Source organism: Pelobates fuscus, chromosome 7 (assembly GCF_036172605.1).
Source record: "Pelobates fuscus isolate aPelFus1 chromosome 7, aPelFus1.pri, whole genome shotgun sequence".
In the NCBI taxonomy this organism is placed as follows: Eukaryota; Metazoa; Chordata; class Amphibia; order Anura; family Pelobatidae; genus Pelobates; species Pelobates fuscus.
Window position 1 is genome coordinate 24,782,178 of NC_086323.1, and position 144,179 is coordinate 24,926,356.

A 144,179-nucleotide genomic window follows, 5' to 3' on the forward strand; every position below is an offset into this window, starting at 1 on the left:
CCTGGGTTAAATTGTTCTCGAACGGCTCATGAACGATTCCCGAACGGTTTAACTCCAAAAATTGCCTCCAGCACGAATCTCCAGCACGGCTTTCTTTTCTTTCCTCCACTCTGTGTGTGATGTGATGGAGACTAATACATGCATGGAACGCTAAGCATCCTTGCAAACATGCAAAAGAACCAGAGGGCACGCAAGCACAGAGCTACATGTAGGCACAACATTTGAAGGCGTCCCCTGCACCCCACTTCCAAAATAAAGCTGCTAAAGTAAACTTAATCAATTTATCTAGTTGCTGATCTAAAAACATTAATATTTGACAACTGTATATGTATGGTGGGAACTTGTGATTACAGGGAGTGTTTGCAATTGTGTAAATGCATGACGTGGTTTAAGGTTAGAGAGGGCTTGATGTCAGACATATATTACATAGAGTGTTTAGTGTTAAGATTAACAGCTTCAGAGCTGGAAATTGTAGTATTTTAGTTTAGCCCTGGAGTTGGGATAAATTTAGTATTGGGGTTCAGGGGGTGTTCAGTTTATAATAGGAGTTAAACATAGGATTAAGGTAAAGGGTTTATTTTCAGGTTAAGGCTTTGAGTGCTGGAGTTTGAAGTTTTATTTATAAAATATTCACCCTACTATGTATTCTATAGACTAGTCAGACTGATAATAATATAGCTGCAGGAGCTGTCATACAGTGTGCATCACTCAGCATTTCCTCTGCTCCTCCTGCAAGGCATTTCCTGTGTGAGAGGCTGTTAGTGGGCAGATGGGAAGTGATTCCTTCCACTTCCTGTCTTACACCTTCTGTAACGGTTCCTCTCTGCTAATAAGGGTGACTGGACTACAGAGGACACTAGCCAATGCTCTTGGTACTTGTCTCTCACCAACAGCCTATTTAAAGGGACACTATAGTCACCAAAACAACTTTAGCCTAATGAAACAGTTTTGGTGTATAGATTACACCCCTGCAGTCTCACTGCTCAATTCTCTGTCATTTAGGAGTCAAATCACTTTCGTTTCTGTTTATGATGCCCTAGCCACATCTCCAATGGCTGTCACTCACATAGCCTGCATGACAAAAATGGTTTCATTTTTAAACAGATGTTAAATAATGCTGTACTTTACTGAAACACCAGAAGCAGAACAGTGACAAAACCCCCCTGTTTTATGTGTACCAGTGCCCTATTCGTATGCTGTTTGAGCATTTGACACTATTCCCTTATTTATTTTGTTTTGCCGACCTAATCACCAAACACCGACCACCCTCCTGGCTTGTTAACTTGAAACAAACCACAAGAATGTAGTGTTCTCTTTGTGTGGCCGCCGTTTGTATAGCCAAACGCCACGTGGTGGAGAAAACAGCGGCCATCTTGTCGCACGAGCGTAGGCAGCGGGAATTGGTCGTCGAGCGCATGGAACTCTGAGGCGTCTACTCGACGACCCGAACACCAGTCAAAACGCACAAACGCCTGCTTCTGGCTGCGGCAAGCTAGGAGCACCTGGTTCGACAGGTTTGTTCGACTGAAACTACCAAACCATTACTATACTATGAGCCAGGGGATTCACTACCTTTTTATTGATTTTCTCCACTTTCTGTTCGTATGAAAGCACACAAACTAGACCGAGCCTTATAGCTAAAAGCATGGAACTAATTCCGGACAGACTTATTCAGAACCGTCAGTGACATTCTTTAACCCCATGGCGATTTGACTGTGTTCGTGGGATCTGAGCACTTTTCGGATATATTGAGCGCTCAGATCCAAGCTATCTGGGGATAATTTGACTATGGGGGTTCGGTTATGTGGAAGATGATTTTATGTATTTTAAAGTGTATTGTGAAGTTTATAACTTGGAAATATTTTCTGTATCTGGAGATAATTAAGTTTACTATGGCCACTTAACCCAATTATCTCCAGGATAGAGAGGAGGGATTTTACTGTTTATGTGGGAGTGTTTTATATTGTAATTGTATGTTGATTGGTTACTGTAATTTTGTCACTATCCTCCACAAGGTCCATGTGGGAATATACCTTGCTGGAGGACTTGCATAAAAGGCCAAGCTGTGGCCACCACTAAACAGATCGTTTTACCCCTTCATGAAGTCTTGGCTCATGTTTGGGGGATTGGGAGCTATAATTCACTACACCTTCTACTACACTTGGATTTCGGGAGATTCTGCACGGATACACTCAGCTAGAGTATAGGGGATCCGTTAAAAGGACCGGCCGGAAGAAGATGGTGGCGAGGGACAAGTTCAGGTAAGTAAATCTCCTCTATCCCTGCCCCCCACATCCCCTGCCACCAGACCACCAGTGGCGATGTCACCTTCGGAGGTCTTTGCAAATGATGCAAAATCCCCAGACAGTGACAGTGACACTTTAAGGCTGACATAGCAGCACAAAGAATTCAAGTTAAAATTTCATGGTGCCAAGGTCATCCCATCATTGACACAGAGTCTTCACAGAGCAGACTTTGATTACTGTGTAGAATGTCATAGGTCCTTGCGGACTAAGTAACAGTGTTACAGATCACTATTTCCAGTTAAATGAAAGCTACAAAGAATTCACAGGTGTTCATAGCAGCAGCATTTATCTATAATAACCCAATACTGCTAAATTGGTGTCTCTGTAATTAAATATTTCTGTCTTGCAGAATGTAATATGTCTTAGTGTTACAAAGAGGTCCCAGTAGACACTCTGTAGCACATTAGTCCTCTACTCCCTGACCAAAGTCTAATAAGAAAAGCTTAATTGCCACAATTCATAAATGTACACATTTCTATAGAGACAAATTGGGTAAAAAACATTCCAAAGGATATTTCACCTGAAGCATGTTGCAGATGATATGCATTAACATCAATTTAGTAGGTGACACGGAGACTCAAAATGTGTAAGAAATCAGCATTACTAAAATCCTTTCAAAAACAGTGATTCTGAAAAAAAAATTGCGAAGAAAACAAGACAGATCTCCCGATAACAACATATAGTGTAAGAGTGTTTATCCAATTAAATCGTGATAGAGTTTGAAATTCACCTGTTTCATACAAACAGCACTTAAAGGACCACTATAGGCACCCAGACCACTTCAGCTCAATGAAGTGGTCTGGGTGCCAGGTCCCTTTAGTGTTAACCCTGCAGCTGAAAACATAGCAGTTTCAGAGAAACGAGTTTGTTTTCCTGGCACTATAGTGGCCCTTTAGGATTAAGTGATATATTCAAAAATGTGGTGCTTTGAAAAGAATAGATTATAGCAGCCAAATTAATTACTGTGTTACGTATATTTATCAAAACAAAAATACTTGAGTAATGGAAAATCTGGATTTACTGCGGGTTCAAGTGCCATTTGTGTCATTTCAATTCAGTTGAGCGTCTAAGGGGCAGATGGAATGAGCTGTTAAAAGCTGAGATTAACTGCAACTTGTTACAACTATAGGAAGCAATGGAATCCCCATTTGCTGCAATTCCTGGCGAAAAAAAATGTAACACTTCCTTTGATGGCTCGAAATTGGTTAACTTCTGTTGTCAGTGTGGCTGCAACCAATTAATCGTAGTATGAGAAGAAGACAGGGTACAGTGGCCCTATCCTTTTAGTCTTACAATATAAAACATTGTCATCTTGTAGATAAGGTTATGTTTTAATTGCAGGTCTAAACACACAGCAATTTTACGTAATCAGTACAAGAGAAAATAAAGACAAACAAATATTAGCACAGGAATATATAGAAGAATGCTGGGCACAAAAAAAACTGGTCCTGAGCACTTAAAGTGACTGATCTTGTTCAAGAAGATCATTGGCCATATCAATAAACTAATCCAATTCACATTCAGCCAGGTCAGTCAGGGCCGTCTTTAACAAGGGGCAAACAGGGCAGCTGCCCCGGGCCCAGTTGCTCCTGGAGGGCCCAAAGCAGCTGCCCTGTGGGCCCCCTGCCCGCAGCCAGGTCTGAACAGCCCACCGGGATACTGAGAAATATCCCAGTGGGCTGCAGCAGGTGATGTAATCAGGGCCCCCGGCCCTTTAAGAGAGCTCCTGACCGAGCCCCTGTCTTCCGGCCTGCTGGGAGGAAGTGTTGTGAGGTCACTTCCTCCCATTTAACAGAGTGCCGCTGGGGAGGATTAGACATACATGGAGAGAAGGAGGAGGTACAGACCAAGACGAAGACTCCCATCAGTCTCAGCCATCCAGCTCCCACTGGACTACAGGGAAGACACACTTCTGTAAAGGTAAGGAGGGTGGCTAAACTATGTGAATTCATATGACTGTGTGTGTGTGTGTGTGTGTATGTATGTGTATCTGGCTGTATGTGTGTGTATCTCACTGTGTGTATCTCACTGTATGTGTGTATATCTGACTGTGTGTATATCTGACTGTGTGTGTATCTGACTGTGTGTGTGTGTATGTATGTTTATCTGACTGTGTGTGTGTGTGTGTGTGTATCTGACTGTGTGTGTGTGTATCTGACTGTGTGTGTATCTCACTGTGTGTACATCTGACTGTGTGTGTGTGTATCTGACTGTGTGTGTATCTGACTGTGTGTGTGTGTGTATCTGACTGTGTGTGTGTGTGTATCTGACTGTGTGTGTATCTCACTGTGTGTATATCTGACTATGTGTGTTTGTGTGTGTATCTCACTGTGTGTGTATGTATGTGTATCAGACTGTATGTGTGTATGTGTATATCTGTGTGTGTGTGTGTATATCTCACTGTGTGTATATCTGACTGTGTGTGTGTGTGTGTGTGTATGTGTATCTGACTGTGTGTGTGTGTATCTGACTGTGTATGTGTGTGTATCTGACTCTGTGTGTATGTGTGTGTATCTGACTCTGTGTGTGTGTGTGTGTATCTGACTGTGTGTGTATATCTCACTGTGTGTACATCTCACTGTGTGTACATCTGACTGTGTGTGTATCTCACTGTGTGTATATCTGACTATGCGTGTTTATGTGTGTATCTCACTGTGTGTGTATGTATGTGTATCTGACTGTGTGTGTATCTGTGTGTGTGTGTGTGTATCTCACTGTGTGTATATTTGACTGTGTGTGTGTGTGTATCTGACTGTGTGTGTGTATGTGTATCTGACTGTATGTGTGTATGTGTATCTGGCTGTGTGTGTGTGTATCTGAGTGTGTATGTATCTGTGTGTGTGTGTGTGTGTGTGTGTATCTGAGTGTGTGTGTATCTGACTGTGTGTGTATTTGACTGTATCTCACTGTGTGTGTGTATGTGTGTATCTCACTGTGTGTGTGTGTGTGTGTGTGTATCTCACTGTGTGTGTGTATCTCACTGTGTGTGTGTATCTCACTGTGTGTGTGTATCTGGCTGTGTGTGTATCTGTCAGTGTTTGTATCTGACTGTGTGTGTATATCTGACACTGTGTGTGTAAGTGTGTATCTGGCTGTGTGTCAGTGTGTGTTTATCTGGCTGTGTTTGTCTCAGTGTACATGTACCTTTGTGTCAGTGTGTATATGTACCTGTGTGTGTATGAGTGACAGTATGTGTAAGTGTGTATCTGTGCATGTGGCAATGCATACATCCCATCTAACATTGCACACAAATACAACCCTGCATTCCAACATTAACAATGCACACAAATACACCACTGCATGTGTATCTGTGTTCCTGTGTGTATCACTGTTTGTGTGAGAGTGCATCTGTGTGACAATGCATACATCTCAGCATTCCTACGCCAACACTGCACACAAATACATTTGTATTCGTGTATATATCTGTGTCAGTGTGTGTAAGTGTGTATCTGTGTGTGGATGTGCCAGTGTCTTTATCTCTGTGCGTGCACGTGTATTTATGTATGTGGCTGTGTGTGTATACGCCAGTCTTTGTCAGTGTGTCCAGATGTTTGCATGTATCAGTGTGCTAATGTGTATGTATATCTGTGAATGTATATCATTCATCAAGGCATTCAAACACAACATGCAACCACACAAACACACCCCTGAATTCAAACTCAAAAAGTATATAGAAACACATCCCTACACTTAAACACCAATACTACACCCTACATGCACACACATACTGTATACAACAACATGCTCACATTCAAATGCACAAACACTGCTCACAAATACAGCCCTGCAAGAATGGTCAAATGGTAGATCCCCAGCTGGCATAGCATCGTGGGAATTGTACAACAGATGAGGATCTATCTTTTCTCTGCTCTTGCGCTAGAGGGAAGGCTCAAAACAATGTCTTGCACCAGGGCACTGTCTACATTAGTACTGCCACTGTGTTGGGGTGGAGGGCGTGATTGCATGCCAGAGAGTGAAAGTTTCGGGGGAGGGCGAGGGATGGCAGGATCCAGGGGGCCCAAACAAATGCTTGCCCAGGGTCCAATCAAGGTTAAAGACGGCCCTGAGGTCAGTGCAGACAGAATATCCTTCAACCGTATCAATGAGGCAACCAGCAACCTTAAATGTCCTTCAATAAGGTCAGTGATATGGTCAGCTATATGAATGTCCTTCGGTAAGGTCAGTGATATGACCAGCGATCTGAATGTCCTTCAGCAGGGTCAGTGATATTGCCAGTGATCTGAGTCCTTCAGTAAGTCAATGATGTAGCCAGCGATCTGAGTCCTTCAACAAGGTCAGTGATATGGCTAGCAATCTGAATGTCCTTCAATAAGTATAGTGGTATGGCCAGCAATCTGAATGTCCTTCAGTATTGTCAGTGATATGGCCAGCAATATGAATGTCCTTCAGTAAGGTCAGTGATTTGGCCAGTGATCTGAATATCCTTCAGTACGGTCAGTGATATGGCCAGCAATTTGAGTAATTCCGTAAGATAAGTTATGATGGCCAGTCATCTGAATGCCCTCCAGTAAGGTCAGCGATATGCCCAGAGATCTGGGTGTCCATCAGTATAGTCAGTGATATGGTCAACGATCTAAATGTCCATCAGTATAGTCAGTAATAGTGATCTGAATGTTGTTCACTAAGGTTAGTGATTTGGCCAGTGATCTGAATGTTCTTCAGTAAGCTTAGTGATATGGCCAGTGATCTGAATGTCCTCCAGTAAGGTCAGTGATATGGCCAGCAATCTTAGTATTTCAGTATGGTTAGTGATATGGCCAGCGATCTGAATGTTCTCAAGTAAGGTCAGTGATATTGCCAGCAATCTGAATGTCCTTCAATCAGGTCAGCGGTGTGGCAAGCAATCTGAATGTCCATCACTAAGGTCAGTGATATGGTCAATTATCTAAATGTCCATCAGTATAGTCAGTGATATGGCCAGCAATGTGAGTCTTTAAGTAGGGTTAGTGATATGGCCAGCGATCTGAATGTTCTAATGTAAGTTTAGTGATATTGCCAGCGATCTGAATGTTCTTCAGTAAGGTCAACAGTGTGACAAGCGATCTGAATTTCCATCACTAAGGTAAGCAATATCAAAACATATGTGAAAGATGATTTTATGTATTTTTCATATGTAAGCTTATTTTATTAGTTTAGAAGGTTGTGGTTTTTACTAACTTTCTCTTTTTATCTATTTTTCTTTTTCAATTTATTTTTTTATATATATATGTGCACACTTGTGTACATATATACCTTGATATTCTGACCCCCTGAGCTTAAGGACTATCAACATTATAAATACTATTATGGGCAAAAGCCCTCAACTAAATCTCCTTCGTTAAGAACAATGGACTGCAAGTGAAACAGGAAGTGCATATCATGGAACGCATTTGGAACGCATGCGATACAGGAAGTAAAAAGCGGTGGAACGCACAGACCCGAAAGTCGTAGGCGGTGAAAGAGACATCATCTGTTTTTTGCTGATTGGTCTGATGGCAAAGGGGGCGGGTCTTAAATACCCGTTTTTTCCGCTCCAAAAGGCTTTTAAATGTATGTACAGTTTGTGATATTGTGAACTGCACCTGAGGAAGACGAGTTCAATCGTCGAAACGCGTTGTGCTGATGTTTATGCTGATTTTTCAAGACCTCAATGTAAGGTTTTTTATTTACAAGTAATAAATGTGATTTTTCTACTCTTCTAATTTGATGTTTGATTGCTCCATAATTCTTATATTCTGAGGACCAAACTTCATCCCTGGGAGTAATTTCAAGATCAAGTTTGAGACATTACATCTTAAAGTGATACTACTTGAACCAGTTTGTATACAGGCTCCGGCAAATGCTTATGACCCTCAAAGATTGAATAATATTGGGGTATTTATCTCCTTCATCACGACCACATATCCACTGATTGTGTTTGTATTTTCTAAAGATCTGTGGGTCTTGTACATTCGCTGCACACTATTTCTGTTTCAATGAGATGACCAGTGATCTGAATTATCTTCAGTAATGTCAGTGATATGACCAGCGTACTGAATGTCTGTCAATAAGGTCAGTGTTATGTCCAGTGATCTGAGTCCTTCAGTAATGTCAGTGATATGGCCAGCAATCTGAATGTCATTCGATAAGGTCAGAGATATGGCCAGCGATCTTAGTCCTTCAGTAAGGTTAGTGATTTGGACAGAGATCTCAATGTCCTTCAATAAGGTCAGTGATGTGGCCAGTGATCTGAATGTCCTTCGATATGGTCAGTAATTTGAATTCCCTACAGTAAGGTCAGTGATATGGCCAATGCTCTGAATGTCTTTCAGTAAGGTCAGTGATATGGCCAACAATCTGAAAATCCTTTAATAAGGTCAGTTATTTCGCTAGTGATCTGATTCTTTTAGTAAGGTTAGTGATTTGGTCAGAGATCTGAATGTCCTTCTGTAATGTCAATGACATGAACAGCAATTACCAGATTTTACTAATTTCATGATGTAAAGTCATGATTTTATAAAGGACACGGAGGCGAGTATTATGCTTTTCTCTTTCTTTTATTCTTCAGCAGCAAAAGAAAATATTGTACATATATTCCATGAAAAAGAAAAACAATTCAATCACATCACATCAATCATATCATAACATCTAAATGGTTAATCAGATACCACATATGAACCAATTAGAGTGTCCCCCTTACAACAAAGTCCCATGTGACCCTAAGCCACTCCTCTTTCTTTTGGTGTTGCTGATGGACACTCCAAAAACTCGGTAATGAAAAACAAACAATAATCGTGTAGAGAAAAACAGTGAATCCAATAGAAGATGACATCAAACAAGATCCAACAAAACTGGACGAAAACTGGCCATCCTCCATTCGCAGACTTGTGTGCATGCCTGAACCATTATGGCACTCCAATTAGGAAGCTGTAAGACAGAGAAACAAGATGGTAAAATATGGTCTTGGATAATATTTTTCCACGTTCATATTCCAAAACTATCTAACCTTAAATCTTTCTCAAGTTAGTCACTCAAATGGTAATAAATATCACATTATCACACGGCTCCAGTCCCATAACATACATAATATTCCCAAATGCGGGCAACTTACCTCTCCTGGGTGGGATAATACTCGCCTCCGTGTCCTTTATAAAATCATGACTTTACGTCATGAAATTAGTAAAATCTGGTAATTTTATTAAAGGACACGGAGGCTCCTATTATGCTAGTTCAAAGCTGTGTGATCATTGACGTGGAAAAATGAGAAACCGGACGGAAATAAAATTCACAGAAAGTGGATTCTCTCGACCAGTCGGCTGCTCGGAGAAGGTCTTCCAATTTACATCCTAATGAAAACGCTTTTGATGCCATCGCACCTCGCACTGAATGTGCTCCATATGTGGAAGTATCAATGCCTGCTGACGTCATGATCCATTTGACCCATCGAGATAGAGTGACTGTGGAAACCGGACGATGCGGTTGTTGAACTGCCAGGAATAGGTCCGCCCGTTGGGGATCTCGGACCGTCGACGTTCGTGCTTCATACTCTTTGAGGCAGGCTACTGGGCATAACTTACTGTTATGTGGAAAAACGGGGTAAAAAACCTTCGTGATGGACGTTTTTGTACGTCTCGATATATCAAAGGTCACCCCTTCCGGTGTATATGAGCGTGCCTGAATGTCCAATGCTCGTACATCTAAAACCCGTTTACAGGAGATGAGGCAAAGCAGCGTGACCAAATATGTGGTGAGTTGCTTGATCGACAAATCTTCGTTCTTCGGCCAACCTTCACAAAGTCGGAGAACGAGGTTCACATCCCATACCTCCGAATACCGAGGTCGTGATGGTAGTGCAAATTTTATGCCTCGTAGGAGTCGACACACCATCGGATGTTTCCCTGTTTGAATTCCATTCCAACCTACATGGCCTGCCGAGATAGCTGATCTATATAGATTAATTGTACGGTATGCCAAACCGTGGTCGAAAAGTGAAGTAAGGAAAGCCAGGACGTGACTCACAGTTGCAGATATGGGATCCACGTGTTGTTCCACGCACCAACCATACCATGCGTTCCAGGCATGTAAATATGATTTTCTTGTACCCGGGGCCCAAGCTCCTGCCAGGAGGTCCAAAGTCGTTTGTGGAACATTTGGGATGTCGTTGAGTCCCCTGAAAGGAGCCATGCCAAAAGCTTGAGGTGTCCCTGCAGTATGAGAGGGTGTGGATTGCCATCTGGGTCCAGGAGGGTGCTGTCGTGTACCGGCAGTAACCTCGGCAGGTCTATGGACAGTTCCAGGAGTGTAGGGAACCAGGGTCGAGACGTCCAAAAGGGAGATACGAGGATTAGAGATGTCCGTTGTCGTCTGAGGTGTAGCAAGGTCCGTGCGATGAGGGAAATTGGGGGAAACGCGTAATGTCTGGTGTTCGGCCACTGTTGTCGGAAAGCGTCCGTCGCTAGAGCCTCCGGATCCGGCCTCCAACTGAAAAACCTTGGTAATTGCGTGTTCAGCCGTGACGCGAATAGGTCGATGTCCAGCGGCCCCCACAGTGATTGCAAATGGCTGAAGATGGCCGGGTTCAGCCGCCAGTCGCTGGCATCCCGTAGATGTCTGGAGTTCCAATCTGCTACTACATTGCTCATCCCCGGGATGTGTTCCGCTTGAACTGATATGTTGCGGTTCAGGCAGAACTGCCAGAAATCCTTTGCCAATTCCGCAAGTATTGTTGACCTCGTGCCCCCGAGGTGATTGATATATCGAACCGCTGAAACGTTGTCCATGCGTAACAGGATGGAACAGCTGGTCGACACATTCAAAAGACTCCGTAAAGCAAACGAACCTGCCAACAGTTCGAGGCAATTGATATGAAGTCCCTGTTCCTCCATCTTCCTCCGGTGGAGAAAGGTCAAGCTTGCATCGGATTCCACTACGAGGTCCAGCGCGGCCATTCCAGGCTTCCATGTGTTGTAGCCACCATTTGATTTCGTCTTTGGCGGCACAGTCGAGAGGAACAGAGTCTGAGTATGAGTGCCCCAAACAAAGGTATTTTGCCTTTAATCGTTGAAGCGCTCTGTAATGTAGTGGTCCGGGGGAAATGGCCTGAATTGATGCCGAGAGAAGGCCTACAATCCTGGCCAACTGTCTCAAAGTAAGGACAGGACGTGTGAGCGTCCCCCTGAGCTCCTTTTTGATGGCCTTGACTTTGGTCGTCGGGAGTAGGAGCGTCCCGGTCACCGCATCTATGGTGAATCCCAGAAACTCTATAGTTTGCGAGGGTTCGATGATTGACTTCTCCCAGTTTATCAGAAAACCCAGATTTTACAATAGATTTCTTGTCCAGGAGGAATGTACTTGCAACAGAAACGGGTCTTGAGCCATGATGAGGATATCGTCCAGGTATATTATGAGCTGTACGCCCCTGCTGCATAGGAGGGCGACCACTGGTTTCATGAGCTTTGTGAAGCACCAGGGGGCCGACGAGAGGCCGAACGGTAGGCATCGGAATCGCCACATGGCCTTTCCCCAGCGGAATTGCAGGAAGTGATGGCAGTCGTCGGCCATTGGGACCGTGAGGTATGCGTCCTTCAAATCGACCATTTGAAGGACGCATCCTGTCCCCTGTGAGGAGGAGGTCCCGGAGTGAGTGTATACCCTCCATCTTGAAGTGGTGGTACGTGACAAACATGTTTAAAGGTCTCTAGTTTATGACTGGGCGAACGCCTCCGCCTTTTTTGGGTACTAAAAATAGATTGCTTAAGAAACCCGGTGTGCCAGGGGGAACAGAGTAGATTGCCCCTTTGGAGGCTATTGCCTGGACTTCTTGTGTTATCAACTCCCGGTACTGCATGGGGAACACCATTCGGCCGGGGGGTGCCAGTTGGGCCGGTTATTGTACGAAGTCTATAGAATAACCCCGGACCGTGTGAAGCACCCAGGCATCTGCAGTGATCATGTGCCATGCTTTGACAAAATTGCTCAGTCTGCCCCCCACCATAGTTAGTGTAGACATATGAGGAGGTAGTGCACTTACCATAAGGTCGTCGGCCATATGAAGAGCCTCTGGGTCCTCGGGTCTGCCACGGTCTGCCCCGAACCGGGAAGAATGGTGAGGCGTGTTTGGGTTCCGGGGGTGTGAATCTAGGTTGCACGGAGCCACGAGAGCCCCGGTATGATCCCCGGGGCGAGCGGCCAGGCAGACGGCCCCGATATCTGCCGGCCCCGCCAAAAACCCTCTGATGGAACACTCGCTTCATACTGGCCTGAGCCTTATCCAGTGCCGTAAAGGTGCCCACATAGGTGCCTAGTTCCTTTACAAAATTATCCTCGAACAGAAGGGCTTTAGCCTGGGGACCTGGTTCTGAGATGGCCAGGATATCCAGTTTAGGCTCAATTTTAATTAAAATTGCTTTGCGTCTTTCCGTGGCCACCGCCGTATTAGCATTGCCCAGGAGACACACGGCACGCTGGATCCACCCCCTGAGGGTTTCCAGGTCCAGCGGTGCACCCCCTGCCAACGCGATTTCGACCATATCGAACATCCTCGCAATCGGCCCAAGGATGTCCAATACCTTGTCCTGGCAGTTCCGCCAGGCAAAATCTAGGCCTTTCTTGGCCTTCCAGCCTGACTTGCCCAGAAATTGGGCGATCTTTGGGTCCACTTCCGGGGTGGCGCATGCCATATCCGGGACCGTGGGGCGAGGGCACTCTGCCCGTAGTTTGTTTCGCGCAACCTTATCCAGTGGCTTTCTGATGCGGGCCGCTATATATTTAGCCACGTGGTCCAGGGGGTACCATTCGGAGGACCTCGGGTGTTGTAGGGTATCAGGGTCGAACAAAGGTTCGCCCTGAGGGTCCACTAAGGCGGAGTCGTCAGCTCCGTTCTTACGGTCCGTGTCCGTGCCTGCGACGGAGCTATATTCCTGCAATTGAATCTCATTAGAGTCCTCACTATATTCCTCAGCGTCCTCCTCTTCGGACTCGCTCTGAGCCTCCTCTAGCTCCGATTCAGAGTCGGAGGATTCCATTAGGGCCTTAGCCCTCTTCCATTTGCTCACCGATTTTGACCGGTGGGGGGCTCTTCGTTGTGGTCCAACCACAGGTTCTGTGACAGGACATACCCTGTCCGTCTTTAAGGTTTTGGAGGCTAACTCGTCCAAATGACGAGATTTTTTAGTGGCCTTACGCCTACTAGGGGCCGCCGGCTTATTCTCTGGGGGGTTAGCCACGGGGTTAGTTGGCAGTTGCGTGGCTCTCATTGCCGTGGTTATGGAATGGGATAAATTATCCGACATGGACCCATGGCGGTAAATATGGCCTGAGTCACAGACTTAGTCATGGCCGCGTCAAGCAGGGAATGTAATTCCTCTGAGTCCATATGCTCCTCCGCTGTTTCCAACGCTGTTGGCATTTTGGGGCCTTGTAAGGAGGGGGTGGGTATGGTGGCCCTAGATGTAACGGCACCATAAGCACTGTCGTCAGCCTGCATGGTTGGGATGGACGGGCAGTAAAAAAATACAGGCACGGCTTAGAGTATACCCCTTTAACTACAACGTCTAGGATAGTAAACCCCCAATGACAGTGATGCAAAGAGAAATATTGTAGCAGGCAACAGGCACTAATGTGGGGCAAACACAACAGAAAATTGCACTGGACAAATAGACAAATTCAGCAAGCTCACCGAGTGTTCCCGCAGGAATAAGTTCCTAGGGAACACAGGGAGAGTTTGCCCAGCAACAGGGAGTAACTCCCGCCCCCAAACAAGCAGGATTGGCCGCGCTAGCCGAAGGAAGACAGAGAGGGAAAACGAAAGGAAAATACAGGGAGGGCAAAGCCCCAAAATTCACCAGAAAACCCAAAAGGATTAGAAAGACATGAAAAATAAACCTGAGGGAAAAAACGAATTAAAGTTAAATTGACTAAAACAACAAAAACTATAACTGTCAACAACAGAGTAAAGTTTTTGTACTTATCTGAGGCTGCAGCAGCAAAAGAAAGAGGGGTGGCTTAGGGTCACATGGAACTTTGTTGTAAGGGGGACACTCTAATTGGTTCATATGTGGTATCTGATTAACCCTTTAGCTGTTATGATATGATTGATGTGATGTGATTGAATTGTTTTTCTTTTTCATGGAATATATGTACAATATTTTCTTTTGCTGCTGAAGAATAAAAGAAAGAGAAAAGCATAATAGGAGCCTCCGTGTCCTTTAATAAAATCTGAATGTCCTTCAACAACGTCAATGATATGGCCAACAATCTGAGTCCTTCAGTAAGATTAGTGATATGGTCAGTGATCTGGGTCCTTCAGTAAGGTCAGTGATATGGTCAGCGATCTGAATGTCCTTCAGTAAGGTCAGGGATATGATCAGCAATCTGAATGTCCTGCATCAATTCAAAAACCATCTGCTGCATGTCTTCTTGATTGTTGGACACCAGTTCTTTCATGAGTAGTTGAATTAATATGGTGATTAGAAACTTTGCATTACATTTTTGTGACTTCCGAGTTAACAATTACTGTTCATTCATCATGTAGCTAGAATATACGCTGTAAACTTGACACAGAACATCCATGGAAACGAATTAAGGACTCAGGACAATGCAAGAAAAAGTTCAAGTCAAAACTAAAATGCATAAAAAATAAATTTAAGTCACAGCAAATAGGGGCATCACCTGATATAATGGTATGTGGACCATATTACACAACATACATGAACATACATGGGATGAATCATTTTCAATGATTCATCCCCCATTGAAAATTGGGCCTATTGTCAAACTTTCAGCTATTTGCAATGAACAAATTAAACAAAAGCAACAGAAATAGCTCAACACAACAAATGCTTCAAGTGGTTTCCCCAATTTCAACTGAAAATGCAACTTATAGTGACTTCTCCAGTCTCAAAATTATTCAACCCCAAAATAGAACACCTGATGCAACTAACCAAGGGTTGCATTAGTTGCATCAGGTGTGCTTGACCTGGAACACCTGAAATACCTGAAATGGCTAGGGGTTTGATGAGTGTCACGTTTGACTGCATGTTAGAAATGTGCTCAAAAGAATGGTCCACAAATTTAAGAGAAGAGATCATTGCCCTTCACAAACAAGGGACAGGTTACAAAAAGATGGTGAAGGCACAGAATGTTCCTAGAAACGTCGGTGGAAGCATAGTTTGCAAGTTCAAATTTAAAGGAACAGTGGTTACACTACCTGGATGGGGCAGAAAAAGGAAGCTATCAATGCCTACAAACAGATTTATGAGAAGGCATTTTGTAAAAAATATTGAGTGACTGCAAAAGACTGGCAACAAGAATTGATGGAAACAGACACTGAGGTTTCAGTGAGCACAGTAAGGTGCGTACTAAACGCAGAAGGTTTACATGTCAGAACTCCACGATGTACACAACTACTGACCCAAAAGTAGAAGAAAAGTCAGCTCCAAAATGCTCAAAATCATATAAATAAGCCACAGTTTGGGGATCCTGTTCTGTGGAGCAGTAAAACTAAACTGGAACTTTTCGGCCCCATTGATCAACAGTATGTCTGGAGGAAGAAAAATGAAGCATATGTTGAAAAGAACACTCTGTCAAGAGTTAAGCATGGTGGTGACTTGGTGATGCTATTGGGCTACTTTGCATCTTCTGGCACTGGAAACTTGCAACATGTGGAAGGCAAAAGGAACTTCATTGAAGTATCAGGAAATCCTAAGAAAAACATCATGCTGTTTGTGACTAAGGTGAAGCTTGGGCATCATTCGACCTTCCAACAAGACAATGATCCCAAATATACATCTAATTCCACCGAGGCTTGGTTGCAATCGAAGTCCTGGAAAATTCTACAGTGGCCATCACAGTCACCTGACTTGAAATCAAAGAAAATCTCTGGTGGGCTTTGAAGAAGGTGGTTGCAACACACAAACCAAATAATATTACTGAACTGGAGGCTATTGTTCATGACCAATGAGCTAAAATTCCTCACGAAGGCTCCCAGAAGCCGGTGTCTGGCTATACATCTCATTTGTAGCAGTTCAAAGCAGCAAAAGGGTGCTCTACTAAGTACTAAAGAGGCTTGTCATGAAGGGTTGAATAATTTTGACACTGAAGAAGTCGTTATAAGTTGCATTTTCAGTTAATTTTGGAGAAACCACTTGAAGCATTCGTTGTGTTGAGCTATTTCAATTGCTTTTGTTTGATTTGTTCATTGCCAACAGCTGAAAGTCTGTAAATTTTGACAATAAACCTGATTTTCAATAGGGGTTGAATAATTTTTGATTACAACGCTATAGGGTGGATAACAAACGCAGCATTAAAATAGCAAATGACAAGCTATGGTACTATATAATATATCTCAATAATAGATATATAATAAATCCCATTCAGTAAATCCATATAAACTCGTGTTATTGGAATACAGGATGAGCAAAGATCTCCGAAATATAAAACCTTCTAGACGACACTCACAGAGTTTAGATAAATATCTTGCAACACGTTCTTCTTATCATGTCCCAGACCACCCATATAGCACCTATCAGGATAGAACCGCTGACTCCACTGACTCATCCCTCTGGCACTACTGTACAGATGCCTCTCTCACAAACAGTTAAATGGCATATCATTTTTCTCTCCCAGCACTGGCAAATTATTCTTGCAGAGCAGACACTTTTTTTTTTTAAATGTATGCAAATGAATACACAGCTGCATGCAAATATATACAGAAGAGGGGGGTGGAATGATACACATGTATTTAGAGAGGAACGTAGCTAGTGATTTACATAGGTTATATGCACACTCTTTCAAATTGTAAAGATTCCCTATAGGTAGGCATGGTGGTTTATTCACTAAACTGTGATTGCAAAAACTCTCCAGCTTGATTAAAACTCGACTATTGGCGCCTAAATTAGTAAAATTGGCTTTCATTTCCCTATATGGATTTAACATCACATTGTAGTGAAACTGCATTGCAAAAATAAGGCACTCTGGAGATTTAAATTTACTATTGCGTTTCGTAATCTCCATTTGACTAGTTACCCTGGCCTGATTTAGCTGTTTAACAATTGTGACAGGAGAATTTAAAATTCTTCATTTCAGATATCCTTTCAGCTGGGATAATGTCACCTATCATCGTCAAATTTCTTCATCAGCTCTGAATTATTTTTATAATCTCCCATGTGCTGTGTACATTATTATTATTATTATTATTATTATTATCATTATTTATAAAGCACCAACAAGTTCCGTAGCACTGTACAATGGGTGGACTAACAGACACATATTTGTAACCAGACATGTTTGACACACAGGAACAGAGGGATGCTCAATGAGCTTACATGCATGAGGGATTGGGGTATAGTGACACAAAAGGTAAGGTTGCTAGGATAGTATTCATTGACACATATTTGTGTATTAGTAAGGATAAGTAGGTGGGAGCAGCATTGTGTAGAGATGTATAAGCAAGTGTCAGGATCTTAAATTGAGCCCTATATCTAACGGGAAGCCAATGGACGGACTGACAAAGGGGGAGGCGTGGGAGGTGCGGGCAGACAGGAAGATGAGCCTCACCGCCGCATTCATTGTAGACTGTATAGACTGGGTTCCTCACCATGGGGGAACGTGGGGACCTGTGCCAGGTCCCCCCTTATTGCAAAAAAAGTAAGACCAAAATGTTCTCACAGTAAATTGAGAGCAAGGTCCCTGGATATGAATCAGTATCTTATATAGAAGTGATAGAGAGCTATGGTAAGAGATCAGTAAATAGCAATTTTTTCATATTGCAACATTTTTATTATTTTTGCTATTGGTTACACGTACTCTTACCGTAGCTCTCTATCACTTCTATATAAGATACTGATTTATATCCAGGGACCTTGCTCTCACTTTACTGTGAGAATGATATTATTTTCACCCCCACCTCCTGCCTTATTGCACTAGCTACTGGGCAGCAATAGCTGCCTAGTCACTAGTAGTTTTAAATGACAGCATTCGCCTACCTGCGGCCTGCGTAGGTTTTAATGCATCGGGGGTAGGAATTGTTAATATTATTAGTAGTGCTACCGGCTCCCTCCTTGCTTTTTTTTTTTCTTCTGCATGCGCAGTTATATTCGTCCTAATGGACGAAAACTAATAATTTCTTATCAAATTCCGTCCGAAAAAAGAATGTTTAACGGAATGGACAAATTACATTTTTATTTAGTATGAATTCATTCGTAGGAAATTAAAATTTCACTGGTGCACATGTCTAATGATCTCAGCCAATCCAATGCTTTCCCATAGGAAAGCATTGGGGGGGCTAGTGTGCAAGCTTTGCAAAATGGCATGCAAACATCTTCTTATAGCATCTCCTCAATGCATCTTTTAAGCAAAGCGTGGAGACATTGAATGCCAGTGCTGCACATTGTGCAACACTGACCCAGGAAGCACCTCTAGGCAACTAGAGGTGTTACTAGGCACCACTGTAAAAACTCCATTTTCTCTGAAAGGCAGCATTTACATTAAAAAGCCTGCAGGGACAGGCTATAGACACCAGAGCAACTACATAAAGCTGTAGGTTGTCTTGTGACTATTGTCTCCTTTTAAGCAGTCACCATGGAAACCAATGTAATATCCTTGCCATTTGCTCCATTTTTTGAGCTTTAGGCTCATCACACCTGCAGCCCAATGTATTTTTTTTTTTTTTTTTTTTTAAATGATCATCACATAACAAAGAGTTCATTGGTTATTGCAGTTCAAATCTTGGTGGACTTTGCTCCCTGGATACAAAATAAGCAAAAACAGTGATAACTAATTGTATTTTATACAGCAGTATGTTTGCCTTCAGCGGGACTCCTTTTTGCATTGAGTAAAGTGGAAATTACTGAGTAGGCAGAGCCTCGAGGTCTAAAGAAATCCTTCCAGTTCAGCCCCAGAGTTCAGGCTCCTGTGGAGCTTGTATCTAATTCTGAAAATCTTCACACTTTTGCCCAACCATCATGTGTAATCTTTTATGCATGGGTACCCTGGCTACTGCTGAGGCAGTTGCTATGCAACAGATGATCCGACACCATAGGGCCCTGACATTAGTAAAAGCAAATTGGCCACAGGAGCACTAATCTACCATGAAAAGCAGTTGGTGATGCACTTTTCCTTGAAAAGGGAACGTAATCAACAAGTACAACATCCTCAGGACGTGTCTATAATATTGTGTGCTACAGACTTGCCAGGAAGATGCAACCCTGCATCTTAATCCCCCATCATCCCCTGTCCAAAATCAGCCCGTTAGAATATGCATGCTTTGTGTATGCATTTCTGTAATACTGAAAACATTACAGCAGTGTAATCACTTATTGTTATTCATGTTGCCTCTGTGTGCCGTGCAGATCAGTCATGCTTTCAGGAAGAAATAAGCTGGCAATGCAATCAGTATGTCTCTGTCTCTGTCTGTGTGTTGATTGATGCTTCCTGTGTCTTTCTGTGCAGGTGATGACACATCTTTACCAGTATCATGTGCAGTGTTTGGGACACAATGTATCTGTGAATTTCTATAAAAATGGGCCACATTTCACTACGATTCACTGCGCCATATACACAAAGGAACAAAACTTCGACTCCATGTCGGGCAGTTGACGTAAAAAGCAAAGGAAGTTTCCAGTTAATAGCCACTAAATTGCTCCGTATATATATATATATATATATATCGGAAGAAGCCTGTGGAGGCGGGCGAAACGCGTCACACAGACGTCATTGGAGGGCGGACCCGGAAGCGATGACGTGACCGGACTGCAACCAGGAAGCGTTTTCGTATACACTTGTTTTATGCTTTTATGTGGGTGACTCTGCGAGTTTATACCCACCATATCCAAAGTAAGGGTTTTTAACTTTTTTGTACAATAAATCAATCGTGATATTATTCAATTGGAGGTCCTGCCCTTCTTTCTCTTACACACAGCATAACGGAATCACCAGTTGACATATCCTTTGGATTATCCTGCAGTGTGGGGACATCCCCTCTTCTAAAGAGCCTTACAAACCCAGAGCCAGGGGTGATAGGGCTCTGGGACATGTGAGTTTTTCTCCTATAACTCCTATCTTTCATATTACCATTACCAGATGGTCTGCACTATTATTTGTTTTCTTTATGTTTACAGATTTATTTAGCGCGTTTTTTGGTAACTATATATATATATATATATATATATATATATATATATATATATATATATATCTGCCAATGGCACATGTGGTCTAATTGCCATTTTAAAAAGAGCCACTTATGGCCAAAAATATACCTCAGGATAATGTTGATAAAATCTAGAACAGGGGTAGGCAACCGTCAGCAATCCAGGTGTTATGAACTACATCTCACAGAATGCTCTTGCATCAAGGGAGCATGGGCCTCCACATGGGTGGGGGGCAAGAGGGGGCACTTGCCCCCCCTCCCGTGGATTTTTAAATGTGCCCCCTCCCCACAGGCAATTTTCCCTCAGACTGTGACAGCTCAGAAGGAGGGAGGTGCTGGGGGCAGGAGGGAGGTTCATGAGACGAATTAAGACTGCCGGGGGGGGGGGCAGAGGGAGCACTGTTAGTCCCTGATAGTGAATGAGCTTGTGTATGGGTGTGTCTAATAGTGAGTGTGCTTGTGTGTGTGTGTGCCTGATAGTCAGTGAGCTTGTGTGTGTGTGCCTGATAGTGAGTGAGCTTGTGTGTGTGCCTGACAGTGAGTGAGCTTGTGTGTGTGTGTCTGATAGTGAGTGAGCTTGTGTGTGTGTGTGTGTGTGTGTGTGTGCTTGATAGTGAGTGAGCTTGTGTGTGTGTCTGATAGTGAGTGAGCATGTGTGTGTGTGCATGTGTGTGTATGTGTGTGTCAGTGAGTTTGTAGTGAGCATGTGTGTCAGTTAGCTTGTCTGTAGTAAGCATGTTTGTGTGTCAGTGAGCTTGAGTGTGTGTCTGAGCTTGTCTGTAGTGAACGTGTGTGTGTGTGTGTGTGTGTGTGAGAGAGCTTATGTGTAAGCAAGCTTGTATGTGTGAGCTAGCTTTTCTGTAGTGAGCATGTGTGTGTCAGTGAGTGTGTCTGTAGTGAGCATGTGTATATGTGTCAGTGAGCTTGTGTGTGTCAGTGAGCTTGACTAGAGTGAGCATATGTGTCAGTGAGCATGTGTGTGTGTCAGTGAGCTTGTCTTTAGTGAGCATGTGTGTCAGCAGGCTTTTCTTTAGTGAGAATGTGTGTGTGTCAGTGAGTTTGTAGTAACCATGTTTGTATCAGTGAACTTTTCTGTAGTGTTCATGTGTGTGTGTCAGTGAGCTTGTGTGTGTGTGTGTGTCAGAGAGCTTGTCTGTAGGGAGCATGTATGTGACAGTAAACTTAGGTGTAGTGAGCATGTGTGAGTCAGTGAGTTTGTCTGTAGTGAGTATGTGTGTGACAGTAAACTTTAACAGTGTGTGTGTGTGTGTGTGTAATATGTTTGTGTATCAATGAGATTGTCTGTCTGCTTGTGTCAGTGAGATTTTCTTTGTCTGCTTGTTAGTATGCTTACTATATAATAAAATGTGTTTGCACTGACAGAACCAATATTTTGAATTAGAAAAATAAATAAACCAAAATATATATATATATATATATTTATATTATATATGTGGTATATTTATTTTTCTAATATATACATATATTAGACATATTAGATACACACATATATATATACTGTATACACATACACACACACACATTCATACCATTTTTTTCCAGGGCTGCTTTGTATCCCTACTCCAGCCTTGCAAAAAGTCATTACAATTATGCCCCTCCCTCCCCCTGGAAAAATTCCTGCGGATGCCCATGCAAGGGAGATGTAGTAAACAACTACAGCAGGGAGTGTCCTTTAACCATTGCTAGTCATTTATGAATAGTGTGTAGAAGTGACAACTGGAATTGTGCATTTTAGGACAAAATGGTCAAAATGAAAAAAGTCTAAAAATGTTCCTTACTGATCTGTAGCCCCATGTAAGAGAAGCACAGTTTAGTGGAAAGGGGCCTTGACAGGGCTAGAAGGCGGGCCTAGGCGGAAGGTATGTAGGAATTGATGTGCACCTCCTGCTGTTAAAGAAGCGTCCTTCCATGTATCTCCTTCTGAAATATGCAGCAGATGATAAATCAGTCCTGGTCATTCAGTTAATACAATCAATATATTTGCCAAGCAGCATACAGATGAGTTATTTCAAGCTGCATAGGGCACATTCCCGTGATGTCAGATGCTCCTGTATGCCAGGGTGTAATAGTTTCTGGAGAGGAGTGTGCATGTTTATCAGTGGTGATAGTGGTAGGGAGCCAAGGACCAAATCTGAATAGCGTAGAGTGGGGAAAACAGACTGTATCTCCTATCATGCTTATAAAGTTCATCCACCTCTGACAAATACAATGTTTTGTTGCCAGGATTATATAACTGCTTTGATTGATTGGTGGGCATAGCACAATCTGACCATATGGTGTGGCCAAGTCTCCCCAAACCAGAGCTCTTTTGTCATCCAAAACCTGCCTCCCATCCCCGCTATTGAAGAGATCAGAAAACTTCTGCCTTGTCTGTACAAAACTTTGTAAAAACAAAGAGAACATTACCTGCGCTCTGGCCTAAAACCCTATGTACATTTAAACACAATGGAGGCTCTTTAGTTCCAATGGCCATTTGATGATATCAGCCAATAATCTTCAATGAGGCAGGAAGCTACTGCTGCTTTAAGCGTGGTGATTTATCTTTGTGTTTGTACAAAACTTTGGGTGTTAGGAGAGACCCAGTTTTTGGCAAAATACTCTAACATGGGTGAAAAGAAATGGGTTATGGAAACCAATTCACCATAACCACTACAATAGCCATGCATGCTCGGCAGCACTGGATTATAAACTAGTTACAGTTGCTTTGAAACAAATGTACACTGTTCCTTTAAGCAAAATCCAATCATTTTCTCTGTAACATTTGCCATTTCTCTCTGTTTTCATATCCTTTCTCTACTTTTTTCATATCCTTTTAATGTTTACAGGCTGGAATAATATTGCCTTGACTAATAAATTCGAAATCATCAGATATGCTATATTTTTTTTCTTTCTTATCCTGAGAAATGTCAGCAAGGGATGGATTGCTTGTCACATATAATGCTACTCCAGCCTTGAGAAAATTTCATCGCCGACTCGAGGTGTGAGAAATGTCTCCTACTAAGCACAATAATAGGTATTTATACTTACCTGGATAACTAAACAGCGTATTCACTCTGTGCTAAACTTACAATGCAGAAAAACAAACAACACTTAATGATTCACTAAAATATATTTTACAAAGGAGTCCCTTTCCCATATCATAGTAAAATCAGCATAATGAAAATATTTATTATATATTAATTATTATAGGGTTAGCATATATTATAAAAGGGGAGCTGGTGGACTTCAAGTTAATATAACTGATGAATATAATAAGCACATAAGAATAATTTCTAAATCTGTGAGTTTTCCTGTAAGTAAAATTTAGGACTACTCAACCCTACGTAGACCCTAAATCACGAGGAATTGGTCATCTCTGCACCTGTTCCTTTTCACCTGTGCAGGAGATTTCTGTTATATCGATGCAAAGATATTCTGCCTGTTCTCTCTAATAAACATTGTGGACACTGAGCTATGATATTGTATCTACAGCTCTCTACCAGTGCAGAGACAAATGATAAAGAAAGATCATAGAGAGATATATGCGACCTTGGATCGGGGGATAACATATCTACTACACACTGATCACCTGTAATAAATACATGCAAGGAAAGCCTGTTATTGACATGGGAGAGGAGACAAATATCCCCCTATAAACCAATTTACATAGTCTTTAAGTTTGGATAATGTATATCCTCTCCTAATCTGGTATTCAATAAGATGTTATCCATCCCACCCAGCCAGGTTTTGTTCTCTAGTGTTCTGAATCCAGGATGGCAATGGACATGCCCCTTTGGATGGGTTCGCCTATCATCAGCATTGTCAGTGAGTAACTGTGTGACACCCTACTGGTTTGTTTTCTTAGACAAGAACTCAGTTGCAGTAAAATTACAAATCCCTTGCAGACACGACCTTCCTATGTGCCTGAGAGTGATGGGAACCTCGGAGATTTATGAGGGCATGGGTACCTTTATTTACAGAGGAATCAATGAAGCCAGAAGGGGCAGGCAGGAAGCAGTGTCAGGCAATCGGATGGTCAGGGCTGGCAGCCAGACTGTATTTACCGCGAGGCCAACAAGGCATTTGCCTTGGGCGGCACTTACCAGGGGGCGACAAAAAACGCCACCCCTAAATGCCCAGCCAAATGCCTTGTTAGCCTCATTTTAAAGGGGCCCAAGAGCTGGCTGGCCACCTTTGCCCCCTCCACCGGGGTGGACAGTTCTGTCCCTGGCAGGTGGTCGGGCGTGCAAGCAGGGAGCAAGGGTGCTGAGGTTTTCCTGCTCAGCTCCCTCGCGTGCCGCAGAGTAGTGCCGGGAGCTGGAATATGACTTCGTATTCCGGCTCCCAGCACGAGTCTACCGTGCTAGCAGCAAGTGCATGCAACATTAGTCAATGCTTAATGGATGCAGGACGAGTCTACAAATGTGAAGCATAGAAGATATCAGACCTTTCTTCACATGTCTTTGGTCATCCAGTTCTTGCTCTCACAAATGGTTCCAGGCTGGCTTGGCTGGTTGCTTCCTTCCTGATTTTGTTCCTGAACTTGTTCCAGGCTGGCTACGCTGGTTGCTTCCTTCCTGATTTTGTTCCTGAACTTGTTCCTGGGTATTTTGGAACTTTCTGATATCCATCTGCCATGATGCTTTGGATCTCGGTTATCGTTGCTGAGCTTATTACTACCCTGAGCTCTGGAACATCTACAGATGCTGACCATGAGCTGCCTACCCTAACCTTCAGCCTTTCGAACATGTACAGTAATCGGTTCCCTGTCTATTGTCACAGCATAGTTTAGAGAATAAAAGACCTAATGGTGTTGTCTAGAGCTTCCAAATCACACACAGAAGAGAAAATAGCACAGTCAGTAAAAAAGGGGGACAAAACCTTTTTTAGATACATAAATGAGAAAAGAAAAGTAAAACAAGGATTAGTTAGATTAAAAACAAAAGAAGGAAGGTATGTAGATGAGGATAAAGGTCTAGCTGACTGCCTCAATGAATATTTTTGTTCGGTATTTACAGATGAAAATGAAGGAAAGGGACCTCAGTTAAGAAAAAGGATAAATGAGTCATTTATTACACGTGAGTTTACAGAGGAAGAGGTTCTATTTCAACTGTCAAAAGTAAAGACAAATAAGTCAATGGGACCTGATGGAATACACCCAAAGCTATTAAAAGAGCTTAGTGGTGTACTAGCAAAACCATTAACAGATTTATTTAACCAATCATTGATAACAGGAGTAGTCCCAGAAGATTGGAAGTTAGCGAATGTTGTGCCCATTCACAAGAAAGGTAATAGGGAGGAGTCGGGCAACTATAGGCCAGTAAGCCTAACTTCAGTAGTGGGGAAAGTGATGGAAACCATGTTAAAGGATAGGATTGTTGAACATCTAAAAACACATGGATTTCAAGATCAGAGACAACATGGGTTTACTTCAGGGAGATCATGCCAAACTAATCTTATTGATTTTTTTGATTGGGTAACTAAAATTATAGATCAGGGTGGTGCAGTAGACATTGCTTACCTCGATTTCAGTAAGGCTTTTGACACTGTTGCACATAGAAGGCTTATCAACAAACTACAATCTTTGAGTTTGGATTCCAATATTGTTGAATGGGTAAGGCAGTGGCTGAGTGACAGGCAACAGAGGGTTGTAGTCAATGGAGTATATTCGAAGCTTGGGCTTGTCACCAGTGGGGTACCTCAGGGATCTGTACTTGGACCCATTCTCTTTAATATTTTTATTAGTGATATTGCAGAAGGTCTTGATGGTAAGGTGTGTCTTTTTGCGGATGATACTAAGATATGTAACAGGGTTGATGTTCCAGGAGGGATAAGCCAAATGGAAAATGATTTAGGTAGACTAGAAAAATGGTCAGAGTTGTGGCAACTGACATTTAATGTGGATAAGTGCAAGATAATGCATCTTGGACGTAAAAACCCAAGGGCAGAGTACAGAATATTTGATAGAGTCCTAACCTCAACATCTGAGGAAAGGGATTTAGGGGTGATTATTTCTGATGACTTAAAGGTAGGCAGACAATGTAATAGAGCAGCAGGAAATGCTAGCAGAATGCTTGGTTGTATAGGGAGAGGTATTAGCAGTAGAAAGAGGGAAGTGCTCATGCCATTGTACAGAACACTGGTGAGACCTCACTTGGAGTACTGTACACAGTACTGGAGACCCTATCTTCAGAAGGATATTGATACCTTAGAGAGAGTTCAAAGAAGGGCTACTAAACTGGTTCATGGATTGCAGGATAAAACTTACCAGGAAAGGTTAAAGGATCTTAACATGTATAGCATGGAGGAAAGACGAGACAGGGGGGATATGATAGAAACATTTAAATACATAAAGGGAATCAACACAGTAAAGGAGGAGACTATATTTAAAAGAAGAAAAACTACCACAACAAGAGGACATAGTCTTAAATTAGAGGGACAAAGGTTTAAAAATAATATCAGGAAGTATTACTTTACTGAGAGGGTAGTGGATGCATGGAATAGCCTTCCAGCTGAAGTGGTAGAGGTTAACACAGTAAAGGAGTTTAAGCATGCGTGGGATAGGCATAAGGCTATCCTAACTATAAGATAAGGCCAGGGACTAATGAAAGTATTTAGAAAACTGGGCAGACTAGATGGGCCGAATGGTTCTTATCTGCCGTCACATTCTATGTTTCTATGTTTCTATGTCCACCATATACGCTAGAGCAGGGCTAGGCAGCCCAAAGCACTCCGGATGTTGTGGACTACATCACCCATAATTGAGAATGGTGACTATTTAGGTGAAGCATGACTGCTCTTTTACAGACGTAGCACACTGAGTTGACTTTCTCTGCAATGGCGAACCCACCAGTGTTTCATTCAACTTTTATTTTTATACAAGCAGCGTTATAGATAGTATGACAAAGTGACACCTCCCCTAATTAACAGAGACATTCTGCTATTCCTTGTCTATTATCCTCTTCACCCTCTAATAGACAATATGGATGGTGTTGTACCTATTGTATTTTTATAGCGTTTAAACAAAAAAAATTCACTGATCTACATTATCTACCTTGCCATGCTTCTGCCATGCAATACTGTATGTTAGATCATGAAAAAAGCTTCTACCTAATGAGTAGTTATCCTCTTTGAGAAGCGTATAGTATGCTCCTCTTAAGAAATAACAGTGACACCTTCAAAAAGAAATGTCATATAAGCGTCTATGTAATGACTAATATGCTCGGTTTGAATACTTCTCTAGTTCTTGTTGCTGTGTAAGTTAAACAAAAACTACTTTGAATTCACAGTGAAATATTAAATTAAGCGGGTATGCCTTGGGTACGGTTTTGTAAAGAAAAAGAACAAACATCTAAAATAGTTCAATAGCTGCTCAACTGTAAAATCAATTATTTTACTAGAATGTTCCCTTTATTTTTGTCTTTTTTACAAGTCTGATATGGTCTCATTTATAGGCAGGCGCAGCACATTTTATTACGGAGAGAGCGACAGGGAATATATATTAGAAGTTGTTGTGCGAATGGTTACTGTGTTTTGTGTATGTGTGTGGTGGCTGTAAGTGTTGTATCTGTCTGTGTGTGATGTGTGTGGCTGTGTGAGTAGTTATATGTGAGTTGTTATATGTGATGTGTGTGGCAATGTGAGTAAATGTGAGTATTTGGGTGGCATTTAGTGAAGTGTGCGGCAGTGCATGAGGTGTGCGTGGGGACCTGTAAGTGAATTTTATTGCTGTGTGTGATGTGTGGGATGTGTTTTGCTGTGTGTGGGTAGCTGTGAGGGCTGTGTGTGAAGATGAGCGTGCTTTAACCCCTTAACGCCGTTACGACGTGCTATGCCGTCACGGATTAAGTGGGCTTTAAAGCCGTTGTGACGGCATAGCATGCCGTAACGGCTGAAGCCCCTAGAGCGCCCGGTATACTTACCTTACCGGCGCTCCGCTTCGGGAGGACTGCCTCACAGCCCAGGCAGCCCTCCCCACGGCAAATCAGGCCCCCAGGGGCCATGTGATCGCTCTCAAAGAGCGATCACATGGCCGCCTATAGCTGGCTGGGGATCTGCCAGCAGGGGGACTGTCTAAAATATTAGACAGTCCCCCTGCTGGTAGGAGGTGTAAAAAAAAATATTAGACAGGTTATAAAATAAATTAAATGCATTGTTATATATATAATATATGTATATATATAATATATATAATATATATGTATATTATATATATTTAACGTCATACATAGTGTATTTTAATACTAATATAAGTTCATATATTAGTATTAAAATACACTTAGAATGACGTTACATATATATAATATACATATATTATATATATAATAGATATATACACATATATTATATATGTAAATACGTATAATTACAATAATAAATAAATAAAATAATAAAAATAATAAATAAAATATCGAAACAAAATGTAATATAAATTATATATGCATATGTAATTTCATTCTAACTGTATTTTGTTATTAATATATATATATTGGTAACAAAATACACTTAGAATGACATTCTATATATATATATATCTATATATAAAATGCAAATAACCGCAAATATATATATATAGATAAATACATATAATTACATAAAAGATTACATTAGTATACACGTAGAATTTAAATACCTATAAATGCATATATATTAAAATTCTACGTGTATATTTAAGTAATCTTTTAACATAATTAGGTGATTTGATTAATTAAAATTTGATTGACATACCTGACAACACAGGGAGAAAGTGCTGAGAATTTAATTCGCAAGCACTATATTTGACCCTGTAACTCTCCAAGACAACATAAAACCTGTACATGGGAGACTTCGCTGAACTCAAATATTAGTGTTTCAAATTGGTAAATTGTATTACAACAATGATATTTTAAGTAAAAGTGACGTTTTTTGCATTTTTTACAAACGAACGGCACTTTTATGGACTATATTATTGTTGTAATATGTTTTACTGTTTTAAAACATTAATATTTGTGTTTAGTGAAGTCTCCCGAGAATAACAGTACCCCCCCATGTACAGGTTTCATGGTGTTTTGGAAAGTTAGAGAGTCACATATAAGGCTTGCATTTAATTTTTTTGACATTGAAATTTGCCAGATTGGTTATGTTGCCTTTGAGAGCATATGGTAGCCCAGGAATGAGAATTACCCACATGATGGCATACCATTTGCAAAAGTAGACAACCCAAGGTATTGCAAGTGGGGTATGTCCAGTCTTTCTTAGTAGCCACTTAGTCACAAACCCTGGCCAAATATTCGTTTTTTGCTTTTTTAACACAAAAACAAATATGAACGCTAACTTTGGCCAGTGTTTGTGACTAAGTGGCTACTAAAAAGACTAAACATACCCCACTTTCAATACCTTTGGTTGTCTACTTTTTCAAATGGTATGCCATTATGGGGGTAATTCTCATTGCTGGGCTACCACACCGTCTCAAAGGTAACATTACCAATCTGGCAAATTTCTATTTGAAAATGGAACGTTCTATAATTGACCCTGTAACTTTCCAAAACACCATAAAACCTGTTAATGGGGGATACTGTTGTACTCGTGAGACATCGCTGATTACAAATATGTGCATTTTTGTGCAGTAAAACAGTATTATGACATTCACAGCTAAAATGTCAGACGGAAATACAAATTTAAAAAGAAATCTTATTTTCTCAATTTTTTTTTACATTTTAGTCATAATGAATTATGTTCCATATATGAATAGTTAATGATAAATTAAAGCCCTGTTTCTCCTGAACAAAATGATATATAATAAGTGTGGGTGCATATAATATGAAAGAGGGGAACTACGGGTGAACAGACATATAGCGCAAATTCCAGTTTTTGTTTACGTTTTGTTTTGATCAGAATGTGCACTATTGACTCCGTCCTGAAGGGGTTAAGTGAGTGGGGAAGCTGGGATGGGAGTGATAAGTATGCTGAGAGAAAGGAAGGTATAGGAGGTGATATGAGGAGGGATGGAAAGGATGGTTGGGGGTGATAGGAGGTTGTGGAGAAGAAAAAAATTAATTGAAGTTAGAGCAGGTTCAGGTGGGAGGGAGTAATCAGGGGAGGAGATAGGGGCAGAGATGTGTTGGAATGATAGGAGTATGGGAAAGAGGGAAAGACTATATTTAATAGAAGAAAAACTACCACAAGAGGACATTAAATTAGAGGGGCAAAGGTTTAAAAATAATATCCAGAAGTATTACTTTACTTTACTGAGTGGGTAGTGGATGCATGGAATAGCCTTCCAGCTGAAGTGGTAGAGGTTAACACAGTAAAGGAGTTTAAGCATGCGTGGGATAGGCATAAGGCTATCCTAGCTATAAGATAAGGCCAGGGACTAATGAAAGTGTTTAGAAAATTGGGCAGACTATGTTTCTATGTTTCTATGACGGCTGGGAGTGGTGAAAAGAGGTAGAGATGGTTGGGAGTGACAGGAGGATTAAAAGAGAGATAATTTTTTAGTGGTATGAGGATATGATGGGAAGGAGGGGTGGGGTGTGAAGGATGGAAAGATAGGGGAGGGTGGAGGATGGGGGGAGAGGAAGGAATAGTTGGGAGTTATTGAAGTATTGGGTAGAAAGGGAGGAATGGGTGGGAGTGATAGTAAAATGGGTTAGAAAGGAGGGATGGTTTGTTTCCGTAATTCCAAATGTTATCAGTTCGGAACACACCAAAATGTGGACATCCATGATTCCCTATAGGGCGCTCTTTGTGAAAGAAATGCAAAAAAGAAAAAAAAAACATTAGTTAATCTCTTTTTTATTGCATTTTCTATCACACGCCCTTTTCTGCTCATATTTGCTACATAATTATAATTTGAAGCATTACGGTTAGCTATAATTTTCTTACATAACATATGAAATTCATTAAACAATCTTTGCAAGTGATTATATAGAGATGTATTTATTCCATAAGATAACATCTACCAGATTTATATCAGCCTCTGTTTAAAATGGATAATCGTGTTACATATTCTGATAAAAGTAGTGAGGGTCATATAATTACCGGCAAACTAGTTAAATTAAACTGCAAGCTTTCAACACCACTTAGGTGCATCCTTCAGGCGAAATATACAAACACCAGGGCATCCTCTCCATTAAGTACAATTGTACAATGTGACATAAGGATTGGCAGCAGATAAACCAGATTTAAAAAGGAAAAGTAGGATCTGACACTGTTATTGTATATGTTTTATGAGCAGAGCAATGACTATGTGTTCTAGTGAATGTAGTGACACAACTGAATCACCATAAGTCACATCAACGTGTAATTTACACACTTTAAACCATGATGTTTAAAATGTATATAGGAGTCATAAGATATATGTAGCTCAAACAGGGTTATTCACTAAGTTGAGAATGGTTGGGAGTTCAAAGTATACACACTTTAGCTTGCTGAATTTCACAAAATATGCATATTCCAATAGAAATTGGCATTTTTCTGTTTATGCAGCTCTTGCCACACCTCCCCTGGCTGTGACTCACACAATGTACATGAAAAAATATATATTTTTAATCAGTATAGCATCAATATATCTCGTGCTCTGTTAAAATACTTTGTATCTCACACAGGAGGTTACTGAAGGTTCTGGCAGGTTATTTAAAGAGCAGGAGGTAAAAAGAAATCTAAATTAAACAGAATGTGCTACAAGGGAAGTTTAATCATTACATCTCTATTCACAGGAAATATGTAGGGAGACTGTGCAGGTCACATGCAGGGAGGTGTGGCTAGGGCTAAATAAACAAAGTGATTTAACTCCTAAATGGCAGAGAATTAAGCAGTTAGACTAAAGGTTGTTATGGTGACTAAAGTGTCCCTTTAAATTTGAAATTCACCGAGTACGAAGAGTTGTCATTAATGGTAAATTTTCAAGCTGGACAGAGGTGGCAAGTGGTGTCCCTCAGGGATCTGTTCTGGGACCCCTTCTATTTAACATGTTTATAAATGATCTCGAAGAAAGCATTGAAAGTCGTGTTTCAGTGTTTGCAGATGACACAAAACTATGTAAAATAATCCAATATGAGCAAGATATTACTTTGCTGCAGAGGGATTTAGATAGACTGGGGGGCTGGGCACTCAAATGGCAGATGAAATTTAATGTTGAAAAATGCAAAGTTATGCACTTCGGGGTAAAGAATGCACAAGCAACTTACACCCTAAATGGTAGTGAATTAGGGATAACAACACATGAAAAGGACTTGGGAATTGTTATAGACAACAAACTATGCAACAATGTGCAATGTCAATCAGCAGTGGCCAAGGCCAGTAAGGTATTGTCATGTATTGAAAAGGGCATTATTCTCGGGATGAGAATATCATTTTGCCTCTTTATAAATCACTGGTAAGGCCACATATTGAATATGCTGTGCAATTATGGGCACCTGTTCTAAAGAAGGATATTATGGCACTAGAAAAAGTGCAGAGGCGGGCTACAAAATTAATAAAAGGAATGGAACATATCAGCTATTAAGAAAGGTTAACAAATTTAAACCTATTTAGTTTAGAAAAACGTCGCCTGAGAGGGGATATGATAACATTATACAAATATATTCGGGGCCAATACAAACCATTGTGTGGAAATCTATTCACAAACTGGACTTTACATAGGACACGAGGTCATGCGTTTAGACTGGAAGAAAGAAGATTTTGTCTAAGGCAAAGGAAAGGTTTTTTAATGTAAGAACAATAAGGATGTGGAATTCTCTGCCTGAAGAAGTGGTTTTATCAGAGTCCATACAGATGTTCAAACAGCTACTAGATGCATACTTGCAAAAACAGAATATTCAAGGATATAATCTTTCAATGTAGGGTAATAACTGCTTGATCCAAGGATAAATCTGACTGCCATTCTGGGGTCAAGAATGATTTTTTTTCCTAGTTCGTTGCAAAATTGGAAGTGCTTCAAACTGTTTTTTTTTTTGCCTTCTTTTGGATACACAGCAAAAAACAAATGTAAGGAAGGCTGAACTTGATGGACGCAAGTCTCTTTTCAGCTGTGTAACTTTGAATTCCTGAAAATGCTCACGCTTGTGTCAATATGTCATTGTACATTGTTGGCTTTCCCCCAATGCTGACTTCTTGCCTCAATCGCATTTGAACACAGACCATTTAGAGGCATAATAGAAATGAACAAGGAATTGGTTAAAACTTCCCCCAACATGAAATATGACCAGCTGTACTAATTAATTGCAAGGTTACGCCACCTTAATCTAAACATACCTAAACAAGATTCTAAGCAGATGCAGCTCATGCAAAATATATAACTTAATTATAAAACTGCAATGTACACTCCGTCATTTCAGTAATTGTTTATATCCCTATTTAACTACATTTGCCCTTTTCAGAAACTAATGAGCAAAGTTATTGAAGCCTGACTTTTACAAAAGCTTTTAATTTGTTTGGAAATGCAAACAAAAGACAAATGTTTTTCATCTGAATATGAGTAATATGTCCAGCGATATCACTTTTCTTTTTTTTTTTCATTTACCGCTAAGTATTAATATTAAATCATTCATGGTGTAATCTCAGACACGTATTTACGCCAGTTGCTGAACGTTATTGGACTCCGTATTGCTCGGTATTTTTTCTTATCAACCCGGGAGAGGTTTATTCACAGAACCTGAAGCTGCTATGTAAATGGTCTAGTCCCCTGATACAATAGGGTTTTTGTCATTCTGTTTTTATTGGAGGCATAGGAAATATGTTACAGAAACAAGACAAACAAGCTATAGCAAAAGTGTACTTGACATAAGTATAGTAGGTATGCACATAGTACTAAACTTCAAAATATTCAGCCTCTTTTTTATTTTAAGTTTCAAGTTTGAACAAGCTCAACAGAACACATCTGAGCATAAAACAAATATACTGTCGCAAGCTAGTATAGAAATCTAGAGCTTAAAGATAAGGGATGATATAAATATAGGTAGATATAGCCATAGCATGGCAGAATTGTACTGTCGTGAGAGGTCTAAAGTGAGAATTTTCATGGAGATCAAAGTAAATTTCAGACTCATGGCCAAAATGGTTGATCTAAAATAATTGTTCAGGTCAGCTAATTTGGCATTCAATGGTTACTCCAAGCCTTTGAAGGGGGAACCATTTCTGTGTTCTATTGGGCACTATGAATTAGGTTCCTCCATTAGAGGGGGGAACCATTTCTGCGTTCTATTTGGCACTATGAATTAGTTTACCCCTTTGGAGGGTAATCATTTCTGTGTTCTACTGGACCCTATGAATTAGGTTCCCCCTTTGGCGGGGGGAACCATTTCTGTGTTCTATTTGGCACAATGAATTAGGTTCCCCCTTTGGAGGGGAATCATTTCTGTGTTCTACTGGGCACTATGAATTAGGTTCCCCCTTTGGCGGGGGGAACAATTTCTGTGTTCTATTAGTTTTCTATGAATTTGATTCTGTTTTCAGTATAGAAAAAAATAATAATTTACTTACCAGATATCCAGCACCTGGTGAAGTTCCTGGCGTTGACTTTTGGCCCCACTCCTGCCGTCATGGGGTGCTTTTTATAGTGAAGCCTGTGATTAGACAGTTTCGCCAGGTAGAACACTTGCGCGCAATCTGAGCTGGCGAAGGGAGGGATGGTTTAATAAGATATAAATACTGTTTGCAACGGCTGGACGAAGGGGACAGTTATTTTCCCCTTGAAGGTGCTCTGCCTGCAAGGAAGAAGGTTATCATGTCAAAGTGAATTTGAAATTTAAGTTCAGAATTGCCAAACTGGATAAAAGTCAACTTCACATTGAATTCACTTTGTAAATCTCACTTTAGTAAACAAAATTCACTTTGAATGCCTGATAATCCTCATTTTAGTGAATAGCTTTCCCAGCCAGCCGTTTTTTTAGGCGTAATTACATGGAAATAGCTCCAGGCAATCGAGTTATTATTTATGAGGTTTTTTCCAGAAAAGGCATAGGAAGGAACATTATCGGAGTTATTTACTAACGTGTGAATTGTGGGGAAATTCAGGAAAAAGTGAACCCGTAGTAAATCTCATATTTTAGGTCAAAAGAGTTCAATTAGAAAAAAATAATCCCCAATCATTACCAACTATTAAATGATAAACTGCTCTCTCGCCTTAAAGGGCAACTGTCACTTCACACAATTTTTAACGTTATGTTTATTTATCCCTCATATTTAACAAATGTATGTTTGTGAGGTAGAGAAAATACATTGAAACGTAGAAATCTACACTATTGCTTAGAGCTCTGTTGTTAAAATGAATACATCCATTCTGGCTCCCTGACAATCATTGTTAACAGCTCTGCTGTCCTTTATAAAAAGCAGCCTTTCCATTTAGAGAAAGCTTAAAAAGAAAAGAATAGAGTTAGAAAGACAAATTGAAACAGTGTGTCTTTTTTTCCTCCTCTAGTGCAATGTGTGCCTTTCTTTGTTCTTTTTTCTTGCATTATTTTCCACTTGAAAAAGCGTAGTGGATTATTTTATATTGTTTTATATGATATATTCTTAGAAATAAAGTATTTTTGTGCCTATAACCGTTTTGATGTTACCCTATACTTTTCTGTTACTTTTATTTCATATATGAAATTTACGACATGGCATTGCAGATCTACTGCACCTGCCGACTACTGGATAAAGAATCATAGGTGGATAGAGCAGTTCCGACTGCTCATGAAATTGTGAGTAAGGTTTTTGATTATTACTCTTCAATCCACGCATACAGAGAGCAATAGTTTTCTTTTATTGTAAGGTCTCCATGTCTACCATCCTGTGAGTGAGGACAAAAGCTGAGATTTCTGTATATCCATAAGTGGGGAGTTATACCCCTGCATGCTGTTTTAATTGGACCTGGTGGTAGCTCCATTCCATGTGAGTATGCAATCGCACTTTTAGTGTTGTATGAGTCCCATTTTTATTGGACTGACTGCACTATTAGATTCTCTTTTTTGCCTTCTGAATCTACCGTTGAGGACTGTGACGAAATGCCTTTTGTCACTGGGTTTATTGGTGACAAACTGCCCTTTACCCCTGGCTGTTGGAGGAGCCTGATTGCCAGCCTCTTACCTGTTGACTATGGTCCCTGGGAGATTTGGCCCTTCAGGTGCAACATTTGGGCATATAGGATTTGTATGGTGCTGCTGCTGGCCCGTTAAAAAACATCCGTGGACATATTATGACTTTTAGGAACAATGTCCCTTTAAGACTGTGTAGCAGATTGCATTCAGGCTGTCTTCAATATTATGTATGCTATTATGTGTTCGGTAAATTGTAAATGTGTAGGTTCTATGTGATAAATGTAACAGTATGTATTTTTATGTATTTTATTGTCCTTTGTCTGCCATGTGGCTAATGGAGTTTTGCCTCTGTCCTTGGAGATAATTGGATTGCTTCCCAATTGTCTCCAGGATAGAGACTCTGTGGAACTTGTTTTGGGCAGAAAAGACATGCTTCATTTGGTCACAAAGGACTTTCCCTTAACTTTTGAACCCCTGGTCTGATTCGTGCCATTTTTTTAACCCCTTAAGGACACATGCCATGTGTGACATGTCATGATTCCCTTTTATTCCAGAAGTTTGGTCCTTAAGGGGTTAAATATGTTGTTCACCTGAATGGATTGATTGTGAATATGTAATTTTTATGGAGATTGGATGTATGGTTTTAGAGTTATGAAAGTTGGGTGGAAAGTATGTTTTAACTGTATGTGTAATTGGGTTACCTCCCAGGATAAGGGAGGGAATCTGTGGGTTGTAACTGAGATGTTATTGGTTGTTTTATACCTCCCTGCGGCGGTCATGTATTGGCAAAGATTGTAATAAAAACCAGACTGGGTGTGCCAGCACCTCAGATCATCTTGTACCTTCATGAAGTTTCGGCTCATGTTTGGGGGATTGGAGAACTACACTCTGGGGATTGCAATAATCACTATACTCCCCAGGGCATTATTGCTGAGCTCTGCTAAGAGCTTGTTCCTGTTCCTGCTCTCTGGAATTCGGAGAGGTCCATCTACTGGAAGCTAGACCCTGGTCTTGGGTCCAGAGTGGGTAGCGCGGCGAGACCCCAACCAAGCTGCGGCGGTTCGTGGGGTCTGCAGTGGTTATGGTGTCAGGCAGAGTGCTTGGAGACCTCGGAAAGCACTAGGAGCATCCGTCAGCGGAGGGTACCCGGTCGGGGTGCCAGCGGATCCGTTATAGGACCTTATCAAGTCTCTCTGTTTTAAGTTTTTTTGTTTTTTTTGCTGCATGCAATTTTTTTATTACTTTTTCTTGTTCTTGCCATTTTACATTTTTTTTATATTTCAGTATGTTTTCAATGCGAAATCTCTAATATTTATTTAAAAAAAGAAGGAAATTGACCATCCAATTAAAAAGTTTAACAGAAGATATAGGAGACTTTCAATGTTTTATACAGTGACGTTTCCCCCTTAAACTGTTTTCTCACTGTTAAACTACTTTCAGTGTTAAACTGCTCTCTCAGTGTTAATCGCCGATCTCAGGTTTGATGCTCTAAGCCCTCCTTTGTATGATCCAAAAATAAATCCAGATTTCCTTTTTTTCCAGTAATTTCAATACAGCAAGCTTTAGCCTGATGAACGACCTGACAATTTGGCAGTCATATTGAAGCCTCCCTGCTGATGTTAGAAAGAGACAATTATGTTGGTGTAAAGCAGCGAGGTTTAAGAGAATGATCCACCTAACCTAAGATGTGTGAATATAGAATATTAATGCTGCGATCTTTTTTTTTTTACAACAAATCCCTGCACTTTACGGAGAGCATCTGTTGGCATCGAGGTCTGTTTTTCATCTAGGTCCGCAGAACATAGATACAATGTGATCATTGTTAATATATAGAATAGCCTTTTGATATATTTTTTTTATCTCTTTATCTCGCTTTCTATCATTGAGGCCTGCATTTATGAGTGCTTGTGTGTGCGCCGCCTGCTTTACGCCGCTGTGATCTCATTACACACAGCGGGAATCTATTCTGTTTGCTTGAACAAGTCACTAGCTAGACCTGTACTCAGACACTGACACAGATTGCTCACAATGTAACAGAAACTCTATGCAGCGAGTTATGTATATTATTAGACATTAAATGAATTGCTTTGACTTCTATCAAGTCGTAGTGTATCAGCCTTTAATCCAGGCCTTGTATGATTTTGGCACATGGGGAAAAAAATATTATTTAGCTCAGATTGTCCTCGTTGTACAAAGGTATGAAAGGCCATGAATGATAGAAATCACCCTGCAATATGTAGGTGCATGTGTTTCTTACCCAGTTCAATCACAGCGATAGCTTGCTCGTGCTTTTATTTTTTTCTGTTTCTTTTGTCTGTCTGTAAAGATGCACCAAACAGCACAGAAAACCCTTCTGGGCCCTAATTAAGATTCTCAACTGCTGTTCGCTTTATGATATCAACGTGAAAGGCTGACATCCTACCTGTCAACAGGCAAACGACGACGAGACATGTGTTTCGCTACAAATTATTGACATTACTCGCATTTCAGAAATGTATTTTAATGAGTCTGGCCCCTGATTATCAGAATACCAAAAAATGTACAGTAGCGATAATGTCACAGAGATTTACAATGTACAACAGAGAATTAAGGCCTACTTAGACAGCAGAGCATTCATGCTATCACCTGCAAAGGAAAGCTCCCGGGAGCCTTTAACTGACCGTTTAATAAATATAAAATAACCTAAAAATTAAAAAGGAGAAAGAAAGAGTGATCAAGGGATAAACCAGTCAAAGTTAGCAGCATACATGCAAACAGACTGAACCCAGGAAACCAGGATGTCACAAAACAAAGGGATTGCATTTTACTGCATTGTCCGGATCTCACAGGGCGTACTCACTGAGAATAGAATTGTAGGGCTCACAACTGTGCCACTCTCGGTGGGACAGTCCCAATTTTTAGGGTACTGTCGTGTGCAGGACCTGTCTGGTACTGTGGTTCGGGGGATGGCCAGGAGGCTGTCTGGTAGCCTGGTGTGCTTGATGCTTTTTCAGAGGGCACACCTATTTTGGGTATTGTCAGTGGTGAAACATGAGTGAAGCCACCTCGATCTCATAATGCCCAATGTCAGGAGGTATGGAATTGCAGTGAATTGAAAACCAAATTGAAACATTCAGGCAAAAATATCTTCTTTGGGAGTAAAGGGTTCAATGTATCTATAGTCACAGCTTGACTGTTTAAACCTGCATTCACTTTAAGGATTAGTCAGAGTTAAGTGTGAATTGACAGGATGAATTGACACATGATGGGTAGGCAGACTAGTGCGCATTCACGCCATAGCTATTGGCAGAGCTATTGACGCGATCACACTCCTAATGGCATCCTGTTTTGCATACATATGAGCAGGTATGAGGTAGCTAGAATATGACTTGTCAAAATGGGGTACATTGGCGTTGTGGCAGACTTATGCAATGTATGATCATATACTGTGTAATACTCCTATTATTTATGCCTAGGTTAGGTGTTTAAAAAAAAAAAAAAAAAAAACTTTTATATTCTGTAAGTAACTGTAATATAAAAAATGCTGCCCTCTAAAAGTTTGATTCATTTCATGCTACACCCATCACATCCCGTGGGGGCATCAAAGGTCACAAGAAGAAGTAACAGCACCCTTTGGTTCCACAGATGCAATTGATGTGGATGGACACACCCATCCTCTAGAGTCTAGACAAACAATGTTTCGTATGAAAATAGCACAAAAACTGGAAACCATAAAAGGAAATGGCAGAGCCCCCTAACTACGTATTCCTTATTAGCCCCTTATTCCTTTGTAAAACATCTAGCAATACTGCGAAACCCCTGAACCATCTCCTCCAACAAGTCAATTCAACTTAACGCGGATAGGTGAAAGATCTAGAAATAAGACCATCAAGAAATGAAGACTATCCAATCAAAATTGTTTTTCACTTGACCATGCATCCTATTAATGGGGTAATCAGACACTGTTTTTGGATGGAGTAAGTCTTCCTCTTCCCTCCCCCCCTCCCAATATAAAAGGAAAAAGAAAATAGTAAAAACTCACCTAAATCTAGCACCCAGTTCTCCCGGCAGCCCGATCCTTCTATGGTGATGTTAGGGAGGGAGGAATGTCAAAGCTGACAGTTGAGGGGAGGACTTCGCCAACACGGGAGGGTCTTTCTTTGCAAATATCCAATATGCCCAGAATTGGTATTGACACTGTAATTTGTGTTCCTTTCTGGCTAGTGACTTCCTAATGACGCTGTCTGAAATGGAGTTATAGCTCTGGAAAGAAAGGCTTTTAACTTTGAGATCACTAAAGTGGTCATGGTACTTGGAGCATCCTTTTAACTATATACAAAAAAAATCTTATTGATATAGAAAGTTCTGTGAAATAAATTATTGCCTTAGTTCATAGTAAAAGTGAGAGCAAAATATGTATTGTTTCTCTATCCATGTATGTAGCGGACCCTTTGGCATCGAGTAAATAATGAGAGGAGAGCTTCTGATGGGTGCAGTACTTTTATTATTTTGCATCAAAGGTGTGCAGGTGGGTTGAACAACACCAACGTTAATCTCTTTAACACCTCGAGCACCGTGAACCATAAGCACCGTGAAAACTGTAAAATGACTTCCAATACATTTGTTTACAGAGATCACAAAAATGGGTTACAACAGAATTCCAAATGTGGAGTTGCAAGGTGGAGTTCAGTTGTCTGCACACATATCTAAATTACATTAAACATGACCATGTAGAAGGATTTGGATTACAATACTTAATATACAAACCTTCGGATTATCTATAGCATATCTTTTAACTAACAGCATGGACACAATTTATGCCTAAGGACATATATACCTTTACAAACAATGCACTTTTGTCTATAAAGAGGAAGTCAGAACGGTTCCGCCTGTGGCAGCCAGTGCTGAACAAGGATTTAAAGTAATAAGCGTACAGTTACAACGTATCGAAAGGTAGTCTACAAGGACATATTGACAGGTTCCAAGCTGGCACCTAAGTACAACCATCTGTTCCGAAAATAAACTCAGCACTAGCATATTATAGGGTTATGCACAGAATCAGCAAACATTCACCAATCTCATAAGCTGTGATGGTCTCCTTAAACACAAAGTAGGCCTACCCCAACACACAGTGGGAGGTCCCACACACTAGCAGAACCTGACAAATTCTACAATCCCCTCGTCAACTTAGAATTCAGTTCTTGAAATATAGATTAAAGTGTCACTTCATTAAGTCAGTGACTCACTTTAATTAAAAATGTATGAAAACCAGTGACTAACATGAGCAGGTTTTTCCTGGATGTAAGGTAGCAAACCATTTTTTTTTTCACCAGTCTTGTAAATCAAAATTCTGTTTGTGAGCCCAATATGAAAGTGGCAAAAATGACACTTAGTTTTGTAAAAAAGTGACCCGTGTTACATTCATGCGATCATCAAATTGTGGCACAAAAATAAGAACCTACACAAATTATTATAATTATAGAAATTGATCTGGTAATTTTTTTAGTAAGTTGTTAAGCAAACACCATCAATACAAATATGTATAATGATGTGGAGATAATTGTAGCAAACTATACAAAGGGACGAAAATAGAAATTAAATCCCTTATGCTAATTTTAATGTGGAACAAAATACAAGTAGATGTAATCACATTTTCAGAACGGCAAAGCCCACAGTGCAACGTCTCATGAAATAGATGATAATGAAGACAAATGATGAGAATGCAAATGAAGGAGGATATAGATTATGACAAATGAATAACTACATGACGTGAACACAAAGTACGAAAGATGATGATGTAGCACTCGGCCAAGATAAAGGGGTTTATTCACCAAATGCTAATTTGGAGGGATATGAAAGCCATAATATTAACTTTGCAGGTCAAAATAATTAAAAGGACACTTCGGACACCTATATGTGGGCAGTGTGTCCTCGTGTTTTGTTTTTTTTTGTTTTTCATTTTACAAAAAAGTGCAAATCACAACAGAAATTGACACTTTTTAAAATTAACCTTGTTACAACCCTTCATGGCTATCAATGAGACAACTGGTCCTGTTACTTTCCTGGTTCGGTTAGCTCAGTGGAGCTAAATGCAAGAGACCGACAATTGCCCAGAGCGCCTACCTTGCAAAGATTTCTCATTGAGCTGCATTGGGAAGTCTGTGATTGGACAGCCACAGAAAATCTGGGTGTGGTTAAAAGGGGAGGGCTTGCAACGGATGCAGACAAAAGATTGGCAGCTTTTACAAGGTGCCACAATGAAAAAAATGCATAATTATGTGCATGCTTGTTTTCTATTAAACAGTGATTTTTATATATTTTTTAGGGTTTGGAGCTGGGGTGGAGTGTCACTTTAAGGACATAATATTATCTTTTCCTGTATTTTTTAAAAGAGGCTTTTTTAGACTAGTTTTGCAATTCTGTTATGAAATCACAGCAATTCACGGTTTAGTAAAAAGTCCCTAAGTAACATTTGTAGATGAAATATGTTCTGTGCCTTATAAACAGCCACCTGTGATGTGTGCTAGGGTGACACATTAGGGATCATCCCCTAAATATATGCAGTGAGTAAAGAATCAACTTCAACATGCAGACTACAATAACCTTGATGGTAATATTTTACAATTCAGATTAGCAGGAGATTTTATTTGTTCTATAATAGCCTAAATGTTGCAAGATTTTTTTTCACAGCTCAAAGCGTAGTGAATAGACTCTAGTAGTATATCGAGGTTCACTCATAAAGCATATTGATTCTAACTACAAAATCACACTTTGTCATTTGTTTGTGTTCTGTGTGCCTTTGTTTTCTTAACCAGGTTTTGAATTGCCAAATAAAAGGAAAAATAAATCTCAGTTATAACTTTTTTTTTTTAAATACATATTCATTAATCAGATAAAAGTAAATTGCAAAGTGTAATTTTATTTGCATATTTACTTATTTACTTTTTTTATAAATTGTTTTGCCAGGAATGATACATTAGGATTCCTCTTTTTTTCAAGTATGTTCTTTGGAGCACAATACTTTAATAGAATTAATAGATACACTAGATACACTATCCTATAGCATTATCATCAAATGCTGCCCAGTGTTCTAAAGATACGGGGGAAAGACATTCCATGACTTGACGAGCATTTCGGTACTAGCCATGATGTATCTCGATAACAATCGACCCGAGGAGTACATGATTTGAAAAATTGTATGTTTTCAAGATTTAAGAATAAACATAAGGGTATCCATTTAAAACAATGTAATTGAAATGATGCATTTTAAGTGCTAGTTGTCATTATAGCCCCACTGAAATAAGAAACAGCAGCATTGCAGCACTGGTAACAATAGGTTAGGGTGTATGTGGGCACATACCGGTGACATCACACATGCACATACAGGTGACATCACATATGATCAGGTGACATCACACATGCACATACAGACATCGCACATGCACATACAGGTGACATCACACATGTTCAGGTGACATCACACATGCACATACAGACATCGCACATGCACATACAGGTGACATCACATATGCTCAGGTGACATCACACATGCACATACAGACATCGCACATGCTCGTACAGGTGACATCACACATGCTCATACAGGTGACATCACACATGTTCAGGTGACATCGCACATGCACGTAGAGGTGATATCACAAATGCACATACAGGCATCGCACATGCTCGTACAGGTGACATCACACATGCTCAGGTGACATCACACATGCACATACAGACATCGCACATGCTCGTACAGGTGACATCACACATGCTCATACAGGTGACATCACACATGTTCAGGTGACATCGCACATGCACGTAGAGGTGATATCACAAATGCACATACAGGCATCGCACATGCTCGTACAGGTGACATCACACATGCTCAGGTGACATCACACATGCACATACAGACAAATCGCTGATATAATGCCTAAAAACACAGTGGCAGCCAGTCAAGTTTAAAGGTGGTTGGGGCGCTCCCTGCCCTCCAGACTTTTTGGTCTTTACACACTGAACCCCATGAGATACCATACCCTGTTTAAAACCTGCTGTAGCTCCAGTCATCAATATAGGGAAGAGTGGAATATGCAAATAAAATGATCAGGCACGTTTTTTTCTAACATACACTGATTAGTAGTCCATGCAATGCCAGTAAACTAGATTTATTTTTATTTACTTTTTTACATCAGAAAACTGGTAAGCTGTGCAAACATGCTGAAAAGCTAAGCTCAACCCAGCAAGGGAAGTTTCAATGGGTCATATTATTCCTACAGTCAGGGAGGGTCTCTGCCATTTCACTGTCAGCATTGCATTTTATTAATAGAAATTACTATAGCAGTTTAAAATATCTTTTATTTTATAAATATATAATTTAACAGTGTTTACTGTATGTGGGAATTATGCATAAATGAAAACATTCTATTCACGTTCTGTTGCCAATATTAGTAAACTGTAATGCCTGCATGGTCCTTACAAATATCTATAAGCAAGATATTTGGTCATTTTTCTTGTATTTTTTTGTCACACCTACTGTATGTGAAAAAACTTGCAGTTTTGTTTTCATAGTAATGTTTCAGACATTGTGTGAAATATTGTGGGATAAAGGATACGGTATACTGTCAAAAGTTTTAAAAACATTTTTATATAGGATAAACAAATAAGTGAAATGCAAAAACTCTGCAAATTTACATAATTTTCATTTTTCAGTTTGCTTGCAAAGCAATCAGGGCCGGTGCAAGGATTTTTGCCGCCCTAGGCAAACAAAAATGTGCTGCCCCCATATGTTCTGCCCACAATGTGACATCACAATGCCCCACCCATATGATCTGCCATATGGGCCAACACCAGTGTGTTTACATTAAAAAGCCTGCAGGGACAGGCTATAGACACCAGAACCACAGGCTATAGACACCAGAACCACCTATAGGACACGCCGGCCCTGAAAGCAATCTATACACAAAATTGCTGTGCTATGATATGTTTATATGCTAGCTATGTATCCCTTGCGTTAAATATCTGTTATGCTAATATTTTTGTTCAATAAAAAATGCTCAGTAGCGAAGGCGTAAGTTAATGGCTTAACCGCAAACTCGGGTAGATGATTCCCAATAGCTCTGCCTCTCCTCTTCCTCTAATAGTCCGATGCTTCAATCAGTAAGCCTCGGACAGGGTGCCACTGATTGGCTGAGAACATCAGCGTATATAGAAATATAGAATGTGACGGCAGATAAGAACCATTCGGCCGATCTAGTCTGCCCAATTTTTAAAATACTTTCATTAGTCGCTGGCCTTATCTTATAGTTAGGATAGCCTTATGCATATCCCATGCATGCTTAAACTCCTTCACTGTGTTAACCTCTACCACTTCAGCTGGAAGGCTATTCCATGCATTCACTACCCTCTCTGTAAAGTTATATGTTATCTTCTTTTTTTTATTATTATTTGCTTGTGTACTTATTAAATGTTTTATAACAAATATTACATGTTTCTTTATTTGTATTTTTTTTATATAATTCTACATTCTTTTTATTTTTTCTGATCTTTGGCGATTTGTTGACATTTAGTAACAGTAAATAATAAGTTTGCGATGCCATGTTCTGTTTCGAAAAGATCTCATGTAAAAAGATATGTTTATATTTTAATATATCTGACACTGTATGACAACAGTGTCACTGAGGCTGGTTATACCCAGTGACTAACAATAGTTTCTCTGACATTTGTCTGACGCTTAATTCTAAACAAATACTAATCTGTTTACAAATGATAATCTGTATCTCTATGTGACACTGTTAGGCATAAATAGCTCAGTATTGTTTTGTGCTAATATATAGAGAGATATTTCATTTATCCTGCCATTTGTTACCTTCAGGGTTTCCATCAAACCAGGAATTGTATGTGTCAGCCTCCCTAACCTACTCATTGGTTTGCTATTATATATGTGTCCCTGTTCTATCTGGATGAACAGAAGCTCTTCTTGAATGACTTATTGATAAACGATTTGGAGCCAAGGTGGTTGAGCCGATGACCCCTGAGAGGTACATTGTACAGAGGTGAAAATGATTACAGCCTCACGACCTTAAAACAATGACATTGCCGAATGTCCAAAGTCTCTTTTTTTCCTGTTCGGTGTGAGCATTGTCTGTGTATATTTACTGTCTGTAAATGGCTCTCAGTTATCCATTGTGAATAGCCAGTGAGGCTTCTTGCCCTCTCTGTGTGCTTCTATATCAATAATTTCTGTAAGCTATTTACTGCCATCTTAATCATTTACAGATGAGTTGACTTCATACATACAGATAAAGGAAAAATATATCAAAGTACTGTATAGAAACAGCATTTCTTGTATTGCCTCCCTTTCTATGAAACAACAGAGAATTGATAGTAATTGTGTTACAATTTATTGGTGTTTCTTTAGATAAAAAGAATTTAAAGGGACACTATAGTCACCAAAACAACTTTAGCTTAATGAAGCAGTTTGGGTGTATAGATCATACGGTTACCTCTGTAGTTTTACTGCTCCATTTACTGCCATTTAGGAGTTAAATCACTTTTGTTTCTGTTTATGCAGCCCTAACCGTACCTCCCTTGGCTGTGATTGACACAACCTGAATGAAAACAAAGTAGTTTCATTTTCAATCCGATGTATCTAACTTTAAATGTTTTTATGTCCTGATTTGTAAATTGAAGCTCTACACACACACGTTCAGCATACAGTCCTGTATATATTTGTATAATGGATAAGTTGAAAAAGGATGGCGTACCTCAGGGGGAACTGGAATATAATATATAATATCGTATATGATCCCAGCCAACTTCCAGAGCACCTTGTACTTGGCTGATAGTCATATTATTTCTGTAGTCACCTTTACCCGCTACAGTCCCTCGGCAGCTATTGTGGACAGAATTATTTACCACATGTATGGGGTGGTGCCAACTAGTGTTTATTTTGTGTACTTGACAACAAATTTAAATTTTGATTCACACCGACTGGTGACCACATTATGACAATTATTTATTCTGTCTACTTACCATATACCTGCAGTTACACCACCCACGATGTGCATGAGCACTTTTAGTGTGAGCACATTGAGTTTTTTCTTTTTTTTTTTTGTTAACTTTTAATATATTGAATTAAAATGTATCTATTGTTTTTCTTTATTTTTGATCATGTTCTACCATCCGCTCTGGAGGTTGGCTGGTATCATATAAGATATTATATATTATATTCCAGTTCCCTCTGAGGTACACTATCTTTTTTCAACTTATCCAGTTTCTCAGTTGGGTTTACCCTCCATCATTAGTGTACCATTAGTGGGATTGTCTGTGTCTGCATGGTATGCTTTACTGTATAATTAAATTACCCTGAAAGGACTAATATTTTGGATTAGAAAAAGAAATATACCACACACACTACATAGCACAATGATTTATGGGGCTGGCATAGATTATATTCCAGGGTTGCTTTATCCCCAGTCTGGCCCTGCTTGTGGTACTATGCGGCCGGGGTATTATTTTTAGGTAACTCGGCAAGGTCTTCTTAGGCTTCCACTAAGACCATTCTGCCTGGAGTTCACTTGCCTATGTCTGCTCTCGTTGGCTTCACCGCAATAAGTCCTGAATTCAAAATTTGAGGGAAAAAATTGCTGAACTGGAAACATTCTGTAAGTTAGCTATGCTTTCAGTTCAACTACTCTGGCTTTAAATTTGAAATTCACTTGGAATTTTTACTTTAGTAAATAACCCTGTTAGTGTTGCTATAAATAGGTAGCATACGGCTAAAATTAGGCTATTCATTCCTAGTAACCATCACTGGCTCAGTCCTTACAGCTATACACTCGTGCACAAGAAGTTTGAGAACGCTGATTTGTAAGCAGGCAAAGAAATCTGATTAGAAATCACGTGTTCAGTTAGGGAGAGAAGCAGGTATTTCTGTACATAATCTCTACATGGCTCAAGCTTGGAGAATACCTTGGGACCTGCAGTACAAGCAATGCAAGCCAAGCAGAAAAATATTGTAGCTATATAAGATCAGCTTAAAAATAATTAAGCAGCAAGCCAGCCACCCATAATGATACTACGCACACAAAGGAAGTGTGAGCCACAGATGCACGAGACCCTCCAGTTGTTTAATTAACATCGAAAACGTGGTTCCGCAGGAATAGAAAAATTCTGTTTATTTATTTGTCTTTTAACGATGTTCATTTAAATACTGTTAGTTTTTTGTTTTTTTTATCAGTTATATAAATCCATAACTCCTAGTCATTGGAATACTGACATTATCTTTTACAAATCTTACGCACATAAAATGGGAGTGGAGATACATTAGTGTTCCATATTCTGTGTACAACATCTCTCAAGAGATGTCAAGCAAAGAATTCTGGGAGTAATAGTCAATAAGATATGGCGTTCCCAGCAATATCAATGTCTGTCGAGAGTAAATACAATTATAAAACTGTACAATGTCAGCCTTATGTATAAGAGAGAAAATACATGCTGAATTATGCATTTAAGGGTTGTCTCCACAACACCAAGGTGGAATGTCTCCACAACACCAAGGTGGGATTATTTCCCGCTAATACAGTCTTTAACACTATATATGTTTAAAAATAAAATAAAAAAATTGTATTTTATTGGATTTTGCATACATATCTATCTATCCGTATCTATTAAGTTTAGAGCCTGAAGTAGATTTCCTTTCATCTTTGGGTGGTGGGAGTTACACATCCAGACAGTAGCTGCCCCCTTGTCACGCCGCGTGCTGGGTGGCTGCTGACTATTCTGACTTCTATATTCCTCGACATTTGGCTTGTTAATAGTTTCAGTAAGTTCTGTGTTCTTGTCCACAGCCTGTCGTGTGGTTTTTCCTTTTATACGTTAAATCCGGCCATTCTAAGGCCCGGTAATTCATCTTAGGGTTTTCTTAATTTTTTACTTAAGTTCTGCATGTTAAGCATTAGTTTATCCGGACACCCCCTATTAAATCAGGCTTTGTTCTAATAATGATATGCTTCGAGAGAAGCTGGGGAAACGGAATCCTGCAGTCTCTGTCTCCTCAGCTCCTCTAGCTCTATATAGTGAGTTGAGTTAAAATGGCAGCAGCAAATAGTATCTCGAATGTAACGACCGCTAGACTCAGAGAGACTAGGATATGTAAATGCTAGCACTGCCTGAGATTTGGGGATAACTCAGTCAAACAGCGCATTACGAAGAATGATTCAAGGATGATGACTCCCACATTGCACTGCAGAACTTGAAATATGATTTTCCATTAATATAATTGGAAGATCATTCAATCAGCTTTCAAATCCTGGATTTACCAGGTTGCAGTATCGTGAGTACAATTACTCCCTGTCAGGCCGGACTGGCTGACGCAAGCCCAGAGAGAGGATTCACGACCAGTGGGGATATCAAACCAACATAATGACAGAGGGGAGGAGGGAGGCTGTGAACTTGGTCTGCACCCCTCACAGGGCTGTATTTCCCACAAGGTTACCAAGGCCACAGCCTCGGGGCAGCAAGCAGTAGAGAATGGCATGCTGGTGAGAGATCCAATGTCTCCCTCACCAGGCCGCCCATTTGCAACCTCCCCCCAACACACACAACATCCTCTCCTTTTTCCTTCAACCTTTCCCTCCTTTGTAAACTGGTATTCCAATCATGGGGACACCAGAGACAAGTCTCCAACAAATGCAGTGTCCTTTAATTTTCTTGCACTGCACTAAACAAACACAGGGCATTTTCTCTACGCCAGAGACATCAAACAAAACAACATGCCCCCTAACTGTCCCCACTGATTTTAAATGCCTAGGCTGAATTTTCATCCAAGTCCAGCCCTGCTCACTGTAAAAGAAGGACTCCTAATCTTGAGCAGACCTGGACATGTAATCCCGATACAAACACGAACACCAACCCTAACCCTAAACACAAACGCCAATCCTAACATTAAAAACATAATGTATTATAAAACACATATAACATGAAGTGTGTGTTAGGGAAGAAAACATACAGTCTCAGTCTAGTGGTTTATTATGTCAATAATGTTCCTGACACTATAGCGTTCTTTTAACTATTATTTTTTAAAGAGCTTAATAAGTGCACGTTGCATACAAAAAAAAGCTATATCAGATAACGAGCACAGCATGAAATGAAACACCTTTATATAGCTTTTACTACTAACAGTGTAAAAAAATAAATAGTATCTTCAAATGAAAAAGCATAACTTGGTAATTTTCTTTCTTCATGGTCATCAATGGAACAAATATACAAAATAACAAATTTGCAACATGAAATATTATTAGATAATTAGATAAGAGTGTGTTGGAATCCAGAACACTTTTAATTAAAATAAATGATTGCCTTCCAGCCATCAGAAAACTATACGTCAGAGGATGGACCTCTTCTGCTTCATCGTTTGGAGATGAAAACAGCATGCAACATTGTCTTAGTGGAGTATGGATTTACTCTCCTTACTAAATGGCAAATACTCCCTTGAAATCTATGGAATGTTCGGTAAGCAGAGAAACCATACTTTGCGAAAATACTTCAGCCCAGCATGTTTATATGTGTCCTGCAATCAGTAACATAGACAATGTCAACAGTTCTGTGTGCGGTAGGGAAGCGAAGTTCTTGTGAGGATGCCCCATTTTTCTAAAACATGAGGAAATTTAGGACATAGTAATACTGAAAAACAATCAGCAATTTATCTATTTTTCCAGTCAGACTATTTTGCATTCCCACAAAAGGTACTGGATTCAGTGGGACAGACTTGATTTGGAGCCCCTTGTATCTCTGCTGTTCAGCTTCTGGAAACTCGAGAGAAAGTTGTCCTATGAAGAAGAGTGTAAGTTTGTTATCTAACACACTAGTCCTTCGGAGAACAAATTCAGGCCTGTTCTGTCCATATAGAATATTCTATCAGTGCGCTAACATGGGTAATCCTTGGTGGGGGGATGTGTGAAAATCAAACTCATATGGCATCTTTTGGCAGAGAGAGGAGAACTCTTGACACTAATAGACCCATATATTGAGGAAGAGATTATAGAGCTCTAACCGCCTTAATGAATAGCCTCACAACAAATCACATCAAGATTTATATTCCTGGATAAAACAGGTTAAATTATTTATGTATATTTTATTGAATAATGTTGAAAAGCTAGCTTTGTGCTAGTACTTTGAATACAGCATTAAATGAAAAAAACACCAAATTTTAGGTGAATTAATGATGAGCATCTTTTGCCAATTACTTCCGTGGCTGAACGCTTCAATGAGGAGAAAATCTCCTACAAAGTACTGAATAACGTTAGCAGAAATGTTGGAGAAACTCCAAGGGGACCAACCGCATCATCTTAAGGGCTCTGTATTGCAGGAAGCATCATCCCAATTAGCTTGCTCCAAATACCCTCCCAACGAGGAGATAAGAGAGAGCTGTATAGTGTTTACCATCCATCTGTGCATGAGAGCTTTTCTCTTAATAACAGGCAGGTAAAATTAGACCCTTTATAGACCAAGAAAAAAATAGAACATTAATTATAACCCAGAAGATTTAAACTGTAGCAGGAAGCACTGAAATATAACCAGAGCATTAATACGTTATTTAAACTTTTTTTACTTGCTGAGAACCTTTTACAAAATGATAGGTGGGGATTTTGGTACCAGTAAATTCTGTGATTTGGTTATTTAGTAGCTTAAATGGCTGTCGGTTTTTGCAGAGGTTTATATCAGGCACGCACAGGATTAAATGCTCCCTCTGTGATGAACTGACTTAGTTAAAGGCATAGACTGCACAGGGTTGCCCTGAGCCCTTACAGGTTGATCTTTTAGAACATGGAGTGAAAAAAACATGTGGTCCCTGAAAAATTGCACCAAAACGGTATGTTGTACACACATGCAGAACTTAGTCGCTGCTATAGAAAAACATAGAAACATAGAATGTGACGGCAAATAAGAGCCCTTTGGCCCATCTAGTCTGCCCAATTTTCTAAATACTATCATTAGTCCCTGGCCTTATCTTATAGTTAGGATAGCCTTATGCCTATCCCACGCATGCTTAAACTCCCTCACTGTGTTAACCTCTGCCACTTCAGCTAGAAGCCTATTCCATGCATCCACTACCCTCTCAGTAAAGTAATACTTCCTGATATTATTTTTAAAACTTTGCCCTCTAATTTAAGAATGTTCTTTGTTTTTATTTTGCGGTGCAAAAAATTACAAACTGGCTTGTCATGCCACGACAGCATGGACAAGCATATGCATTGGTATATTGATATGGTAAATATTCGCCTTATGATATGCTAAGACAATTAAAAAGGAAAAAAATCAAGCACATATTAAGATTCACTTCTAACAATATAAGCATGGATTTGCATATAGTGAGTATAACTTAGTAAATAACAAAAAAGCAGGAAAAGGACAGCAAATAAGAAAAAGAAGGATCTCTTCATCTGGGTCCAGCAGCCCAACTATTGCGTTGCGGTCATGGTGTCTAGGCAGTGCACGGTGTGATGGCCAAGAGGATTCATCTTTAGGGTATGCTCTGCAGACAGTCCAGTAATCTATTTGGAAAGTCTTATAGGAGTCTCTGTGGTCGGTGGGAATGTGCTTTTCCTGCATTTTTGTGTCTGCACTCCTGGGGATTGTAGTCTTCTGTGCTAACTCCCCTCCCTGCGTACCAGTAGGGGCCTGTGGTATCTCGAAGCCTCTCAGGAACTCCGCCGAGTCATCTGGGACCGAGAGTACTCGAACCACGTCTCTGCATTGTAAAACGTTGTACCACCAGGGTTCCCAACAATCCCCATCATTACCTTATGTCTTGCTCCCTTAGTATTCTAGTCACTTGCAGAAACATGCGCTTGTCCATGAGGACGGAGAAGGGTAGGTCATTGTATACCGAGATTTTGCAGTTAACCACTGTAACGCTGGGGAGCTTCCTGGAGCGGCCATTATGGATGCCTTGACAGTGATGTCTTGGGTGATTGCTATTATGTCTCTTCGGGCGTCCACAAGGTAGGTTGGTGCCTTTCTAACCCGGAAGGATGATACTATGCCTCAATCACCTGAAGGAATCTCCTTTCACCTCAATCACCTGAAGGATTTGGAGGACGTATTTCAGTATGGCCTCAGGGCCTATAGCCCCTGGTAGGCCAAGCACCTTGATATTTTTGTGGCATTGTCGCGCCTCTATGGAGGCCACAGTTCAGATGAGGCGCTGCACCTGTTGGGGGAGGGATGCCACTTGGGAGTGAGTTTCTGTGACTCGCTACTCTCGGTTGTCCTGTCTGGATTCTATGTGCCCAATCCGCTGCTGCAGCCCGCTTACTTTCCCTTGTGCTTCGGCTAGGTCTGCTTTCCAGACCTCTCTTAAGTCCAGGAGGAGTTTTTTAATATCTCCCTTGGTAGAGGGGGACGGGTCTGAGTCGGAGGTATTCCTCTGATACACACCGCCAGTTGCCTGTGTTGTCCGGTCTTCCTCACCTTCCTTGGAGGAATCGTATTTGCTTGAGGACTGCTGCTGTTACGGCGCCATTTTAGCTCGGGCCTGTGTCAGCGGCCCTAGAAAGGACCGTCGGATGTCGGGGAGATTGATGCACTCTGCACGGGTTAGCTTCTTATGTTTCCAACCCATCTCGCTGTGGGGGGTGTCAGGGTATCTTTAGTGCTTGGATTCCCGATATATTCATGTTTTTTTAGGGTTTGTTTCAGCTTGTGGAGCCGGAGCTCTGCACACACACACACGTCTGCTCGGATGAGACTATGTCCTCTTGTTGTGGTAGTTTTTCTTCTCTTAAATATAGTCTCCTTTACTGTGTTGATTCCCTTTATGTATTTAAATGTTTCTATCATATCCCCCCTGTCTAGTCTTTCCTCCAAGCTATACATGTTAAGACCCATCTTCTGTGTGAGATAAAAAAAATTCCAAAAGAAGAAGCACAGAAACTGCAGAGCCGGTTCATGCTTAACGATGGACTGAAAAAGATGAAATTTTTGGTTTTTTTTTTTTCACATTCTTTATTTTTGTTTGTGCATTAACATCCAAACAAACTTGTGAAGACATGTTAGCAATATCATGAAAATGAGTCAAAGAAAAACGATACATGTCATAGACACAGCACATAATATAAAATTATTAACGACATCCTAGAGGTTAGTAGCTGAAGTACACAGTGTACCCGGTGTCTTAAAGTACTCTAGATATCGTCCTGTTTAATATTTATATTTTTGTTGTAAACGCTACCTCTGCTCAAGGAAGCTGTAGGAATTGGAGACACTACGGAACTATTAATGAACAAAGTTTTTGGACTATTTTACTATTTTCAAGCCAAAAAAACGTGACTGTATGACTGTCTCATGCAGAGTCTTCGATAGTGAAACTTTAAACAGCCAATCACGGAGCCACCAGATATTAAAACATTAGATGCACCAATAACAGAGTTTCAAGACAGCCAATGAAAGCCGCCCAATGAGCAATAGATATTCTCACTAATACAGGGTAAGACAAAGAACAAGACATGGAGAAATTGTAATATAAATAGGAAGTCTGCAGCTGTCTGTAAGTATCCAAATGAACCAAAAATTTTCGTTTTCAAGCAAAATGATCCTTTTAATGCTGTTTACATTACTTCTATTTTGCTATGTAAGCAGCTTACCTAATAGCGAAAAATGCTGACGGGGTTATTTAATATGTGAGAATAACAGTGGTGGTGGTGGTGGACCGTGCTGGAGTACACAAAAGGTAATGGAAGAAAGTAAATATTTACATACAGTTGATAGACAAAAAGTCTGTACAGTATGTCTTAATAAAAAGAACAGATGAACATAATAGTGCAATACAATTGGATAAAATGTGCAAACAGTGTTAGCAATGCCAATGGAACACTTACACTTTCTAGAGCTAATATAGCTCTATTTCTGTAGGTGTAGATGGTATAATCCCCATCCAGGGATACAATAATGAGGTCCATGGGTCTTAGTCTCAGGTGGGAGTGTATGTAGAGAGATCTAAACAGAAAAAAACTCCAATAGTGTAATATAGTATGTGGAGTTAAAAATAATTTAAAAAAAGAATATCCGAATTACAATGTCCAGAGCATGGGTGGAATGATCCCCAGCTATGCATATACTGGATGTCCAGGGAGCTAATATTGTAATGCAATAAAATCCCAGTACAAGTACCAGTACCAATAAGTGAGGATGATCTGGAACCAGAGACTGTTGAATTCCAGGTACTTTTTTTTATCAATTTTTATCACTTTTTAAATATTGTTAATAACATACATTTTTTATTAGAAATATCCAGTCCTTGGAATGAGTGCTCCATTGGCATTGCTAACACTATTTGCACATATTATCCAATTGTATTGCAATATTATGTTCTTCTGTTCTTTTTATGAAGACATACTGCACAGAATTTCTGTCTATAAACTGAATGTAAATACATACTTTCTTCTATTACCTTTTGTGTACTCCAGCGCTGTTCTTCTTTGTTTGTTTTTTCACAAGGTTGAAGGGACTCCTTGTAGGTGGATTGCTGCTTATTCACAGATAGAGAGCGCCACGCACATACCTTTGTTCATTAAAGTGAGAATGACTGGAAATTCAGAGTAAACTTACATTTAAAGGGCTACTTTGAGGACCATAACCACTACATCCTGCTCTAATGCTACCTGGTGGTCTAGGGACATGATTCTGGGTTTCGCAAGGCTGCAAAAGTCAGAAGCCACAGCGGTTGTCATTCATTGGCTGAGAGCATCCACTTACCACTCTCAGCCAATGAGTGATATTCTGTGCAACAAATGTTGCACAGAACTGACACTAGCTAGCCTGAAACTATAGTTCCAGGCTGGTTGATAACATTCATTTGACGCTGCTGGGGGTGGAGTTTCACCTGTGACAGCTAAGGGGTTAATGTCTGTGCAGTGTTTCAAAGAGAAATACTGCACTTACACACTCCAGGCACCATAACTTTTAGTAATAAAAGATTGTGTTTGAATCACTAGAGCAGGGATAGGCAACCTTCGGCACTCCAGATGTTTTGGACTACATCCCCCATAATGCTCTTACACCCATAATGCTGACAAAGCATCATGGGAGGTGTAGTCCAAAACATCTGGGGTGCCGAAGGTTGCCTATGCCTGCACTAGAGTGACATTTGCTATATATATCTCATTTAATCAAATATACAATGTATCTAAGTACAGTGGAAATATGAAAATCTGCTGCATTACAATTAGTTCAAATCAACTTAAAGATTTTGCTAAAGAAAATTACATTGGATTTGAATTGCAGTATCAGTTCATGTCAAATCAAGATTTATTTTCAATGTGATTTGACAAGTACTTTATTCAAGTAAAACATATATTTCAACATCTGTCTGATCAATTCTCCATTTTATATCCAAGCAAATGTAAAGTACCTTTGATGCTCATGATGCCAAATAAAGCATATATTAGTTTTGTTTACTTAAAAATACAAGAATCAAAGAGGATGGTGTGAAAACCTCCTTCTAGGCTCATGGTAAGAGGTTTTACATTGTGGATTACCCACTTATTCTTGACTCGAGATTTCATTATTTTCTGTTAGTCATGTTAACCACTGCTGTTTTAGGTCAAGAGTACTCTCTCTCACCTTTGAAGCAAAAAGTAGGAACTACTCCAGACATTCTCCACAAACTCTGCCACTCAAAGTCCCTGGGTGTAAATGGGGCAATAGTCTTCCTACAGTAACTTCTAATGCCTTAAATTCTATGATATCTGTACGTTCACAGGACTTTTGGGGACCCCAGGATTTTGGAGATCTTTAAGTCATCTAGTAATTAAGAACAGCTGCTGACACTCTTAGTATTATAGTTATAGAATAACAATTTCAAGAAGCAAAAATCAGCCAGGAAAAATAATGTAAAAAGTGCTATTTTTATTTAAACAAATCACAAAACAACATATAGGGGTTTATTTACTCAAAAACTAAAGCAGGCGTGCGTGTAAAAATGCAACAGAGAATGCCAGACACCAGTGTTAGTGCAGCATCAATTCGATTACCAATCGGTATAAGGATCCCACTGTAATATTGATCCATTACGGTGTTCTCATACATGGGAAGAGATAAAATAACTAATCATAGTGTAGTAAGTACATTTATTACAGAAGAAATTAGAACAAAAAAAACACTCTCAAGAATGATGGCACAAATACAAGGAGTTGTGTAAATAAAGAATGTCACTTGGGCTTAATCCCACCGCCTTTCCTGGAAGGCACCATCTCTATAACATCCAGAATCCAAAGTTCCAATGTCTGTGGCCGGTCGTACTCCACAAATAAGTCACAGCAACTCCCCATACACCCTACAGGAAAAAAAAAAAGATAATTATTCTACACATACAACGAAAGCGTTTCTATAAACACTGTATATGTAGCAGACTTGTGAACGAGGGGAAATTTTGGTCCTGGCGATTCATTTTTTCGGAAGATAGAAAAATAGAAAACCTAATTTCAGCCAGATGTTGGTTTGGAAAAGTGCAAAGACAAGTGCAGGCAAGGCACTAAAAAGGGATCACTCCCACATCCCAACAATATAGAAAACAGGTGTAGTATAGTTAACACATATACAAAATATCACAAATGTGTGGATATAATTACCACTCGAGTTGTAGAGGATAACATGTAAAAAAAAATACATAGAACAAACATAGTGAAGTATTTAATGATAACAATATTAAAAGTAAAACAAATTCAACACACTCACAAGGATAGTGGCACAAAAAGAAATATATTTTATCGTGCAAAAAAGCTTTTCAGCCACCAAAGGGCTAGGTCCCAATAGAATGAATCTGCCGATGGTACCTCAGGATGCCAGTGGGACAATACAGTCTAGGAATGCACTTGTTGAAAACTGGATACAGCCCTGGTGGTCCTGCAGAAAACGGCTTCAATCTTTTAATTCTTACTGGGGGTGTTCATGTGAGCTCAACGCGTTTCGTCCTTCGACTTTTTCAAGAGCTCTCAGACGTGGACCCTCACTATTCCTAGCTAGGTATCAGCTAGCCTTCTCTGACGAGGCCCAAATAAGTCTGAAATAATCATCCAGGGTTGCTGTATCTCTTGTGCAGAGATAACTTGCTTGCATTTTGGTTCTACACTGTCATTGTGCCTTGGAACTGGTTCTCTCTGTAAAGGCACAAGTGAGAAATAACCTGAGCAGTGATTTGCCGAAGGGAAAGCTACTGAGTTCCTCTGAGCTTTTGTCCGTTCTCAGAAGGGCCCGACTGGGGAAAACATTTGTCCCAGGCGTGCCAGAGAGGGGGGTGTTTTGTCATCAACAATTATAAGCACACCCCCTCTCAAAGTGAGTTTGTTGGTTCAATGTGCAGAGCCCTGCTGAAGAGCTCTTCATGAGAAAAAGGCCCTGTATTTGTTCTATGCAGCGTAAGCATATTTATTGTGTGTGAGGGGTGTAGTGTGTGTGAGAGGTGTATTGTGTGTTTGGGGTGCAGTGTGTTTGGTGTTTGGGGTGCACTGTTTGTGAAGGGTGCACTGTGTGTTTGGGGTGCTCTGTGGTGTGCAGTGTGTGCGCAAGGGGTGCTCTGTGTGTGTGTGTGTGTGTGTGTGTGAGGGGTGCTCTGTGGTGTTTGGGGTGCAGTGTGTTTGGTGTTTGTGGTGCACTGTGTGTGAAGGGTGCACTGTGTGTTTGCGGTGCTCTGTGGTGTTTGGTGTGCAGTGTGTGTGTAAGGGGTGCTGTGTGTGGGTGTGTTTGTGAGGGGTGCTCCGTTGTGTTCGGGGTGCAGTGTGTGTGTGTGTTTGGGGTGCTCTGTGGTGTTTGGGGTACTCTGTAGCGTTTGGGGTGCAGTGTGGTGTTTGGGGTGTAGTGTGTGTGTGTGTGTGTGTGTGTGTGAGGGGTGCAGTGTGGTATTTGGGTTGTAGTGTGATGTTTGGAGTGCTGTGTAGTAAAAATAAAAAATATGTATGTGTATTTTTTTTATTATTATTTTTTATTATTATATTATGTCCCCCCTCCCCTTACCTTTGTCTGGGAGAAGGGGACCTTGCTTCCAACCCTGATGGTCCGGTAGGAAATTCCTGGTGGTCCGATGAGGAGAGAACTCTACCCTGTAGTTTCTGGGGTAGAGTTCACTCTCGCGAGATCAGAGCGTTGCCATAGTAACCGCGGCAATACTCCAATCTCGCAAGTGGAACCTGGCGGAGCTGCAGGATAGAGCTCCCCGGGTCCTCTCTCCCTCCCTACCCAGCCGCATCTCAGTGCCTGTGGGCCGATGGGGAGATAGTTTGTCTCCCCACCGGCCCATGAAGGCACACAGCAGGGCTGGCGCTTGGATAGCACTGGCACTTTCCTCTGTCGTCCTTGGCCCATGGCCATCGCGGCCCACCGGGCATTTGCCCGGTATGCCCGATGGCCAGTCCAGGACTGGTTCTCGGAGTTCTTATATTCTCTGTTTTTTTTTTACTAAACAGCAAAAAATCTAATTGTAAAAATGATGGCTCAAATAGATCTAAGCTGCTACTACAGTTGAGTTGGATTTTTTTCTTCATCAATTTTGCCTAGATTTTGCAATCCACTTTTTTTATTTATTCAAGTTATTTGCTTAGTGAATAAACGTTTAAGGATGGCTTGCACAGATGGTTGTAGGTGATGTGTGCATGCACCGAGCATTACCTTGGTGAAGTTACTATGGCAATTCATTGAAAAACACAGATCCAACATACAAAACAGTAAAAACTGGTGGTCGGTACCAGTGGTGGCAGCCGAGAGTTCTGTGCAGATGTTAATTACATAATGCTACTGGCAGGAACAGCTACCTATTTTCTGAAAATCACTGAAACAAACTATAAACCAAAATAGAAACCCACCTAGTCTGCCCAATTTTCTAAATATTTTCATTAGTCCCTGGCCTTATCTTATAGTTAGGATAGCCTTATGCCTATCCCACGCATGCTTAAACTCCTTTACTGTGTTAACCTCTACCACTTCAGCTGGAAGGCTATTCCATGCATCCACTACCCTCTCAGTAAACTAATACTTCTTGATATTATTTTTAAACCTTTGCCCCTCTAATTTAAGACTATGTCCTCTTGTTGTGGTAGTTTTTCTTCTTTTAAATATAGTCTCCTCCTTTGCTGTCCTTTAAAATAGCGGGGATATTGGAATTGCAATTCATACATCAAAATATCCAGGCTGGAATTAGAGCTGGGTAGAAAAATTATTCAATTTCACTAATGTTGACCTAAAATCTGTAATTCTCCCCAAATCGCACTTCTGTAATAAACCCTATAGTCTCAAAACCGCAATATGAATGAAAGCCCTTGTATACTAAACAATAAAATATGAAAAAAAGTTGCTTCCTTTGAACTCAGTATTTAGATTTCGAAACAAAATAAACCATGATACAATCCACGAACATCCCCAGTAAGAATTAAAAGATTGAAGCCGTTTTCTGCAGGACCACCAGGGCTGTATCCAGTTTTCCTCAAGTGCATTCCTAGACTGTATTGTCCCACTGGCATCCTGAGGTACCATCGGCAGATTCATTCTATGGGGACCTAGCCCTATGGTGGCTGAAAAAGCTTTTTTTGCACAATAAAATATATTTCATTTTGTGCCACTAGCCTTGTGAGTGTGTTGAATTTGTTTTACTTTTAATATTGTTATCATTAAATACTTCACTGTATTTGTTCTCTATTATTTTTTTTACATGTTATCCTCTACAACTCGAGTGGTAATTATATCCACACATTTGTGATAGTGGTGCCCTATTTTGTATATGTGTTAACTATCTCCTCTGTCTGGTATCTCCCACTATGTCACTGCTTAACAGAATATACTGGCATCCATGTATCTTGTTACTAGTTACCTTATTATGGTTACAATAATGGTAAGTACAATTTTTACTTGTATGCGGAACACAATTCTCTAGTGTTTTAAAATTATTAAATCAGAATTTCACGTTTCTTTTCGGGGATTTTGTTCAGCGTGGTTGTTTGTTTGTTTTCTGTTATTTGATTGTCTACATCCTCTTCATACACTGCATACTGTTTATTTTCTCATTTTGGTGTTTGGCACTCAGCGATTTCTTGCTGTGGTATTTTCTGTGCCACACCTGTACTTTAGATGCGATTTTTACGGTTTTGTTCTCCTAAAAAATAATTCAGACTTCAAGAGCCCTACGACCAAGAAGTTTTTTTTACAAACAAAAAGGTTTTACATTTAGATATCTGAACAGACTGTCAGAAAACATTTATTCTTTAACAATACTCTAATAACTGCGAGGCAGAAGCCGTGGATATGAAATCGGAGATCTATACCAGACAGTGCCAACACACCTGGTACCCCACACTGACAGGTGGCGTGTAAAGTGATGGCTTCTAAATTACACAATAATTTACTCTGACATGTTGGTGGAGAACAAAGCCGAACAATGACAATACCCCACTGTCCAGGATATGGAAACACAGATAACGGTTTCGGAGAAACAGTAATAAATTAGAAAACATAATTGTTTCTTCTTATCTGTTCTTCGGATTTAAAGATAAACATCGGATTTAATGTTTCCTGTAAGCATGAGGTTTTCCGAGAGTTGTAAATAAAATATAAAATAAATTTGAGTAGATTACGTTTTCAAAAGCTAAGCACTTTTGGTGGGCATTGTGATACCTCCCGACATTACAGATGGACAAAGAGGGACATTTTAATTAGCGGTAGCGGTTCAAGTGGATGTGACCAGGAGTGGGGCTGTTCTGAGAAATTTTAGGCAACTTACTAATAACAATTTATGCAACTAAAATGCCATTTAGAACAAGATCAATGTATCTTATCAACACAGACTGATTACTTAACACATTTATTGTAGTTTAAAGACACAACCCCATTTTCTACTTTGGCACAGCAAGCTCGCCTGCTATTTCTAATGGTGTTTCTTTACTCAGAGTGTTATTGGGGACAGTCCCATATCTGAATTCTTACATTAAAAAATTCATGCTGCGTTCCTACAATACTGCTTGCTCCCCTCCACACACCCCCCACCCTCCACCACCCCCGCTAAGCAAGAATATTCTACCTCTCTACCTACTTTCATGATCCCAAATGCCTCTTTTATACTGTTAATACCTTCTTTGCCTCACTGCAACCTTGCCATTAACTAACCTTTTTTTTTGTTTGTTTGTTTTAGAAATCATAGTTTATAGGTTTTGGTAAATTATAAGGAGACAATGCTACAAGTAGCTACAACATCAGAAGAGTAGATTCACAAGTAAATAAAAAAAACAACAACATAATAATATATCAAATAAAAAAAAAAATTATAATAACCAAATTAGAATGTAACCACTCCTCTTTCCTCCTCCCTTCCAATACTTATCTTCCATTATATTTCATCTTCCACTCTTAACTCCTGTCCCCCAGTCTTTGAACAAAAGGACTCTAAACCTCTTTTTAACTCTCTCCCCACCACCTTTTCTCAAACATGTAATTATAAAAAAAAAGACATATCTGGACCCCACATCTCCATCGAACTACTTCCTTTCACTTGTTGCTTGTGTGGCTTGTGTTTACCCATCTAACTCCTTGACCCTCTTCAATCTCAATTCCACAACCTCCACTCTACTGAAACTGTCCTTACCAAAGTGATTAATTACTTAATTAGGCTATCCGAGCTATAAGATAAGGCCAGGGACTAATGAAAGTATTTAGAAAACTGGGCAGACTAGATGGGCCGAATGGTTCTTATCTGCCGTCACATTCTATGTTTCTATGTTCCATGTTTCTATGTAATCTATGCTGAATATAAAGGTCATTATTCTCTCTAAATTCTCCTAGACCTCTCCACTGCCTTTGATACTGTTGATCATGCTCTTCTTCAAACTCTCCACACCCTTGGATTCTGGGACACCTTACTTTGCTAGTTTTCATCCTATCTTTCCGAATGCTCATTTAGTTCCTCTTTCACCAGTGCCACCTGCTCCCAACTGCCTGTCTCAGTTGGTGTTTCCCAGGGCTCTGTTATTGGGGATATTCTATTCTCCATCAACACTGCCTTCCTCAGTAACCTGTTTTAACTTTTTTGGATTTCGATATCCTCTATATGATGACGATACTCTGATTTACTTATCCTCAAACTGCCTCTCTTCCATTTCTAACTGGATGTCTTCCCATTATCTTAAGCAAAATCTCTGTAAAACTCAACATTCCTTCCCCCTCAAATAGCCCTACTATATTTATCTCCCTGCACATCAATGGCACACTTGTCACCCCTTCTGCTCAAGCTTACTGCCTAGTTAATTTTGACTCAGGTCTAACATTTATTTTCCAATCAATCTCCAAATCCTGTGACTTCAAACTTAAAAATATTGCCACAATTTCTAACCGAAGATACAACCAAGACATTTGTTTACGCACTCAACATTTCCAACATGTCTTTTGCAACTCACTACTCATCAAAAAAACCATGTTACCCCTCTACAGTCTGTAATGAATGCTGCAGCCAGGCACATCTTCCTGACTGACCGCTACTCCCACACCCCTTGCCAGTCATTATATTGGCTTCCTGTACCCTTCAGGATCAATTCAAACTCCTAACACTAACCTACAAAGCCCTCACTAACTCCACTCCTTGTTACATTTCCTCTATACTGAACAAATACAGCCCTTCACATTCCCTTTGCTCTGCGAGTTGCCTTTTTTTTTTTTCCATTTGCTCGTTCCAACAAGGTCAACTTTTCTATGCGGGATTTTTCAAGGGCTGCCCCGATCTTTTGGAATTCACTACCCGTTCCATCAGACTCTCCCCTAGCCTCCAGACCTTTAGGAAATCACTGATAATACACCTTTTTAGGAAATCCGACCATATTCCTGAATAATGCTCCTCTCATTACAATTGCCATCTTCCTTTACCGTTATAGCCCACCTCACTCTCTTACCTTCCACTTTTTGCTTGTTCTACACACCACTTTAACTAACTTATTTAATCACAGACATCTTAATTATCCATCCCCCCTACCCTCTGACAGGCTGTAATTCCTCTTGTTTTTCAATACCCCCTTCTTCATAGATTGTAAGCTAATTCTTATCTCGGTCTATTTTGTACATCATCTACTTATTGTCATTTACCCCTTTTCTATGTTTGTAAAGCGTTGTAGAATATGTTAGCATTATATAAATAATAATTATTATAATAATTAGGCCTTTGGATAGAGGAACCGGTGTTAAAGGATATTGTGACTGGGTGAGGAGGTAGAAGGGCATGATAAGGTGAAAGAGAAGAAAATATGTACTGCTAATGCTGACAAAATCACAGTAAACCCATATTCAGCTATATGGTAGATTAATGTAAATCCCATTTAAATTCATCTACCATATAGATCAGTGGTAACATCACTGCCAGGAAATCCACCTTTAAATCCTGGTCAGATGGCCGAATGGTATAGATTGTAAGCTTATTCGAGCTGGGTCTTCTTCATCTATAAGTTCAGTTTTCTAGAATTGTAAAGTTAATAACTGGTGCTATATAAAAATGAATGCATAGTTCAGTGCTACAGTAGTGATTCCCACTTGAACATTCAACAAATCAGCCCAAATGTCATCGTGTATCGGGACAGTAAATTCTCTCCATTTTACACATAACATGGGTGTCCACAGAGCCATGTTACCTTTGTGGACGATAGCGTGGAATAAAAAAATACAAAAACAAAGGAAACAGCGCTAAAATAAACCAACACTATAAGTGAAGTGTATAAGAGGCAGCAAACTAAAAAATAGGGCTCCCTCCAAGCTCTACTAACAAGGATAGTACACAAGACAAGACAAGAAAAAAATACATACTTAGTAAATAAGATAGTAAACAAAAAAGTCAAAAATGCAATGGTAAACCCATAGATAAAACCTTAAAAAAGAGAGATGCTAAAAAGAGTCCTTAATTATGCCAGATGGACAGCCAAAAACCCATATGGGGAGATATTCTTTGTGTAAGCCGGATGGGGAAGACTTCTTCGGTAGGACTACATTATACCCTGTTGTCCAAATATTTATGGATCTGTACTAGACGTATTGCACCATTATTCTCCCCTCCCTCCACATACGGATCCAAAGAAGTCGTCCCCATCCGGCTCACACAGCGAATATCTCCCCATATAGGTCGTTGGCTGTCCATCTGGCATCATAAAGGAATCTTTTTGGAATTTGTATTTTTTAAGGTTTTATCTCTGGGTTTACCATTGTATTTTGGACTTTTTTTTTTTTTACTATCTTATTTACTAAGTCTGTTTTGGCGCAACCTTTTTTCTTGTCTTGTCTTTTGTACTATGATAGTGTGGAATAGTTCAATTCACTGGGCCCAGGGGGGGGGGGGGGTTCATAGGATAGTCAGAAGTGCAGTTGGGTCTTCATACTCTGTCTCACATCATTTCCCCCATGAATAATAATGAATTGTTCCAATGGTCAATCATTGGACTGGTTGTAAGGAGTGCTTAGGGTCTTTTTGAGTTTATCTTCGGATTGATTTAGTATCGGTTAAAGTTAGAAATATTTTAGTTCCAATGAGTCAGTTGGGAGGAAATTTTGTTTGCAGTTAGGCAAAAAAAAAAATCTCCATGGGTGGTGCTAACACATAAATTGAGTGAACGCCTCACCACGACATTACCAGCATTGCATGACTACACAACTATTAGTGACAACGCTTGACTAACTCAGGATTAGCTATTCGAAATACGAGGATGCCTTAAGATAAAACCGAAAAAAAATTGCAAGAATTTACATTTTGCACAAATTGTCAAATTGGGTTTGCTGTACATCCTAAATGTGACAGTTCATTCAGTAACATCATATAACATTGTTTACCTCACACGGGGAACAGTGATTTCAAAGCCAAGTTCACAACAGCTATGTACACTAACACTATATACAGAATACGTATTCCTTATAGCAATAGTTGTGTGTAGGTATGCATTTTATCACCTGTACATTATTGAGACTTCCCTGTAATATCCCAGCTTGGTGACTGCAGTGTGTTATAATAAAATCATTGCTCTCTTTCCCCCTCTAGTGTAGCTCTAATACATGAAAAGCACACAGCTTACATCATGTATTTTCCCTGACACAATTACACATTAGGTGGAATTCTACCTTTTATATATTCCACAAGGTCTGCTTGTAAATGCACTTTGATAACTGGATATAATCCATCAAATATACCTAATCCTACAGTTATGAGAGTAGATTTATTACAGAAGATCAGGTGCTATTTTTGGTGCAAAATGCTAAATGTTAAGACACATTCTATTGATTCCCACGGTGATTGCTCCTTACTTAGCACTTTGCTCCAAACTGGCGACTGCTTTCGTGTTGACAAACCCCCTCTTTGCGTGTCACTTTGCAGAATGTACTGCTGCAGAGTAATGTGCGTTTTGTTACTATGTTACAAGATCCATTTCTGAAATGCGTTGGTGTAATTGGTTTCACTTTGATGGAGTTTAGAGAGCTAGATGAAAAGAAGCAATGAAGAAGGTATTGTGTTGATGTTAGTAGTATAAAAAACGTAGGCGGTTGGAGAGGGGTGAACGCAGGTAGGGAGTAGATGTTGATGAATGAAAAAATAGTTTATAAATAAATGTTAGAAAAGAATATTCAAGGTCAAGATAAGGACATCCCACCTAAGATACTCCTCTAGGGGAATAGAGAATAAAAACAAAGCACAGTTATTTTAAAAGGATTAATCATGAAGTAATTTTTTTAGGATGATTCCAGTTTAAGATTAGAGTAAAAATGACTTTGGTTTTCATCGGAATCCCGTGTGGGCAGTGAAATTATGGAGTATTCAGCTGGTGGCTCTCAGTGGATGATTGGCGTGAAGACACTTTCAGGGTTATTAACTAAAGTGAGTGAATTCAAAGTCAATTTCAAATTTAAGGTCAAAATAGACAAAATTTTAAAACTCTTTAAATCAACTATTCTTTCAGTTCAGCTACCGTGGCCTGAAATTTAAAATTCACTTGGATTTCTGAAAATATATATATATTTTTTTAAAGGAATATACTAATAACAAAACAATATTAGTTTAATTATTATCTTTAAGGATCACTGTTGAAAACAAAAAAAAATGTGATTTTTCACTAAGCTCTAAAGGTAGATTACTAACTGTTTTTGGATTCAAGTTTCCATGATGCTTTGTCTTTCCAAAGGCTGGCAAACATGGGCGATCTGGTGATACAACATTTCTAATCCAAGATATTAACATCCTGCTTTGTGATTGAACTTCAGCCTACATGGTCCACCATGTATTGTCACAAATCAAAGTAGATTTTGAGGTCTAATCACTACACAGTGGTGCTTGGTGGTCTGAAACAAACACTCTTGTTAATGGTGCTAATAATCAGTGATATTAATTCACAGTAATACGTACAATATGATCTCAACACATAAAAAGTGAGTTTATCCACAATACTATGGCCTCAATTTATTATTTAAAATAAGCTTTTTTTAAAAACTACTTTTTTTAAAGTTTTATATTTTTTATCTGTGATTTTGTTTTATATATATATATTAATAACTTGAAAAAAAATAATTTAAAAAGTTTATCTAAAAATATTAACCCCTTAAATCATTTCAAAAGCTTATCCAAAAATATTAAATTGAGGGCTTTATGTGTTACACAACAATGTTTCAAAGCTGGATTCCTGGACACCTATTGATCCACTACTGTGGACATACTGGTTCTAGATGCAGAGTCACCTCTATGTTCAGGATTCTTGTACTTTTGTGGGAATGTAAAGCAAAGTCAATCCAATACAATAAAGTGTAAAATGTAATTCCACTCAGAACACCTTTTCCTCACTCAGAACATTTTTCATGTCTTCAGGAATGAGGACAAAACACATTGAGTGGAATTACATTGTTATGGCCTAATATCACCTTATATCTACAACGATGTCAGGATTACAATGATGCAGCACGCAGAATAGTATCACACCCTAGAACTAAGGGTAACGTCATACAGGACCTTAGAATGGCCGGACTTAACGTACCCGAGAATAGTCAGAAAACTAGCCGAGGTCAGGGACACAGAACGATACAGAGCGATAAGGAAAAGCTAAAAATCAAGGGTTCCAGAAATCAGGGAAGTCAAAATGAAGCCAAAGTCAAAAACCAGTAAAACATGATCAGGAACACACTCTCGGATAACCATCTAGGGGAAACCACGACAGGGCAATGAGCCCTGAGAGTTTAAATAACCCTTTTGCAGATCCGATTGGCTATACCTAGCCCTTGACCCCAAAACGTGCGTGTTCGTCTTTTGCGTGACGTCACCCGCACATCGACGTTGTCTTTACCGTGGATGGATGTGGGGCTATATAATTGCGTGGGTCCGTAGCGGCCGGCGTGCACCGACATGCCGCAAAAGCCAGGCATGATAGCAGAAAACCACAGAGCGGCACTCCCCTCTATCTTCGGAAGGTAATTAACTCAGTTTTTGTAACATGGAGACAAAGAAAAAGGGACAAACGGCGAAAAAAAGAACAGGGTCTAAGTTCCAGCACCCAGAATTCAAAGATTGCACAGCTCTTTTTCTGAAAGTTCCTCTCGGGTTTTGCTACAAATATGACGACCAGTGACAGCCAGATTGATAGGAACTGTAGAATGATACAAAAATTAATTTAAGCAGCCAGTAACCAGGTCCATTCACAAGTGCCATTTTTGTCTATTTTAATATTTAATTTGCAATGTATAGACTAAATGTCTGAAGGTGGCCTTCAAATAATGTACCAGTAATTAGTGCTGGTAAATACTCAAGGAAAAATGTAATGACTAACAAAAACCATCTATCCATGATCATTGCATTTACTTCACATTGTCCTGGCATTGCCTCTTTGGAATTTTATAGCCAAGAGCCAAAGTCCCCTAAATACAAATTAAATGTATGAATTTTTGTAAATGTGTTTTTTTTTTACACAGCCACAGGTAATATTTTGCAATCACGAATGTTACTTTCCCATAACCATCTACTGTACTTAGTAATGCAATGTATTGTATAATAGGGTAAGAATATTACTTGCGTCTATGAATCAGTTATCTTCTTCGGCAACTAAGCACAGCCTGACAGTAGCAAGAGATTCTGTATTCTTTCTCTGACCTACCTTGCTGCAGTCTTTCGAAAGAGATAAGTATTTGTTTCTCGGAAAAAAAAAAAATAGAAAATTACCTTTTCCTATAAAGAAGTAGGATGAAATCATTTAGATGTTTCAACGCGATAACGGCACATCATTCTGCACAGGAATTAGATTAAGTATTTTTTTTCCCCTCTGAATAAACTGAAGATGTAAAAATATTCATGGTTTTTAGGATGTTCATATTAAATCTTTGATTAAGAGAAAACTCTCTTTCTTATTCAACATGGTGGATTATTTATTTATTTTCTTTATTATTATTTGCTTTATTCGGCCACTACGCATAGTGACTGGCTGCAACTACCCTCAACTAATCACAGAGCAGGTATTAAAGGGACACTGCAAGCACTATAAACATTTCATGTAATTGAATTGGTTATTGTGTCTGGAGTCCCCTCCTATCCCTGTTTAACCATTTTCTAGCAGTTTAACACTACATTAGGGTCCCTTGCCATTCATAGCCCCTCCCCTACTGGAGGTGTGTCTAAAGTAGAAATTATACACTTCCTTCTAGCCATACAAGTTCATACCTGGGCACCGTGATATGTGATAGGCTAAATGAGGTCAGCTGACACTCTTAGCCAATCACAGCTGCCTACTGTTGCTCAGGCTAAAGTTTCTGCATTAGCCCTAGCAGCACCGAATGAACGGGGGATATCATTTAGCACAAAACATTAAAATGGTTATAAGATAATTGGAAGGGCTGCGCAAGTATACTCAAGACACTGTAACCACTTAAATGAGATGTCAAGGTTACACTGTCTACAATATTTATTCGAGGGAGACGGCCTTTCATTTGGCCCTTTCTTGTTTCCAAGAGGGTGCTGGGAACACTTACCAAAATGTTACTAAAGCAGTCATAGGCATCCACTCGTACTAGGACATTCTGAGGGAAACAAATATATTTTCTTTTTCTCTGTATTAATATGTTCAGTTTAGGGTCATAGCAGAACGTAAAAGCGTAGTGAGGTCTGGATTGGCAGTAAATACGTAGGGAGAGTTTAGATCTTACCAAACGTGTTTCTAGCAGGTCGTAGATTATGTGGATTAGGCCTATGGGGTAATTTAATGGGAGTTTCGGCAGGTAATTATCTCTTGTTAGACCTTGTTAGTATAGTGTTAAATTTTTCTGCCTGATCAGAAAAGTATGGCGTCCAGTATGTGTTTGGTGTGAACATCAATGCATGTTTGTGTAACATATTCTTCCTCGCCTTGCGGTATTTGCGCTCAGCAGCCATGCGTCTGTATACCTGACTCCTGCAACATGTTGATGGACACCGGCCGCTGTGGACCCACACCTCATTATGACCCTACGTCCGTCCGTGGTGATGATGACGTCGACATGACATCACGAGGGAGACGCGCGCGCACGTTCTGGGGTCAAAGGCCGATTTCAGCCAATCAGAAAAGTAAAAGGGTTTTTTAAACTCAATTCTTCCTTCCACTCATTGCCCTGTCGTGGTTTTACTAATGGTTGTCTGAGAGTGTATTCCTGAGCATTTATTATTGGTTTTTGACTTTGGCTTTGTTTGGACTTCCCTGTATTCTGGTATCCTTGACTTTTGACTTTCTCTCATCGTTGTGTTTCTTTCTGTATCCCCAACCTTGGCAAGTATTCTGACTATTCTTTGGTACGTTAAGTCCGGCCATTCTAAGGCTCGGTAAGACGCTACCTGTTAGTCCAAAGTGTGATACAGTTCTACGTGCTGGGTCAACTTGTAATCCTGACAGTTTGCAGCAAGCACTGAATACCATAATTCAGAAGAAAAATATCTTATCAGTTTCTCTGTTTAGACGAAGCATTAAATTAGGCTGCATGACTCTCCTTAAAAAAAAAGATCCAGAACAGTGTAATATTCTCAATTGCAATATGTTTAGTTTATAAATATAAAAACACATACACATATTAAAAACAGTTTGTTTGTCTATTATAATATATTAACAGTCATCTTGTTGTGTATCAGATCTATTCACATACATTTATTTTTTGTTTATTGTACATGCTGTGTCTATGCCTACGATGGGGCACTGCATATATTTCTGACTCGTGTAAGATAAATCAGCAATTATTATATTTTTATGGAGATTCTTCCAATATGGAATATTTCAGTGTGACCTTTGCCGATCGAATAAACTCAGCTCTAATTCTTGCTGTAATTTCCTACTAAGAGCTGTCCCCTTTGTTCCTTTATCTGACATCTGCTACTGAATTAGCAACAGCCATTTTTATTGAAAGCATATTCTAGATACCGGCCAGAATTCCTGAAAAGGAAGATTCCTATTGTACGCTTCTGGAGTTGTCTGTGTATTTTTTTACCGTATATCCTTTTCTATATTTACTGAGATTATTTTGGTGTAGCCGTGGCTGGAGAAGGCTTCCTCCAGGCAAGCTGTTTTACTGTAGCGACAAACTCTAGTTGGACAATAAATCCCATAAATACTCTAGAAGCTACAGCTTGCCCGGGTAAAACCTAAGAATTGTAGTTGTTCAAGGACCAACTTCCCTGGCATGAAAAGTTATTCCGTAAGACTAAATATGCTTCATTGGAAGTAGTTTTGTCTTATAGTGTTCTGCTCCAGTAGGGAAATGCCCCAAGCACGCTTTAAGGACTCCTTCGTAAACCGATAATTACCTTTTTCTCCACTTCTGGTTAATTTGACTTCCCATACCTTTTTTTAATCAGTGACTGCTCCATTGTGCCCACCTGAATTATGGCGGCTGGACAATGGCAAAGTTTGGCCCATGCAGAATATTCTGCGGTCTTTACTATACATGGAACTGTCACTTTAACTGTGGAATGAATTATATTGTCTGTAATTGCAATTATGGTCTCTATTCGTTTTCTTGCTCTGTATACATTTTCCCATGATACTCATGATATGAATTGCGATATGGTCTCTACTGTACAGTTTACCCATTATACAAATCAATATATTTTCTGCTTGATTGTTATGTAAATACTCCTTGACATTTTTCTCTGTCACATTGTAACGGGGGTTATGTAATTAGCTAATGTGTATATATATATATATATATATATATATATATATACACACACACACATGTCATTTTAATTAAGAATGTGCTTGATTCAGGCTCTTGAGAGCCTAAATGTTGCATTTGATTTGTCGTGGCTTTCCCCAGAATTAACTTACACCTATTAGCATCCTGGCAATGTAACCTGGTGTCTCTTTATACTCCCATAAAGGTACCAAGCCAAGACAGTTTTTTGAGATATTTGTAAAATACTCACTATTGTGACATTATTTCATTATAGTATTAATAATAGGAATTTATTTTCAAGGGTTTGATATACTGTTCTATGAGGCTGTATTGTATTTTAATTTTTTTTTGAGTTTGTTATAATTTTTTTTTGTATGATTCAATTTTTTTGAGAGAGTTAGAGCAGAATAGAGACAAACCATAAACCGATAAAAAAAAAAAAAACTTCCCTCTGCATCTCTTCACTTTACTGGTGATTTGATTTTAAGATATTTTCAATTTGAAGAATACTGGTTTTAAGGTTGGAAATTATATTAGCAATGTACGTTCCCACAACTACCTATAAAAAGGAATAAACACACTTTATCAGACACAAAAACATCTTATTTGGCAAATGAGTCTTCCAATGGCTTTATCCTAAAAATACTACAATGTTTATTGACCTAGATCATGCACATGCAGAGAGAAATTAAGAAAATATCTGTGGGAATTCAATGGGTAAACACCAAGATTCTATCCCTCAATGGCATTGCAGACATTAGCACGTAACTTGTATTTTCTTTATATTTAAGCTTCATGTGCCAAGAACCCCCCCCCCCCCACCCCCTGCCTCCCTCCTTTTGCCACTGGTAGGGGGCCAAGTGTCTATGCCAAGTCTATGCCAAGAGTGATAAAGTCCTTTAATTTATTCTTTAAACTATTGTCTCCTCCTACTATTGCAGAATATTTCACTATCATTACCAGGAAATGTGATAGGTTGGGACTATTTGGTCATAGAGAAAAAAAAAAGCTTTTACAACTGTCAACAATGTAGATGGGGCAGAACCTATTGGAATGTAGTCATATCCGTAGCTTTTCTCCTATAACTTATTTCAAACTATTAAGATCCAGCCTCGTGGTGAATAAATGCAATAGCACAGGGTGTTTTAAATTAATTTCCACAAACACAAAAAAAATCCTCTATAATTTTTAGGGGATATCCGTTTGGTATATTTGGAAATATGTATTTTTATGTGTTTTTACCATTACTGTAAAATGGGGATATTCGCTATCCCTGGAGGTAATTGAGTTACTTCAAGCTCTTAACCCAATTATCTCCAGGATAGAAAGGAGGAGTTGAACTGTTCATGTGGGAGTGTGTGCATACTGTAAATGCATGTGATTGGCTAATGTAAAAATTGTCTCAGTCTTCCACAAGGTCCCTATGGGAGTGTCCCTTGCTGGAAGACCTGCATAAAAGGCTGACATATAGCCCCCATTAAACAGATCCTGCTTGACCCTTAATACAGAGCCTCGTCTCGTACTTGGGAGGATAATTCATATGATTCCTGTTTCTGCGCTTAAGAGTGTTCGGTAGCTGACTTCGCATTCGGGAAAAAGAACAGCTTTGGCAGCGTTAACCCCCTTCACCTACTCGGGGTGCCATTACAAAGGTAAAATGCAAACTTTATTAATTTAAATAAAACCTATATAAACAACCCACCAAAAATAGTGTGCTCTACAAACGTGAAAAAACTACTGTGGTTAGTAGACTATTCCTATTGAATAATGAGATATGATTTAGAGAGATATATAGAGTGTACCTGTATTATAAATACTAGAAGTATTCCAATATTGGAAGTATACTCGGAACAAAAGGAGGAAGGAGAGGATATGAATAAATCTCCTCTTTAACTAAACCTCCTATAAGATGAGACAAGACAAGACAGATACACGGTATCTAAGTGGTAGCCACCTAGTATAATTGACTTTTACAAAAATGTGATGTTACGTAACCAAGCTCAATCAGGGAAACTAGAAAATACCACTTAGAACTCTCATTAGATTGCAAGAAGGGACAATTAACTGGGTATACAGATTGCTAGAAGGAAGCATTTGGTAGGAAAAAAAAAGTTTGAATACAAAACAGGAAGTAGTATTGTAAGAATTAAAGTTTAGAAAAAAGGCAACATTAAAGTGTAGTTAATACAGGTATGAAGTATTCCCTGCCTTTATATTCTAAAGATAAATTCTATACCCCTAATAATAATATGCTACCCCTACTGCTTCGAGGCAGTCCCTCAGGTATTTGAATATAAAGCAGGGAGTGGTAAAGGAGTTAGGTTTAGAGTTTAGAACAAAGGCAACATTGTAGTGTAGTTCACATAAATATGAAAAATAACCTGCCTCTAAATTCTAAAGGTAGAAACTATACTCCTAATAATAATATGTAAGCCCACTGCTTCGAGTCAGTCCCCGGTATGACTAACAAGCCGAGAGTAAGGTGAGCTAAAAAGAGATGCACATTAGTGCATATCATCCAAAAAGTGCTGTCGACTCGACGTGCATTTCGGTGCAAGCTGCACCTTTCTCAAGAGACTCAAACGTAGCACTTGTGAGTCCATCGGTTAAATCGGGTAAACGCCCACCTATTCATGACATCATACGTCCAATCCAACGCCGAGACATCACTCGGGTGTCATTTATTGACAGAGAACTGTATAAAACTTACAGGTATTTAAATATTAAAATTAATGTATTCTACTACGACTGTCCACGCATTCTCATTTTAAGCTTTATAATGATCGAAGGCTCATCCTAATGTGGATCCTGGTCTGGATCTTGAAATCTGGATCTCGAGCCACATCCCACTGCGCTGGTCATTGGGTTTCAAATCATTCCATTGTGTCGCCAAGAATCACGTAAGAAGAATATGGAAGATTCTAGCAAGCAACAAAAATGTTATCAAACTGGGAGAATATTAAAGGAGATTATGAATTAGGTTAGCAACATGAAAGGTTTTTTCATTTTTCTTTTTTTTTTACATCATTCCCTTCCCCAAAAATATTTGCAGGTTTTATAAAACAATATTTTAATTGTGCAGATAGGTGTAGGTCTGTTATTGGGGTAAGAACAATCCCTGCATCCGTCTCCTAGTCTGCCGTGTCTGTGGAGACTAATGAGTTAACCCGGCCCGCCAGTACCTATTTGTTCTGCACTGCAAGTACGCAAGTTGCATTCAATCAGCTAAAAATCTGCAAACCATAAAGCTGGCTGTGCAACGTCTGAAAAGGGAAAAAAGAGGAAGGCATAAAAATTCATCAGGATAATGTAAAGAGGAGGTAGGATTGAGCCAGCATCCCTTCAATAAGACCATCATTCATCCTCTGGCATTTACTGCACACCCAATTCTGCTCTTTCTTAAGGACAATTGATGTTCCTAATACCATTAGCATAATGACTGCGGTGCAAGAATTCTGGAAACTTCCTACAAGTGTGCTTTGTGTGGTAGCGTGCAACTAAGCCTTCTTTGTGTGTGCGATTGTGTGTGCATATGTGTTGAAATCCACAAAAACCCACCAAGCGCACTCAGCTGTGCGTCTATAGAATGCAGCCTTTTTTAGTGAGAGTTACTCATTCATCTGTTACTGTAACAGGTTGACACATAGCTTACTGTATTTCTGTTTTAATTCCAGCACCTGAAGGGTTGCAAAAATGCAAATCAGAAAAGAAAAATATACAATTACTTTCTTTTCGGTCCTGAAAATATGCACATTGTATGCTGTTATTTTATTACAAAGTAATATTGTAATTTCCTAAAATGAATGAGTTTATGCGTTTGGCACATCCATTGTTTCCAAACTACATTTCCCATGATGCTAAGCCAGGCAGTTATAGTATATCACGATTTTCAAACCCTGTTGGTCTGTTTTTTCAAGCAATAAAGAGCGTTTTCCTTCTGTTAATAAAGATCAAAGATTTGGGTAGGCTTTTCTCTTTTCAAAAATGGAACAGAGCTGAACTAACGTGCTAAACTCATTGCTGCTAGTGACACATCTTCAGCAATCCATTTAAAACCACACACGCAGAGATGTTTTCTGACAATTAAATCACGTATGTCCTTGTGATAATTCCTTCTTACTCAGTATATTATGCTCTCAGTCAAACCTTTCTGGACAGCCTTAGAAGGATTATGATTCAAAGGGGCCCAAGGCAGGTTACCAGTTTGGGTGCCCCCTTAATTTTCCACATGGATAGATTGGGTCTAGACAAATCTATAGTTCTGGGGGTTTTGTCCACCCCTGGGCCATATGTGGCTGCTTATGATTACCTTATGGTTAATTTTGCTCTGTGGACAGCAAGTCCTGATAAGTGGTGTCACAAGAAGGTGGCTAGGGTAAACAGATCCCCTCTGCAAAATATCTGGCCAAATTGCACCACGCAGTTTATTAAAAATCCCTTGATGTTAACTTATCCCAAAGTACTATCACCACTGCTGTAGATTGCTCCTGTACGATAAGAACTGGAATGCATAAAAACACACTGTATATTGCAGTGAGTTTTATTATTGTGGTACTTGTCATACACTCGTACACAACACAGATTACTTCGAGCGTTTTATTTTGGAGCTCTGTGATATACACATTATGCAATGCTGATATTTGTGTATGTATTTTAATAAGTTTTTTTGTTTGAATGTAATAAGACAAACATGAATAGATCAACACAGGATCCCGGGAAAGAAAATAGCAAGGTTCTATAATGTTATCGAATACATAATATATATTGTGTACACATAGGGGCGTAATATGGTTTCTCAAACTGCCTCCAGCACTCCCCAACTATCACCCCAGACCAAGGTTGGATGGCGCGTACATTATGTGAGGTGAAATACAAAATGGTGATTTGAGAATTAACAAAGGAAATTGAAATATCTAACAGAAAATATATATATATATTTATTTATTTTTTTAAATGTCCGTTGTCAATACTCCACATATTTCTAGTTTAATACATAATACAGATACACACAATATTCCCATTTCCGTGACCATGTCAGAAATCAGCAAATTTATCATGGTCATTCACTAAATTGAAAATTCAAGGTGAATTCAAATAGAATTTCAAATTTAAGCTTGAAATTTCTAAACTGGAAAAAATCAGCTATGCTTTTAGTTCAACTACTGTGTCCTTAAATTAATTATTTTTTCTTATTGAATTCACTCTGATTTCTCACTTTTGTGAATAACCCTGTTTATTTAGAGCAAAATGTAATAAAAATGGCAAAATTTAGACTAAATCAGTTATAGTCATACATTGTCTATTTTCACTTATTTTTTTTTCAGAGAGAATTTGAATTCACTACAATTTGGTATTTAATAAATATACCCCTGGAATTCCATTTTCCAGTGTTATACCATTTATTAAGTGTTTTCTCTCCACCTGTCTATGTCCTTTCGGGGGGGAAAAAAACTATTATGTAAATCTGACTACGTTAAATAGCTTACATCTGTCATTTGGTCACTATGAAAATGGCAAAATATTATCTTTTTTAATATAATTAAACATGACCTTACTCGGATGTACTTTCTCTTAAATTATATCCACTGCAGGGTTTTTTTCTGCAATATCTGCAAGAAAAGTAATATTCATTTGGGCTTTATTGGCCAAATTGATGAACATCATAAAATGAGCAGAAGGCAATTAATATCATTTTCAGATTTTACATGACTGTCTGGGTAATATTGCCACTTATGGATGAACTTTTAAAATATAGTTTTGCCAATCTAATCCAAAAAGTGGTTTTAAATATATATGTATGTAAAAGCCTTGAGAAAACGTCTTATTTAAACCAAAAAAATATATACTTTTTGATGGTTTAATTCAATGTCAATTGTGAACAAACGCTGTAAAAATTACACACTCACGTATTTTGTCATTATAAGACTAACCCCATCAGAATAAGCAGATCAGCAAAGCAGATCAATGCAGGTGTAATACGATCAAAGAGATTTGCACTGACATAGATGAACAGGGATATGCCAGACCCCTAAAGTAATTTAACCCCTTAAGGACCAAACTTCTGGAATAAAAGGGAATCATGACACGTCACACATGTCATGTGTCCTTAAGGGGTTAAAGGGACACTATACTCACCAGAACAAATACAGCATATTGAATTTGTTCTGGTGAGTATAATCATTACCTTCAGGCTTTTTGCTGTAAACACTGTCTTTTCAGATAAAATGCATTGTTTACATTACAGCCTAGGGATACCTCCACTGGCCACTCCTTAGATGGCTACTAGAAGTGCTTTCTGGGTCAGTGCTGCACAGTGTGACTGATATTCAGTGTCTCCACCCTCTGCATGGATACACTGAACTTTCTTCATAGAGATGCATTGATTCAATGCATCTCTATGAGGAGATTCTGATTGGCCAGGGCTGTGTTTGACTTGTACTAGCTCTGCCCCTTATCTGCCTCCTTGACAGTCTCAGCCAATCCTATGGGGAAGCATTGTGATTGGATCAGGCTACCACTTCTGATTATGTCAGCCACGAAGGCAGATCAGGGGCAGAGCCAGCAGAAGCAGACTGGAATAAAGGTAAGATTTTACTATATTTAGGGTGATAAGTGGGGGGGGGGGGGGGGGACAGGAGTGGTCAGGGAGGCTAGTTTGTGTTCCTGACCCTATAATGTTCCTTCAAGTTGCTGTAGTGCTTTATGTGTGAAGAATATTAAAGAGTTAGCAACTGACATCACAATCAAGTTCAGTCCAGTCACAACCAGGACACGTATTGCATGTGAGTAGGAGAGATAGAAACACTTTTTTTTTATTTCTGTTCCTCTATGTTTGCTTTTTGCATACTGACTGACAGGTGCAAAGTGCAGAGCTTATAACATTGATAGACAAGATTTGTACATTTTATCAGGGCTGTCTTTAACACAGGGCAAACAGGCCATGAAATTAATTATTGCCTTCCCTGCCTGCCCAGAAGGTAAGCAGGAGGGGGGCAAAGCAAAATATATTTTCCCCTCACTCTGCCACACTAACCCTCTAACCCCCTAACCCTGTCTCTCTAACTCCCTAACCCTGTCTCTCTAACACCCTGACCCTGTCTCTCTAACTCCCTAACCCTGTCTCTCTAACCCCCTGACCCTGTCTCTCTAACTTGCTAACCCTGACTCTTTAACCCCTATCCCAGTCTCTCTAACCGCCTAACCCTGTCTCTCTAACTCTCTAACCCTGTCTCTCTAACCCCCTAACCTTGAACTAGCCCCCTAACCCTGTGTCTCTAACTCCCTAACCCTATCTCTCTAACCTATAACCTTGTCTTGCTAGCCCCCCTAACCCTCTCTCTCTAACCCCCTAGCCCTGTCTCACTAACTTCCAAACCCTGTCTCACTAACCCCCCTAACCTTCCTAACCCTGGCACACTAACCTCCCTAACCCTGCCATACTAACCTCCCTAACCCTGGCACACTAACCTCCCTAGCCCTGCCATACTAACCTCCTAACCCTGGCATACTAACCTCTCTAACCCCCTAACCCTGTCTCACTAAACACCCTAATCCTGTCTCACTAGCCCTCCCTAACCTTATCTCACTAGCCCCCCAGCCCTTTCTCACTAGCCCCCCAGCCCTGTCTTACTAACTGTGTCACACTAACAACCCCTAACCTTGTTACAATCACCACCTTCCCACAATCACTTAGAAACCCTCAATCTGTCACACTCACCAATGCCCAACACTCACATCCAAACATCCAACCCTGTCATGCTCACCCACCCTCACACCTACTTCCCAAACCTTATCACACTTACCCACCCCATGTCTGTTTGCCAATGTGTGTAAGTACCGGTGGGTGTATCTCTGTGTATGTGTCAGTGTGTATAGCTTTGTGTCTGTGTATTTGCATGTATGTTGCTGTGTGTCTGTGTATCTGTATGTAGTCTGTGTGTGTATATCAGTGTATCTTTATGTTGTCAGTGTGTGTGTATCTATGTGTAGGTGTCAGTGTGTATATCTGTGTATCTGTATGTTGACATTGTCTGTATCAGTTTATCTATATGTAGTTAGTGTATGTGTCTGTCTGTATGTGTGTCAGTGTGTGTATCTGTATATCTGCATGTGTGTCAAGTCATGTGTCTGTGAGTCAGTGTATCTGAATGTTGTTATTGTGTGTATCTGTAATCAGTGTGTGTATCTGCATGTGTGTCAGTGTGTGTATCGTTGGGTCTGTGTAACTGCATGAGTGTCATGTTGTGTATCTTTGTGAATGTATCTGGCATTGTGTGTCTGTATATCTGCATTTATGTGTGTATCACAGTGTGTGTGTGGCAGTGTATATGTATACATCTCAGCATTCAAACACCAACACTACACACAAATACAACCCTGCATTCAAACTTCAACACTACATACAAACACACTCCTGCATTGATATGTTAACACTACATACAAACACACCTCGATGTTAAACACCAAAATTAATATAAACACACCCCTGCATTAAAAAACGAGCACTACACATAAATGCATAATTGCATTCAAACGCCAACACCACATACAAACACATCCCTACATTCACAAAAACATAATCCATACAAAAACATGCTTACATTCAAACACACAAACACTGCTCAGTGCTAAATACAACCTTGCAAGCATGGGGAAATGGTAGAGCCCCAGCTGTCAAAGCATTGTTGGAGTTGCATGACAGATGGGGCCACCCTTGCAATGGCAGGGGCCCAAAAAAAGTCTTGCACCAGGGCCCTCTCTACTTTAGTTCCTCCAGTGGTGGGCGTGATTGCATGCCAGGATGTGGAGAGGCAGTATCCAGGGGGCCCAAGCAAATGCTTGCCCAGGGTCCAATCATTATGAAAGACGGCAATGTATTTTATGAAATTGTATTGTTTACACTTCCCAAATATATGTATGCTAAAGGGACACTATAGTCACCAAAACAACCTTAGCTTAACTAAGCAGTTTTGTTGTATAGATCATGTCCCTGCAGTCTCCCTTCTCAATTCGCCATTCAGCAGTTAAATCACTTTGTTTATGCAGCCCTACCCACACCTCCCTGCATGTGACTTGAACAGCCACCCTAACCACTTCCTGTAAAGAGTCATCTAATGTTTACACTTCCTTTATTGCACAGTCTGTTTCATTTAGAATATCAGATATCACATTCCATTTAAAGTGCAGCAGATAAAACTTCTAAAATAAGTATGATCTGAAAACATTTTTTTTTCAAGCATGCTGTGTCAATCACAGCAAGGGTGTGTGTGGCTTGGGCTGCAAAAACAAAAACAAAAGTGATTTAACTCCAATATGACAAGTGACAGCAGGGGCATCATCTACATACTAAAACTGCTTCATTAAGCTAAACTTGCTTAGATGTCTATAGTGTCCCTTTAAATATAAACTATTAGTAAACAAGATATCAAGAATCCCGAGAAGAAATATCTGCTAAAGTGAAGAGGCAGTTATAGTAGATCAACTATTTACTAAATATTGGCTTTGCATTATGGGAGTTGCCACAATCAGCAGCCAAAATACAAGCAAGGTTTCAAACCTCTGTATAAATGATCGTATCCAGATTTCCCCAGAGCTGATGAATGATATTTATATTTACTGCATTATTTTATAATCTTTTGGCTAACTGTGGGCAGAATGCACCAATACTGTGGAAGATTAAGTGAATTCCTGGGTGTAAATTAATCATACGATGGTTGTAACATGGCTGACTAGATAACGACTTTTGCTAAATGAAATTGCATGGTTTCGTAATCTAACTACGTTTCAATTTTTTGGCACTTTAATAAAAACAACATTTATGTCAATGGAATAATATTGTTCCAAACCCATGGAGACTTCATATGTATAAACAAGTCAAGCTTAAAAAATGTTATGCAAATACATGGTAATTTATGCGCAAACTGCAGATAATAATAAAACCGTCTAAATACTATTACAAACTTTATGCACCTGAAAATATGTGGGGATATTTGCTTAACAAGAACAAACTTACTAAAATAATCACACAATGAAAAAGACAAATAAAATCTAATTCCATGTTACTCTAGAAAGTAAACAGAAGAACTCAGGACTTCTTAACAGGAAGCATAGAACCTAATATTGACGTTCTGTGATTGGTTGTTAAAGTTTTGTAATATATAAGGCTGTCAGTCTTAAAGTGACAAAACATAAACCCATCCATCTCATACTGTTCTTGAGTATATGTGGTAGATAAATAATAATTTCAGGCAAATAGTTATTTGAACTTTAAAACACCGTTTGCCTAACTAGCATTCATGCCACCTATTGGCTAGCAGGGGCCACTTACTCAGGGTACTTGATCATGTTTTAGTGAGCAGGGGCCACTTTCTGGTGTTGCCTGGGCACCTATTGACTACCAGAACCAATTTCCTGGAGTGCCCTGGGAGCTTACTAACGAGCAAGGGCCAATTTCCTTCAATGATAATAGTATTAGTGAGTATTATTGAGCAAGGGTCACTTTCCTGAAATGCCTAAGCACCAATTGAGGCACAAGGGCCATTTTACTGGGGTACCTGGTGTTTGGTGGTAAGCAAAAGCCATTTTACTGGGGTACCTGGTGTGTATTGGTAAGCAGAGGCCATTTTACTGGGATACCTGGTGTGTGGTGGTAAGCAAAAAACATTTTACTGGGGTACCTGGTGTGTATTGGTAAGCAGAGGCCATTTTACTGGGGTACCTGGTGTGTACTGGTAAGCAGAGGTCATTTTACTGGGGTACCTGGTGTGTACTGGTAAGCAGAGGTCATTTTACTGGGGTACCTGGCGTGTATTGGTAAGCAGAGGCCATTTTATTGGGGTACCTGGTGTATATTGGTAAGCAGAGGCCATTTTTCCCACCTATTTGTGAGCAAGGGCCACTTTCCTGGAGCATTAACCCGCAAGCATGGGCCACTTTCCTGTGGTTTCTGGACACTTTAATTGAGGGGTTACAAGGAACCTAGTGGCAAAGTAGGGACCACTTTCTGAGGATGCCTGGCTGTTTGTTGCTGAGCAGGTGCCACTTCTCCAGGTTGCCTGGGAGCCTATTTCTTAGACAAATGGCTTTCAAATCTGAAAACAAAAAACTGTAAGAAACATGCAAAATGGTTTTGCCAGAACACTAGTTAGGCAAAAGGTTGGCGTGGATACCTCCCAGACAGGCTTGAAAATGTACAGAATGGAGATATCACAAGTAAGTTCTTCTCTCCTACCCCTTACATAAATGTAAATGTACAGTCATGTTTAAAAAAGTATTAATCAAAAAAAAAAGAAGAAAAAAAAGAAAAAAGTATTAATCACTAAAAAGTCAGTGGTGTGTCTGGAGGGGACACCCGCGCAGATGCCCCCTCCTCCCCCCCTGCCATCCCCCCAAAAAGTAGGGGACCACCAGGAGGTTGGCAACTGGTGCGTGAGGTCCAGCAGGCTGAGCTTGGAATATTCTGTTGATCAGACTTCATTCTTACACTAGTTACTCCAGTTGAACTCTTGTAGGAGAGAGAATGCAACATGCTGCAGTGCAACCCCCCTGACATAGAACCATGAGGTGCCAGGGTGATGTACTCCTGGTGAGTTCCTCCTAGCTCATATTAACAAGCAGTATGGTAGTTTGTTGGGGTTAGTTATCACAGCAATTAAACCATTACCTATCTGACAGCAGCTGGCTTATCTAACTGTATGGAGCAATGGCAGCCTCACACGTCAAGAATAACTTCTAGGACATTATGGACAGAAAGAAACCTAGGGGGAAATCTATCTATTTATCTGCCCGTCATTCTATCTATCTATCTATCTATCTATTTCTGTCTGTTTTTCTCTCTGTCTTTCTGTCTGTCTAACTATCTATCTATCGTTTTCTACTGTGTCGATAATTGGAATTTCATCGATCATTTTCGTGTTGTCCCTGCCTGTAGTATATGTCTGCTGTCTATATTTGTGTCATAGTAACTCTGAGTTCATTGAACACTGAATTGCAGTGAATTGAAAACCAAACTGTGATTATATCCATGTTTACGAAGTTTTTCAAACCAGCACTTTTTGTCTAAACGTTCTAGTTCCCGGCAATTTGTTGCTTTTTGAATAAACTTATAAGTGTCTTTAAAAGACTTTAAGTTGGGTGATGAAAGTGAAGTGCTCGATGTGCTGGATTACATGCGCTGCATCCACTCTCGCAGAGTGATTATCCATGGCTCCTGTACAGCAAACTGCCAGGGGGAAAGGAGTCTGGGACGCAGAGCAACAGAGACGCCAAAGGCCTCTCGTGGCTCCCCTGTATGCAGAATAATTGCAAAGCAAGCAGACACAACAGGAAGTCCCTTGAGTACTGTACTGTAACATTCCCCCTCCTGAGATCACCTCTACAGACACATAACACACTTCACCGAGAATAGAACATCCACATAAAGAGTGCGCCACTCACTCACAAATCCCTATAGAATGGCAATGAATCAAATACACATCACTTTGTCAAACAACAGGGATTCGCAAAACGTCACTGTCATCCTAATTGTCTGTCTCTGTCCATTAAAACATTTTGATGATTTTTCTTTTTTTTTCAGGGGTGGGGAGTCCAAAAACTTTTTTTTTTGCTAATTTACTGGTGGCATTTTATTAATTATTTTTGTTGCATACTTTAACTTTTTTTTTTATTATTATTATTGTTAAATCTTCTGGGTTTTACTTAAATGACAATTGATCTCTCACATCTCAGTAACACAGGAGACAAAAAAAATGTGTTTTTCGCACCATCTGGGACACAAAGGGTTAAACAGAATCTTCACCGAACAAATTATTCTTCCTTCTTCACGTCTCCCCCTCTCCCCCCCCCCCCCCCCCACCCCCACCCCCAACTCGACCACAGGCTGTGAAAGATGTCTGAAGATCAGAAATCGGGATGGTGGCACAGAAATGGTTACATCTTGCGGAATTGCAGGATGTGTCACATTTGATTATAAATCACTTACCCTTAATTGCCTATTTTGGTGAGTAGATGGTGAGGTCACAGCTGCAGCTAGAAGCCCCAATGCCATCTCCCCATGCAATGAATAATAGATAGAGCACCACCCAGACAGGCAGACAGAGATGTTGTCATGTTCCCTCGGGGACACTATTTCCTGTTGCCATTTGTTTTGCAGGTAGCATGTGTTAGAAAAGGGAAAAAAAGTAATGAAATAAGAACTGACTCATTCATAATTTAACCCACGCAATACCAAAGGGAACGAGAAATACACATGTACATTGACTAAAGACTTCACCTAATTTATTAATTTTTCTACAATTAGCATTTGTAAACAATTTCTAAAAACACTAACACAGTAGAACACCTTCAAGCTGCTGGAAGTTCTGAATTCATCCGCCTGGGTGATTGGTGGGACATTCAAATTCTGTAACTCCAAATCACCAAAACAGATTATAGATGTATCAAGAAACAAGCAAAATGGAATGGAATGGGCAATGGATGAACAATGTTGTTTGATTTGTGATTCAGAGTTACACCTGCGGCGCCAAACAAAAAAGATTGATTGATGGGGAAAAAGGTGATTGATGGTCAGGGCCAGCCCAAGACATTGTGCTGCCTGGGTCCAAAAATGAAATGCTGTCCCCTCAGAAAAATATATATGTTTCTGCAATGGTAGTGTCGCTATGTGTGTGTGCTGGGGATAAAACGTGTGTCTGAGTGTGCACTGGGGGACGAAGTGTGTGTCTAACTGTCTGCTGGGAATGACATGTGTCTGTGTGTTCACTGTGAATGGAGTGTTTATCTGTGTGTGTACTGGAGATGAAGTGTGTGTCTGTATGTGTGCTGGGGATGTAGTATGTGCTGGGGATGTAGTGTGTGTCTGTGTGTGTGCTGGGGATGTAGCATATGTCTGTGTGTGCACTGTTGCCAATACACTTACCTATACACTGTGTCTGTGTACATGCATGTGTGTCAGTGTTTGTATCTGTGTGTCTGTATCTGAATGTGTTACAACAGAAACAAGAATCCCTGCACACAGGTTCCGCCCTGCAAATTCCGCCCTCTGTCGTGGAGGTGCTCTGTGCTAAAGGTTGACAACGCTGAACCCACCAGAATACTCACAGAAGCAGAAGGACACGGTTTATTTCTGGGACACAGTTTATTTCTGGAAACATCACCTCATAAAGTGCAACGTTTCGGCTCAACAGAGCCTTAATCATGCATGATTGATCCTGATTCCTGGAGTGTTGCCTGTGTGATTCTGCGTCTGTGTGTATCTGTATATGTGTCAGTGATTGTATCTGTTTGTCTATGTATCTGCAAGTGTGGCAGTCTTCCTGCGGATAGAAGGGGCCCAGTCACGCTGTTAAAGCACCGCAGCTCACGACCGGGCCCCTCATTGCATATGTCCATGAGGTGGCCCTAAGGGCATGGGCCACCAAATGGACCTTCATACAGGTTTCCAACCTGTGCGGTGCAGCTGCACCACCGCCACGGGTTGTTAACTGCTGTTTTAAATGATGACAAAATGCCGCTCCTGTCAGTGTGCTGCCTAGAGCCGTGGCCCCACAGCGGTCTATGGAGGGGCCGGCCCTGTTGATGGTTAAGGGAAATCCACTGAATACTGATTTTATTCACAGATAAAATGCAAAGTGACCAAAAATGGAAAAAAGGGAAGAAGGGAGAAGTAAAAAACAAAAATATATATAATTTTTTATTTTTTTACTGCTTGTTCTTTTTTTCCTCCCTCTAACTAATTGATTATTTGTTCCGAATTGATCTGTGACTCAAATGAAAAATAGGAAAACACGCCTACCAATGTACTGCAAAATATTTACATAATATTTATATTTGTCAGTACACTGATTGGCCCATTTTCACACCATTTTGGTTCGTCTAGATAATTTTTCCCAAAACGATTGCATAGATGAAATGTCCCTCACAGCATTTTAACATTCTCCAGTCGGCCCCACACCACCCTCCTGTCCTACAACTGTTGTCACACCGTTCTCGCAGTGATCCTGACACTGGATTCTGTGTCTCTGTGTATATTTATGACGCAGCGTCCATGTGTTTACAAACTGACGCAAGAGACATGAAATTGCATAATTTTCTATGCCCACTTACTTTTTGGTGGGAATGAAAGTGACGCAAACTGGGTCATATCTCCTAATCCTAAAAAAGACCAATTCTCCATTGTCCACCAGTGTCCAGTGTCTTGTTAGTCCCAATAGCGTGTTGATGATTTATGGTGTTTTTTTTGGTATTTTTACCCGGCCTGCCTGACCATCCTGTTCTCTGGTATCCTTTGACCCGGCTTTGCCTTTAGATATTGTGTACCTCTCCTGTCCTTAATCTCGGCTTACCCTGACTAGTCTTTTATCTTATGTACATTATGTCCAGCCACCTCTAAAGACTGGTAATATGCTCCTTATCTCATCCATACTTATATAGGTTCAGTGTTGGTTCAAGTTCTGTGTGTTGGGTTACCACCAGGGCCGTCTTTAATGCAGGGCAAATGGGGCAGTTGCCCCGGGCCCAGTTGCTCCTGGGGGGCTCCAGAGCAACTGCCCCGTGGCCTAGCGATTTGCGCAGCCCCCATGGACCGGGCAGTGCAGCTGCACAGAGCCGCACCAGCCGAAAACTAAGTGCCACCCGGTGGGCATGTGTCAGCAGGGGCCCGGTCGGGCGCTGTGATGCTTAAACAGCGCGACCGGGCCCTTTCCTGTTTGGAAGCCGGCTGGGAGGAAGTGAGTGCCGCACGTCACTTCCTCCCACCGGAGATCACAGCCGCGCGGGAGGAGGAAGGCAGGGAGGAGGGGAGTTCCAGAGGAGAACTCCCAACTGCCTCAGCCTGCCACTGGACCCTAGGGAAACCACCCTTTAGAAAAAGGTAAGAACCTGGAGGGTGGCTAAATGTATGTCAGTATGTCTGTGTGTGTGTTTCAGTATGTATGTCTGTGTCTGTGTGTGTGTGTGTGTGTATGTCAGTATGTCTGTCTGTGTGTGTATGTCAGTATGTCTGTCTGTGTGTGTGTGTGTGTGTGTGTCAGTATGTCTGTGTGTGTATTTATTTATGTGTTTCTGTGTGTGTGTCAGTATGTCTGAATGTGTGTTAATATGTCTGCCAGTATATATGTGTGTCAGTGTATGTGTGTGTCAGTATGTATCTGCGAATGTTTTAATATGTCTGTCTGTGTGTGTATGTTTCAGTATGTCTGTCAGTGTGATTGCGGGTTGGGCATAATTGGGCGGTGGGGGGTGGGAGGAGCAAGGCCCAGGGAGCCCAAGAAAATGCATTGCCCAGGGTCCTAATCATATTATAGACGGCCCTAGTTACCACCACTCCATGACAATCACACACAGTGTATAAATATATTTGATATCCGCCCATATTGTTTCCCCACCACATGTGTCATTATATCAGCAGAGTTCAACCTGAATGTTTCATTCTGCATCCCGAACTGCTGCTTGTCCTGAAGATTTGGAGCTGGGGTTCTGTTTTGGTCTGGAATCATTTCATCCATAGTGCCTGTTGCTAAGAGAAACTTTTGGAATGGGACTGTGAATGAGGCAATCGTAGCACGTTATGTGCCGAAGGAGATAGGAGAGGCAATGCACTGGTAATGTTATTGAGGTTAGCTAAGCAGGTGGATTAACGTCTACAATAGACGCTGCATAAAGAAGATAAGAATTTTCTTTGCTCTTTTGTAAAACACCTGCTTCCATCGTGTTTTCAAATAATAAAGTAGTCTTGTGATCCTGCTAGATCCTCCGCTCTGAGTTAGTTTTATTTTTTTTCTTCATACGCCTTTTGCCGTTTTTTTTTTTTTTTTTACTTTTCCTAAAAATTAAATGTAAATGTTACTCGCTGCTCTGATCAACACAAGGAAGGAAAAGGGGGTGTTGGGCAATATATGTAAGGTACTCGAATACCACGATGACAGTTTTAATACCCAGTTTGTGTTCTGCACATCCATGTGCTTCAGGCGCCCGTGACAACTATTGTGATTTAAGGCGCTATTGTCCTGTTTTTTACAACTGATGTTTTACATTGCATGTATTTCTTTAAACTTTATCGATGTACTTGTTTTGTTTGTATGTAAAATCAACGTGCCTGTCCTGAATGTACCAGTAAATGGCTACTGGGATCTTATCGGGGACACTTTGGATAGTCTAGTAACTATATTACTAAACAAATATTAATGAGTGATTTAACCTCTAACTTTCTGTCAACAGTTTATGTAAAAAAAAGTTTGTTTATTATGTGTATGTGAGTATGTGTTTGAAAGGTGGAATTCTTTGCAAAGTTTGTTCCAGTAGAAATGAAGTTGGGGAAAGTAAGAGTTGTGAAAGTATTTATTAAATTACATAGCAATATTTTTTTTCTGGATTCAAAGATATCCTTACGTCAAACATGACTGTTGCTCTTTAAGATTATAACAAAACAAGAGAATTCAAAGTTAGTCCAAAGTGAATTTCAAACTTAGGAACAAGACAGACAGAATGGAAAAATGATCTAAGTAAGCAATGCTACCAGTTCGACTACTTTGGCCTTAAATTTATGGTATTTTTAAGGAAGCAGAAACGATAGATCTGTGCCACAGGGATGGAGATACCCGGCCACCCTTCACTAGATCACAGTTCTTGCACTCCAGGGCCAAGCTAATGGAATGTTCTTTATGAAATTCACCAGCACACTTACAGCTTTCCTAAATTATTAGTAATTTTGGAAATTGTCTGCATGTTATTCTGCCCCTAACTCCTTTAACAGCACAGAAGTATCACGAACGAAGTATGGCAAAGATAATCTGTGCTGTTCAGGTGCATAGATCTACATTTCCTAAGCAATTGGACCACAAGGGGGAAAACGCACCTTAATAACTTTTAGCTCCTAAGGATTGGTATTAAAAAAAGAAGACAAAAAAAATGCTAGCGTGATCCCATAAAATTCCGGAACTGGGGATCCCCAATGTCTTGTCCCATCACCAATGAACAATCCTGACCATAGCTGGTGGAGAAGCAGAGCTTTGGGTATCTCTAGAAAAAAGGGAGAAAAAAGGGCTGGTACAGACTCAGTAATGATTGGGATACGCTGGTGACTGGATAACAGATGTGATCTATGACAATTATTATTATGATTATTTATTTTTTTATAGCGCCAGCAAATTCCGTAGCGCTGTACAATGGGTGGACTAACAGACAAGTAATTGTAACCAGACGAATGGACGCACAGGGACAGAGGGGTTGAGGGCCCTGCTCAATGAGCTTACATGCTAGAGGAATAAAGACCCTTAACAGAATTAGGAAATCCGTGTGTCCAACTTGCCTTATTCTACCACCAAATTCAGGTTTTATGACCTGAGACTTTCCCCGTAGTCTGCACAGGGTTATTCTTCTTCGCTCGGCTGCGTCGCCCAAGCCGAAGGGAAAAAGGTGTTACCTACACATATTTTTAGTATCTGAAGGTAAAATGCAGGGTTTAAATCTCTGAAACGTATATTTAGAAAGATTCTAGTCACTGTTTACAGCGCAGTAGAGACCGGTGTTGTTTGTCTATAAATACGTGTTTATTTTGTTATTTTTTTCCCTTCTGCTGCCAGTAAGGTCACCTTCAGACTGATTCCGGCAGGGGGTTACATGCGCTTCTCCTAGTGTCTCATGGCTCCGTGATTTATTGCCGCTCACTTCTTGCCACTGTTCACTGCACAATCCAATCTTCCAGACACACATATTTCTCAATCCGTAGACGAATGCTCTTGGAAGGAGCTGAGCTCGCCCTGGCTTGCTAATTTCCCTCACATCTCTCATTTCTTGCTTTTTTCCATTTTGTATTGCTTTAATATTCCGTCGTGCTCAAAACAGAATGAAATAGAGATGATAAAATGCCGGATTAGAAAATCAGTCCAAAACACAATTTTTTTATTTATTTTTTGTGGTTCAACTCACTGAATTAGTAGTTTCCTGGAATAAATATTTTTCCTGTATAACTCTACCTGCAGACCTATCTATCTAATGTAAGACCCCTGACTTTTATTTAAACATCAGGGTGAAACTGAAACCAATTAAGGTAACGAAGTCTTAATCTGACTTCCTCCTACAGTAAAACCCCATTCTCCCCCTCAATGCCTCAGAGGCTACAGATCTCCATAAAACTTCAGAATTTTTTTTTTTAAATGAATTTAGTTACATGTCATGGTAATTTATTGCTTATCTGGTCGCTGTAAAAAAGTGGTATAAATATAAATAGTGAATAAACTTGGTTCATCCAAAAAAATAAACGTATTGGCTCAGGTGAAATTGGTTTTGGTAACGTAGTATTTTGGTTTAGACAATTTCACTATGCAATAGTTTCAGGGAAAAAAAATTTGGGTGAACCAAAATATAAATGTGTCCACTTTGATTCACAAGTCACATGAGAAGAAGTAACCAAAATAAGGCAAAACATGAGGAACTGTAAATATGTATATATTTATATATTAGATATTTATTAATGTAGAGGGCCTTTTGTTCCTCCTCATTTTCCCTCTATCTGTCACTTCTCACTGATCTGTGATTCAAATCAACATTTAGTGACTGACCCTTAACCATCGATCATCATTGTTTTCCTATCAATCAATTATAGATGGAATTCCAAATCACAAAACAAGCAAAATGTATCGTTCATTCGTCAATTCAATCGTCAATCCATAGTAATGATGCCTGGAATTATACAAGTGCTATAATAATATCACAGCCTTTTTTTAGTATAGCATTGCTATAAAGAATGTGGATGTTTTTATCATGTCAAAATTTGAAAAGTGAGTCTAACAATTCAACCCAGATTTACATGCGCCTTTAAATGAATGCTTCTCTCGCTGTCAAGCCATATTTTAGTATATTAAAGGACCACTCTAGTGCCAGGAAAGCATACTCGTTTTCCTGGCACTAGAGTGCCCTGAGGGTGCCCCCACCCTCAGGGACCCCCTCCCGCCCGGCTTTGGAAAGGGTAAAAGGGGTTAAACTTACCTTTTTCCAGCGCTGGGCGGAGAGCTCTCCTCCTCCTCTCCGCCTCCGATCCTCCCCGTCGGCTAAATGCGCACGCGCGGCAAGAGCTGCGCGCGCATTCAGCCGGTCACATAGGAAAGCATTCATAATGCTTTCCTATGGACGCTTGCGTGCTCTCACTGTGATTTTCACAGTGAGAATCACGCAAGCGCCTCTAGCGGCTGTCAGTGAGACAGCCACTAGAGGATTAGGGGGAAGGCTTAACTAATTGATAAACATAGCAGTTTCTCTGAAACTGCTATGTTTATAAAACAATTAGTTAACCCTAGCTGGACCTGGCACCCAGACCACTTCATTAAGCTGAAGTGGTCTGGGTGCCTAGAGTGGTCCTTTAAGGCCAAAGATGGACTGGAGCATCATAACACAATGAGATTAATATTTTGTAATAGGATAATGAAGAGTTATTGTTTGAAAATTAGCAAATCATTCATGAATATTTGGAATGGGCTAAGGTAATATTTTAGAAAATAAGCTATTAATAGACAATATATAATAATGTAATATTTGTGGTGAGTTTCATTAGATCGTCAGACATATTTATAAATTAAACAGACATTGAAAGCCATGTTTCAGTGTTTGCAGATGGCACAAAGCTAAGGTAATACAATGTGAGCAGGATACCACTTCTCTGTAGAGGGATTTAGATAGATTGGGGGACTGGGCAAACAAATGGCAGATTCAATTTAATGTAGAAAAATGCAAAGTTATGCACTTTGGGGTAAAGAATGCCCCAGCTACTTATACCCTTAATGGAAGCAAATTAGGGATAACAACTAGAGAAGGATTTGGGAGTTGAACAATGTACAATGTCAATCAGCAGTTGCTAAGGCCAGTAAGGTTTTGTCATGTATAAATAGAGGCATTAATGGTAGGGGTGAAAATATAATTTTGCCTCTTTATAAATCATTGGTAAGACCACGTCTTGAATATGTTGTACAATTTTGTGCACCTGTTCTATTAAAAGACATTATGGAACTAGAAATAGTGCAGAGGGGAGCTACGAAATGAATAATAAAAGCAATGGAACACTTTAGTTATAAAGAAAGGTTAACAAATTTAAACCCTTTCTTAGTTTAGAAAAACGGCGCCTCAGAGTGATATGATAACATGATACAAATTCATTGTCTTGAAATATATTCATAAGGACATGAGGTCAGGTATTTAGACTGGAAGAAAGTAGATTTAACCTAAGGCAAAGGAAATGGTTCTTTACCATGAGAATAATAAGGATGTGGAATTCGCTGCCTGAAGAGGTGGTTTTATCAGTCTGTACAGATGTTTAAACATCAACTGCATGCATACTTGCAAAAACATATCATTCACGCATAGGTTAGCTACGAATCCTGTTACATTAAGCTTGCCTACGTTTTTAAATTCCCTTTTAACTTACACTTTAGTAAATAAGCCTGATTATGCCCATGATTAGATCAAACAATAACATACATCATTTAAAATATGCTGGATTCGTCTTTGCTTGAATTGTTTACTTGTCCCTACATATGAGGCAATTATTCAGCATTTGCATACAGTACCATATGGTGATATATAAACCGTTTGCTTTTTTAATTTTAATTTTGTTCTTTACATTTATTTGTAAGTCTTCAAGCCGCAACTGATGTTATAGTGCTAAAATTTACACTGTAAACATGGTTTTGTGATGCCCTTAAGATGTGCGTCCTACAAGTAGAATTATGGCGTGTTAGATGGAACTTAACCCCTTCTTCAGCTGAAGTTGGAAGCCATCAACCCAGCAGTGAAGTTGTTAAATGGAAGAGGAGAAATTGCATCTTAAAAATTTGTCTCTGGTACCTGCGTGTGGCAGCAGATATTGAACTGACTTCATTAGCTGCCTAATGTCCCAGTAAATGACTGTCAGAATGTTTGACAGTTCCGCTGTATAGAGGGAGGCCTGCGTACCTGACGGTTAATGAGCCAAACGTAAAGCAACCTTCTGTGAGGAAGCTTCAGCCACCTTTGTCAGAGACTAGATCTTCAAACAACCATCTGTGTTAGCTACACTGTCTCTTTGTCCGACGCACGAGAATCTCAGTTCTAAAGAGAAAAGGCGAAAATTCCTGAAAGAGAATTGTGTCTTGTTCCCTAGTGTTTCTTGATAAAGAAAAACAAACACCAAGGCTCCCTCTGCTGGAATCTGTTGTGTATAAATGCCGCTTTTGATCCACACTTGAAGAGTTTAGGTGTAGTGTGCCTTGTGACCACTCCATTTCATGGTGGCGCTGTTTTCAGTTGTCATCCATAGCTGTGGTTCTTAAAGAAGCACTACAGCCAGACCAGTTTGTCTAAATTATGTGGTCTGAGTGCAGTTTCCCTGCCCTCTTAACCATGCAATGTAAAATACTGGGGACTACTTTGTTTTTGTATTTTTCATACTCTTAACAAAACGTGACAAAAGGCAGAGCTAACCCTTGGCAAGTTTTCATATTTCCCCAGGGCCGTCGTTAATATATATTTTTTTGACAATCTTTATTTATTGTTTTTTTCAAGTTGGAATGGGATTACAGAAAGAGAAACAAAGTACACTACGTATCAGAACAGTACAGTGTCTTGAGTAAACTTTTCCATTAATGGGATATACATTGTGTAATATTCACAAGGTGCAAGTCAGGTTAGATTCTGGGAACGGACCTAGGAATCGGTTCATACTTTCACTGACTCCTCGTCTTGTATGCCTAAATTGCGTAATTCACCTTACATATGCATTTTATAGTTATTGCCAGGTATTAGCGCTGGTATGATCTGTGAGGCTTACGCTGGGTATGAGGTACTGCCCTGGGTTGTTGTTCGGTAGTCTGCGATTGCATTGTTCAGGTGGTGAGAGTATTACATTGCCCTAGAAGGGTATGGGTCAGGGTAACGATACTAGTGTATCTGGTATGCCCCTGCCTGTGCGTGGGTTAACTTGGTGTGTGTTCTAGGCTGTCTTTCTTTATAGCTTGATCTTGTGTAACTTGTGTGCTACTAGGGCAAGAGTCAGGTGATGCAGGTCTGGGCAGTACGCCTCTTGGTGTCTTTCGCAACCATAGAACAGGCATGAGGGTGTTACAAGTGGTGGGCTGAACCATGAACCGGTGTTGACCCAGTCATTGTACCTGTTTGTTTTGCGTCACATGTGCTAGCTGTATCTCTCTTTGCTAGTAGTCCCTATTCGTGTGTACTGTCTATTCAATGGTTTGGGTCCGTTGTTTATATTGATTGGACGCTGGGCAACCATTTGCTTAGGCCCACTTGTACCTGACCCCTCCCCCTCCCCCTCCCTGGCAAGCAATCAAGCCACCCACCCCAACGCAGTGGTGGAACTAAAGTAGAAAAGGTTCTGGGTGACCAAAAGGAATGTAAGCATGTTTTCCTATGGAGTATGTTTGTGTGAAGGTAGGAGTGTGTTTGTGTGTGGTGTTGGCATTTGAATAAAGCATGCATTAATGTGTAGAGTTGGTTTTTGAGTGCAGGGGTGTGTTATATTTAATGCCACACACACACACTGTGATACACATACACACACACAGAAACACACTGACACACATGCAGATACACATACATTGACACACACAGATACACAGATATTCACACTAACACACATGCAGATACACAGACACACTGACTGACACAGATAGGGACACACCAATACACATACAGATGAATAGATACACAACCTGACACACATGCAGATACTCAGACACACAGATACACATACTGAGAATAGACAAATACACACATACACACAAGGACAACATAAAGATATACACACATACAGCTAAACAGTCAGATATACTGTCAAACATACTGACATGCACAGAGATGCATACACTATGCAGACATACTGACACACACACAGACACACATTGACAGACATACTGACACACACAGACACACATTGACAGACATACTGACACACAAACACACATACTGACACACAGATACATACACTGACAGGCATACTGGCACACACAGAGATGCATATACTGATACACACTGAAAGACATACTGACACATTTACAGACACATACACTGACATACACACATTCACTGACAGGCATACTGACACACACAGACACATACACTGACAGATATACTGACACACACAGAGACACATACACTGACATACATACTGGTACACATTGAAAGACATACTGACACATACACACATACTGACATACACACAGAGACACATTCACTGACAGACATACACACACACACACACAGACACATACACTGACAGACATACTGACACACTTGCAAAATTTATTTTTTTTAATCCACCCTCCAGTTTCCTACCTTTTGCTGGAGGGTAGATTCCCTGGGATTCCGTGTGGTGCCTGAGGTTGTTGAGAGTTGGGGTTGTTGGGAGTTGGGGTGTGGCTCTCCCTGCTCCACCCACGTAGCTTCATGTTCTCTGTGGGAGGAAGGGAGTTGCGTCTGTCACTTCCTCTCACTCTGCCGATAAACAAGGGGTCCCAGTCGTGCTGTTAAAGGGCCACAGCGCCCGACCAGGCCCCTGCTGACAAATTCCCACCAAGTGACCCTAAGTGCAGGGGCACCTGAGAAGCCTCCTTAGGGTCCGGGCTCCTGACTGCACCGGACGGCCACTGAAAAAAATAAATTGCGAGCTGCAGGTTCACAGGGCAGCTGCTTTGAGCCCTCCCAAGAGTAAGCCCTCTGAATTACTGATACCCGGCAGTGCCCGAGAAAGGGTTAATCCATTTTCTTGGGGGGTGAAGGGATCTCGGATTATTCAAAGCCGCTACCATGTTAATATTTATCATTATTATTACTTAATGCATAATGACACTCCAAACACAAATAAAATGTACTATTGTTTCAGAACCTCATTAAGTGATGCCATTATGAAGTTGTGTTTTTGTTTTTTTTATTGCTTTTATGGTTATTGAAATAAGTGCTTTTAAGAGTCGTATTACGTTGGGTTATTATATGTCGTTTTTTGCTTGTCAATAAACATTGTGATCACTATTTACAAAAAACTATTTTAAAAAATCAAATTTTGTGATGAGGGGCTTTAACAGGGAAGCTACGGTAGTCTCACGCAGGCTGTACCTAGTTTCCCCGTGGCAGAGAAGGGGTTAAGCTGACTTCATTCTCCATGCGCTAGACACCTGCCCATTAGACAGGCGCCAGCACTGCTCACTCAGAGCCCCAAAGGGCCGGTGTGACTACATGTGGTGTCCCAGCAGGAACTGCTGCCTGCAGCCTCGTGGGATCTCCTACCACTCCCTGCAATTTCATGCTTCCCTTAACAAATATCTGCTGTCTGTACTCTGAAAAAACTAAAAACCTTCAGGGCTGGCAGGAAAGGGCAAACGTGTCTGTGTGTGTTTATATATTTATTTATAGTCGCCTAATGTAATTTTGATGTATATGTTTTGTTTTATAGAAGAAAATATGTACAGTAGTGCTGTACAAGGGTTGTGATATGTAATGTGATAATGATCTGAAATACATACATTATACAATTAAAATTACCTTATTCAATTGTAATATAACAAAATGCATTTTGTAAAATGCCATGATTAGACAATTCCCTGTGTTTAGAGGATTCTCTGTTGCAATGAAGAAGATGTTATTGCTACAATAACATTAATCAATTTATCATAGACAGTTACTTGGTATTGATATGTGTGCCTCTTTATACCACTGAGGACCAAAACAAGATTTCCCATAAAGCGGTATAGGATACCGACTGTAGCCCCTGCTTAGACATCTGCCCAAATGCCCCTGTTTGGTCCTGAAGCTCCAGATCTGGCTGTGATGTGAGCCCCCTCATAAACTGACAGGTGGATCAACAGATTTCACTTTTTGCCCCGTTATCTGCTGGAGCATGCTTTGTGAGGTCGTCTTTGGGTGCAGATCACATTAAGAGGTCTCGAGAGGTCTCCTAGCACTTCTCAATGACTCAGATAGCCGCAGTCAACAATCTGTGTCATTGACACAGCACAGAGATAGCCAGGGAACGCTTAAAAGGATCTGCAGCCAATATTTGTTTAACCATACCAAGACCCCTACCGAGCCACCAGGGATTTAGCTCCTCAGCTTTAGCTCCTTTAGCTCCTTTAGCTCCATGTCTTTACAGGACCACCCAGGATAACAACTCCCCTTCTGATAAAATGTAAGCAGGAGGGCGGCAAGTTAAAGGAACACTATAGTCACCTAATTTACTTTAGCTAAATAAAGCAGTTTTAGTGTATAGATCATTCCCCTGCAATTTCACTGCTCAATTCACTATCATTTAGGAGTTAAATCACTTTGTTTCTGTTTATGCAACCCTAGCCACACCTCCCCTGGCTATGATTGACAGAGCCTGCATGAAAAAAAAAACTGGTTTCACTTTCAAACAGATGTAATTTACCTTAAATAATTGTATCTCAATCTCTAAATTGAACTTTAATCACATACAGGAGGCTCTTGCAGGGTCTAGCAAGCTATTAACATAGCAGGGCATAAGAAAATATTAATTAAACAGAACTTGCAATAAAGAAAGCCTAAATAGGGCTCTCTTTACAGGAAGTATTTATGGAAGGCTGTGCAAGTCACATGCAGGGAGGTGTGAGTAGGGTTCATAAACAAAGGGATTTAACTCCTAAATGGCAGAGGATTGAGCAGTGAGGCTGCAGGGGCATGTTCTATACACCAAAACTGCTTCATTAAGCTAAAGTTGTTAAGGTGACTATAGTGTCCCTTTAAACACTTCCCCACACACACTCTACACACAAAACATTGAGCCACACTCAGGGTCATCTTAACAGCATCATAGGCACCGGGCAAAATAGTGCACTGAGGCCCTGCCTGCACAACCACTCACAGGAATGAAAATGTAAATTGTCAATAAAATTCAGCTTATATTATAGGTAGGTCCAATAAAAAAACATGCTGTTCAGAAAAAATTAATCCACATGAACGAGGGGAAGGCAACTGACATGGACTGTTAAAAATATTGGAAGAACTTTATTATGACTTTACAGCTTCAAAAAATATGTGTGTTGAGTTTGTCTTGCTTTTGTACAATTAGTATGTGCACGTTGTTTTCGTCAACGTCAAGATATGGATTTGCAACAGCAAGATTGCATGTACAGATAACATCATACTAATTGATTAGTCCACCTAAATTTTTAATAAAGAGGGTTTAAAGTTTCTGAATAAATCTCCCCGTATAATATACTGAAGTCTTGGCAAGACTATGGGGCACCTATGCCCGTGGGGCCCCCGAGCATCTGTCCAGAATGCCCATGCATTGAGATAGCCCTGGCCACACTCAGACTTCCAACCACACACAACACTCATATTCCTCTACACACGACACTCAACCAGCACACAGGCATTTTCAATCTCCTCCACACACACTACATTCAGCCGCCACACACGCTGTCATTACACTCAATCTTCCCCACAACCAAACAACACTCAGTTAAAGGGACACTATTGTCACCAGAACAACCACAGCTTAATGTAGTTGTGCTGGTGAGTATAATCATTATATGCAATCATTTTTATGCAAACACTGCCTTTTCAGAGAAAAGGCAGTTTTTACATTGCCCATAGGGACACCTCCAAGTGGCCACTCCTCAGATGGCCACTGGAGGTGCTTCCTTGGGCAATGCTGCACAGTAGGCAGCTCTGCCATTCAGCGTCCCCATGTGTTCTTAACCCTATAGTGTTCCTTTAACACACCCGCAATCTTGACAAAATCCGGTGTTTAGTGAATAACCCTGTATGAATTCTATTGCAGTGGGGCACTGATCCTACAAAGGTCCTCAATTCCCCCATACAAACACAGATATTCTAAATCTGGAGAGTAGGGTAGAATGAGAGAGAGTTTTGGATACCCTGTGAATGTTCTTCCCAAACAGGCACACTGGAGCAGCATCAATTAATACCTGGCGACACTGAGAGTTCCGAAATCAGGGCAGGAGAATGCATGGTTGCCAAAAAATTGTGCATCATCAAGGCACTCATATGCACCTGGTTCGCAAAAAGCCTTCCAAGGCTGCCAATCAGGTGTGTTTAAATGCAGAGCAATGCTGAAGTGTGCTTATATGGACAGGAGTGTTCTTAAACAGAGTGGCACAGTAGCAAGTCCATTTAATGAAATACTCACTTTTCCCTGTCCCAACAAGTAAGATTTTAAAAATAAAAAAGCATGGCGGCAGGAGAGGGCCCCAAATTAGGACCAAATTGGGATTGACACTTTATTAGGGCAGATATACTGATCATCTAGACATCCCTGGCTACCATTTGTATTTCTCAATTATTAATTCTTGGCTCTCTCATTCACAAAATAAAATCCTTGTTATACAGTAAAGAATTTATAGAACGGAACCTTCATGGTGGGCAGAAGACACAGATGACAACGAAACTGTCAGATTTTTGCTCTGGAGAAAAATAAACAGTGTCGTCTCTTGACGATCTGTACCGAGACCTGTGCTCGTCAATATTTTATATTATATTTAATGTAATATATCATTCATAAATATTTAAGAGAGATGTGTAAATAGCAAGGAGGGCAGAATTTGCAGATGGCACAGAAATTTGCAGGAAAGCAGAATTAAAACCCAACCGTGAGATGTTGCTGGATTTTTCCAATCTGGAGACAATGTAACAGCTCAATGGGAAAGTGCTTTTACTGCTGACGTGGGCAAAGTTTCCGAGCTTTAGGGTAAAGGTTATAGACGGCAAAGACAGTCTGTAATTGCCTGGCGATTCCAAGGGCAAGCAATTGAGTATGTCTAAAGATTGTTGTAGAATACAGGATACACGTTTGATGATGCAGTTTGTTGTAGATTGCCTTAAGTCTGGTAGAGCATCATGGGACATGTAGTCCATCACTCGTGTAGAAGTATTCCATGTATCCTTATATAGCATAGTGGTATTATTATCTTATTATTTTGTTAACTTTAAGGCCTTGATTTAATTTATTTCATTTTTTTGCATCAGCTTTTCAAATGATTACATGTTTTTAGAAATTTTAAAAAAAAATCATTTAATGTTTTGAAAAATATTTTAATATTCTGATTTTTTTTATATATTGATATTTTTTATATATATATATATGATATATTTTTTGATATTTTGAAAATTTTGAAAATATCATTGGAAAAAATGTATCCAATATCATTAAAACATTTCAAAACTCTATCCAAAAATATTGAACCGAGGCCTGTTTACTCAAGTATACAAATAAACACAAAGGGGTTTGTGCAATCGCCATTGGTGAGGTTCCTAGTAAGATAAGGAAGTGGTGGTAGTTGATAAATTGATAAATCAGATTGTACATCCACTGAGCTGATTACTCTGTATATATGTGACATAAAGCCATAACCCAGTTTGGGTCGATGTTAATTGCTATTTACCCCATCATACCTGTCATTACGTCCACTCTCAACTTTCTTAGGCTTCAATTTAATATTGTTGTATAAGCTTTCTAAATTATTTGATATTTTTGGATAAACTTTTAAAATCATTTTTAAGATTGTGAAAAATATATCTGTTCTGTAATAACAAATACCAAAACTCATCAGTTGTAGAGGAAAAACCTAAATCAAGTTATACAACCCACAAGATACAATTTCTGGTTGTTGTGTATACATCTCATGTCATTAGAAGCCTGTAGAGGGTATGGTGTTATAAAAAGGACAGCACATCTAAATCAGCCTATTTCATACTTTGTAGTATTATCTAACATGTCACATAGTGCACAGTTCACATAGAAATGTCGTGGTTTTAATTGTTCTCATTGGTGAATTTATCTGTCCGTGTCCCTCCCTCTCCCACTCTTATAAAGCATACTCACACACTCTACACACATACACTACCTCCATACACACACTGCTCCCCATACACACACACTGCCCCCATACACTGCCTCCCCATACACACTCATTGCCAACACTCACACATACACTGCAATACTCACACACAGACACAGCAACTGTTACACACACATACTGTCCCACACATACACTGCATCCCTGACGTACACTGCTGCCCTCACTCACACACTACAACCTTCACACACACACACTGCTCATACACTGCCCCCCTCACACACACACACACACACACACACTGCACCCCTTACACATTGCACCACTCACACACACCACTGCTCCTATGCCCTACTACAGCCCCATTTCCCAGCAGACCTCAGGTAAGTTGTCAAACTGTTCTTAAAACTGTAGTGGTTATTGTGTCTGGATTATTTCTTTAAATAATCTACAAGTGCCCCTCCCGAGATCAGGCTCTGCATCTGCCACTGGTCAGTGAGCTTGTCTGTAGTGAGCATGTGTGTGTTGTATGTATGTCAGTGAGCTTGTCTGTAGTGAGCATGTGTGTGTCAATGAGGTTGTCTGTAGTGAGCATGTGTATGTTGTATGTATGTCAGTGAGCTTGTCTGTAGTGAGCATGTGTTTGTCAGTGAGCTTGTCTGTAGTGAGCGTGTGTGTGACAGTAAGCTTGTCTGTCATAAGTTTGTGTTTGTATACCAATGAGTTTGTCTGTAGTAACATTGAGTGCGTTTTAGAGTTTGTACTAAGTGTGTTTGTGCGTACCAGCAAGCTTGTCTGTGTGTTTAAGTGAGATTGTCTGTCAGTGAGCCTATTAGTGTGTATCAGTGAGCTGGTGTTTTTATGAGCTTATATGTATCAATAAGATTGTCTGTCTTTGAACCTGTGTCAATGAGCTTGTGTGCTTGTGTCAGTAAAATTGTCTGTCTGCATGTGAGTATGCTTACTGTCTAATTACATTTTTTACACTGACTGAACCAATATTTTGAATTAGAAAAAGAAATATACCAATAATATATATATAGACAGACAGACAGACAGACAGACAAACAAATTGATAGATAGATAGATAGATAGATGATAGATAGATAGATACATAGATAGAGAGATAGATAGATAGATAGATAGATAGATAGAGAGACAGATAGATAGATAGATAGATAGATAGATAGAGAGATAGATAGATAGATAGAGAGATAGATAGATAGATAGATAGATAGATGATAGATAGATAGATACATAGATAGAGAGATAGATAGATACATAGATAGAGAGACAGATAGATAGATAGATAGATAGATAGATAGATAGATAGATAGATAGATAGATAGATAGATACATAGATAGAGAGACAGATAGATAGATAGATAGATAGATAGATAGATAGATAGATAGATAGATAAACACACACACACATATATATACTCACAGACTACATGGCACAATGGCATATATTTTTTTTCCAGGGCTATTTTTTTACCCAGTCCAGCTCTGCAAAAAAGGGCAGAGCATGGATGTTATTACAATTATGCCCCTTCCTCCCTCCCCCACTGGAAAAAGTCCTGCCCATTGCTAATTGGTAACGTTAAATCAAAAAATGCCTCCCACCTCTAAAATGCACATCTTGATTGTCCTTCTTTTTATATGATTGTTGTTTTTTTACACTAAATATCAATTGTGCTTTTTGCCAAATTTGGGAAATCATTTAGTAGAGAGATCAGGACAATTTGGAAGATGAATTATAACTTGATTTGCCGTCTTCCGGAATTTACTGAGCTGCCTCTGTATTGACCTGGACGAGTTCTAACTCACAAATCATCCAAATCAGCCAGACTGGTCCTAAACATGCCTGCTGTAGATCAAGAATTGCTCAGGAATTAATTTCCCAACCAATTCATTAATTATTTCCCTCAAATCAATAAAAGAAATTTTAAAAAATAAACACATTGAACCATATGGCAATGCAAAAAAATCTGTATTTTTCCCATTCAATAGATTTCTGAATTTTCTACTTCGTATGATTTATATGCTATTTTTTTTTATTTTTTTTTATCAACTCAGAATTATTCGTAATCAGATGTGTATAGTTGGTCTGACTCACTGATTTTTACCCTGGAATTGTCCATAGTAAATATCTGATTTTTAAAGTATTTGGACATCAGTGAATAGAATAGCCACTTCATTGTCCTCCAATTAGTTTGTGTATTTATATTGAGAATAATGTATTCCATATTTTCATTATTATCATTGAAATAAAGTACTGTGTGGTCAACTGGAAAATCTCCAAACTTTATAAGAAATGATAAGGAATTTCCATTGTGTAAGCAGACATACATTAGTCAGTGAGTTAAATCCCATATATATTAAACTAACTACTGCACAAATTAACCCACAACTGATGATGAGAATGTTCACCACTCTTCAGACCAGCGGGTCACATGTCGATTATTCTGCACACAACGTTCAGACATACAATGGGGCAAACAACAACACCATTCCTCTATGGGTTACCATTGCAGTAGGTGTGTTATGGTGTCTGATGTCTCAATACTGTAGTCATGGAGGTAGGAGGCAGGGACTGTGCAAGTCCTTTGCTAACCCAGAGCTGTGTGGGTTTGTGCTTGGGCTGTTCTGCAGGCCCGGATTGGCCCACTGGGATATTTGCTGATAGTCAGAGGTATCTAGAACCAATCAGATTTCCAGACTATCAGTTGAGGAGATATAAAGTGAGATAATACGGTGACCTGTGCATTTATAGCACACGCACGCTGGTTTTGGTGGGCAGTAGAGTAAAGGGAAATAGAAAACCGCTTCCCTTGGGAATGCACAGGTCTGGTTGCAGAGATATTTGAGGTGTAGGTGTGTAACTGGGAGGAAATGAAAAGTCCTAGTCTAATTTCGGCACCACTTCATTGGTAGTAACCCACCAAATGTCTTTCTGATCAATTGTATCATTTGTATTGACCAGAATACCACAATAATCCCATCTTACTCATTTATTTATTGCTATGGTAATTAATTAATTAAAATCATAATTAAGTCTTCTTAATTCTCCAAATATTAGTCAAACTCTGCATTGAAGATATTATTAAAAACCTTTTTTTGTTTGAGTATTTTGTCCCCTTATTCCAAACTCAAAACGGCACAATGAAACCAAACTATGACCTTCATATTCCAAATGAATATATATTGAATATTATCTTGCATATAAATATTAATATTCCTCTGCATTTTCTTGTTACAAGTTGCGGCTCATGATAAAAATAGTCTTAATATTAAAAGAAGCCATGTGATTTAAGATCCACTATGTCTTTTAACATTTTTACAAATGAATTGCTAAATAATAAATATATTTCTATTTGACTGCATCCACATACTTCTGGAGTCTTTAACTAAATGCAAAAAAAAAAAACATACATAGTACATCAAACATGCTGAAATGGATCATTATCAGTCACAGTACATAACAGGTGCACACATGATTCTTTAACATTTAATACTTGGTTTATGAAACACCGGCGACGATCTCACTGATACATTACAGAAAAGGTTTTTGCTTCCTGAATAATTAAAAGCTATCTGCACTCAGTTTGCACTAGAATTAAACACTTATTTAAAGCATTAATACATATTGTTTTCAATATTTCAGTAAACATTTTCAGAGAAAGACTCTTTGTTGTAAGATATCTCTAGCAGCCTCGAGCTTTTCCGAAACCCTTTTCCGTGCTGGAGCACTGAACGCCCCTTCCAGCTCCCTGGGCAATAAAAGGGTTAATTGAAGCATCTTACTTGCGCAAATTTAGCTAATTTTGTCCTGTAGCATGACCCCTGGGTGGAGGCGCTCAGCAGCTCGGAGAGCAGCTGCTAATCTGCTGACTGCCTAAGGCTCACCAGACCCTCTATTATATAGGACAGATGTTGGGCCTTTTCTTCGGTCAGCTTAAGGCACAAGAAAACCTTTTCGATGAGGCTTTTGGTAGAGTTTCTAAATTACACACTGAGAGGATGCTTAATTGGTTTAATTAAGAAAGTTTATTTTCTGGTTAGTCAGATTTTTAACACTTCCAGAAAATGCTTTTTTTTTGTCTCAGATCTCCAGCAACTCTATAGCCTAAATTTTGCAATTTAGTTTTAATAAGATTCTGAATTTAGTGAATAAGCCCCTGTGTCTCTCCTGCTTGCTAATACTGTCGATATAATATATGTATATAGAATACAGAACGTGTCCCTTCACTTATTGAAAATTTAATTTTTTTGTGCTTTCCAGATCGCTATAATTGAGCATATAGGATCTACCTATATCCTTTCATATTCATAAATGCATACTTCTACAAAAGGAATTGGCGATCCTGGTCTTACAAACTTGGGAACCTGACGGGAAGTAGGAGGGTGACAGAATGCAGGGTTAACGTCCTGTGAAAGAGCTCCGAAGAGAAGGGAAATGGTATGCTTAATCCGGTGAGCTTCTAAAATGATATATTGTCTTGATCTGAAGAGAGAATTTATTGGGGTGGAGGTGGCAAGCTTCTTCAAGTAGGTGGGTTTACAGAGAGTACTTAAGGGGACACTTCAAGCACCATAACCACTGCAATCTTAGTTCAAGAGAGCTAACAGAAGCTAGTCATTAGAAACTTATGGCTCTCACTGAGCTGCTGGAGATGGTCAAACTGTGCCTGGGGGTTTCCAAAACAATTCTAAAATAGTTTGACTTCATACAATGGGGGATGCCACGGCACTTCTGGAACCATAACCACTACTGCATGTTGTAGTATTTATGGTGCTTGGAGCATTCCTTTAAAATTGAGGAATGCCTGGATAGTAAAATTTAGCAAGGTACGGACAGGTGCGCTGAGCTATAAACATATCACAGCTATTTTTTATGCGGGACAGTAGAAATCTTTGTAGGATTTTTGGTGCTTTATATTTGGGTACGGTGTATTATTCACCCCCAATACGCATGCTTTCTGTTTGTACCAGATGCTTAATGTTGACCTTGTACGACCTCAAAAGATAAATTGAGCTTTCTCTATAGACCTCAATATAATCTATTACTTCCAGCCTGGACAGTGCACTCAGCTGATACTTAGGAGACAATTTGCACTAATAATCTTTGACCATAGTTATGTGATGTCACGATTGGTGTCATGATGTCATCACGGGGGAGTAGGATTGTTTGATGAGAGCATCAAGCATGTTTCTTAGAATTTGTTAATGATGTCACTTTAGAATGTTGGATTTATTTCATAATTTTCCTCCTAGGATATATACAGGGAATTGTGCTAGCTGTGACAATTTTATTTTAAGGCACGGTTGCTCGGCTGTTAAATTTTAACCCACTGCCAACCCTAGGAGCTCACACGCAGAGCCATTTCTCTAAGCCTCTTTTAATAAAAATAGATTGTAATCTCACTGGGGCAATAACTCAGCTAACATGTCTGCTTTTACCTTGTGTTGTATTGTTTATATCCCAAGCACTATATAAAAATGACAGGATTATTGTTTTCTGACAGTTTATCATGCAAGGAAATTTCACAGATGACTGTGCTGCAACTCATTTCTCTGACTACTTATTATCCTGACTGCTCTAACCATGGAAAACCCATCTCCGGCAGTATGGGTTAAACGGGTGATACATTGCAGCAATTCAGAGAACCACTGGAGTTACCCTGATGCATAATTGGTAAAAAAGAAAAAATATATATATATGTATATTTTTATATATATATATATATATATATATATATAAGATATATAACATGTCATTATTAATACAAATTAATACAGCAGGTAGATTATTTTATGTTAATGGTATGGTATGTTCAAATTTTTTTAATTTACATTTTTTTCTCAACTAGATAGAAACATAGAATGTAATGGCAGATAAGAACCATTGGGCCCATCTAGACTGCCCAAATTTACGAATACTTTTACTAGTCCCTGGTCTTATCTTATAGTTAGGATAGCCTTATGCCTATCCCACGCATGCTTAAACTCCTTTATTGTGTTAACCTCTGCCACTTCAGCTGGAAGGCTATTCCATGTTCCAATACTACCTGATATTTAGACCTCTGCCCCTCTTATGTAAGACAATGTCCTCTTGTTGTTCTATACTCTCCTCTTTTAATCTGTGGATAATTGATTTCAGAATTGTTTGATTTCAGAATTGTTATATAGTAGATTTGTCTACTCAGTGGTGAAAATAGCATTCATGTTCCCATTTGGGACCAGTGTTTGAACCCATTAAATGATGCAATCTTTTATCAAATCAGTTATATCCTCAAAGGCAGGTGAAATACTGTGACTGTCTCCTTCTAACTGTAGTTGTAGTTGCCCCGTCCCATGCCTTGTACTGCCTAGCTCCCTATAGAGTCCTATACTGTTTCTCTTGTAGAATCATGGACCTTCGTAGTTCTCCTGAAGAGCATTATACTTATTGTGATGCATATTTGGCTGATGGCCAATAAAATACATCAGCAGGGATACAAAGGGCCCTTATGTCATTGAGTTGAACCTGTCTCTGCTTCAACATATAATGATCCATTTATATCAAAGCTTTACATATGTGAATCCACAAACCTTACTCCACTGGGGGCTAAATTCTTCAAACACCCCCAATGAAACCTTTGATTCTTGCTTTGTTCTTCTCCAGGTTTACTAAGAGCTCCAGCCTGAGCCCAGCATGTGCCATCTCCGCACACCAACGTTATCATTCCACAATAAATGATTTCTACCTCTCTGCTCACTTCAGCTCATTATATGCGTTCTGCACATTCCAAGTTGTGCCCCCAAGCATCACGAAACCTGTGTGAAATTAGATACAGTTGGCACAGCCCAGCTATCACCCACATTCCTCTCGCTGTATGAAGACAACAGAGGCATAGCGCACATCATCACTCGATAAAGGGAAACCTTGTGTGGCTGCATATCAAATAACGAGTTAAAACAGGAGCCAAGTAGAATCCATGTTGATGTACGTTTTACAGAGATTTTTTTTATACGTGTGTCGTTTAGACTGTAAGCTATAAATCCCTTTTTCTGAGGAGCCGACTTTATCTAGGATTTTTAATATTCTGTTTACTTATCCCTTACATTTAACAAATATGTATTTGAAAGGTCTGCAAAATAAAATTAAATGTAGAAATTCCCATCGCTACATTTGCCTTGATCTTTGACCTGAGGGCCTCCTTCTTGGCTTGAACTTTGTTATATACTCTGCTATTTAAATCCATAGCTTTTATTTTACAGAAACAACAAAGTAATTATTGCCACATAACTGTTTTGATGTCGGTCCCTGACTTTATTTAGTTTTTCTGTTATATCTTCCTATTGCAAATCTTAACATATTTCAAGGGACACTTTAGTCACCAGAACAACTACAGCTTATTGTATTTGTTCTGGTGAGTAGAATCATTACCTTCAGGCTTTTTGCTGTAAACACTGTCTTTTCAGATAAAATGCAGTGTTTACATTACAGCCTAGGGATACCTCCAGTGGCCACTCCTCAGATGGCTGCTTGAGGTGCTTCCTGGGGCAGTGCTGCACGGTGTCACTGACATTCAGTATCTCCTCCCTCTGCATGGAGACACTGACATTTCCTCATAGAGATGCATTGATTCAATTCATCTCTATGAGGAGATGCTGATTGGCCAGGACTGTATTTGACTTGTGCTGGCTCTGCCCCTGATCTGCCTATTGGACAGTCTCAGACAATCCTATGGGAAAGCATTGTGATTGGTTTAGAGAATCGCTTCTGATGATGTCAGCCAAGCAAGCAGATCAGGTGCAGAGGCAACAGCTGTAGACTTGAAAAAAATATGATTTTGCTATATTTAGGGAGGCAAGAGGGGGGAGGAGTGTGTGTGTGGGGGGGGGGGGGAGCTAGGGTCAGGAATATGTTTGTGCTCCTTACCCTATAGTGTTCCTTTAAAGATTGTAAAAAACAAAACAAAAGTAAAACCAAATAATAAACTCTGCTATTCCCTGTCATTGAACATAACATGTGGGGAAGGGGAGACAAAAACAATGTTACTTTATTTCTCTTTTAATACAATGTGTGCCAGTACTGAACTGGAATGTGATATCTTAAATAAGTATTAGACAAACAAAAGAGTAACACAAGTTATAGGTGACTTTCAATATTTTATTCAGTAGTGTTATTTCCAGGAATGTGCCAGTTCCGATTAAAAGTGTAATAATAATGAAACTCCTTTGGTACAGTGGTTGCAGGTTGATGAGATTAGACCTACTGACATGTTTTAGCAGTATGTCCCAGAGGTTTTTTTTCCAAATCCGTTCACCCATAAAATTCTAGAATAGAATACTCTACTTGCCTTCTCAATAAAATCTAAATATATGGGGAAAATATTGGTCAAAAATTATTCATGCAATCAAACAGACAGGACACAGGTCATACGTTCTTGGTATGTACTGAAAATAGTGTTAAGTACTCCACAGATCATATGCCACAAAACATACAGGGTTTTTGACTAAACACTAGCTTTGTTCTGGATGGACAAAATCCGTTGAAAATGACTGAATTCTCACTGCAATGGCAATGCTCATATTTACTAAAGCCAAATATGGTTGGAATTCGGTCAGCCGAACGAAGTTGTAGGAATTGTCCGGATGCATTCGTTGTCTGAATTAAAATCAGTGCTTTCACATCCAAATCCTCTACAAAGTATACCATTCGGAAGATTCACAAAGCAGTGATTTTAATAACATTCTGAACCAAATGCATCTGGTAGGGTGCAAATTGGCAAATTATTATTGACTTGCTTTTTTGTGAGTGAATGATGAATACAAGTACCCTGGGATCTGCAAGAGTTAATTAAGTGCTTGCTAGCCAACTTCCATGTGGCAGGTGGGGCATATTTGCTAAACTGTTAAATCTAGCAACTGGGCAGCCATTGCTACCACATTGCTAGAAAGGACACCCACTCAATAGGGATGAGTTAAATAATGTGGGGGACATATCCCCCCTGTGTCCCCACCTGTGAGCATCTTGAAGGGGACTTCAAAATAGATAATGGGGATAGACAGAACAATGTAAACCTTTCTACCCCTGCTCTTGGCCAGCGGGTGGAGGCTATTTGGTAAAAGAAATGAGGGGGACATTAAGGTGATGATGAGCAAGTGGAAAACAATATAAGGGGGAGACATAGTACGTACCCCCATCCCCCACCCATTGGCAGTGGTTAGGGGCCCTAATAATAGTAAGCCAACCATTAGAGTGTTTTGACAGACAAGTCTCACTTCTCTCGGGACTTGCATAAGATACCATAGTGTGTGAGATTTAATAGCTTATGAGGGCTTTCTCTACTATGTGGATTCAGGTGATGCTGAGACCTCGCACACACATAAATGTATCACCTGCATGATAGCTTATTGGTCGTCCCAGCTGCAAAATGGTAACTAAAACGGAGAGTAGTTGAATACAATTGTAATTTTAATGTGTGTGTGTATAGCAATGTATGTGTATGTAGCTGGATGCATGTTTAGCAATGTATATGTGTAGTAGTTTATGCGTGTAGCATTAAAGGCCACTGACTGAAGTTTTGCCTAAGGCCTCAGAAATTCTAGAGATGCCTCTGGCTTCAGCTTCATACAAGAAACCCCACCCAGTTTAAATCCTGGACCAGTTCACTTGAGATTTACAATAATTCCAAACAACAAATGGTTCTCCCATCCATTTTAATGTGGATGACCTCGACTTTCCATCAAAATGAAGGCAGTGTGAGGTCATTTGCTTAGTAGAACAGGTGCCTCTTATATTCATCTATCCATTTCCCATAGCATTTCTAAAAGCCCTTGAATTGTCCTGCAATCACTGGTCCGATTCACTGTTGATGGTTCTGGTAGACCGTGTCAAGAATGAAGCCTTTGACGTAACCTTTTGATTATGGCTTCTCTCCCACTGGGTAAAATGTCCTGTTAGCATAGGAGCATGTTATAACCTATTTTCCCTCTTGGGTAAAAGACTATTTGTACCTTTCTTCCCCCACAGAAAATACTGAAACTACTATAGCTACATTCTTTTTTCAATAAAGCTCCTTTAAGCATTCAATACCAGTGAATGTGTTTTAAAAAAAACATTTTATCAAATGCATTATTTCCTGTACCTCTCACTGGCTCTGCTATTTTTATTTATTTCACTTTTTTACTTAATGTTTTGTCACCTTTTTGTCCTCAGTTCCAAATTTCTTTCCTCTGCCCATTTTAAGATCACTTTTCTGCATCGTATCATAATTGGCCGGCACTGTGTACCCTCTTTGGTAGGAAAAGCAATTTATTTTCTTGGTGACTGTATGGCTCATTGGGGAAATAAAAAAAAGATTTTTCAAGACTAATATTATTTTGGATAAACTATTACCTGGAATAAAATGATCTTGTAATGGCTTTTAACCCTTTAAAGGATACAGACAAAAATGCATCTGATAAATTCTTATTACCGTATCAAAGTTTAAAAATATTATTATAAATTAACGCCTTTAGCACTAATAATTTATCAATGTCATTTCTAGTGTCAGTGTTTTTCACATATTTCCTCTTGAAGTCAAACTACATGTTTGTTTGTTTTTTTAATCTGCATTAAAGAGACACTATAGGCACCAGAACCACTCCAGCTTAATGAACGCTGCCTTTTCTGTCACTCTGACAGTCACTAGAGGGATTTCTTGGACCCTATTCTTTAATTCAACAATGTCCCACCCATTCCTCCTTCCTGGCTGAGATCATCAAGATTGATGATCTCAGGCGGAGCCTAGCAAGAGAACGCCCAGTAGATGGGCTCTCCGTACACACTGCTTATAAACCCGTTTTCCATACATCAGTTGCTGTTCGAAGTTCCTTACGTTTATTTTGGTCTCCACCTTTACACTTTTATTTTTCAGAAGCAGTCCAGGAACACCCGGACACCCACTGCCTCGCAATCCGAGCCTCCCAAAGATTACCCTGATTTTTTGAGCAAACAAATGCGGTTCAAAGTTATTTCTACTTTTATGTTTTTACCTTCTTTTAATTTGCACTTTATCGTAACAAGCCGTGCTGTACTAGCCTGACTCACCCCCTGAGGGAACAAGACACTGGAGGTGTAAACCCATATACCATTGGACAGAGAGCCTAGTTTAACAGGGTCTATGCGGCCTTAACACTGGCATAGGGCTCATACCTCTAGATACATACACGACTCAAACCGAGACGTACCCACCAGAACGACCCAACTGGCAGTAAATCCACGTTTCTACCTAAGGGCTGACAGTAACTCACAGGTCCCACTCTAACTCATGACCAACCTATGCGGACCACGAACCGACCTCAACCACCCGACATAGACCATATCGCTTTTAACATAAAACTCCCTACTCCCAAGCACTGCTCACTAAGTACAGACAGCATAGCAAAGTGCATACCAATATACCTGTACTGTATATAATATCTGATTTGCCCTTGTGTCCGTTAACCCACTCATGCTTGCGAGCTGGGGTAAAAAAAAAAGATGATCTCAACCCATCCGATGCTGTACAGAATGTAAGCATTGAGAGACTTGTGCGCATGCACTGTAAATCGCTTATCTGCACCAATGAAATGCTCTCCTGGAGCAACATTTGATTGAGAACAGAGTCAGAATTCCTTCTCACAGAGGAAGCACCACTTGCAGGATTTAAACTAAACATGTGGTATGTGTAACCCTGGGCACCTGCAATATCACATAACTGGGGGAAAGTGAGAACCTGTAACATTCTCAAAACTAACACTATGTGTTTTGTGTGTATATGTATGTATGTACTGTGTGTATCTGTATGTATTTCAGTGTGTATATCTCTTTATGTGTGTCAGTGCTTGTATCTGTGTATCTAGAGAGTGTTTGCTTCTGTGTGTCTGTGTATCTGCATGTGTGTCAGTGCTTGTAACTGTGTGTCTGTGTATCTGCATGGGTATCAGTGTGTGTATCTGTGCATCTAGATGTGTGTCAGTGTTTGCTTCTGTGTGTCTGTGTATCTGCATGTGTATTAGTGTTTTTATCTGTGTGTCAGTGTATTTGCATGCGTGTTTTTGTGCGTGGTAGTGCTTGTATCTGTGTGTCAGTTAGACGTGGCAGAGAAAAACATATTCATTTGAAATAACAGCAACTATATTAATAACAAACATTTTGTTACTATGAAGGGTACAAGTTATGGAAATGTGCTGCGTCTGCATACATAAGTAATAAAATGGTTTGTATACAGTGATTTTTTTTAACTACCCTATTTAACCTGACTTTTCCAAGTCAGTTCTCAATTCATTGTTTAGTTATTAGAAACACAGAGGTTAGAGTTCTAGGCTTATTGGCTGCTTTGTTTTTGTTAGATATGTGTGCATATGCCAAGTTCAGCATCCCATAATGCCTAGCAAGACCTCCCACAATGCTTAGCGTGCACGCTACAAACTCCATAAACGTAATTATGTCAGTGATGTTCTAAAAAGTTGCCTTAGCGTCATGGGTAATGCAGTGCACAAATTCTTGGGGGTCAACATTAGCCATCACTACTTCATGCCAACAGTGCATGTAAAAGCTAAATTATTCATTACAAAACTATATATTTGCTTTCATACGGGTTGTAACCTACAAAGCACCTCCATGTTGTATTTGTGCAACAGACTCCCATTACATAAATACACAAACCGTGTGTTCATCTCTTCTCTCCGATTTCATGCGTGTCAGGCACTTCTGTGTATCTGACTATTGACGGCTTCATTTATTCCCGAGCAGCCTATTAAACATGACAATGTCCGCAGCATACACCAGTCTGGAGAGACACAGGATGTGCGAGTTCATCCTCTATTGCCATTTCCATTTATTTCCCTGCAAAATGTTTTCTAGTCAAGTCCTATTTACAGCAGCTCTGCAATTTATATTTCCTGGGTAATTAGAACTCCTCCCTTGTGCCGGACACAATACGCACTGTTATTTTTCAGGTCAATGTAATGAGTTCAAAGCATTCATCAAGGTGATACATACCTCGCTTTAACCCTTTTCAGGTTCCCTGATGTAACACTTATTCCTCAAGAATTCTGAAGAAAAACATTATTAATCTGATCTTACACATATCCTATACAGAGATCGCCCATGATGCTTTGCAAGTGTAGTTGTATTTCCACAATAACTAGATGGAGGCTACCTACCTTTGATCCAATCCTGACCTAACCCATATTAACTAGGAATTCCATAAAGATATAGGTAAAGGATAAAAGCCACAGACACACCACCATGTAAAGGAATTTAAAAGTTTTATTGCAACAGCGCACTCTAGAACATTCCGCGTCAGTGATGGATCAATTAATTCCCCTGATAATTTCACATGTAGTTTTCCTTTGTGCATCTACGTTCTTTGTTTTTCGCACAAAGCTGGACCTCAAACTAAAACATTCTGATGAAGAATGCAGCTTATGAACCACATATAACAAGAAAAAAGAAAAATGTAGACACAGAAAAACAATAGGTAATGTCTATCTGCCTCAAACATGCATTATATAAAGTTATTGGCTACTGTGTGACATTTGCCCCGCAGCCGATATACTTGTCTCTATATCCGTTAAATAGACCTTGAACACGGCGTTTTTGAGAAACAATGTTTTCACCATTTTCCTAGAATTCCCAGCTTAATATGAAACCATAAACAGACAGACATAATGGGGAGATCTTCTACAATGTGGTGCAAAAAATTTAATTAAAAGAGGCATTACCAGTGGATGTAACTGCTGGTTCCACGGTAACTGCCCTTCTTTTAGTACTTGAGACCAATTTTTCAATTACTATTTTTGTTTCCGATTGTCATGTTTTTATGTTTTATTTCGCATCCTATTTTTGCATGCACCAACAGTAATTAAACACTGTTTAAGAATCAGCTTTTAAAGGGATCCTACAGGTAGTCAGACCACTTCATCTCATTGTCCTCCTAAAACAGTGTTTTTTATTAAAAAAGGACACTGTAGGCACCCAGACCACTTAATCTCCTCCTAGCACAGTGTTTATTTAAGGCACTGGTTTTGTTCCAAAAGTTCCAACCCAAGACAAGGCCAGAACAGGTGCTCCCACAGCCTTCACTTCCAGGAAACAGTAACTCTTCATATACCCATCAGCCCATGACTGAGAGTGATCTTCTGTGTGTATGTGCCTGCTAGTGAGTTTGTCAGTAGTGGGTGAGTTTGTCAGTAGTGAGTGAGCTTGTATGTGTGTGTGTCAGTGAGCTTGTCTGTAGTCAGGTTGTGTGCATGTATCAATGAACTTATCTGTAATGAGTGTGTGTGTGTGTGCGTTAGTGAGCATGTCTATTGTGAGCATGGGCGTGACAGTGAGCTTGTCTGTAGTTAACTTCTGTGTGCATACCAATGAGTGTCTGTAGTGAGCGTGTGTGTGTCAGAGAGTTTGTATGTGCTCAGTCTGTGTATGTGCGCCAGTAAGCTTTCCTTTTTTGTGTCAATAATCTTGTGTGTCAGTGATATTGTCTGTCATTGAGCATATATGTATGTTTTTTTCTGAAAGGAATAATATTTTGAATTAAAACGAAACATGCCTATAATAAATTATATTGATGCACACACACGCTACACGGCTCAATTACTTATGTTTTAGGGCTGGCATACATTTTTTCCAGGGTTTGTAATTCCAGCCTGGTCCTGTGCCCGAGCTATGTATGGAGGCTATTGTGGAATAAGTTAGATCCCATAGGCTAATATGAAAGATTGCTAATTAATCTCGTCTCTTGGAAGGGTCTTCAGCTTCTTCTGGTTTCTGTAAATTAGCAGCACGTTCACGTACTTTAATGGTATCTATTTAAATTTTTTGCTGATTTCTAATGAAATAACTATATATTGCTTAAATTACGTTTTTTTTCTATGTGTGATACATTCCACTGTCTAGCTAAATGTGTGACAGAAAATAGCAATCTTTGGTTAATTAATTTGTCCTTAATTACTAAGATATTAATACAAAAAAACTGATTGCTAAATACATTCTAAATTTGAGCAATTAACATGCAGAACAAGTGCGTCAAAATGTGTCCCCAGCTGGACTACAAATCTCATGCTTCTCAGCCAGTCCACAGCTCAGAACTACAAGTGAAGGGGATTCTTTTATCTGGATCGATGGAATACTGTATGTTCTGGTGTGATTTTAAAGATACATGGAATTTGAACGAGGGGCATGGTTTTAATGGATTTTATGAAGAATGCAGGAAAAAGATAAAGGGGGTGGCTACACTTATCTTATGCTTCATCTAAAGACAGCTCAGTTATTGTATGTAACTTTTTTAGAAATTATATTTCTACAGAAAACAATTTTATGATTTATAAAATATCTTCTGCTGCCATCTGCTGGCATACTTAGGAGTTTCATCTTTTATTTAAGCGAATTCTATAGTGTTAGGAGTAAGTTGCATTCTTAACACTATAGTGCCCTCTGGTACCCCCCTTCTCACAACCCACCCCCACTCTAGCTCATAAAGGGTTAAAAAAACAACGTATTTACTCACCCGATTTCAGGGCCTGTAACCTACGGTGCTTGGTGGGCGCTCCACCTCTTCTGACATCATCCGAGGGGGAGACCTAATGTGCATGCGCAGTGAGCACTGCAAGCGCATTAGGACCTCCCAATTTGACTGATGTTGGATGTCTCTCAAAACTGCACTGTTTTACAATGCAGGACTAAGGGGGACTGGGACATTGCACCCAGACCACTACCTATAGTGTCCCTATAAGCCCTAACAATAATTTTGTGGCAATTGCTTGATTATTTGGGTATCTTACAAACTGTTTCCTGCTTTAAATGGTATATATATAAATATATTTGTAGTCGGGGACATAAGCCGTTATAATAAGATAATACAATATTGATATAATTAGAAGTAAGCACCAGTCGGTTGTGGTGTGCCAGAACCGACTTATGGGGTAGGCCTGTAATAAAAGAGGGCCCAACCATTTAATTGTAATAAAGGGGAGAGGTGGGAGGGATGAACCCATTGGCGATGGTCCTGTCATGGAGGGGGCCTGAGTTTTTATAGCCCGGTATACCCTCCCACAATTACAGGCTACGCCTTCATATTTGTAGTCGGGGACATAAGCCGTTATAATAAGACAATACAATAATGATATAATTAGAAGTGAGCACCAGTCGGTTGTGGTGTTCCGGAACCGATGTATGGGGTAGGCCTGTAATAAAAGAGGGCAAAAAGTTGATGTATACAAATAACCTTTACTACATACATGTTACAAAGCTAAACCTTTAAATGCTAATCTCAATTCCTGTTCTGGCTGTGGTATATAACTGGTGTATGCTGCTGATTTCCAGAAAAAGTGGCCAGAAAACGCTAATTTGTAATGAAAAGTCTAATGAAAAGTGTTCTGATGTATAACATGAATTTAGTAGCAGTCAGAGGTTTGCATTGTGAAAGGAGTAATGGCGTATTTGGGTTAAGACCGTCTAGTGTTGAACAATATGTATCCAGTAATTTAACTGAACACCAGTGATTACCGGTATGGTAATAGCATATTTTGGTAGGAAGGCCTAACTGGTTTGTTTTAGTGTGATCAATGGTAAGCACGTAATGGTCAGTGTCATTTGGTAGACTCATAATTTTCAGGTGTGGATGGTTAGATGTAATGTTATTGGTAGTGAATTCATTTGGACATAAGAAGCCATAAAGGGCTAGATAGGCTGACATTTTAATTTAACAGATTAGTGCTGGTATCAAATGTATTGGTGTCTAGAATGCCTGATAGTGCACGAAATTTAGGCCTGTCAGTAGGAAGTATGGTATTGGTAGTGGGTTTGTCCAAACTTTGTATGCCTTTCAGAATATTCTTAATGTCATAGGTGGACATGAAAGGATTCGTACTAGGGTGGGCACCTAGGATCTGATGTTGTATTCCTGTGAGGTAGCGTGTGTTTAGTGATAATTTTAAAGGATCACTATAGTGTCAGGAAAACAAACCAGTTTTCCTGACATTATATAACACTTATGGTCCCCCCACCCTCAGTGCCCCCCTCCCTTGGTGCTGAAGGGGTTACCTTAATCCAATGCCGGGCTCCCTTGGAGCCCTTGGAGCTCTCCTCCACCATCGACGTCAGTTTCCGAATGGAGCGGAATGTGCATGCTTTTCTATGGATGTTCTGCACATTTCGATGCAAATTCCGCATCCAGCTTTGCCGAAGCTCCTCTAGCGGTTGTCAGGAAGACAGCCACTAGAGGCTGGATTAACCCTGCTATGTTAACCTGAGGTTAAAACCTGAGGAACCTGGCACCCAGACCACTTCATTGAGCTGAAGTGGTCTGGGTGACTAGAGTGTTCCTTTAAGCTAAGGTGGCAATAGGAGATAAACACAACTATGGAGTCTAGTGAGTGTGTGTCACTTATCTGGTAATCTAAAGTGAATTTGGTATAGAGAGTGAATGCTCTATTGTAAGCCCGTGATGTATTGGTAGAGAGGGCAGAGCTGGCCAGATATCTGCTGTGCGCCAAGAGGCGCTCTAGTCCAGGATTAGGTCTTGGTATGAGGGAGTGCTGACCAGAATGATGTTGGCTGTAGGATGGGCTCTGAAGAAAACCTGCAAATTAGAACAAGACAACGCATCAGCGGCTGTATTGATGCATCCTGGGATGTGAATAGAAGTAATGTGAAATTGTAACATAGCCGCTAACCATGTCAGTCGTCGAATTAGTCTCATGATAGTAAGTGATGAGGATCTGTCCTCATTAATAATGTTGCATGCTGCTTTATTATCAGAGAAGCATTTTACTGCTTTCCCTTGCCATAGGTACCCCCATGCTTTGGAGGCTGCCACTATAGGGTAAATTTCAAATAGAGCAGATGAAGTGCGAATAAGGGTAGACGACGGATCTCGACCGGCCAAGAATCTCTCAATCAGGAGTCACCAAAGATAGCTGCAAACCCTGTATGAGCTGCAGCATCGGTCCATATGACTGGGGAAGATTCAGAGAAGGGTGGAAGAAACATAGCTTTCCCATTCCATTGTGAAAGAAAGCTAAGACACATACGTAGGTCCGCCTTGGCGTGTGTATCTATGGTTACAGTACTTTTGTCAGTATTGAGAAGGGTAAGAAGGAACAGTAATCTGGAAATAAAAGCACGGCCCTGTGGAATAATTCTCATGGCGAAGTTCAGCGTGCCCAGTAAGGATTGTAGGTCCGTTCTGGTACACGTGACTTTTTCCGACTCTCCGATGTGCCGTACCTTCTCCATAGGTAAACTGGCTTGTTACAATATTGTGTCTAGGTGAATTCCCAGGAAAGTGAGAGAGAGAGAGAGAGAGAGACAATCAAAGGTCAAATCAACTGCATATCTTAGGATAAACGCATGTGGATTGGCAAAAATAGTGGGTATAACAGAAAGAGTAAAATATAACAAAATCAAAATGATGAGTAAGATATCCTCAACAGTGGTTCACATGTTCCCTCAAGTCAGGATTTAAACCTTTTATTCACTTGACCTCAAGTCTTGGATTAGAGAGTGAGAGCCCTCTGTGCCCCCCTACCCCCCATCACCCCCATTGCCTGGTGTCAGAATAGATGGTGCAGGATGTGTGCACTTTTATAAGGAGATGTTGTTGATTGGACTTAGCCAGGTCCACTGTCTTTTTCAAAGTCAGGGCCACGTCAAGGTGGGAGCATAGTGTTCAGTTATACAACTGCACTAGGTACTGGGGACACAATGTGTGCCAGTCAATGTGGAGGTATCCAGTACCACCTTATAGTGACTGATTTCAGGTGAGTGTGAGTGAGTCACATACTGTGGTGGTCGGGCAAAGCAACTAGATATTTTGGTAAACGATGACAGTGAAGGACACATTATCTCACCAAGGTCACCTGTTTTTGGCTTTGAAATGAGATTTGGGTACATAGTTTCTCAGTCTCCAAAGCCAGTGTCAGTTCACCTATCTATCTATCTATCTATCTATCTATCTATCTATAACTCTATCCATCTTTCTATTACCGGGAAACTGGATGCAGATTTGTCTATTACATGTTTTGTATGCTGTGTTTCCAACAAAGGTTTGGTAAAGTAGGAGTTAATCTGTAACCGGGAGACAATCTCACGTATTCCTGCATTAAAATGGTATATCTTCTTCTGATTAGATTCTTATAGATCCCATTGACCTTATCTAATTTGTCGGCTTATGAAACGCTTTGCATCGCTGGTGCTGTTCTGTATCAATAATGATCTCAAGAGAAACCATGGCGCCCCAGGTTATTGTTAGAGTCGGACTGTGTAACGTTTTTAAAAAGTGATGAATACAAAGAATGTGACTCATTAAATCACAGATTACAGAATAAAGGCAGAACTACAATGTGGTGGCTGTGTATAGTCTGGTTCTGAGAAATATTTAATCTAAGTAAACCTCAAATGTCAAGATTCGAGCTGCTAATATTCCATAACTGCCTACTAACCAAGAAATTCTTAGATAAGACATGGTGGGGGATGTTCTAGACTCAATTGACGAAAATATGAAATCATCCAATCTCCTTCTAATTGTTTGGCTGGTTAAAATGGGTCAAAGCACCCAACTTGAAAATAACTGGCCATTTTTTTTAAGGCTGTAATATCTCATTGAAGGATCAATGTTTTTATGATTTACAAACTTGCAAGAAATACTTTTCTATACATTCTATATTCTAAGGTGCTAAGCATCAACTAACACGGGACACTAATATAAACACTGAGAAACATAAAGAAATAAGAAAATAGAAAACACATGAATAAAATGACCTTCCCTTTTATGTTCTAATTTCTATTTAATCTTCGTTTGAATCTGAAACATTTGTGATAAGAGGTCCAATGTAAAAAAGAAATAAAAAATAACATTCATTTATTTGACCCTGTTTCCATCAGGTCTAAAAGTACTTTAACAGATTTTAATTGCACTGCTAATAGTCACTGCTCAAGGAAATATTGAGGTACTGAATACCAGTACATAAAAGGAACATTTTAGCTAGACAGCCACTAGAGGTGTACCTACCTCTGCAATGTAAACATCTACTAAGCAGCAAGGCTTTTTTTGCATTGTGGGAGCATGGAACTGAGAACACTTCATTGAGTTGAAGTGATCTGGCTGCCTTTAGTGTTCCTTTAAGTGAGATATTATTATTATATAGTGCGACACTTTCCATATAATTAAAGGAGCACTATAGGGTCAGGAACACAAACATGTATTCATGACCCTATAGGGTTAAAACCACCATCTAGCCCCCCCTGGTCTCCCCATGCCTCCCTAACAAATGTGAAATCTTACTTGTATTCAAGTCTGGAGCAGCTAGCTCTTGCTCTGTTTCCTTTAGACCTGCCCACTGCCTGCTGACATCAGCAGAAGTGGTAGCCTGATTCAAACACAATGCTTCCCCATAGGATTGGCTGAGACTGACAAAGAGGCAGATCAGGGGCAGAGCCAGCATGATTCAAACACAGCCCTGACCAATCAGCATCTCCTCATAGAGATGAATTGAATCAATGAATCTCTATGAGGAAGGTTCAGTGTCTGCATGCAGAGGGAGGAGATACTGAAAGTTTGGATGCATTTTAGGCAGTCATGACCCAGGAATGATCTCTAACAGCTATCTGAGAAGTGGCCAGTGAAGTTATCACTAGGCTGTAATGTAAACACTGCATTTTCTCTGAAAAGACAGTGTTTACAGCAAAAAGCCTGAAGGTAATGATGCTACTCACCAGAACAAATTCAATAAGCTGTAGTTGTTCTGGTGACTTTAGTGTCCCTTTAATTACTGTCACTTTTAAGCATCCAAATCTAGTCCATAACAAGGGGGAGCAGTATTTAAAAAGTCAAATTGTAACTGTATTCTTATTTCTTGAGCCACGGTATATTCCTTGTTTTGTTTTAAGGTTTTAATTTCTATATATTTTTTTATTATGAATTTTATTATATATTATAATGAATACAAGAATACCAAGCTGTGTGTGGAGAATGAAGATCACTTTGATAATGTAATTTTCAGAGATGTTGCTGAAGTTGCACAGATTGGTCACAACGGGAAGGCTGGCATGGGTCTGGAGGAAAATTGTCCACCCAGCCACTAGCATGGGTAGGAAGGCAAGGAGGTTCTGATCTACAGCTTCAAAACACTCTTCAGAATATTATGAGTGGGAGGTGTATGTTGGGATGTCTGTTGAGTGAGTGTATGGGTCAGAGAGAGTGAGTGTGTTTAAAGCAGCTCTGTCACCTTCTGACATATTTGCATATTTTGCGTTGAAATGTATCAAATACAGATCAGAATATATGCAAGCTACTGGTTAAAGGTTTATGTAAGATACCTAATCTTATTGAAAGTAAGATATAAAAAAAAAATATAACAATCTGAAACTCGTAGGACCACAACACTATACCCTGACGACTGTTAAACCATTATGTGAGCCTTGTTCTCTGCTTCTCGCATAGGATGTACAGTTTTGAGTTGTATGATGAATGAAACCTCCCACCACTTCGCGTCTCGGGCTCTCTCGGAGGAATTTCAGTTGGGGTCACGGGCCGACTCATAGCCCATAAAGGAGCCCTGGCTGGACTCTCGGGGGTGCAGATGGAGGGAGGGGCACGGAGATCTCTACCCCCTATTACGGGAGCAACCAAGCGGCAGGCTTAACAATCAGGCTTATGGCTTACACCGCTCCGACATATATCAGCAACGTAATTCGGTTATTTTATGTTAACTCTTAATGTTTTTTCTTTGTTTTTATAGATTTTTTTCTGTTTATTATAAAAATGTAAAACCCTTGACAAATTGTGATCATGCCAATTAACACTGTCTGACATAATACATGCTTTAACACTGCAAACATAACGGCAATGCTATTTAAAACATGACTTGACTTTTGCACAAGCCTTTGTATTCTTAATATACCGCAATTTCTGTCATTGCAAAAATAAAGAATACCATTTTTTTTTTTTTAAATAATATATGTGATCTTGGTCTCTAGCGTGTATGTATTTAAACAGGTAGGAAGCCACAGCACCCAAACCAGAGTCCAATAAAATGTTTGTATCAAATACAGAGTTTAATCCCTCTCCTGCTGGACTTATAACTCCACCTCTAAAAAGCGTTATGGAGGCTTCCTCGGTCACCTTGGAACTAGAGTTTCAGGCTGGCTAACGTCAATTCTGTGCAAATTCCTATACACAGATTCATTGGCGGAAAGTGATCAGCTGACATTCTCAGCCAACGAATGGGGACGGCCTCGGCATCCAGCATCTCTGGCTCTGCAGAATGCGGATTTGCGTCTTTAGAGTAGGAAGGATCCATGGCGCCCAGTGAAGAGGGCAAAAAATTACAAAACAGTTTGCCCCAATACCTTCCTATGGGGTCAGAGTACTCTGGGTATCAAAACAACTACAGCGGGCTACAGTAGTTATGGTGCTCGGAGTAATCCTTTAAGTACCAATGTTATACCAGTAAGTAGACAATGGATATTGTGTTGATTTTGGGACAGCATTGCTTTATGTATGTAGATCTGCTAGATTTCTTGCAATAAATGTTTTTGTTTTACCCGGCTCCGATTATTGAAGTTATCTGTGTGAGCTGAGTGCGACTGATTTCTGCTAAAATACAATTCTATAGAAAAGGAAATGAGACAGTTCTGGTAATCATAAAGTAGAGTTATCCCTGAGTACTGCGGGAATGCTGAGTTCCTCCCCTTTCTTTGTGTTTTCATTCTCAATTATTACATTTATTCATTTTGTTAATTTCGGTAGAATAATGCGAACGCTTTGCGTACTTTATTTACTCTCTTTCTTATTTCCTTTAATCAGCAGGACAGTTAATTTAAACCAGTTCCTTTAATCCCTTTATGCAATCTATTTAATTTTTTTAATGTAATTAGAAAGACGCTATAGGGTGCTTCTGTCAGTTTCCCTTTCTCCCGAGAAATAAATCTAAATACTGTTTACTATCATAAAACAGATAGCTCATCATAAATACATAGCATTACTCATGGGTACAAGGGCAGAGAGTACCATATATTAAGGGCTAAGTGTCGCTGTATTCATTTAAATGAAACGGGCTGCAATCGATTCTGGAAAATTACCATAAATAAGCTTGGCCCATGATAGAAATAGATGTGAAGGACTGAACCCTGTAAACAAGATAAGTAACAGTGTCTTATACATATTTAAGAGGATGTATAAAGAAAGATTGTAATCAAGTGGAAGGAGTGAAAAATGATGGATGTGTGAACTAATAGTCTGTAAAGGAACAAACATATTTCTCATTTATTGAAAGATTCAATGTTAAGAGAAATGGGAAGCTTATCAAGAGTGTTGGGTGTTAGTTAACCCTTCACTCACAGCTGTCATACATTAAAGGGACACTATAGTCACCAGAACAACTACAGCTTATTGTATTTGTTCTGGTGAGTAAAATCATTCAGGCTTTTTGCAGTAAACACTGTCTTTTCAGAGAACATGCAGTGTTTACATTACAGTCTTGTGATACCTCCACTTGCCACTCCTTAGATGGTTGCTAGATGTGCTTCCTGGGGCAGTGCTGCACAGTGTGACTGACATTGAGTGTCTCCACCCTCTGCATGGAGACACTGAACTGTCCGCAATTAATCTCTATGAGGAGATGCTGATTGGCCAGGGCTGTGTTTGGCTTGTGCTGGTTCTGCCCCTGATCTGCCTCCTTGACACTCTCAGTCAATCCAATGCTTTTCTATGGGAAAGCTTTGTTATTGGCTCAGAACACCACTTCTGATGATGTCAGCCATGCAGGCAGATCAGGGGCAGAGCCAGCAGCAGACTTGAATAAAAGTATGATTTTACTATTCTTAGGAGGGTAAAGGGGGGTCAGGGTGGTCTGATAATGTTTTAATACAATAGGATCAGGAATAGATGTTTGTATTCCTGACCCTATAGTGTTCATTTAAGCTATGCTCCTTTCAAGAGGATACTGTATTTCTGAGTTTGTAAGTGGTGTAACCATGGAGAAATGGCACATGTCTGTAATGCAAAAACTATTAGTGTCCTATGGAAACTCTAAAATTTTACTCTAAACATCACCATTACAGCTCACTGTAGTGGTTCTGGTGGTAGGAGTACCCTCTCCCAGTTTCCCAGTAGTGGTGTAAACCTTTTTTAGTTTGTCCTATTAATTGGGTTCCAATGGGCTCCGAGCATCCTCTCTGTCCTTTAATGGCATCCAACTTCTGATATCCAAGTCAATCCTGCCGGCCATTCATTGACTGAGAGTACGTCATACTTTAACCCCTTAAGGACCAAACTTCTGGAATAAAAGGGAATCATGACATGTCAGACATGTCATGTGTCCTTAAGAGGTTAAAAGATTAACGCCATAACATAAAGCATAACAATCAAAACACCTACCATAAAACAATTCGACCACCTACAGTCCCTTTAGGAAGTCCTATATTCCTGTCCTACGGGTTTTTTCGATATTTTTAGTCCACAGTTTGGAATTTCTCCATATTTTTATTTCTATAACTTGCAAGACCGGCTCTATTTTTCCATTCCTACATTGTTCTTGTGTTTGCTTTAATATTTTTTTTTATTTAGAACAAGGGTTTTTCTTTCCAGTTCTTAGCGATCATGTTTTTAGCAGCTACTAGTATATTTAATATAAGTCTATATTTATCTTTGGTCATATTTGGGAATCCTAAATGGAGTAATAACTCCTCTGGTCTACTAAAAAGCTCGATATCTATCAAATTTTTATTAACTTTGCAAGATCCCTCCAAAGAGGGTCAATTAGTGGGCAATGCCACCACATGTGTAAATGATGACCATTAGGGTTTCCACATCTAAAGCCATTATTTATTTCACCAGGATATATCTTAGCTATCTTGTCTGGAACCACGGAGTAACCCTTCTATAAAGGGGAAGGAGTAGGCATTGATAAGGTTTATTAATATACATTGGAGGTTTTGGGTTGGGTGTTATGTCAGTCTCTGAGTTAGTCAGTTTAACACCTTGTAAAACATTCCTACTCCAGGTGGAAAAAGTTCCCACGATTCATTCCTATCATGAGGTTTGACCCCAAAACGCGGAGTCTAGGTTAGTAGTACAAACTGGACTGTAATAAGCATAACACCGGGCCTTAAAGCGGTCAAATGCAAGCCTCGGTCAGAATGAAAGACAGACAGTGAAAAGGAGAACTAGTCGGAGTCAGGTACGCAGTATAACAAAAAACAGGTAAACTAGTCAGAAAAGGATTAGAGAAACTCAGAGTCGAGAACTAAGGTCAATACTGTAATATCACAATGTAGCAAGGAACGCACGAAAGGGCACTGAGAACAGAAACCAAGATACGGCACAGTAAATGGGGATAGTTGAGTTTAAATACTGTTACGTGTGATTTGATTGGACCAATCTGAGACGGAAGTGGCATGATGCCCCGTTGCGTTTTTAAGAACATACCCCGAATGTGAGCAGCGTTCTCCTCACTGGAATTCAGGCCACACAAACTGTTATTACGTTTTTACTTTCGGCGTGCGGCTCATTCGGTGGTTCACCTGGCTCGGAAACCAGGTAAGTATCTCTACAATCCCCCCACACTCTGCAGGACTCTATGTGAAATGGCTGCAAAGTCCTTTGTCAGCCCAAATGCATAGAACAAGAAGACAAACAAGTTACCCTCACAGTATCCCAAATCTCTATGCACATTTAAATAACTGGGGGGTTTTACTATTACTCCAATGGGCATTAACGTGCAAGCTCACCTGACCCGTCAAGGCAACCTTTTAGTGCAGGTGAGTCCTCCACTAACAATTCACTTTGCTGCTTTCTACAAAAAGGCAAAATCTCTAATAACACAGAACAGGGTAGATCTGGTGGAGTCGCCTTGAAACCAATGGAAATAATCTGTGCTCATTGCACAAACAAAACAATTCTGCAAGCTAGCAGACTTTGTGCTGCTGAGTCAATCAGATGGCAAATAATTATTTTCATTCATGAAAAAAAACTACTTGCAAGTGCTTACATTAGACTATTAGTGCCTAATTCATGTCCCGTGAATGCGAGATAAGTAGTTGTTTGTGAGGCAAGCCTCGTTCTCCCATTGAGAGCAACTGGAGGACTAGGATTGGATGAGAAATCTCAAGTCCCATGAAAACATTGCAAATTTGCAACAAAAGAAATTCAGAAGTCCAGACTCCAAAATATTTTTTAGTAATAAAATGAGATTTTTTTCCTCATCCACTGTAGTCCATCAAGCAGAAATTTTCATACTAAAGTTTTTTTTAGGCATGTTTGCGATAAACTGCACCTACCCCTGTGATCCCTCTTAAGAAAAATCTGCCATGTTAAAAAAAATAAAAAATCAGAAAATAATAATTTGAGAAGCTGTAATCAGTGCAAACGGGACTAAGTGAAAAGCAACTTTATAATTTGCACCTAATATTGTAGGAGGATAACGGGCAACAAAAAGTGTGTTTCTGAAGAACAATTTCATAGCCCAATATTTAACGGATGACAGGAACATGTTTCATTTATTTTTAAAAACACATGGTATCCGACCGCTGCCTTTGTTTATATAATTGAAGCAATCTCAGCCTTTTTGCCTTTAATATCACCTCCAGATCTGAGGTCTTGCAGACCATAAGTTATTGATGAAGCCCGCTCTGATTTAATAGAGAGAGAAAAGAAAAAAAGAAAAAATGGCTTAACCCGTAGGACGGAACAAAAGAGGAAAATAAAATGAGAAAGTGAAAAGCATTTAAATCGATTGTGCAACAAAAGAAAAGAGAGAAATAGAAAAGAGGGAGCGAGGTTGTGTTTGATACAGCTGTCAAAACATCTCAAACGTTAGATATTATCAAGGGGAGCTGAGCAAGCGGGCTGTCTGTGTGCAGGTGAGATGTGGTTTGAAAGCGGTGCTTGTGACACAGTAAAAGGAAAAATAATGTATATTTTGGCAGATAGAAGTTCGCTTGCATAACTGGGATTCAAGAAGACAATGAGAATGAATACAGTATAGCTGGAATATTGAGACGTGTGCTGCATGGTTTGGAGGGGGAATTGTGAGCATTCTGAAGAAGTAGTATGAACCTAGAATGGACTTTCAGTGAAAATCTAAAAGTAATAAAATGAATAATAAATAACAAAATAACTAACGAAATGTACACAACACTGATGTCCAATCTGTCCAGAAATGAAGGAATGGTAAACCATCTTTGTTAAGATCTCTTTGTTATATACAATATAAATAGTTAATAAATCTCAACCATTGACTTTATTTATCTTACCTTCTTTATAAGGTAAGGGAGGTGTGGCTAGGGCTGTATAAACAAAGTGATTTAACTCCTAAATGACAGAGAATTGAGTAGTGAGATATACACCAAAATTAATTCAGCCTACGAATGACTCTTTAACTGTAGAATGTAGCCATACTTACTACAGAAAGTAGCCATACTAACTATAGAGAATCACGTACTAATGTAATTAAATCCCACTATGTGGAGGATGGAATGGAACTTTGTAAATATTGTTATTTATTACTGGTATTTATTAAACGCCAACAAATTCTGCAGCGCTGTACAATTAAGAGAGAACATACAATATACACAGACAAATCCGAAAGGTAGAGAGGGCCCTGCCCGTAAGCTGAAATCTAGCCATTTGAGCTCTTTTATACAAAGTGCTTAGCTAGATAGTCCATGAGCTTACAATCTAAAGGATGTAACGGAGATTTGAGACAAGTGGTAGCAGGGGTGATGGCTAAAAGAAGTTAACAGAGAGATGCAGCTACTGGTAAAATATAAAGGGTATAAGATGGGTAAAGGAGGTAATTAGGTGAGACTCTTAAAATAGCTGGGTAGCATGCTTTACACTTAGTAGGAACCTGGGTGGGTAGTGCTGAGAAAAATGGAGAGATTCAGTATTGTTGTTTCTGGGAGATTGAGGTGAGGCCTAAAGAACAGAGACGGAGATGGTACAGTTATATGAAGGCATTTACAGCCAGGAGCGGGTAAAAAACAACATCTACAGTATGACGATGCCAAACATCTCCAGGGCTTCTCAGAAAAGAAACATTTAATGGTGGAGTTTAACTATTGCCCGCATGCGCCCTACATTCCCAATCCTTCTTTATAAAAAGCACTCGATTGAACAAAAGTCTTCAGAATTGATGTCTTCCTCTGCGTCAAAGTGGCCGTACCCAGGATTCTGTCCTAGAGCTGGATTGCAGGTAAGTTGTTTTGTTTTTTTTTTGTTGTATAAAAAGAGTGGAATCAGCAATCTAAACACAGTAAGGAACACTGTAACCTTAAAAATAGATATGTTTCTTTTTACCATTGGATCGTTTTTTATAATAAAGCATGACATAAACGTGACATAAAGTAACATGCAGATTTATCACCAAGATTCAGGGATATGTACAAATAAAAGAGTGGCTGAAACCTTTGATTTTTCAAACAGCAGCATGATTCAAGGGGGAAAAATATATATAAATAAGTAAATAACTAAATAAATAAGAGCTGGAATTAGATTCTCATGTGAAGATATTGATGTTTTCTGAGAGAAGGGACTTGGGAGTTGTAACGGATAAAACATTAGACTTGTCAGCAACCATAGGAGCAAAACGAGCGATTAAATATATTTATAGGAATATTGAGAGCAGGGCTCCAGGGTCGCATTTCACAATATACAGAAAATTAGCCAGGTATTTGCACAGGATAGTTATAGATTGGGACGCAGGACTTTGCAAACACTCTTTCTCATAATTACCCACAACACAGCTTGGAGTCGACATTCTATCACGTTTGTGACCTTCACCCTCACTCTGGCAGCCTTATTCAATCAAATGTGTTTTGGGCAATTGAAGAAGTGTTAAGAAGTTAAAGGGCCCAAGGCAGGTTACAGGTTTGTGGCCCACTTAATTCTTTTGAATGAATTCTGGTGAATGGGGCCAGCAAAATTCATGGTTCCTGGGCTATAAGGTCGCCTTATGGCTAAAATGTCAAATATTGAATTTTATATATTTTAAAAGTTCACCAAAAGAAAGGCTCTGGTTACACGTTTTCCCACTGTAACCGATCTCTTATACTCCGGCTGAGTATATCCGTTAGTCTCCCGATTCCCAAGTGCTGCAGTGGTTATAGTTATCCTGTTTCCAGCAGAGTAGTGATTAGAGCTCTCCAATCCCACAAACAAGAGCCTAGACTTCATAAAGGGGTAAAACTAATGTGTTTAATGGGAGCCACATGGCCTTTTATGTAACTCCCCATGCAAGGGGTTTCCTTAATCACATTCCAGGGGCATTCCCTTCTGGACCTGAGATGGAACTAGTTACAAGCAAACATTCCACATACTCCTCCCCTGTGCCTGAGAGATAATTACCTGAGCACACAAACATATAATTAAATTATCTCTCAGCTACAATTTTTTTTTAACAAACCCCAAAAACACCACCAAAACACATGAAAACCCCACTGATATGGGTGACTAACATATCCAAAAATCACTCAGATCGGTTCAGGGGTTCGGGATTTTCATGGAAGTCAATTATTTGACCGACAGTGCACATGGTCCTATGCCCAAAACAGATCCAGGAAATCAGCGCTAACGGTCTGTCTCTTTTCGGGAGCACAGAAGGTTACTTGTGTAGCCTGTTCCCCTTGTTTATGGGAACGTTTCCACCAAACAGTGCCTTTCTAAGTGGGGTAGAACCGAATGCAGGCGATGATGGAAGTCCAGTGGTGTTCGGGAGTTTCTGTGTCCGATTTTAGTTCCATGAGATTTATGCCACCCAGATGAACACTTAGAACACTGCGGTGGAAATTGCTACAAAGTATCAATTGGGCTTAACAAGCACCCAGGTGGTCTCTGTTTCGTGCGGCTGTTCGATTCCCGAACAATATAAGCCAAATTGCACAAACCAAGTCCTTTTTCAGTGTATTTTGCATGGCCCATAATCCTGTGGCAGGAGGCTGGCTAGCAGGCTTCTCCAGGAGCCCGTGATGAGGTTCGTCACACCTACCCACCACCCATCTTTCCCCTAGAATAGAATATAAATGTTTGGAAGACAAGACTTTCCAAACCATCTATTTTCTATGCTTTTTCTGTGTCTGATATTGATACATTAAGAGATTTGTTTTGTCAATGAACCAATAAAAGTGCTCAGTTCAGTGACTGACTGATTTTTTTTCACTAATAGCAGGTCAGAAACTAGGAAGTGGTGGGGGAGGAGCCTGCTACCTTCCCTTAAAACCTAGTTAACGCTGAATAAGTTAGTTCTGAAGATTGTCTTTATTTTGCATTACCGTATATTGCTTCTGTGAGTCATATGAATAATTTATCTAACAGAAACAAAATTGACCACAATTTTCCTTTAAGACCGTGTGCCTTGGTCCTGTTTGAGTCAGACAGCAGGATTATTTTCCGCAGCAATTTAGCCATTCATATTTGAATAAGCAAATCATTTTCTTCCGTGATGATTTCTATTTACCTAATGGAAAAATCCAGTAATATCTCATTAAACCTTTACCTTGCAGGTCACTATTTTTTTTTTCCTTCTGCTTCAAAGTCATAGAGATAGTGAGAATGATACGATAAAATTATAAGATACAATGTCTGCTTTACAGATTGTAGGATTCTCTATTCTAAATTCACACGTTGGGTCGACCTGTCGAAAGGACTATTTTGGCCGTTATTATTCCAGCTAGCCCAGGTGAACGAATGTGATTGCAATAGATGCTTTGTACAGACTCACTGGATAATTTGAAAAGAAAAAAAATGTCAATGAACGGAATATGACTTGGCTGATAAAACATGTGGCACAAAGCAAAAGGTCACTTTCCGAGCCACTGTTTCTTCTGTGTGGGCTTCTAATTTCTGCCTATTGTGTAACACAGAATAGACTGGCAATAAAAGGCAAATGGATATATTACCCACAGCCCAGCAGTGTTTGGAATGGGAGCCCTTATCATACTGAGCTGAAAGGTCTCCTGCAAAAACTGATAATCATCTTTTTTTCTTTCTTTCGATATATGTATACACATGCTTTTATCTCAGAGACAGCCTGGCAGCTCTCAAACTGGGGGAAAATAAATGTAACCAGCGCCTAATATCAGACCAACACTACACATCACACTGCAGCATATCATAGAAATATATTATAAATATCGACAACATGTCATAGAAATATATGTAAATAAATGACATCTATTAGAAAGAAAAAATATATATAAATTATTATTATTGACGTTTACAGGTATATAGCGCCAACATATTCCGTAGCACTTTACAATATTATCAAAGGGGGGGATTTAACAATAAATGAGACAATGACAAAAGATTTCAGGAACAATGGGTTGAAGAGGACCCTGCTCAAACAAGCTTACAGTCTATAAGAGGTGGGGTATAAAACACAATAGTATTGGAGATAGCAATCAAACAAGGTGGAGTGAAGCAGAGCTGGAGGAGAAAATAGAGTGCTGCCCTTTAGGAGAGAGCAAGGAACAGGTATGTGAGGTACAGGTTACTCTGGGAGGCCATAAGCTTTGCTAAAGAGATGAGTTTTGAGCCACTTCTTAAACAATTAAAGACTAGGGGAGAGTCTGATGGCGGTAGGCAGGCTGTTCCATAGGAAGGGAGCCGCCTGCGAGAAGTCCTGCAAGCGTGAGTTGGCCGTACGGGTGCGAGCAGCAGATGAGAGAAGGTCACAGGCAGAGCGGAGAGACTGAGAAGGGGCACACCTATCGATCTGTGAGGAGATATAAGAGGGGCTAGAATTGGTCAGTGCTTTATAGGTATGGGTTAGCACTTTGAATTGACTCCTATAGATTACAGGAAGCCAATGTAAGGACAGACAGAGGGGTGAGGTGTGAGAGGAGCGACTGGCGTCAGCGTTTATTACAGACTGTAGCGGGGCAATGCGTCTTCTGGGAAGACCAATTCGGAGAGGGTTACAATAATCCATGTGAGAGATTACTAGAGCATGGACAAGCTCCTTAGTAGTATCGTGCGTAAGAAAGTGGTGGATGCGGGCAATGGTTTTAAGGTGGAATCAACAGTATTTGTTAACAGACAGGATGTGAGGTCAGAGTCAAGTATGACTCCAAGACAGCATGCTTGCAAGGATGGGCTGATGTGGGTACCACTAACTTGAAGGGAGAGCAAAAGAGGAGGATCAGTATTAGGAGGAGGAAAGATAAGGATCTTGGTTTTAGAGAGATTTAGTTTCAGAAAGCGGGAGGACATCAAGTCAGAGATGGAAGAAAGGCAATTGGTGACACGTTGTAGGATAGCAGGGGAGGAGAGATACAGTGCCTTGCAAAAGTATTCAACCCCTTGGCACAACCTGGAATTAACATGGATTGTTTGAGGATTTGCTTCATTTAATTTACAGAACATGCCCACAACTTTGAAGATGTTTTTTTTTTTATTGTGAAGCAAACAACAAATAGGACAAAATAACAGAAAAAGTCAATGTGCATAGCTATTCACCCCCCTAAAGTCAATACTTTGTAGAGCCACCTTTTGCGGCAATCACAGCTCCAAGTTGCTTTGGATAAGTCTCTATGAGCTTGCCACATGTTACCACTGGGATTTTTGCCCATTCCTCCTTGCAAAACAGCTCCAGCTCCTTCAAGTTGGATGGTTTGCGCTTGTGAACAGCAATCTTTAAGTCTGACCACAGATTTTCTTTTGGATTGAGGTCTGGGCTTTGACTAGGCCATTCCAACACATTTACATGTTTCCCCTTAAACCACTCAAGTGTTGCTTTAGCAGTGTGTTTGGGGTCATTGTCCTGCTGGAAGGTGAACCTCCGTTCTAGCCTCAAATCACACACAGAGTGGTACAGGTTTTGCTCAAGAATATCCCAGTATTTAGCACCATCCATCTTTCCCTCAACTCTGACCAGTTTCCCAGTTCCGGCTGCTGAAAAACATCAGATGGTGTTCTTTGGGTGATGTGATGTGTTGGGTTTGCGCCAGACAAAGTGTTTCCTTTGATGGCCGAAAAGTTAAATTTTAGTCTCATCAGACCAGAGCACCTTCCTCCATACATTTTGGGAGTCTCCCATATGCCTTTTCGCAAACTCAAAACGTGCCATTTTGTTTTTTGCTGAAAGTAATGGCTTTCTTCTGGCCACTCTGCCATAAAGCCCAACTCTATGGAGCGTACGGCTTATTGTCATTGTACATATATGTACAGATACTCCAGTCTCTGCTGTGGAACTCTGCAACTCCTCCAGGGTTACCATAGGTCTCTGTGCTACCTCTCTGATTAATGCCCTCCTTGCCCGGTCCGTGTGTTTTGGTGGGCGGCCATCTCTTGGCAGGTTTGCTGTTGTGCCATGTTCTTTCCATTTATTATAAAACTGTATCAAGTACAGTTTTTACTTACCTTATTCCAGCGCTGAGACTTTTAGACTTAGACCGCCAGCAATGCCATCAAGGAGTCTTGGCTTCCTTGGCGATGGTCCAATCCTTATAGAGGATCATCGGGCACCTGTTGGATATGCGCCGTGAGTGCCACACACACATTCAGGAGAGAATTAAATCCAATGCTTTGTTATGAGCTGCCATGTCAAGTGACAGTTTTACTCGGTCAGTACAGCGGAGGCAACTTGAGTGGCTGCCAAATGCTGTGTAAATGCCAATGTTTTACCTTCAAGGGTTAAACGTACATAACCAATGCACCCAGAGATTGAGATGAAGTGATCTGGGTGACTATCGTGGTCCTTTAAATATTACTAATCCAGAAAAAGTGTGTGAAATAGAAAAATCCTTTAACTCCCTTGTGTTAATCCTTCTTTGACTATGGTAATCATATGCAAAAATAATGACCTTAATTGAGCTCATTAATGTCATATTATTTCAGAATGATTCCCTGCTATCACACATAATGGAAAGTTCTTTATCTAAGAGACGCTCCCGAACCCATTCTGGGAAGAAACATCATTGTCTTCGGTGGGAGAACTTCTCTCCTTTCTCAAATTGTTGCACCCCAGTGACGTTGATGCTGCAGTTAGAAGAATGTATCCATATTACATAGTTACATAGTTAGATAGCTGAAAAGAGACTTGCGTCCATCAAGTTCAGCCTTCCTCACATTTGTTTTTTGCTGTTGATCCAAAAGGCAAAAAAAAAAAAAAAACCCAGTTTGAAGCACAATTTTGCAACAAGCTAGGACAGAAAATTCCTTCTTGACCCCAGAATGGCAGTCAGATTTATCCTTGAATCAAGCAGTTATTACCCTACATTGAAAGATTATATCCTTGAATATTCTGTCTTTGCAAGTATGCATCTAGTAGCTGTTTGAACATCTGTATGGACTCTGATAAAAACACTGCACCATGCGGCATTAGCCCCCTAACACTTTGGCTGCGTTTCCCCACCTATACACATTCTTATGATCTGCACTAGATCTTTTTGGAAAATATAACTCCTCGATTTATTAAGCGGCACAGCGCTCCCAAGCCAACCAATCACCGTGATCTGAATTCAAGGTGTGGGATTATTCCCTCCTTTAAAAAACTAATTTTTAACAGATAAACAGCTCACATGAAATTTGTCAATTGCGGCAGATTTTTTGTGATTCAGGTCTTTTTTTATTTCCAACATTTCATCTGTTTAAAACGTTTTTTTTAGTCCTGTTTTGGGGCTCTAGTGGATTAACCCCTTAGTGGCCCGGAGACTAGGCATCACCTGGGCCCTTATGTGTAATAAAGGTGTTAATCCCTAATGGGTTCTATTTGGCCCTTAACGTGTATTTATTTTTTCTTTCTAAATCGCTTATAATATTTTAATACAGGACCCAGCAGATGCCCGGGGGCAATAATAATTTATGGCATTCCAACCTAAAGGCTGATTTCAAATTTCGCAATTTAGAATTCAGGGGGTTTACGGAGAATGGGGTTGCCAATCAGAGGCTCTGGGGATCCATTAACATTAAAATAAACATTCCATTGGCTTCCATGGAGATTGCCCCATTTCATAAATTAAATTAGCTAGAAATGATCCCCTCCCCCATATATCACCAGTTGAAACATAAAACCTGTCTCCGACTGGCTTCACTGTTACTCTGCACCTACTGTCAGCCAGCACTAATTCTGAGCGCAGTCAATGCTCTGCCTCTCTGTCGTGTGATATTTCATAGAACTTCGGAGGAAACTGTCAGCCTGTAAACAAATAATGACAATAAAAAACTCAAATATGGAGACTGATGTTACTCTCTTTAAATAAAAAGCCTCTGTGAACACTCCGGGAGACAAATGTAGAGAAAAATTAAATGTCAGCAAAAGACAGGAACGTAGAGAAAAAAAATTATAGCGCCAACATTAACCCTTTCACTGCATTTGCAAAGGAAGTAAAATGGATTTGTTTATATTCTAATAGGAGACTATCCTCTCAGAATGTATATCTAGGTACTTTATCTAAGCAGACTGTAGGAGAGTCACACAGATTTCCCTTAGACGATTCTGTAACTTTTCTGTTCATTCAAATTCTACATCTTCCCCTTACATGTTTGGGGGGGGGTAAGGGAAATTCTAGATTCTGCCTATGGCATAAAAAAAAAGAGGTGATTGATGGGGAAAAAATTATTGATGGTTAGAGGATAATTACTAAATGTGAAGTGACCAAAAAAGGGTGAAAAAGTTGAAAGAGTAAAAGAAAAAATGATAAATATTAATGTATTGTATATTTAATTAATATACAAACAGAGATTTCTCTGTAGATTTTCCTACGTTTTTCCCTCTATTGGTAACACTTTCTTGCTTGATCTCTGAACCAATGGCAGGAAAATGCACCTATACGTGCACCGCCAAAAGATGTATTATATCATATTACATTATATTACATTATATTATATTGTATTTGGTACATAGTTTGCTGTACACAAATCGGCCCATTTTAAGGCCTTTTTTGTTCTTCTGATTCGCTTCCTGAATTGGAATCTCTGTTCCGACATTCTGCCGAGCTGAACTGACGAAGGTTGGCTGTCCCAAACGTAAAAAATGGTTTGGCCAGGTTGAATTCTCTCAGTGTGTTCAGGTCTAGGGAGCATTACTGCCATTAAAGACATGTTTGCTCAGTTGACGGACGTTTTGTTGCCAATCAACCATATGTATTTTCTGGCTAATGTGATAATAATTTGGGTACACAGCATAATCAGTCTGTGTGGGTGCACTTTCTCTATATAAGCAAATTTGACTGTCTCAGTCCCTCTGCTACCGTTCACTTTATCATCTTTCCTGGTTTTTTTTTTACTTGTTTTTTTTTTATTCAGTGATTACCAAACAAATATTCTCTTAAAATAATAATAGACCTCTTGCAGATAAAAAAAAAAAAGATATCTTTTATTTAGAGCGGGACAACACATCCAAGTTGCATTATTTAAGGGAACACTCCTGGCACCACAACAACTTCATGGTGGCAGAAAGTCCCTACCATCATAAACGCTTTAACCCCCAAGCTCGTCCGCTCTGACCCCGACCTTCAGGTGTAGTTTGAGGCCTATCATTAGCCCTATTCACAAAATGGACTCAGGAAACTAAATACCATTGTGACTCCATTCTGTGAATGGGGAGCTACTGATAGCTGAAAGTTGACCTACACAAGCAGGGCCGGTGCAAGGATTTTTGCCGCCCTAGGCAAAATAAAAATTTGCCGCCCCCCCATGTGACATCACAATGCCCCACCCATATGATCTGCCATATGAACTAACGCCAGTGCTGCACACTGTATTTACATTAAAAAGCCTGCAGGGACACTCTATAGACACCGGAACCACTTCATTAAGCTGCAGTGGTTCTGGGGACTATAGTGTCCCTTTAATGTGAGGTTAATTAGAAATTAGTGTCACTAATAGTATACTAGATTGCCTACTTATAACCAGATGAAGATGGTGATGGGCACTGGCTGCAGTTTCGCTCCACTGGTCTGGTGTAGAACCGGATCTCTGGAGGCTGTTTGTAACTGCAGTCACAAAATTCAATGTTCTGGGAGAACAGGAAGCAGCTCAAGGTCTTGGCCCCAGGGCCTGACAGTGAGTATTCCAATAAGGCCCACCCATAAGTCCACCTATATGTTCCACCCATTAAATTCGCTCACAGGGAGTGTAGTGTGTAGGGGATGTGTTATGTGTTATTGAGGATCTAATGTGTGTGCTTATGGAATGTAGTGTATAGGCATACCAGTTTGTGTAGGTGATGCAGTGTGTTTGTGTGTAGTGGAAGCAGTGTGTGTTTGTGGTTGTGTGTAAGGGATCCATTGTGTGAATCTGTGTTTGTATGTATAAGGGATGCAAAGTGTGTGTCTGTAAGTGTGTGCATTGAGTGTGTGTAAGAAATGCAATGTTTCTGTCTGTATGTAAGAGAAGCAGTGTGTGTGTGTGTGTGTTTGCATGTGTGTGTAAGGGATGCATTGTGTGTTTCTGTGTATGTATTGGGATGCATTGTGTGTGTGTGCGTGTAGTGTTAAAGAGCTCTCCCTTCTGTCCCTTAGAGCTCTCCCCTGCCCCTTAGTGGTCTCTCCTCATCCCCCACCCTCCCCTGGGGGTCTCTTCTCACACCCACCCACCCTCCCTGTGTTTTCCTCACCTCCCCTTCTCCTCATCTCCACTTCTCCTCACCCCCTCTCCTGTGTTCTTCTCACCTCCCCCCGTGTCTTCTCACCTCCCCCCGTGTTTTCCTTACCTTCCCTTCTCCTCACCCCCCTCTCCCTGTGTTCTTCTCACTCCCATCTCCCTGTGTTCTTCTCACCTCACCCACCCTCCCTGTGTTCTTCTCACTCCCCCCTCCCTGTGTTCTTCTCGCCTCCCCCTCTCCTCACCCCCCTCCCTGTGTTCTTCTCACTCCCCCCTCCCTGTGTTATTCTTACTCCCCCCTCCCCTCTTCTTCTTACCCCCTCCCCCCTTTTTTCTTACTCCCCCCTCCCCCTTTCTTCTTACTCCCCCCTCCCCTCTTCTTCTTACTCCCCCCTACCCTCTTCTTCTTACTCCTCCCCTCCACTTGTCTTCTTCTTACTCCCCTCCCCCCCTTTTTCTTACTCCCTCCTCCCCTCTTCTTCTTACTCCCCCCTTCCACTTGTCTTCTTCTTACTCCCCCCTCTTCTTCTTACTCCCCCACCCCTCTTCTTCTTACTCCCCCCACCCCTCTTCATACTCCCCCTCCCCCTTCTTAGCCCCCTCCACTTGTCTTCTACTTAGTCCCCCCTCCACTTGTCTTCTTCTTCCTCCCCCCTCCCTTGTATTCTTCTTCCTCCCCCCTCCCTTGTATTCTTCTTACTCCCCCCTCCCTTGTTTTCTTCTTACTCCCCCTCCCTTGTTTCCTTCTTACTCCCCCACCTTCCCTCTTCTTCTTACCCCCCTCCCCTCGTTCTCCTTCCCCCCCCTTCTTCTTATCTCCCTCCCCTCCCCTCCCCCAGTTCTTCTACCCTCTCCTCCCCCAGTTCTCCTCCTAACCTCACCTCCCCTTCCTGTAGCGTGGCTGAGCTCCTCTCCGGTCCTCTGTCAGTCCGGCCAGGTCGCGGAACGGAGAGGAGCTCGGCCACGCTACAGGGGAGGTGAGGCAGTGCGGCAGGCGCCTGAGTGCTCTCTATAGAGCGCTCAGGCGGCTGCAACATTTAAAGGGCCGGCGATGGGGCGCAGGGCGCCCCCTCCTATATGGCGCCCTAGGCGGCTGCCTAGTTTGCCTTATAGGAAGCGCCGGCCCTGTACACCAGACACAGGACATTGGAGTTAAACCACTCATTAATGGTTGAACTCCTGAAAGTAAGCCAGCATCAGGAATATCTTAGTAATGTAACATCTTGATTCAGATGAAGTTGTTATGATGCCCAAGTGTTCATTTAAGCCTACTATTGAGATGAAGTGGTCTGGGTGACTTCAGTAGTAATATATTCCATAAATTGTTTATAATCCCGGCCAGCCCATTCTCTCGTCTTGGGGCCGAGGCCGGCAGGATAGATTTTCCCATCGGAGTAGATGCCTTATCCAATCTCCCTCACCGGCCTGATACTTCTACTGTATCAGAGCATTGCAAAAAGTTACAACACTCTGATACACTTCCCTGCGCCGGCCAGAAGGAGCAGTCTCCATCCATCGGTTGGGACACAGATAGCAGCATCTCAGCTCAGCTGATACAAACATCAAAGAGTCTCAGTAACTAGAACGAGCTGCTAATTTACACAAGTACAGGTCTGGCTAGAACTAAACCAGTTTTGATGATGGTGTGAGATCACCTCCGCCCTCTTCATCCTAGCATCTAGACAAGAAGTCCAACCAAGGGAACCATAATCAGGTATACTTCTCTGTTATGGCCACCTTAGACAGCCAAGGAGAAATGGAAGGAGTTTGCACTGTCTTCCAAAATAACAGAACGAGAGATTCAACTGCATTTTCTGTGTTTAGTAAAAATCTAAGAATTTTTTTTATTTTTTTTTGGATAATAGTAAGGGAGTGTTGTGCTGGAGTACAAACTCAGGACGAAATGAAGGCGGACTGCCCATGATGTCTGTGATAACCTCCTAAACCTTTCATATTTGTTTCTAAAACCTTCATATATGCTATGGAGATATGAAGTGAATTTTATTTTTGTTGAAGATCTGGAAGACATAAAACACACTGATTTTATGTGTATTTGTTGCTCATATGGTTTGATGATAGCAATGTAAAGAATTGTTAAATGGGGTCTTATCCATTTTTTTTCCTGGTCTTTGCTGCCCTCTAGTTGTTGCATCAAGTTAATAAGATATAATTATAATCAGATGATAAAACGAATCAAAACTACACTTTCACAACCAAGATACATATTTGATAAGCTGTTAAAAAATAAGATATTTTATATAAAAATCCATGGTGTTCAAGCATGATGTCAATAGCGAATAGCAATAGTTTACAAGCAGTGGACATAATGTCCCAGGAGGAAGTTATAGCAATCCACTATTAATATATTAATCAGCTACTGGTACCATTAAATTAGAGCATACAAACTATAAACATTCTGTAGTCCCCTAGGCAACTAATACAACTTTTACATTTAATTTTTTAACCAACAGGCACTGGACATTCTCTTCGTGACTGACCTCAAATCTACCTTTTTACAGTAAATGGAAAGATTGTAATATTTTATAAATAGTCTATAATACAGGAAATAGGTGGTTTTGGATGAATATTTGACATGCTTTTACAAGCTTTATCAAGAGATTTTTAAGTTTATTACAATAAAGAGTAACAGAACTGAGAGGAATATTAGATGGGATATTAGAAGCATCTTAAACTGTCCTTGTCACTTTTAGGTTTTTCATAATGATAAAATTGGTAAATTTTATAAACGAAAAAATAGAACCAAATTATGTCATAAGACAAAGCAGAGACAAGTTGATTTTTGGCAAAATGTGTCAAGAGACCAGAACCTGCTTCTTTTTTCCACTTTCGGTGATGGGAACAGGCATCCTGTGATGTAACCCCCACCACCCATAGACGGTAAGCTCGTTTGAGCAGGGTCCTCTTCAACCTATCGTTCCTGTAAGTTTTCTTGTAATTGTCCTATTTATAGTTAAATCCCCCTTCTCATAATATTGTAAAGCGCTACGGAATCTGTTGGCGCTATATAATTGGCGATGATAATAATAATAATAATAATAACCCAGAAAAGAAAAAAAGTTTTTCACTGTAAGCTAATAGCAGTTAGTTGTCTGCCATTGTACTTTGCCACTCATATCTCGTGTCACTATAGCGTGCCTTTAAAAAGAAAAAAAAGTTTTCACTGTAAGCTAATAGCAGTCAGTGTCCTTAAAGCGGGAGTCAGGCCTTCAGCGTGTACTTCGCCAACCTCTGCAAGTGCACTTTGCCACTCATATCTGGTATCACTATAGCGTGCCTTTAAAAAGAAAAAACATTTTTCACTGTAAGCTAATAGCAGTCAGTGTCCTTAAAGCGGGTGTCAGGCCTTCAGCGTGTACTCTGCCAACCTCTGCAAGTGCACTTTGCCAATCATATCTGGTGTCACTATAGCGTGCCTTTAAAAAGCAAAAAAGTTTTTCACTGTAAGCTAATAGCAGTCAGTGTCCTTAAAGCGGGTGTCAGGACTTCAGCGTGTACTCTGCCAACCTCTGCAAGTGCACTTTGCCACTCATATCTGGTGTCTCTATATCGTGCCTTTAAAAATAAAAAAGTTTTTCACTGTAAGCTAATAGCAGTCAGTGTCCTTAAAGTGGGTGTCAGGCCTTCAGCGTGTACTCTGCCAACCTCTATGTCTCAGGCAGGCTGCATTACACACATGGACGTACGGTGTGATGATGATGATGTTGTACCCGCTGCTGCTTCCTTTGCTGAGTTGTCAGATACAAGTGAAGCGGTTGATGGTGACGATGCGTCCATGGATGTCACGTGGGTGCCCGCTCGGCAAGAAGAAGAACAGGGCGAAAGTTCAGATGGGGAGACACAGAGGAGGAGGAGGAGACAAGTTGGAAGCAGGGGAAGGTCATCGCAAGGAGCTAGTGGCACAGTCAGGCAGCGGCACCCGGGGTCAGCCCGACAGCACGCCAATCAACGCATGCTGTGTCCACCACCAGAATGCCGTCATTGCAGAGCTCAGCAGTGTGGCATTTTTTTTTTGTGTCTGCCTCTGACAACAGCGATGCCATTTGCAACCTGTGTCAAAAGAAACTGAGTCGTGGGAAGTCCAACACCCACCTAGGTACAACTGCTTTGCGTAGGCACATGATCGCACATCACAAACGCCTATGGGATCAACACATGAGTACAAGCAGCACACAAACTCAAAGCCGCCATCCTCCTCCTGGTCCAGC